Source organism: Nyctibius grandis, chromosome 11, assembly GCF_013368605.1.
Source record: "Nyctibius grandis isolate bNycGra1 chromosome 11, bNycGra1.pri, whole genome shotgun sequence".
Taxonomy (NCBI): Eukaryota; Metazoa; Chordata; class Aves; order Nyctibiiformes; family Nyctibiidae; genus Nyctibius; species Nyctibius grandis.
The window spans coordinates 14,375,358-14,505,961 of NC_090668.1; the positions used below are offsets into that span (position 1 = coordinate 14,375,358).

The 130,604-nt window shown below is 38.5% G+C and overlaps 3 protein-coding genes across 5 annotated transcripts; 1 reads left to right on the forward strand and 2 right to left on the reverse strand.

Moving 5' to 3' along the window:
• The first annotated feature begins 3,052 nt into the window (after window positions 1-3,052).
• On the forward strand, window positions 3,053-33,955 carry AP4E1 (adaptor related protein complex 4 subunit epsilon 1). Of its 3 annotated transcripts, none has more exons than XM_068410592.1 (21): window positions 3,053-3,245; window positions 3,737-3,808; window positions 4,664-4,787; window positions 6,928-7,001; window positions 8,426-8,547; window positions 9,404-9,563; window positions 10,090-10,256; window positions 10,892-10,965; window positions 13,039-13,161; window positions 13,249-13,358; window positions 13,642-13,781; window positions 15,167-15,279; window positions 15,415-15,533; window positions 16,253-16,555; window positions 17,251-17,365; window positions 19,405-19,540; window positions 20,704-20,959; window positions 21,707-22,282; window positions 23,694-23,878; window positions 24,712-24,869; window positions 33,912-33,955. In XM_068410592.1, the coding sequence occupies exons 1-21, from the start codon at window positions 3,084-3,086 to the stop codon at window positions 33,938-33,940; spliced, it is 3,318 nt and encodes a 1,105-aa protein (XP_068266693.1). In that variant the 5' UTR covers window positions 3,053-3,083; the 3' UTR covers window positions 33,941-33,955. The 3 variants fall into 3 exon arrangements, with proteins under 3 accessions (XP_068266693.1, XP_068266692.1, XP_068266694.1); XM_068410591.1 differs by lacking the exon at window positions 33,912-33,955 and adding an exon at window positions 25,091-27,211; XM_068410593.1 differs by lacking the exons at window positions 3,053-3,245; window positions 3,737-3,808; window positions 4,664-4,787; window positions 33,912-33,955 and adding exons at window positions 5,636-5,767; window positions 25,091-27,211.
• On the reverse strand, window positions 31,653-76,848 carry TNFAIP8L3 (TNF alpha induced protein 8 like 3). Its single transcript, XM_068410594.1, has 2 exons — window positions 76,635-76,848; window positions 31,653-32,303 (listed from the first exon to the last, which is right to left on the reverse strand). Exons 1-2 carry the CDS (start codon window positions 76,684-76,686, stop codon window positions 31,741-31,743), a joined length of 615 nt encoding a protein of 204 aa, XP_068266695.1. The 5' UTR covers window positions 76,687-76,848; the 3' UTR covers window positions 31,653-31,740.
• A 33,539-nt stretch (window positions 76,849-110,387) lies between these two features.
• CYP19A1 (cytochrome P450 family 19 subfamily A member 1) lies at window positions 110,388-125,723 on the reverse strand. Its single transcript, XM_068410581.1, has 9 exons — window positions 125,364-125,723; window positions 123,530-123,680; window positions 120,776-120,930; window positions 118,770-118,946; window positions 117,938-118,052; window positions 115,990-116,104; window positions 115,221-115,383; window positions 113,545-113,786; window positions 110,388-110,639 (listed from the first exon to the last, which is right to left on the reverse strand). Exons 1-9 carry the CDS (start codon window positions 125,506-125,508, stop codon window positions 110,388-110,390), a joined length of 1,515 nt encoding a protein of 504 aa, XP_068266682.1. The 5' UTR covers window positions 125,509-125,723.
• Window positions 125,724-130,604: the final 4,881 nt, after the last annotated feature.

Genomic DNA, 130,604 nt, shown 5'->3' on the forward strand with positions numbered 1-130,604 from the left:
TGGCTTTTTGTGTATAATGGTATGTCTAATTGTGTTCAAATGTGTTTATTTTGCATGACATGCTTCTGTTTATGTGATAAATGTTTCTATTTATGTGAAATCTTTTCTATACTATTTCCCAATTCCATATGGTTTATTTCCTTAGTGCTAAATCGCCTCCTGCTTTGCCAACCCTTTCTACCAAGAAATGATGCAGAAGGACTCTGTAGGGGCTAGGACTGATAGTGGGGAGAGAAAAGACCTGCCATCGTCAAAAGAGAGCATGACTGCTGTAGCCACTCTAGTTCTTGAAAATGCAAGCGAAAAAAATACGCCAGGAAAGCCAAGCCTAGAACTTCAGACACAAACCATTTCCCCGTTCACAAAGACTTCACATAGAGACAACGCAGTCACAGACACTTGCTGTAACTGGCGAGCACAGAGCACACCTGCAATGCCTTGCTCTGCTGTTGCACATTTGGCCCAGTTCTCCTTGCTAGTGCACGGGTAAGCTTCTGTGATGCATGTGACAGATAATACATAATCTCTGCTAATTATGACAAAATACGTTTAATCATCATAGGGAAATGACTGGGTAAAAGTGCTGCCTTTGTTTCTCACTACATCTCTGTTTTCATTTGGCACCATTTACATCACCTACTACTACACACTCCTCTTCCCAGCGCAGAGACAATACGGTGAATAGCAGAAGCCCTTCTATTTTGTATTCTATTTTGGCTCATCCACAATCAACCCATTTTCTATTCTATGTATTTCCAGTGGATGATTCATGAGCCAGAAAGAATACCGCTTGCCTATCAGATGCCAAGCAGAACTTACAGGAATGGCAATTAGAATGTTTTCTATTGTGGTGAGTGCAGTCGATATGGAGCCTGCAAAAATAACTGAAATGACGCCTTTCAGTGCTATTTTTACAGTTGTTTTATAACCACACTTCCAAATTTTTCATCTAGCTGATGAAAACAGAAGGCAGATGAAAGCAGAAAAAAACCAAACAACCCAACAACCCACCTTGCCAAGTTTATGCTTACTTGGTAGACATTCCTTACTTTTGTGGATTTGCTTTTTCTACTTTATCTCATACTATGCTAAATGATATACTAAATATTATAGTGTTTAAAGGGAAAATAAATGTTGGAAAAGGGTTACTGGTAATCTTTATGCAAGGCATTAGATGTATCTATAATCATCTGTCAATAAGTCACCTATTTTGCACATATGTGTGCACTATGAAGAGTCCTCTCAATTTCAATGCAATCACCAGAGTATGAGAAATTAATCATGCACAAGCCTGAGGGTTTGTACTCTGCAAATAAATCAGTTTATAGCTTCAAACTTCAGCATGATTTTCTGACCAGATGTATATTGGAGATGGAAGGATACTTTTTACTTGGAAACACATAGCTCGGAAGGGATTACTTCACTTTCTTTCCTCGCCCTTTCTAGAAAAAAAAAATCACCCTTGAACTGAAATACAAACCAGAACATGTCAAGTAATTTTGCTTCAGAAAAGTATGTGTAACTGGAAAAGGCATACATGGGTTTCTATAAGGGAATTAAGCATCCCAAACTACACAGATACAGTATTATTTTAGTCTGTTGTCTTTGGTAAGATTCACATATTTAAGCGGCACTATGCTTTTTCCTGTTCACAGGAAAAACAGTGAGAGAAAAACAATTCTGCTAAAAAATACAGTAAAAACTATCTCAATGTATCTTGTTGCAATTGGCTGAAGATTTCATTACACGAATTTGGAAAGGCACATCCTAACAGGTCAGGTAAACATGACTGGGTTAGATGTACTTTTTCCCCTTGTGGCATGAAATATCTATGGAAGTTATCTGGCACCCTTCTTTCACGTATTCATTTCATTGCTTTGCTGGTGAATGCCCAGTTCCATCCCAGCCACACAGTCCTGCGGCAGCCATGTAGGCATGTCATGGTGTTTCAGAGCAAAGCCGGGGTAGGGTCTGTGTCTGACAAACAGAGGAGGAGCTTTTTCTGTTAATTGAAATCACTTCTCTGGCTACCAAATGACCAATACTAACAAGGCTTCTGTTCATTTAGCATCTGCAACTACTCCTGTTCAGCTATGGCGACATAAAACTAACCTAAATTTTAAAGGTGCAGTATTACGACATGGCAAAAATGGTATCTAAAGAGTAAGAAAAAACTGTAATCTTTCACCTTAAAAACTCACAGCCTACTTCTCACAGGTAAGCAGTCCTTTGTTTCATTTGCAAGAGCAGTGGATGCAGAGGTAGATCCCAGGAGCTACATGGTGAAAACCCTCCCAGGGCGCCAAACCCCTGTGCCAGGGGAGCGGGAATCGCCTCACAAACAGCTCCTCTGGGAGCCCCTCGGCCGAGAGCCACCTCTAGATGTTCCCACCCACGCTTTAAGAAATATATTTCTCATAAGCATCTACAGACTATTGCCCTGCTCTATTTCGAAACGCACCTTTAGAGGCCTTTGTTTTGTGATGCTGATAAAAGAAGAGCTCCCGCGGGCAGGAGGGCGGTTAGGCAGCTCCTGCTCCCGCACCCCCCGCCCGGGCAGTGCCCCCTCTGGGGGGCATCTGCTCTTATCTCGCTGCGACCTGTGGCCGCCTGCCCGCGGGCAGCGAGCCCCGGAGGCCGGGCAGGGGTTGCCGCCACAACGGGGCTGACTCGCTCTGAACGCTGTTTTTCAGTTCCACCTTCCGGCCCCGCCGCTGCCATCTCAGCCACGGCAGGGCCTGCTGCCCGCTTTGGGAGGAGGGCAGCGGCCGGCAGGCAAGGCCAGCGACTGACGGAGCGCCTCTCGCACAGCCGCGCCGCGGCCACCGCTGAGGCCCTTGCCCGCCCCTCACTGGAGGCCCCGCCCCTCACTGGAGGCCCCGCCCCTCATGGGGGCGGCCCCAGGCCCGCGAGCTCTTCCTGCTCCGCCCCGTTCCGCCCCCAGCGGGCAGTGCAGCGCCCCCTGCCGCCCGGTGGGTGTGCCCCGGAGCGGGGGCGGTCCCGGAAGTGCCCAGCGAGCGCCGGCCCAGCTGGGCCCTTCTCTTCCGGGCGGCGGCGGGGTGCGGGCCGCGGCGGGATCAGCCATGAGCGACGTGGTGGAGCGGACGCTGAGCGTGCTGCCCGGACTGCTGGGGCAGCACGAACCGGGCGACGGGCCGGGGCGCGCCGGCGGCCCGGGCAGGGTTTCGGCCACCTCGCGGCTCGGGAGCCTTATCCGGAGCATCACGGCGCTCACCTCCAAGCATGTACGGGCTGCGGGCGGCACCCCGGGGCGGGCCGGGCCGGGCCTCCTGCTCCTCCCGCCGCGTTGAAGCGGGCGGGGGCCGGGCCTTACTCCTCTCCCTTCCCGCCCCCCGGCCGCCCGGAGGTGCCGGCGCGGCCCCGTGGGGCGCTGATGGCCGCTGAGGCGCGGCGCGGTGCAGTGCGGGGCCCGAGCGCGGTGGCGGGGCGCCGGCGTCGCCCCTCAGCCCCGGGGCTGTGTGCGGTGAGCTCCGGAGCTGTGTGTGGTGAGCTCCGGAGCCCGGCGGTAAACCTCCCAGCAATGCGCGTTCGTGCGAAGGGTCCTTTTCTGTGCTTGAAACAGGCGGTCTGGTGTCACTGCCGTGAGTGAGGTATACGCGCGTTTTGATAAGACTGTGGAATACTGTTAAATTAACATGTCTTCTTTGACTTTTGTTTCGTATTTTGCCTCTAAAACTTATGTGAGATTAAAATAAGACGTTTCACTTTTTTCTAGGAAGAAGAGAAATTAATTCAGCAGGAACTAACCAGTTTGAAAGCAACAGTTTCAGCCCCTACCACAACACTTGTAAGTTCTGTTAGTGGTTATAGGCTGTGGGCACAGCAGACCGAAGGTGAATAAAAACAGTGTTCTCACTTTTTTTGCCAGATGGAGTGTACAGGTTATCTGCGTTATAGATATTTAATAATCAGCATTAAAAGGTACCAGTGTCCGTGGTTTTGCGGCACGATTAAAATAGTGAGAACACTGTGATTCTGTTTGATGTGAATATACTGTAACAATGGCATCCAGAGTCGTATTCTGTAGTTTACAAAGTAACGCAGAGAAAAAAGCTAGGTGATGAACTGCTCCCATCAAATAATGTTCTTTGCAGGCTGACATTGTTCTTAATTTGTGCTGCATAAGAAGCTGTGCTTTGTTGTAGGCAGTGTTCTCTGAGTTGCAGGAGTTGATGTATTCTGGTTTGAGTAAGTTAATGCATATCTCAGTCCTATGAGTAAGATTTTTTGAAGGGAAAAATAAAGTTTTACCTCACACATAGTGAAAACCCATCCTAGGTCAGTGTAGTGATTGGTAAAAAATACTTTACGTTAGCAGTGTGATCATGTAACACTTCAGATAATTATGACTAGCATAAAAAATATGAATTAATCTACTGTTGATCACATACATGCTAATCAAAATAAGATAACATCTTCAACAGTAGTATGGGGAGTTCTGCTCTTATAGTCAAAAATGCATATTGATTTGCAGAAGAGGTTCATAGCAAAGGAAAAATGATGAGTACCCTGATTTTAGAAAACGTGTGCGAATGCATATATGTTTCTGTCAGATCAAGTCCTCTACTTCATTAGAGCAGTGAAGAAGACCATAAAACATGGGTGACTTAAAAGTCTCAATAATTTATTTTTGGTATTTCAGAGACTGATGAAAGAATGTATGGTGAGACTCATCTATTGTGAAATGCTGGGGTACGAGTCTTCCTTTGGATATATCCATGCAATCAAGCTTGCCCAGCAAGGAAATCTTTTGGAGAAAAGAGTTGGTATGTGCATGGAGCTGTAGCTTTAAGGATATTCTCAAACTGTATTTTTGAAGTTTCTTAGGATTTATAATTCATTTAAAAATACAACCTACTTTAAGTGTTCTCCTGCTTTCTTCGCCTTGTTTCATTGTCTCACTACTCTGAAAATAACTAAATCCCTAGTTTGTGAGCTGTTCTGTATCTGCTTATAGAACAGAAGGCAGGGGAAATTAATTTATTTTCAATCATCAGTTGTTCTTTCATTGTTTTGAATTGTGGCACCAATAAACAAGTAATTTACGAGAAATTTTGTTAAACGTATCAAGCTGAAAATGAGTTTCTGTCAGGATCTGGTTTCTTTTTCAGCTACTGTAGTACAAGATTAGACAAAGATGTTAATGTCAGACATTTGTCAGACAAATATTTTCTGTTTTGGTGCTTGTAGGATTTTTTTAGTTTAGAAACAGTTGTAGGAAATGAGGCAAATAGGGAGACCCTTATAGCATAGGTGCAGAAATTCCTGAGGAAATCTGAAAGGCTAGTTCATATTTCTTTGGAATTTCATGCCGTTGTGATTTCCTCGCCTGCCAGTGTGGTTATTAACTTGCTTCCAGTAGATTTAGTTTGAAGTAGCTGTCAGCCTGTCTCATCTGGAGAATTTCCTTGCAGTTGCTGATTCAACTGCCTAGTGAAGACATTTCTTCTTGTTTGCAGAGAAAATGGTTTAACTCCAAGCAATACTATGTCTGCATACAGAGAAGGAAGGCAATGTCTTGCGGGATATGCTTGTTTGATATCCTTTGTTTGAATTTCATCTGGATCATCCACTCAAGTATTGGAGTTTCTGAGAGAATGCGTTACAAGTGATGATTTAAAGTTGCTTTATCCCTGAGTAATGAAAGCCAGTGCGCAGATGCTCTGGTAGGGATTAAGAAAGTCTATCTTCACCAAACCTGGGAGGGCAGGTGGTAAGCTGTTTTGAAGAAAACTTTGTGACCTCTGTAAGTGTCAAGAACCAATGTGTCTTGTTTTTAATCGGTTTGAGACCTTTCCATACTAGGGTTCTTTTTGAGAGGGCTTTGGCGAAGCAGCATTTGGTTTTTTTTTTTGAAATGTAGGTGGCTTAAAGTTCTCTGAACACAAAGCACCCATAAGCTTTGATCTGGTAAAAGGATGTTACCAAGAGTGTGTGTGTTGGTTTTGGGTTTTTTTTTGTTGTTCTGCAGTTATATGTAATATATGAGGACGACCTTGTCTGTTCTTGGTGCAATATACCAAAGTCTGTATTAAGGAATTGTTGTCAGTTGATCCAGTCAAGATGGGTTACTCTCAGCCAATGTGAGCCTCAATGAATGAGAGCGAACTACATTTTTGCAGGCGTGCTAAGCTGATCAAGTCCATAGTTTCGCAAGCAGGTAGATCAATCTGATAGCCCAGACAATACAGTTATTTGTATCAAAGTTGTTCGTTTTGATCCCCAAGTCCTGAATGAATCAAGAACTTTTTTAAGCTCCATCTCTGTAATACAAACATTGTCATGAGTTGTGGCACACCCTCCATACCCCCTCACTTTAAGTCTCTTAGTTTAAAAGGAAGAGGGGTCTTGAAATAAATGTGTGGCAGGCTTCTTTTCTGGGGTTCTGGAATTTTTTCCTCCTTGTTAAGAAATAACAAGGGAGTTTTTGGTATAGGATGGTGAATTTACTCTTCTGTATTCCAAGTTGAATGAAATGGAACTTTATTTTTTGAAAAAAGAGAAACGGATGTAAAGAAGTGCATTTGTATTGTGTAGTCTAGAGGTAATCTACTTTCTCCATGCTGAGAAGATACTGGTTTTCCAGGAAGTGGTTTCTCATTGTGCTCTTGGCTGCTCTTTAGCTATAACAGTATTGTAATGTCTTTTTTTTTTTTTTTCTCACAGCTTGTGAATTATTAGCTGTTATTTCTTGAGCTTTACTGCAACTTAAATATAACTTGTTTGCCTGGAGATAAAGTCTTGATATTTAAAACATAAGCAACTGTCATCCAACAGTGGGGTTTTTTGTTGAGTTTTTATAATTGTTTGAGTTAACTCTTCTTGTATTATGGACAGTCTTTAAGTTTTCTATCTTGAAGTTGCTTTTTGCTTAAAAGTGGTAATGGAGGCTGGTTTCTTTCATAGGTTACTTGGCAGTTTCGTTATTTCTACATGAAAATCATGAACTGCTGCTTCTGCTTGTGAACACAGTTGTGAAGGTACAGTGTTTTTGGAGGTCTGGAGGTAAACTAAAATTGGACCAATTCTTCCCGTTTTGTGTCACACAACATCTAAACTGTGTATTCATTAGTTCTGTCTTGCTCTCTTAAAGTTGCTGTTTCTTTGGTTAGCAATGAAAATATGAAATTACTTTCCTTGGCGTTTTAATTTAATGTTGGCGTTCCTGCTGTTGAAGACATATTTTCAAATTTTTTTCAAAGGAGATATGCCGTAAAATTTCCTTTATAAAATGTACCATTTATATACATTCTTAGCTCCAGGAGGAGCTATGCATGCATATTTCAATGTAAACTTTTCCTTTTAGCTGACAGCAAATACCAGTTGGCTTCTTTGAGTTCTTCTGGTAATTTTGATAGAAAATGGAAATATGCTTTGGAGTGACACTGAAAATCTATTACCTAATAGTATTTCATAGGTGTCATCTTCTGTATTACTGCCTCTTACATGAGCAATTGTGACTTATTATAACTCTTTCTGCAAAATGATTACTTTTATATTACAATAGGCCAAAGTCACATAAATTATAGATTGAAAGTGATGCTCATTTTGTTATTGTGATTGAAAACTATTTTATAATCTTTAAAAATCTGACTTGAAACTAGTAAGGATATAAAAGAAGTGAAAAATGAGAGTCCACAAAGAACTAAACCAAAATGAGGACTAACGCCTATCTGAGACAAGTGGCCAGAGCAAATAATGACGTGAGCTGGAAATCTTACATGTTTCATTTGTTTTGAAAATAATTCTATTCTTGTATTTCATGAATTCATCCCTCCTTTTTTGGCTTAAGGTTACAGTGAGCTATATCTCCTATTTTTAATTGTATTTGGGACAGACTGAATTTTTATTTTTCTTTTGTAGAATGTTACGTGTAATTTGCATTCGCTTCTTAGGGACTAAGTAATGTTTTATTTTAGTGTACAAATATGTAATTGGCAGTATTATTGAGCTTGCTTTTTTTTTTTAAATTCTTTGGGCTAGATCAAAGGCCCTAGAGAGAATACTGTTGAATTCTGAGAAGTGACTCATCCCACTGATCCAGCTGGGGACTCAGCATAGTTTTGCAATCATCAAACTATCTCAGTAAACAAACACTGATTGTAGCTCGGTGTGTTAATCTTGCATACATTTAAAATATAAATGTACTTCTGTAACATGAGTGTGAGGAGCTGCTTGTTCCTTCTTCCTGTATAAGAGAAGAAAAGAACCCCATTAGCTCAGTGAGAGCTGACACTAATCAAACATGAGCAGACAACAGGATGGCTGGCAGCAGGATGCTTGCTGTAGGTGGGCTGTGTAGGTGGGCTAGATCCAGCCTGCTTGTGAAAGATTTGGGGTATGTCTGTGCAGAATTTAAAAGTCTAATTAAAAAATGACTGTCTTATTTCAATGATTGTAACAGGACCTACAGAGCACTAATCTAGTAGAGGTGTGCATGGCATTAACTGTTGTCAGCCAGATCTTTCCACGGGAGATGATTCCAGCTGTTCTTCCCCTAATAGAAGACAAGCTCCAGCATTCTAAGTAAGTATTCATTTACAGAATTTCAAGTGGCCTTGTACGGTTGAATGACTTAATTTTGTAGGTAGTTTTAGTAAACTGGTGTTTTTGTTCTGAGTCAGTCTTTCTGATCTTTACCTTCAGAAATTGTTCCTTTCCTGATTTTTCTCTTGCATTCTTGTCTCATTTAGATACAGTCTTGATTGAGCATTGGATAGGTATTAATTTTTTTCTTAACAAGTTTTAATAGGTAAATGTAATTTAATTTATCTTCTAGAGTCCTTTTAACAAATACGTGGATGAAGAAGTGTTTGTAGAGTAAGTGGAGAAACAGATTAAGATCCTTGAAGTACTTCACTGATACTTTTTTTTTAAAATAAAACTCTTTGTAGAAACTTTGATAAAAGTGTGTCTGCAGAGATCAATACCCTTGAATTGTTTGAGTCTTAATTTATAATATCCCATACACAGAGGATAACATTATAAGTGTTTCGTTAATTACAAAGGGAACTGCAGAATGAACTGACTCAGTAACTTCTAGACAGGTATTGTTTGGAGCTGCACATGTGACCGCAGCAGATGAGCAGTGGCCAATTTCATTGTTTATTTGGTGGCGATTCTTTTGAATCGTCAATCTGACATCAAGCCCTACTGCACTTTTAAGTTTACTTTGTCACTTCCTCACTTAGATGGTATTTGCAGTAATTTGTTATCAAATACATAAAACATGGGTTCTCATCTCTCTTAAAATCACAATGTTATGATGATTAGCCACATAATTTTACATTGCAGTAGAATAACAAGTGCAAGTTGTTTTGTTGAGTACTTAAAATACAAAAGCAGCTTCATTTTGTTTTGTGTAAATCTCATTTCTCTTCAGGGAAATAATCCGAAGAAAAGCTGTTCAAGCTTTATATAAATTCTATCTCATTGCTCCTAACCAAGTTCAGCATATTCATGATAAGTTCCGGAAGGCATTATGTGACAGGGATGCTGGAGTCATGGCTGCTTCTTTGCATATTTATCTTCAAATGATTAAGGTAGGCAAAGAATTAGAACCACAACTGAACTTAGGAGCTATTTTTATGTGTATATATTTTTTTATTTTAAATACACAATGTACTGTGCAGAAGTTTTGCAGGAAAAAAAATGTCTTGTAGTTGTTAGGAAGTGTATGTGATCATGGATATCTGTTATGTTTGTTTGTGCTAGCTCTCTGTTTAGCTTGACAGATCCACTTGTGAGATCTGAATGCTCAGCATCATTGGCATCCTTAGCTAGAGGATCTAACTTCTACAGAGTGTTAAAGGGTTTGCTGAAATTTGCTTGTAAACTTTTTTTAACTGTTGCCTTCAAGTTACATTCACTCCCTTTGCAAATGTGTGAGAAAATAGCATAGGTTTAAAGTTAAGAGCTTACAGGAGTTGGAGGATGAGAGCAGAAGTTTGATTTAAAGAAATTAAAGCATCAGTGTAGGTATTTTCATCTTACTCAAGTTGTGGATTAGTTTTACTTTTGAGGTGCTGTATCAAAATACTTGAATTGTATTTCTTTTTCATTATGTAGGAAAACTCATCTGGATACAAGGACTTGACTGGGAGTTTTGTAACCATCCTAAAGCAGGTAGTGGGAGGAAAGCTCCCTATTGACTTCAACTATCACAGCGTGCCAGCACCGTGGTTACAAATTCAGCTTTTAAGAATATTGGGGCTGTTAGGAAAAGATGATCCAAGGTAACCAGATCTTTCTCTGTAATTAATATTTTGAAGATACAAAGAATACGGTCATGACCTGTACCTCATAGGCAGGTTTCTGTTTTGTTTTTTTTTTTTAATAAGAGGATTTCAGTGTTGAACTTCTTATACGTTTGTTACTAACCAGTACAGTGGGCAGATACTTTTTTAAACTGCAAAATTAGTTTCTTAGCTTCTGGATTGGCTAAACAATTGATTAATGTGGAATATGCTTGAAATATATTTTTGCTGGGACTTTTGTTACTAGATTACCAAACAACTGTGTGAAAATTCAGAGTAAAAATATTATAAAAAGTGGTATCATTTTGTGAGGACCTTGTTGTCTCTGATGCTTTTCATGTTGATGTTTTGGGTTTTTTTTTTTTTTAGACAAGCAGTGGGGGAAGTGTTTTTATTCTTGTGATGTGGTAAATGTTTCTTTTGACAGCTGCAAACGTCTTAGATGCCATTTAGAAACATGTTACAGAGCTCTTCCATGTTAAAGCAAATCTGTGGATATGAATAATTTGTTACAGATTCCAATACTAGTGTTTGAGCTGTTTAGCAAAATAAGACTAAATGCTTGCTAGTGCTGCAAATAATTTTGATTTTTTTTTTTTTTCCTGGTTAAACAGGACAAGCGAATTGATGTATGATGTTCTAGATGAATCTTTAAGAAGAGCAGAGATAAATCATAATATTACATATGGTGGGTGAAGTTATTTTATGTAATTATCAGTATTTGGAAAGATAGAAAATGTGAGTAGTTGATCGTGCTAAAATACACAGTACTTTTGAAAAATCTAGTTATATTCTTAATAAACAACTGTATTCTTAAGTGTCCAACTAGTAAATTGTTAAAACAAATGATACATTGCCTGTACAGCGTAGTTTTTTATCATTGAAGTAAAATATTTTTTATTTACTAGGAATTCATCTTGACTCAAAGGCCTCTATGCTGTGTTTGCGTTGTCCTTGCCCTTGAATACAGAAAGTCAGCTTCCTCATGAAAGCTCTTATTGAACATTGCTTAAATTGAAATAAATGATAAAAGAAAAATCCTAATGATACAGCTCCGTTTATTAGAAATGCGTAGATCTTCTTTTCACTGCCCTGAGAAAGGCAATAAAAAGTGTGCAAGAGTGACAACAGCATCAGTTCTTTACAGCTACGTAGGACTTTTCTAGACACAGTTAATAAAAATTACACCTCCAGAGTTCAATGACAGTGGTGCCTGTGAAAAGGTGGCTTTGGCACACATCTCAATTTAAAATTTCTAGAACATGGTAGAAGACTATGTTAATTTCATTGTCTTCTCAGCAGAGAAAGCTGTATTTGTTGCTAGAACAAAGCAAAAGCAATAATTGCACTGTTTTTTCCTCATAAAAAGTTGAGCAATTTATTTGGATTTTTTCTTTGCCTTCCCTTCCCCAGGTGTTAATACCTCCCCAAACAACCAGATCTCATGTTCTAGAACGCTACATTAAGAGCACTTTCACTATTAAAAAAACCTAACCTCCCCCATTATTTTATTGTTAAAGTAAAGCCCCATAGATGTTGCCAAAGTACCTGTGCAAATGGAATGGAGAGAAAATTGAGACTTTTTTAAAACAACACTGAGGGGAGGAAAAAAAGGAACACGGCCAAAAGCTCTAGATGTCTAATGCCTACTTGACAGATATTTTGTAAAGCATTGTGTGAGCTTCACTTCCACTAAAAAGGGGAGCTTTGGGGAAGTATTCTCTTTTAGTAAATAATAAATGAGAAAGCATCTGTCAGGTGTTTAGTGTGTTCAGTTTATTGCTTCTATTCTTTTAGGCAAGAACATACAAGATACTGGGAAGTGTATTGCTTTATGATACAGTTTGCACTTGCAGTTGCTAAAAGTTAAACGTTAAATTTGTTTTAAGCACTTATGGGGTCAAAGTGGGCAGTTTATTATGATTTATACAAGGACATAGAATTTAGGTATGTAGTTTTTGTTCACATATGATAAGCTCTTTATAAAACTTCAGTTGATGATCCCAGACAAAAGAAAAATGTAATTCTGAATGATTACTCTTTCTTACACGAAGCCCTTGGTTATTACATGTTTCTTCCTTCTTGTAAGCAGTTGAGTTGTTAATATGCTAGCTCTCAGATTCAGTTTTGTAATGCTTAAGAGTAGGTGGTTGTCTATTGGACAGTTCAGTTAGAGATTGAGTTACAACACTGAAAATTACATCATGATTTTAAATGCCAGTTAACCTGGGGAGAGTAACTTGGTCTAGCTTTGCCCGAACTGCTGCCACAAAGGATTAATTACTTTTTGTGTGTTGTTCAGTTTACTTCTGGCTTTTTCTCAAACAACTATGCAAAGTCTTTTTTCACAAGGATTTTCTTGGGATGATTTTTTCTGTCAGTAGTAGCTAAGAAATCATATGAATTATTGAAAAATATTTTGTCTCAAATCCTTTATAGTTGCCTATTGGCTTTCTAAAGACTGTACCAGTCCAGTCCCTTGAGCAATTATAGGAGACTTCAAGGTTGGAAGAACTTTAAGGAGAAAAAGTTGTATGCACAATGACAAAGGCTAATAAAAAATGCATGTAAACGAAAGGAGATAGTCTTTCATCCTGTTTTTACTTACGTCAGTAGGGGCTATGCAGTTAGATTCAGTGGGGGTGGGACAGGACTGCAATTCCTTGATACAGTCAGTGAGCTTGTTTACTTGTTAAAAATTTTTGCATTATAGAAGTATTTAATACACATTAATTACATGTCGTTTTTTCCCCCCCCGTAGCCATCTTGTTTGAATGTGTCCAAACAATTTATACAATTCATCCCAAATCTGAACTACTTGAAAAGGCTGCGAAGTGCATTGGAAAATTTGTTTTGTCACCGAAAATTAATTTGAAATACTTAGGTAAGGATACCTGATTTCATTAAGATGTTTTTAATTTGATCATAGTAGAATACATTCTCGTATCATTTCCAATCACTTACATTCTAGGTTTAAAGGCTCTGACCTATGTTATCCAGCAGGATCCTAATCTGGCACTTCAGCACCAGATGACAATAATTGAATGTCTGGACCATCCAGATCCCATTATTAAAAGGGAGGTCAGTGAATCTTTAAACATCAAAAAATTAAATTAATTTTTAAGATGGGTGATAGGTTTTCTAAAATGAGTAGTGTAAAAGGCATGTTATATATCAGTTATTATGAGAGAACAGTTATGAACAATGTTAATGTGACAAGCTGTGCAGATAAGCAGTGTATTTCATTTAAGACTTGCCAAATACAGTTGTTCAATTTGGCATTATACTAAAGTGTTTCTGTTTGCCTGCTTCCTTTTTTGATTCATCAGAGCCAATAAAATATGCTTTTTCCTTTCTCTTTCAGACTTTAGAGCTTCTCTATAGAATTACAAATGGACAGAATGTAACTGTCATAGTTCAGAAGATGCTTGACTACTTAAAAGAAAGCAAGGAAGAATATGCTGTCATCAACTTAGCTGGCAAAATAGCAGAACTAGCTGAGAAATATCCTTTTATTTTTCTGAAGCTTTGGAGTCAGATCTTGGGCAAATGTAGCATTTGTACCTTTCAAAGCATCTTTCATGAACTTTCTACTTCCAAAGTGTTACAGCTGTGCTTTCCAGTCTTTTAAACGGAAAAAAAAATACAAGAAACACTGTAGTCATTTTTGTCTGCATTTTCTTTTGCATTTCACTGTATTTCAGTGGCACTCAAAATACTTTATTTTGGCTTTGGAGTTTGGCATTAAAACATTGTGTGTTTAAATTAAAACTCTGAAGTCTTACACCACTGTGTGAAGACATGCCTCAGTGCTACGTTGAGTGCTTTTCTGTCATTGTGGCAATGATCTTCCTATCAGAGAACTCTTCGTTGGTGTATGGATTTTAAGAATAACATATTTTCAGAGAAATAAATAAAAGATTATTTAACTATGCCAAAAAGATGAAAGTGATGATTAGGTGTTTGGCATATGGTGGACATTGCTGTTAGACTTGCCACTGCCTGATTTTCTGTCTGTATCCTTTTCTGATAATTTGAGCTGTAAACTCTTTCTAACAGAGAGCTACCTTAGCATCTTATTTGTACGCTGCTTGGCACAGAGAGTAGTGTACAAAAAAAAAAGCTGTGTTGCCATGCAGTATGCAAAAATAAGACAATAACATTAATGTTTCTGTACTATTGAAAATTTCATTTCAGTAAGTGTACATTTTCAGGATTTATTTGAGGGAAGGCAGAAGCTAACTTCCAAAGTTAGCAAAGGCTGATCCAATTTTAAATATATAAAAAAGCCATGTTGCTTTCTGTGGAGTACTTAAAAATATTTACTTTTTTTTCACTAAATCAATAGCTAAACACTGCTGAGAAGAACAGCTAGTCTGTCATTGATCAAGTGATATTGGGTAAACAAACTCAAAAGATTATGCTGGGAAGGTAGCACAGAACAAGTGTGAACTTAAAATACAGTAGGACAGGTTTCCAGAGCTAAATCCATGTGAATATGTCTGTTCCTACTGTGTGAAGTCTAATTAAACTCTTATTTTCTCTCTAACATTTATTCATGCACAACTTAAGATGTATTGATTGACAAACCAGCAAATTGCACGTAATGGATAGCTGTTAAGTTCATGTGCAGGCTTTTTCAATAGGGCAGTAATTTAAGACTTCTCTACCTGACCACCAGTTCTCATGAAGCTTATGGGAAACAGTTTGTAAAAGATACAGGAATATTTCCTCTTCAGTTAAATTGGGCTGATATTTGACCATCAAGCCCCCAACCTACTGGGGAGAGCAAGATGGGTAGTTTATTTGTGGAAAATTTGTTTCCTCAGAAAACGCACTAAAAAAGAAAAAGTTATGCCTTAGCACTTCATTCCTTGACACCTGGACACATATGTCCCTGACAATGAGTGGTTCATCCAAACAATGAATGCTGTGTTTTCAGTTGGAGGTGACATTATGCATCCTGATATCCCAAACAACTTTCTGAGGCTGTTGGCTGAAGGTAACTCCCTGAATGCTCTGAAGAATTTGACAGGTTCCTTAATCATCTGGCTTTTTTTCTTAAAAAGCACTTTGAAATATTTGGTGGGAGGTGTTATTTGCGTTTCAGGCAAAGTATGTATTGTTTTCTGTCTAGGATTTGATGATGGAAAAGAAGATGATCAGCTACGGATGTATGCAGTACAGTCTTATTTAGTGTTACTTGAAGAGGAAGATGCATTGTATCCACAGAAATTCCTTCAAGTTATGAGTTGGGTAAGGTGGACACGTGGTCAAAATTGAATACACAGATATGAGGAAACTGTCAAAGATGGTGATGGTTTAAATAAATATTTTTAACTGTTTTGTTTTTAGTCATGAATATTCTGTTTTTACTTGAAGTCAAGATAATATGCTGAACTCTGTTTTTAGTGACCTCTTTTGGTGTCTGAGGACTATTTAGCTTGTCATAGTTTGTGGAAAAGCTGATTTGCTCCCTTTAAGGCAGGTGACTATTGGAATGGCTTAGCAGCCACATGGATCTGACTGCATGCTGAGAGCCCTTCTGTCTTCATCAGAATTACGCCAGATGTGGTTGTGAAATGCATTTTTAGCCTTGCAGGTAACTAAGTGCTGTGCTAGTGTTGTCTGGCGCCTGAGTAAGCTTCAGCTTCCACCCAAGGAAGAAGCTTCAGTATGAGCACATCATGGTTTGTAAGGGCCTAAATGCTATGTTCAGCTTTCTTTTCAAGACAGCTATTTGATTTTTAAGAAGGTAAAAGTTGGAGTCTGCTGAGGTAAACAAAAAGATAATTTCACACCTCTGACATTTGAAACACAAAATGGTAAATAACTTAGAACATGTTTAAATAATAGTTTTTTTGAATGTGAGGTGGGTTTTATTGTGTTGTTATTTAGTACTGCATTCTCATTTCAAAACTGAAAGGACTGTTCTTTGTGATTAAATGCATATTTTCTCTGTTCTTTGTGAATAGGTTTTGGGGGAATATTCCAGCCTTGTTACAGATACTGATCCAGAAGTTATTTTGCCAAAGCTACACAGCCTGCTGAGGAAAACTTATGTTACTTTTGAAACTAAAGTGTGGATAATGGCTGCAGTCACCAAGATAGCATCACGTACCTCCTGTTCTAAAACGGTTGACAATCTAATCGAAGACTTCAGCAACTCTCTAGATACCTGCATGAGACAGTATGCCTTTGAATTGAAGCATCTGTGTGAAGACAAAGCACTGATGAAAAGCTTGCTTCCATTTGATGCTAGTTGTAAGGACATGGTGGTAAGACAGCTGCAACGTGTGTGCTTCATGAACCTTTTTGTAGTTCGGGCAGTTGCATGTTTTGGTAGAAAGTATTTTCAGAATGAATGATATCTGACAGTTTTCACTGGTGCCAGTCTTTAGTCTGCTTAAAGTAAGTTTTCAGAAACATACTTTTTCAGGCATATGTGATGAATCATGTTCTACACTGAAAGATAAGAGCCATGGTATTTAGGTGGTAAGCTGGAGTAGCTTTTAACAAAATTATGATTTCATATGCTGAATTTTTTTGTTGCCTTTTTAAAGACAAGTTAGGTCATCTTTAGTGATATAGTACTGCCTTTTAATTCAAAGGGTTTACTTCCCATTTAGAAACTGCTGATCTTTGCACTGAAAATGTCCATAATAAATGATGGAAAATAGTATTGATATTGCTGGAGATTTTTGAGGGGGGTTTTTTGAATTCAGTATTTTCATATAATGGTAGGATCAACCATTCTGGGAAAACCCCACTCTGATTTTTTTTTTTTCTTGTTTAGACAAAAAAAAAACCAATAGCAGAGGAGTTAATTTAAGTTACAGATCTCTAGCTCAAAGTTTGTTTCAACATACTTGCTTAACAATTTCTTTTAATACTGCAGCATTACTGGTAGATACGGGAGATGTGAGGCAGAAGATCCCTGTTTGCTAATAAGACACAATATTCTTCTGTGTAGGTAGATGCTTCCTTATCTTTTCTGGATGGGTTTGTGGCTGAGGGACTTGGTCGTGGTGCAGCACCGTATAAGCCTCATCACCAGAGACAAGAGGAGAAACTGTCTCAGGAAAAAGGTGACTGTTATTTTACTGCATTTATTAAATAGCTGGTAAATTACCTGATAAGTATTAACAAATAATCTAAGTGTACAGTTAATGTTCTTTCTTGAAGTAATGTTATCTTAGTATCTGCAAATCTCTTGTCTGTAGACTTAGCTAAGTTGAACTTAGATTTTAGTTCCACATCTGTCTAATTGATAAATGTAACTGTTCATTTAGCATAGGTTACTGTTTTGCAGTTGAGAATGTTTTACTATAATCTCTGCTGATCTATGAGATTTGAAATTTGTAGGGATTATTAAAGTGAAAGCAAAGGGTTCCTAACTTTACTGTACTGAGCACTTACTCTTGACTGTGGACTTATAGTTTGCAATAACCATTGTGAACTTATTTTATGACACAGATCTTAGATTTCTTACCTAGTGTAGGTACAGATAAGACAGCAGTATCAGCATTTATTTACTTAAAAATACCCGAAAACTTTACCTGTAGTGCGTTTTTTTTTAATTTTTACTTTTTTGCCATAGAAATACTCGATTATAGTCAGTCATATAAGGATTTCTTTTGGACACTGCTGAATGATTCACTTTGAGGTTGGAAAGCTTTTCTACAACATTCCTTGGCTTTGCTTTACTGTTGTGGAATTAGAAAAATGAGTCTTGTACACTGCATTATCTACAATGAAATTATTATTTTTAAAAGAAGATTTTGACTGTGCGGGTTAATGCATACAATAAATTATATGGTCCATTCACTTCCATGTGTAGCTTGGCAGAATTTAACACTTCTCTGAGATAATTATAAATTGAGAGTATTACATCTACAGCCTCCACTTCAAGTCTGATAGAAAATTCAATATGTTGAAACTGAAAATTTTATACTGTTTTTTCTACGCATGTAAAGCCCAATGAGGGTTTTATCAATCTACTGTATGTCAAATTGAGCTCATAATAGTGCTTCATACTGAGGTGTTTATTAATGAAGAATATCCATTTAGCACTGTGGTGTTTGCAGTGTTCTTACAATTTTGTGGGGAAGCCAGTGTAGGAACTGGATTATGAATTGCTGTTTTTTCTCAGTAATCACAAGTATTGATTAGTATCTTCCACTATTTCATAAATATTCTAGGAGGTAAGATATAGGTGAGGTAGAATATTCAGAAATATTTTAGAAGGGGAGTCCACTGTGTGTATTGAAATTCTTTGTTTATAGGTAACTAAATTTTTGGGTTGGTAGAGTTTGACTGTCTTTAAGTGGATGCTATCTATCACAAAACCCCTTGGATCTGTGTTCCTTCTTTCTCCTTTATGGGACAGGACACTTCCTTAGCACTGCCGCCTCCTTTATCAGGAGACTTCTCTCATCCCAGATGCCCAACAGCTTTGCTCTGCTGCTTCACTGTGCTGGGAAGAAGAAAATGCAAGGCTGGGATGGCGATGAGGGAAAGAGGCTGTACCCCTTGATAGTTCCAGGGCTGCAAAGGAGAGTCTGGGCTCTGCTTCTTATGTAACAATGACTATTGTTATAGTCCAAAACAATTTTTAGAAGCTATTCAAACTACATTTTGATTCATAAAGCATAGCTAAGGTGGCTGGTTCAGAATCCTGATTTGGAAGTCTTAGTGAAAATGATTTATCACCCAAGGTGTCAAGGATGTTTGCAAAGCAGACAGTGATACATGGACATAATGCTGTGGACTCAAAATGTTGTTTAGACTCATGAGCAAATGGAAAAGATCACTTATTTAGACCCAGTACAGTACTTCTCTCTACAAATACTAAGTATTGGCAGATGTTTTAGTGATATGCTGTAAAGTCACTGTTTCTGTTTAATTTCAGTATTTAAAACCAAATACCAAATAAATAAGTTTCAGATAAATCCTCTGTGTGTCTAAAAAACTTATGTGAGAACAGAAACATTGATTTTTAATGAGGATAGGATCCTGAGTGGGAAGCCTGAGAAGTGCAGCAGTACAGCATATTGTTTTCAGCAAATAGATTTCTTCTTAGCTTTTTATGCCTCATTGTAATTTTAAGATTCTGTCTGTCTTGCAGCTCTGAATTTTGAACCTTATGGACTGTCATTTGCTTCAAGTGTGTCCTCATCTGGCGTCACTGGCAGACAGTCCCCAACTGGTTTATCTTTTGGTTCTGATACGTCTGGTAACAGTGCTGAGAAAGGCCATAAAGAGTGAGTTAGTTTGTGTTGGAAATGAAGTACATTTAAGCTTCTATTCTTGTCAGTGTCGTGTGTTTTTGCTTCTTCATTACATGGAACTAAAAAGAATACTGTTGAACTTGGAAACCTCTCTCATATAAGAAAAAATCCAGGATGGCATCTTCTTTGAAATAACTAGAAAAAAAAAGCTAATGCATTTAGACTGGGTTTTTTCACTTTCTTCACAAAATACAAGTTAAGTGATAGTTAATGCAGTAAAATTGGGACAGGATTACCTGATGATTACATGATTAAGTACTTTTTCTCTGGCTTCTATTTCTTGCAGGCTACACTTACTTTTTATGGGCTTACAACAATGTGCCTTTTAAGGAAACTTTTCTAGATAAAAGTGAGGCTAAGATTTGCAGTGTAAGATACTCCTTATGTTTTAGAACACCACAAATAAATTCCATATCCATAGTTTCATACAAATTAATAGCTTCATTTGTACTATGGTAAATTGGTATGCAGGAAGCCTTGGAAGCTTTTTCAGATTCTTTAACCAGTTTGTGTAAGAAAATTTGAGTGAGGCTTTTAGGTGTAGGAGTTGCAGCATTTAGCCTGTGACTGTTGAATTAACTTCTGCTACGAGTTCAGGATGTCTGAGAACATGAACACTTTTATATAAGAAATAAAAATACTTTCTAGGTCTCTTCTAATTTTCAGTCTCTTATATTAACTTAATTTTTTTTAAGGAATCAGTAATAGAAGTACTTAAATATACTTAGAGATACCCAGAATCTTTCTCCTGGGGAGAAAGGTAGATACCATGTTGCTTGTCTTCACTTTTAAAAAAATATTCAAATACAGTATAAATGTGACCTGAAACTCTGGATGGAGTTGGCAAACACAGCCTACTACTGGCTACAGGTGTCTAATGCTCACTTAGCGTAGGTCTATACTTAGGACTGTGTAGCCTAATCCAAGTTTGCATTTGCAGGGTGTTTTAAAAGTAACGAGTGATATTATTAACATAGAACTTTGTGCATATGGAAAAGTGTTTGTTTATATTCCACTACTCACTGCGTATATCAAAGTACTAAAGTTGTGAATGGTGTTTAAAGTAGAGTGTTGGCATGTTTTTATGAATGTGGTGTTCATACGCTTGATCCTGCTTGGTTTATTTGCCTTTTTAGGACAAATACTCTGAAACTTGAGGGAGTACGCAAGCTGTGGGGAAAAGAAGGCTATCTTCCAAAGAAAGAAAACAAAGTAGGGAAAGAAAATGAGCCACAAACTGTTTCTTGTGGCGGCTTATTAGCAGGACAGGTGGGTGATCCTCCTGCATCGCTGTCTGATCAAGTTGCCAGCCTCTCCGAGGAATTCAAAGAGAAGCAGCAGTTAGCATCAACTTTGTTTATTGGGCTAGGATCAAATGCTGGTGTCAGTCTGGTAAGTGGTTCTTTTGTTAGATTACAGATATTTACATGCCAATGGAGATCAAATTAGTGTTGTCGTAAAACTAGGCAAAAAAAACCCAAGTCATTGAAAAACTGTTGAAAATTACTTTTGTAGTCTGATAACTTGTTAAGAACCTGAAACGAGTTGAATATTACTTGCTCAAGCAACGTCTGGAGCAGATCTGATTAGGTAACTAGAACTTCCCTGTGTTTACATGTTGCGCTTCAGGTTTTAGTCTCAGTTTTCCCTAACAACTGTTCATTGACCCAACTTTGCAGAGCTGTTGGGATTCATTTGGCAGTAAGGCTAGAGTTTGACACCCAGTTTGTCAAGGCCTTTTTTCCATTTATGTATGGTAATATGTGGAACATAAAAAGATTACCTAATGATGAATTCTTTAAAGACTTGCGTTATCCTATTAGCCAGCTCAAATCTTGACATTTATCACTGGTTTAACCAGAAAATGTTTACCTGTGCTTGCTTTTTAATAGGAGCTTTTAGTTTATATTTTAGAGAACCTAGAGTCATTCTTGCATTATAGGCTAATCCAATACCCTGTGAGAAATAGAACAAAAGCCCGTTGCTGGATCCATTAAAATGTTTGGAATCTATTTGTCATTTGAATTGATTCCTTGGTCATTATTTGTCCTTGCTCACTGGGTGTCGTTCTGTTAACAGTAACACATCTTGTTGCTAGAAACTTCCCCACACGTTGTTTTTTTTTTATTTTGTTTTCAGATGGGGAAAGCGGACACAGCTACTCAGAAGTTCAAAAGAAAATCAAAGATAAATGAAACTCAAAATAGCGAGGAGGCGTCAGACTTCCAAAATAGTGCTGCTTTAGATTTTGGTCCCTTAATTGATACAGTGCCTATTAACATGGAAGACTGTGAGGGAAGTATACACACAAGGTTAAGGAAAGCCTCCCTGTGTTCTTCAGATACCGTAGAAGATAATTTAGCATTTGAAACACCTCAGTCCCTAAAAAAATCTGGGCTGGATGACAGACTTTCTGATAGTAGACTGTCACAGTCGTCTTTGTTTGCTGATAGTAATATTGAAATTTTTCAGCCTTCTCCAAGTGCTCAGTGTGAAAGGGCCAGTAAAACACCATTGGTCCCTTCCTTACCAGAAGAGCTAGAAGAGCTCACTCACTCTGAAGTAGTGGAACTTTGTCAGAGTGATGCCTTATCTCTGTATTCATGTAAGGTGTGGACAGATGACTCTCTGTTGCTTACTGTTTTTGTTTCAAATAAAACCAGTTCTGCACTTCATGCTGTGAACTTAGTGTTTGAAGAAGCAGAACATTTTCAGGTAAGAAACTTTTTCCACTGTATTTCAAATTCACTTGGAACTTCTTGCATTTTGCTTGCTTTTAAGTGTGCAGGCAATAGCCATGCCTTTTTCCCAAAGCATTTCCTTAAAACCTGTGGTATGGTTATTACATCCTAAAGGGTAATGAGAGAAATCTCAATGCTAAACTTAGTGTCATTTGGTATAAAAGTTAGCACGTCACTTTTTTAGTTCACCCTGATTTCATTTCCTACTGCTTGCCTCCATATAACAAATATGTATGTTTTTTCAGTTCTGAATTCACCTTCTTCCCGGTGTTTAAGACTGACTGCAAACCTAACCAGTCATACTCAGAATGGTATGACTTGAGTTGCCAAAGAAATCGCTGTAACTTTTTTTGTCTGGATGTGACTGTTGGGCATGTGCATTCATTTGTGTTCATCTGATAGGCAGACATGATGCAGTTTCTTCCTTCACATTAAATTGTGTAAGCTTGCTTCAAGTTTTGGGTTGGTTTTTCCCCAAAGACATCAGATATATTTCATTCTTGTTCTCATGCATTCAGTTGATGTTGGAGAGGAATTAGTTTATTTTTTGACATTGGCTACATCTGGTATTTAACTACGGTTGGTAAAAGCATGTGACAGTCTTGACTGAAACTTCACATGAATAATTGGAAAGCTATTTAGGAATTGCCTATTGGCATGACTGTCCACGGATTTGGCTGAAAGAAGTACAGAATTATGAAACCTTGGAGACAAGTGATAACTGGACAAAGAGAATTAAGCAGAGTGTATCTTTTAGAATTTATTTAATCGAGGAACTGCTAATTGATTATGAAGTCTCCTTCCTGCCCATTTCTGGCTTAAATAAAATCTGTCATGGCATTGATAGAAAGTGAGCATCTCATGTCTAGTTTTGCCTTGTAATTCATTTAGGTTTTTACACAGACCACTACCACAGATAGAATCTGTGTTACTAGTTTGTTTGGAGAGGGCAGGGACTGCTGAGTAATTTTGAAATTATCCTTGTTGTTAGGGATGATTTCTCAACTTTTTGTTTTTAGCATGTAGCTTGTGGTATGTTGCAGTGCTCCTTGCTCTTGTATATTAGTTTATTTTGGGACTGAACTACAGAATTCAGGTTCTTGGCTATTAGTTCTCTGAGCGATCATTTTGAGGTGTAGAGGGGAAGCCAATTGACAGAGATCAATTTCTCCAGTGTTTTAATTCTCATGGAACTTTTGTAGATATTAATGATTGATTTATACTCGCCAAGACTGAGAAATGGTAGGTCTGTTCACTTGCCAAATAGTCCAAGAAAAATCAATTGAAATAAAAGGCACTTACACAATTTTATAGCTGTATCTTAGCCACTTACACAACTTGACAGAAAGACTTATATTCTACATTCCTTTTAAAAAATTATATAGATTTTGGAGAGTCTCACCTACCGGTTTCCTGTAATTGAAGCTCAAAGTGTGGAACATTGCCAGAAATGTGTGTGGATGGACGGAGTCTGTACGCAGGGAATTCTTTCTGGCTCCATTAATTACCAGTCAGAGATGGAAACTTGCCTTGAATTTTCAGTAACTTTATCATTGTTGGACTTCATCAGGTAAATAAAATAAACTGCAGTTTTTAAAAATGAGTATGCTCAAATATTAGACAAGGGCAGGATGATTTGGGTATTGATTATGAAAATATAAGGCTTCATCTTGAGCAGCTAATCTTAATCTAATTGAGATGACTGTTAAAGATAGTAAATGGTTGTTTATACACTTACAAAAAAGGGGCAAAGTTCCAGGAAGAATCACAAATCCAGTGAGAATATTGCCCGTAGCTGCAGGTTAGAATAGTCTTGAACTACAGAAGGCGTTTTTGAGGAGGCTAACAGAACTGAGTGAACAGAAGGGCATGCTGTTTTAAAATATGGCATAATATAAACACGTCAAACTGAAATAAGTGATTTGAGTACAGAGACCTATACATTATGTGAAAAGGCTGACAGCTTTTGCAGGGGAAGAAGAAAGCTCATTCTATTCATTTTTGAACACTGCATTTATTTTAGGAGTAGAAAAAGCAAGTATTCTTTTTTTCCAATAGACTTCGCTGTTTTATAGTGAAATCCACCTTGTTTTCCTTGATAGTCTACCTTTCATTGAGCTTGTTTCATCTCTTTCAATGGGCAAATATCTCAAGGCCATTCATTTTGGTCTTTCATTTACATAGAATAATAATGTATTTTTTTAAATTTAGAAATCTAAATCAAGGAATAGAAACTTTCTTTTAAATGTTAAACTGGGAAGAGGAGAGGTTTGTTTTAACTAATCTGTATTTGCTTATTACTTGCTCTGTTGTCGAGTTGCTTCCAGATATTTTTTGGGAGACCAAACATATTCTGAATAATGTATCTTATTTTGCTAAGATATGTGGTGAACTTATTTTTAGGCCAATGGAAATGACTACAGAAGACTTTGGGAAGCTGTGGTTGTCCCTTTCCAATGATGTGAAACAGAATATAAAAATGTCATCTTCTCAGGATTCCCTTTCAGCAGCTCTGAATACACTGCAACAGAAGCTGAAACTCCATGTAGTTGATGTTATAGGTGAGCAAAAGTATACTGAAAGATTGCTTGCAAACTATAATTTGTCCCAGGAAAATAAGTGCATGGAAGCAGGTATCTTAAAGTTTAAGGCAGGGAACGTTTAGGAGCATAGTAAACAGCAGCAGAAATGGAGTTTGAAAGAAAGATACATTTTTTGTGAACTATACTATAGCTGTTGTTACTTGTTACTTCATTTTTTTTGTGGCCTCTGTTGTTTTAAGGTAACGAAGGAATACTGGCATGCCAGCTACTTCCATCTGTGCCCTGTCTGCTGCACTGCCGTACTCACTCAGGGATGCTGGCTTTGTGGTTCAGATCGCCTTGTTCTGCTCTTCCAGATGGTTTGCTTTATCAGTGTCAAAAGGTGATGGAGGAATCCTAATAACAATAGTGCCTGCCTTAATCTATTTGGTGTGTGAAAAGCAAATCAAAGATTTATACAGTTGCACAGATAATTACCAAAGCTAAATTAAGATACTGCTTCTCAGAAGTATTAAAAGTTTTCTTCCAGCTGGCATATGTCACGTGGACTTGTGGGGGAAGAATGATGACCTAAATTACGCCTGCAAAAACATGCTCAGGACTGTACAGTGACTAACAAGTAATCCATTAAAGTATTGTTACCTGTTCAAGTGAAATGTATATTTCTTAATTTTGTTGTAAATGACTGAAAGTATTTATTTTTATTATGCAGCTTTTATAGATGCCAACAATTATGCCTCATAGCAACTACTTAAATATGATTTTAAAGAAAACATCTCCATTGTGAGGTCAGACTTGATCAGTTATCAGGATCATCTGATTTTATTTTGATAATTTTTCTAAAGCTATTTTTAAGTACTGCTGGCAACAAGACCCATATTGGTGGTTATATAAGTAACTTAGGTAGCAACAAATGCATGTTTTGAAAATAGTTAAAAGATTTTAGTGAGCAACACACTTCCCTTGATCTTTGGTATTTATCATTTAAGTGGTAATGTCTAAATAGGTTTTTGATAAGAGGCAGGCGTGTGAAATTGTATGGAGGTACCTCATGGGGGATGATCTAAGGCCCTTCAGGTTAATTCCTGTCTGCAGTTCTTCCTGCCTCATGTTTGTCATGTTCCCTTTCCTTAGGGGTCTGTGACAGTCACTGAATATTTGTGCATATCTAAAAGTTTCATGTGGATCAAGTCTGAGATGACTGAGCAGGGGGTGGTCAGCTGTGGACATGTTCATTGCTCTCGGGTCAATCCTATAAATTTAATCTGGCCAATATCTCTGTCTGTGAAAATTCACATGGAGGAAATTTTCATTTATTTTTACTTCTAATTATTTATAGCCTCAGTATGACTCTTCAAAACTTTGACTTGCACAGATGTGGCTGTATTGTGTGTGCATGGCTAGGAACTGCAGTAAGGCATAAGAGATCTAAATTGGAGCAGCATACATCATAAATGTGTATGTCTAGATTGTCTCCTTTTCTTCCTGAAATAACCTCACAGTCTTGAAAATCCAACAACCTTAATTTATTTAGATGCTAAATGAAAACTTTAATACTGTTTAATATTATTTATTTATAACTGGTTATGTTTTTTATTTAAAAACATAAAAGATTGTACACATGGTTCAGACACGGTATAAATGGATTCTACAGCAGAATTGTCTCCTTTGTGTGTTTAATATTAACAAGGAAATTCTTTGTTATATTTGTGTTACCGATTCTCACCTGATAAGCACTGGTTGTAACAGAAGATTTTATTCTCCTTTACGTTGCTAATGTTTTGGTAAATGTTCATGAAATCGTCATAAGAATGTTAATGTTCTGATAGTTTCTTTTTTCTTTTTTTTTTTTTTTAAAAAAAGTCAAACCACTTGCGTTATCACAAGTACAATCATATAAGTAAAGCTGCTTTTTTCTTGCTGTTTCAGTACCCTCTTTCTGAGGAATTTAAAGTGCACTGAACCTGTAAATATACTTAATGTTCTGCATACTTTAATGTTTACTTGGCACTTGAAGACAGTTTGTATAAATGAAAACTGATTTACAGTGGAATAATTTCCAGCAAACTCTTTCCCTGCTGGTAAATCAGACTTGTGTTATGCAATTGGACTTCTGTATTCATATGAACTATAATAGAAGTGTCTGTTTTCTGGCCTATGCATTTAAACCATTTCAGCAATGAGATGTTGAATGTCCTAGTGTTTAAACAGCAAAAATATTCACCATATGCATAGTGTATGTTGAGCTGTCAATATGCAGATGCAAAGAGCTTTATGGTAACATCCCATAAAGAGGTTTGCAGGGAATTGTACCTGTGTCAGTCTTTATTTTTAGATTGCCCAGCAAGTATTTTCCTTAATTTATCACCATCTTTGCATTTCTTGTAATTTAATAAAACTCAGTTTCATTAAAAAAAAAAAAGCTTGATACTCGTTAAATATTCTTTGCTATCACATGTAGCAGTGTTTCTGCATATTAAGAACTAGGTTCTATTTTAATTGTTTCTCTTTGCATCTGAACAGTGGTGAAGAATGTAACATTGCAGAAGTCTTGAATCCATTGGTGACTTAAATGTCCTGTGTGTCAGTTGGAGGTATAAAAAGAATGAAAGAGTACACTTTAGATCTTCTGAACAGCATTCTGTGTGCCAGCTCACATTATCCGATACTGGTTTTGGAATATTGCCTGATTGTGGGATTCATTTTTAGGCATCACAGGAGACTTCGGGGTCTCTTGTTACTCATAGTTGACAGGAATAGCATTTTTTTCCCAGGTCCAGTGCTAACATAACACACCATTTGCTATAGTATTGAAAAGGAGTTGGAAGTTTGACATAATTGCTGAATTGAAGGTGGTTACAGCCCTGATGTAAATTGTGAGGCTGTTTTGTATGGCATGGCTGTGGGTGTGTAACAAGTGCATGCTACACTGCAGATCTGCCTGATGCGGGGAGCTTAGGCCCTTGAGTGCTGGGAATCCTTCTGATCTTGATCCATCATCCAGTTGTCTCTAAAATAAAATACAGCTGCGTAAGTAGTTATACAAAAGAATATTCTTTGCTCTAGTTCTGTATTGAAAAGCCTTTAGCGAATATTTTCATCTTCTGTGGTGTTCCCGTTGAATTTTCTTCATGACTTATTAGATCTTGACGGGTTAACCTGTTTTCAGGGAAAGGGAAATAAGGTGTGTAGAAGTAGGCTAGAAGGAAGAGAGCACATAATCTGGTTAGCACAAAGAAGTTTATTTGCAGGAGGCAACCAGAGGCCAGTCAGAGTATATACACTGACCTCCTGAACTGGCAGGTTAATGGCATTTTGGACCAAACCCCTAGGTTACATGTTTGCAGTGATGCACTGTTCTGTGGCACATGTACAATTTCGTTAGGTTGCCAGAAGTGGTCGCTGCCTTGAATGTTTCTGGAACATTAACATTTTTCTCTTTATCTAATAAAGTTGGCAGTGATGAATCAAAGAATATTGCGTCCCTGCCATGATATGATTCATAAAATTAACCTGACAGCAATGTTTTACCAGCAGTGTGGCTCAAAAAACCACTTACTAAGATTGCTTTAAAATTTTATCTTAAGGTAGTTGGCAGTTTCCTCTTTGTGCCAATCTTTGATCGCTTCCAGTATAATCGCAATGTGAGTTGTTTGCAAATCCTGAGCTCTTTCAGCCAAAACAGTTTGCCTTTTCCGGGAATAAGGACAGGAGAATATATGCTTTCTGTTGTTAAAACGTTCTGGTTGGTTCTAGCATCTCCATGTTTAGGGCAGGGATTTGAAATCTGTCAGGGATGTGTCTTCTGTCTAACTTAAATCATGTTTAGCTAAACCGAGCTAAATGCATCATGGAAGACTTGCAAGAAGGTGCTTGGTAGAGAGCTGGATCTTGGTGTGTTAGACCTGCTCTGGCCCTGACACAGGCTGCCTGTGTATCTTTTAAGCACTGCTCAGGCTGAGCTTGGGGAGAGGCTGTACCTGAACGCAAGAAGCTCGCGCCATTTCCTCTGCATGGCTTGCGAGGGTGTTTCTGGGCTTGGTGACTGAACCGCACTATTAACACATTGAGCCAGCATCATTTGTTAGCTCAAGGGCTTGAGAACTTTGTGGAAAACCAGAAATTCCCTTTGCTGCTGACACGTGTTTGTGGGGTGTGTGTGTGTGTGATGCAACAGAAATGTGGATTTCCAGTTTTCTTTTAAACCCTTAAACTGTCTACCTACATACCTCCTACCTTCACAAAATCTGGTTGTCAAAGAGCATTAAGGTTGCAAAAGTTGAAGGTGACAAAACTTGGATTACACTTATTTTCAGTTTACATTGGATGGTAGAATAAATAAAAGGAATCAAAAAGGGCAGTAATCACACATTTTTTAATCCACAAATATGATAATACATCATATACTTAAGGTGACCTGAACATCGCCCATATTTTAGCAATGTTATTACATACCAAGCTACAAGTACAAAAGTAAACAATGAATATAGAGGATATGCAAGTATGAGAAATACTTGAAAACATTCTCTTTCCTTAAGGCTACTCAAGATTTATAAATAAAACAACAGATGTTCAGCTGGTTTGTCTAAAATACCAGAATCTGGATATTGATACTGCAACACACAAAAAGAAAGTCACAGACAGAGGATATCCCTTTCCTTTGGACACCTTGAATGTTGAGTAATCTCTTTCTTTTTTCTGACTTTAAAAAAAACTTAAATTTGTTTGCCACAAGTGAGACAAACACACAAAACCTGATGTGTGCACTGGGACAGGAGCGTTGGATACAATAAATACTGTTCAAAAGCATCAATTGATAAGTACGTGCTTGGAAAAAATGCAGCTAATGGTGCGTGTAAGTATGTCTCTGCAAATGGCTGAACTTGCAGCCCTAAATGTTGGTGTTTTCATTACTGTGCTGTGTTACAAAGGAGTTGTCCACCTTCATTGCTCCTAAATATATTTTTTATGGTTAAAGGAAAGACGGGGGGAAAATTACATTGTTACAGACTGCTCTGGTAGCGTCTTGTGCTGACGTTTTTACTGTGCTCCAAAATGAGTTCTCTTTGGAACAGATAAAAATCCATCTAGCACAACCCTAGTGAATACGTGATCTGGGTATGTGTATTCTCAACTGTATAAAGGCATGATAGTCAAAACTGTTGTTGCAAGAGGTATAATATAGTTATTTTGGAGCGAGGAAAGACAGAAGAAGAATAATAAAACTTTGAACAGTTTTCTCTACCACCATAGTATTTAAGAGTTTAAATGAGAAACATACATTTTTCTTATCCTAAAGTAATGGGTGGTCAACACTGGACGTCTTCCTTAGAGAGGCATGGCTTTCAAATGAATCTTCTGTCTCTGTCAATTTTCAAGTACATGCATTCCTGTATTATAATATGTGATAGGGAAGGTGTTACCTCCAGAGAATGGGATTGTCTGCTATCTGTGTCATCTAAAAGGAGATGGTGCATGACACTGAAGTGTCAGTACATAGAGGTGAGTCTGGAGGATAAGATGTAGAGGGCAAGGAGAGGAGAGATTGCAAACATACTTCTTATAGTTGGGGTCAGCCAGCACCTTCTGCCCAGCTGCAAGATTCTGCAGGTGGCAAGCTGGTGTATCTGCTCTGCTCCCAGTCTCCTTCTTCCGAACAAAACTGTAGAAACCAATATTGTTTTGCAAAATGTTTTCAGTTTGGAGACATCAGTGTATTTTGTTTAAAAAAGAAGTCACTGAAAACATTCTGGACAAATAAGTCATTCATGAAGCTCACCAGCATCACTAAGACTGTTCTCTTAAGACTACGGTGGATATACTACACTTAAATGGCACTGCAAACATAGGGGATGGGGCTCCTTTTAAATCCCATCTCTGTTTTACTGTAGGCACAAATTAACATCATGGACATGTTAAGCAGAGAGTTTTATCTAGGCTGAATATTTTGAGAATAGGGGGTGTAAACATCGCTTTGTATCTCCATTGGTGTCTTAGTTGTGCTCCTCTTCACAAATGCGATTTCAAAATCTTCGCAAAGAATATTTTGTTCTGTCAGGCAAAACGGTAAGAGCAGAAAGAGCAGCACAACCTTCAGCCTAAACTCATCTGATGTTACCCAATACACAAACCCTGAGAGTGGGGAAACCAATGTACTTCATCTAGTTTTCTGGTTATCTTTGAGCTTGAACCAGAGAGTTACTTTTCAAAATTAAAATGAAAACTACTCTCTGTTATTGGCAGGTATAAAACAAAACTCTGATGAAAATACTGCTTCACAGAGCAGTTCTTTAAATTTTCTTCCACTTCTACTCAGTTTGTTTTATTTCTTTTTCCCCTACTAGACTTAAATATTATGTAAAAGCAGAGATGCCTTCTCATACTGATTCCTGATCCTTTTGAAAGGAGTGAGCTTAATCCATTACAGCCCTACTTTCTCCCTAAGCTTTTTCAGTTAGCGTGGGAGTAATAAAAACATACGCACCAAGGGCAGCCTGGGGGTAAATTCCATGCGTTGCTCTTTTGCCTTCACCTGCTTATTTTACATAGCCATGCGCTTGAGTTTACTTTCTTTTCACACGTTCAGCCTTCAACACAAAGCTAGTAAGATCATAGTGTATAGCGATCTGTTCCTGAACAATATATATCAGCAGCCTTGTTCACTCTGCTCCTTGGAAAGACTGAATTATCTAAACAAAACATTAAAACTGATAGCTTTCCGATTTAAGTTTTCCACTTCATCGTGAGCCTGGTGAGCACTTTCTGGCCCTTGCTGGAGACTGTAGTAAGAGACCGGTGGGAAGGAAGCTTGCTTGCTCACCACGGCTTATGAAGGGTGGCCAGTTCTAGCGAGAAGTTTTTGGTTGGTTTCTTGTTTATGAGCGTAGTTTCAAAGGACCTTCTCATCAAGTAGTTTGTTGATGCCATCGCAGATCTTTTTGAGGTATGGCCGACAATCCCCATCAAGACTGTACAGGGCAGTTAGAAATTCCACATCCGCAAAGTGATTGAAGACGTGGTTGATGCGCCCGTGGGATCTTGGCGTCAGGTGTCGATCTACTAGTTCATGCACAAGGTCTTTACATTCGTTCAGAAGTTCTGCAAGAACGTTTCTGTCAAAAGTGTATTCTACCTCGTAGAAACTGACAATTGTCATGGCAGTTTGGTTCAGCTTCTTCCTGAACTTGTCTACGATTTCCAGCTCTTCTTGGTTGAACTGATTATTTCGATAGAGGATCCCGATTTTTATTGCCACTTTAATCAGGTCTTTCATAATTTTATGGGCTTCCTTTTTGTTTCTTGTGTGTTCCTTTGTTACTTTGTACAGCTCATCGAAGATTTCACTGCTTGTGTCATCGATCAGCATGTTAGCCATGGTTTTGGTTGCCATTTTGCTCAGGATCTTTTTCTGGGCTTGCAGTGCGAGATTCTTGGAACTGAAACAATCGGGACCTGTTTCGGGATAGCAGAGAAGAGGGAAAATGTTAATTTTACTTGGTGAATAATTTTCACAATTGGTTAAGAAAAGTAGTACCTATGTGCTTAACTGAGACATTGCATGTTTAACTAATCATTACATACAGTCATGATTGCAATAATGGGAACATTTCCAACACTGTATTTCCAGGTATCCGTGAGGTCTTGGACATCCATCTGTGTTTCAGGTCTTGCTGTCACTGAGGTTTTTTGGTTTTACAAATTAAGAACAGAATATTCTGGCAGGGGATATCCATGCTGGTTCTTTGCTATTTTTTTAATTTTGAAGTTCAATATTAAAGCTTTCTTGGCAGAGAAATCCGTTGAGATGTTGTACTCAAAACAGTAAGTAATCAGAGCTGAGTAAAATGAGATACTGGCAAATAAATAAACGAACCTGAAAGAATTACACTTTTGGTCATTGGAGGGCACTGTTGTTCCACGGTTAGCCTAAGCAGCAGCTCACATAAGGGCTAATAAAGCAGATTCATAAACGTGGATTTATTTTGCTTTAATCTCTAGTAATGGTGCCTTTCCCCTTTATTACCAATTTGCAAAATTATAGAATGTGATTTCTGTAAAACGTTGGTGCTTCAGTGCATGCGGTTCCTGCCAGATGAAAATACCTGAGCTATTTGCTCTATGTTTATCAAATAAACATGTTGGATTTTCAGTCTTTTACCCAGCTGTGCAAGTTTCACTCAGCACAGCACCTGAGCACGGGGCTACTCCTGCTGGACTTTATCCAATGAGCTTCTATAATTATTGGTAGACATTAATCTGACCTCCTTCTGTTTTTCACATTAATGTTGGTTTTTAACTGACCTGATGTGAACAAAACAAAGAAAATAAGAAGATTTCATGTGAAATAATCATCCAGTTTAACACTACAGTAGTGAAGTCTCTGTTGGATCAAAGGGCGTTTTATTGTTGTAGCAAACCGGTGATGTTTGTGAATATATACTCAGGCTCACAGCGGTGAGACGCGTGCTGAGTACCGGCAGAGTGGCCTCTCTAGTCCGAGACGCCTTCCTTGCTTTCCCCTCACATCTCCTCTCGTATTTGCTCACACAAAGGAGATGCCCATCCTTCCCTGCCAGCTGGGGACTGCGCTCTGCTCACCAGAGCCCTGGCTGGTGCGAGGGGCTGGAGGTAACAGTGTCCTTCACCAGCTGCTGGGGAATCAAACCACTAAGAGATTAGAAATAACAATAAAAACCAAAGCTTCCAGCGCTGATTTGATTTTGGAGCCTGTGCGGTTCGTAGGCTGGTTGGGTGAGCTCTGGATGCCCTTTCAGCCTCCAGTACGTGAATGCTCAGCCGAGACAACCATGGTGTCACCCCGCTGCGCAGCCGTCGTCGGTCGGTGTTTGTGGTGCAGCCTGGCTGACGCTGCCCTGGGCTCACCACGGCCTCTCCTTCCTCCCCGTGCTCCCTGCGTCCTCGCGTGAGGCAACAGGGGTGCTGGGCGCCAGTGCTCACTTCGAATAAGTAATGCTCTGTATTTAAAGAATCTTCTGTTTAAATCCTATTTTTCAAGTTAGCTAGAATATTAAAGTTGTCATCTTTCTTTTTGCTCTACAGCTGTACTACTGAGCAATGTGAAAGAGTAACATTTAATTTCAGCTGAACCACCACCTGGAAAAAATAATTCAATGTGCTTAAAAGAATTGCCTGTCATTTGGAGAGAAAATTGTGGGGCTGAGCTGCTGACTGGAGGAAATAGAAAAACTGTGATTTAATCTAGAAATGGTAAAACCAGGATGAAAGCATTCTTTCACTTAGCAGTACGTGGGTATATAAATAGTATCTGTGATGAATAATTACGTGCAATTGACACAGTAAAATGGAAGATTAATATTAGTGTCTGTTTCTGTAGTAAGCGTTGGCAATTAATCAAGTGGACGCAGTTGTTCAGTATCAGTTTTGATCAAAAACTGAAAATCATTGCAGTAGATTTTCAGAATATTAATTTTACTAATGTTCATGACACTTCAGCCTCCGTGTCATTTTCACCAGGTGAGACCCCAGTCGGCTCCGGCCGCGCTCAGCCCCGCTGCGGGGACAGCTCTGCAGAACCGCCGCGGTTCTGTGGCTCGGAGCAGTCGTGGCCCACGGAAGGAGGTGGCTAGCGAAGGACCGCATCCCCGTCACAACCCCGCATCATCTGCGGGAGAGCCAGGACCAGCACAGCCACCAGCACGTTCTCAAACACGCACGCAGCTGCCCTCCCATCTGTGTGATTTCTGAGAGACAAAATTTGATGTTAAATTAGTATGTAAAAGCTTCTAACAAACATCAGAAGTGAAGTTTGTCTGGCACAAAAAAAAAAATGGTTCTGGGGTATGTTCCTACATTCAAAGTTCTGGCTCTCATCCACAAAACTGAACAGAGTGCGATCTTCAAAGGTGACAGCCCTGGGTTTGGTACCTGGGCCACCGGTAGCACAACTCCCAGCAGAAGGTGCAGGCTGTGAAATGGGCTGTGCAGCCAGAGAGCATCAGGCTGTGTTTAACTGAATGCTGAGGCTGGGCCGTTTTTCCATGTCAAGGCCCAGCTGTGGGATCTGCTGTTTAACAATATGAGACTGAGCTCCTTCTTCTCTTTCTAAAAACAAAATAAATCTGTTATTACACTGGAGCTGCTAAACTTTTCTGTAGGAGCTGTATTCCCCTTTCCTCTATGATTTCCTTTACCAGACCCTAATGCTCTGTCCTCCTCCTCTCTTATCTCTTGCTCTCCTCTGTTCAATCCAAGACCCCAGTTCCGTGCCTCATATCCCTGCTGCGGCCCCCTTCTCCACTTCACGCTCCTGTGTCTCCCTCCTGTCTCACCATGGCATCTCACCCCTAAGCTGTACCAGCCGTGAGAGCCCTCAGAAACCAGGCAGGTCCCAATACCTTGTGCACACTCCTTTCCCCTGCCTCCTTCCATGGTTTGTGCTGCTCGGTGTATTGTAAAATCTGAGATAGCTGGTAATGAGTCTCACCGCCGTGACTGCCATGTGCTCTCTCCCAGCCAACTGTACCAACAGCCGAGGTCCCGGTGGGGAAGGGCAGTGCTCGGTGGGCACACAGGGCAGGCTGGTGCATCTCTAGCGTGCTGTGGTGCTCTGTGTTAAACACAGAAGCCGCAGCCTGCTGCCACCGTCCCTCCACTGCGTCAGGAAAGCGCTGAGGAGCTCGGGGAGGAGGACAATTGGTGCATCCCAGCTGCACCAGCAAGCCCCCAGCCTGGCCGCGGGATTGGCGCCCTGCAGAGCCTCGGCCCGTGGTGTCCGGCTGCCCGAGCGGCTGCTGCTGGGGTCATACAACGTGTGTGCGATGAAGAGGAGGCAGACAACAGTCACCATCCCATTTGTGCAGCCTAGACAACGGTGTGGGGGCTGTTTGCAAGGGGCTGTGCTTGACTTTGCTTAAATTCAGGGTGTGCACAGTTTTACAGCAGTGTACGCTGGAAGGAGCAAGAGAGACAGGACTGATTGTTTGGATTCCTGCCTCCACAATCACGTAGTGCTCAGACACCAAGGTGACGCCTTGCCTTTCAAAGATCACAAGTGGTTTCCCGCATGATTAGATTCAGGCTTTCATGGGGACTGCAGGTTTACTGTGGCACTCTTTTCTTACTGCAGCACGTTGCTCGTTACACAAAACACACCATCTTTGCCTCCTACGTGCAGCAATTCTTTTTTCTGCATTCTTTCATACAGGAAAACAAATCAGCAACAACATTATAGATGCTATTAGCTTTCAGGAACATTAGACCAAAGCTAAAAATGAAAACCCAACGTCTGAGCATACTGCTTTGCTGGGTAATGATTAGTTTCCATTATAGAAAGCCTGACGTCTTAGTTTTCACTGAAGTAAGGACCAGTTCTGCCTCCAGATCTGCTCTCTCCTCTCTCTCTCTGTCATCTAGAGAGTTTCATACAATAAAAGCTATTCAAAAAGCCCCATGCGATGGGATTGATCCCACAGCCATCTTCCATCCTTCAAACAGTGCAGCAACTCTTTAGACCTGAATTTCCACCGCCGCGATACCCTAAGAGGGGATGGCGCACGCCCGGCTGCAGGCGGGATGGAGGGGAGAGGGTCCCCGCGCCCGGGCGGTCCCGCAGTCGGGGTGGTACCACACTCCCCACCCGTGACGGCCCTGCTTCTGGCACACGGCGCTGAACACGACAAAGATGTCTCACATCCGCTAAACTTAATAACAGGATTGCTTAATAACAGAGTTGCTTAATAACAGAAGTGTGGAAAAAGTTTGGCAGCTCTAGACAGTGGATGTAAGAGTTTTATATTTTAAGAGTTTTTGAGACTAAAATGCAAGAGCATCTGGAATATTCTCAAAATACTTTGATTCCAGATAGCTGTAGCAAGTACAAGATGGTTAGAACTAAATGCTCAGCAATGCTATTTTCATGTAAATATCCATTCAGGCACTCTGTACCAAACACACGGCAGGACCAGTGAACCAGAACATGCTCCCGCTATGCCCAGGAGAGAGCACGGGTGACGTTTATCTGAAAGCAATTACGCAGGCACAGAAACAACCCCCCTGAGCACGTGAATCCATTTCCCTCCCAGTTAGCCACTTCTTAGTCAAAGCCTTAATAAAGTTTTGCAGCCAAGATATTTTCTCCCCAGCAAATGGCTGAAAGACATGTTGAAGTGAGCTCTGCGGGGGGAGAGCTGCTTCACGGGTAAAAATGGAGAGAGTAGGAGTTAATCTGCGGAGTTTCTGTGGAGTTTGTCCAGCGCATTTTGAATTGCATTAGCAGGCTTGCTTGGAGAGAAGGGATACACAACAATTTCTTTGGTTTTGTGGCACCTGTGGAGTTATATCTGACACTGGGAGCTGTTACTGTAGTGCCTGCTCCATCTTGCACTAGTTAATCGATTACCCCAACCACTGAGTTCACCTGGTGTAAAGTGAATCACACGTGCAGCTGGGTGCCTTATCCCCCACTTACACTATGAGTATAACCCCAGAGCCCAGCAGTTGGTGGTGGGTGTGTTTTCAAGCCACAGCCAAGCAGTGCATGTGTGGGGGGCACTGGGTTAGCTTGAGAGCATCCTGGAGAGGTGAATTGGGCCGTTTTAAGTTAAAGGACTAAGTTAAAAACATGAAGAGACTGCGGTGGGCTCCTGCAGCCTGGCAGGAATGGGAGGTGATAGGATGAAAAGGGGTCCCTGCATGTGTGCTGCAGCTGTACTGTAAGTAAGCAAATCTTAGGGTAAGTAAGAGCTGAATCTTAACTGAACAAGAGGGAAATACATAGGAAAGTAAAGATGATGAAGAGGCTGAAATATTTTTAATACTCCTGAATCCTCGCTTTTCAAATGCAGTGCAGCCTCTGCAGCAAAAGGCAGGCTTTAAGGAGTCAGCAAAGCTGCTGGAAATGTGGGCATCCCTCCAGCTGCTAGCAGTTGCTCAGGCTTGTGGAGATGGACTAAGCCAAGGAACAGGCATGTGCTTGGAGTCTGCTACAGCATGAGGTAGCTGGGTTGTGAAAATTGTGGTAGGAATGTGCTGTTTTAATGATTTGTGTGACCCAGTCTGAATGCATCTGTGTATTTTAACCTCGTGCCATACCTGCCCCAGAGCCTGGAGAGTTTGGGAATGCCAGTGAGAAGGAATGAGGCAGCTGTATCGCAAAGCTCTCACAGAGGGTTAAGCGAGCAATGGATTGCTGAAGGGTTAATCCAGTGTTGCTGCTGGTGTGGATGATTTACTGGGCTGACAGCTTGTTTTATTGTAACCTGCAGTTACCTGTAATGTCTCTTTTTCTTGACATAAATAGTTAATAAAGCATAAATAACCTTTGAGAAAAATAAGAGCAGGGAACTTTTATTAAGATGTTATGTGAAGGAATAAGGACAAGAAAAAGCTAGTGCAGATTTGGAAAGGAGGGTGCAGAAAAACAACAAAAAATCTAGTTGCTTAATTTGCAGTATTCAGACAAAGCGTTTAGAGGTAATGAGCTGCAAACTTGTGTGTTTTATTTGTCCTTCAAGTATCACTTACATGCCATAAGATTGATTAGAAAAGTGAACTGCAGAACTCAGGATTTCAAAATAGCTCTAAAAGCAGGCAAGGAAGAAGTGCACTGAAAGCACTTCTGCCATAGTATTTCAGTACTGAGCAGCCAGGGAGCTGGCTCTAAGTGTGCGTATTGCTCTTGGACAGCCACAGGATCACTGCAGAAGAAACATTCAGTGTTTCCAGTAACTTTAAGCCAAGAAATCCAATAGACCAGATGGAATATATCAGCTTTCAGGGAGGGCCAATTTAAACATGTGTAAGCACCAGGGGCCTGGTGCTCAGACTTTTAACACTTCTAAATTGTTACTATGAACATAAAAGGGTTGCTCGTTTCTGTAGTGGAACAGGAGATTACAGACTGATAATTATATGATACTGGGAGAAAGTACCAGTATCCACATGTCTGAAGGCAAAACTTGGACATGCTGGAAATGGCAGCAACAGCCCTGTACAGAGGGAACATGACTGAATGGAAAAAAGAAAAAGACCATTTTTCCTTTCAGTGCTTTATACGAGCAGCAATCATACTGCAAAAAAGCACTGTCTGGGAATCTAGTGACTGGAGATCCTAATGACAGGCTTATTTCAGCACCTGGCTGGTATTTGGCATTTAATTTACAAATAATATATTGTTACTACATACTGGAGTGTGCCTTTCAATACCCGGCAGAGGTGGAGGGGGGTTGGGGAGCTCCTGTAAAGAGGAGAGGGGCAATGCAGAAGGAGTGGTTAAATGCTGTCCTGGTCTCAGTAATGCCTCCAGAGACCATATCCAGGGGAGAGGAGTTCAGCTGCTGCTTCCATCAGCTCTCTTACCAAGAAAGGGGCTGGCTAAGCTTTTTTCTTGCTGCCCCCAGTATCTGGCTGGGAATTGAACTACACCACTGTATCCTTCTCCTGTGTCTAAAAGCAGTAGCTGCAAGTGGTGTCTGGATAACAGCATTGTCCCGTGGCTGAAACTGGCCCACGGTGTGGAAACCTTCACAAGAGCTCCCTTGATTATACAGCACAGCTGACAGGGTGCCGTGAGTTTGTACGGCTGCTATTTGACATTACAGAGGAGACATTACACTCGGTCATATCCTGAGAACTCACATCCAGCTTGTGAGAGAGGAAACCACTCCCTCACAAAAAGGCTGAGTGAGGACCAGCCTCGTGCGCTGGGTCATACACCAAAGGGAGGTACCAGACAGCGACTGCTTTGGTAACCACCCAGCCCCCAGGTCCAGCCTGCCCAGTACGAGCTTGGCATGCGCAAGCAGCAAAGTCACCTCTCTGAAAGTGGCTACCAAAGCTCTTCATTTTTTTTAATCTGATAACATGTATCAGAACCAAAACCTAAACCAGGCTGCAGCACAGGGAATGGTGTCTTTGAAGAATAACTTTCAAGTGTTTGGTTTAAGCTTTGCTCCTCCCATTTGGTAGCATGCGGGGAGGCTCTGCCAAGGCAGCAAACACATCTGGGTAACTTTTGGCAGCTGGTGGTGAGTGTAAACGATGCAGAGCTTGCTTACACATCACCTGAGGTACACTCAGAGTGTGAACAAGGCTTTGCTCTTATCTGCAAGTGCTCAGGTGTCACAGAAGTCTGTCTGCCAGGAATGATAGTAAAACACTGTGGTGTTTGGGTTTTTTAAGCTTTACTATACAACTAAAAGAGCTTTTGATAAACTGACCACTGTATTTTATAAACAGGCTTAAAGTCATTCAATGTCAGCTCATTATGTTGACAGCAAGTGCAAGATACACTGAAAAGACTGAACATCACTACCCCAGAAAATGCTGTTTTAACTCTGCCTGATGCTGCAAGACAAAACCCTTGTATGCTGATGGCAAAGGTTAGGCAAGGGAGGCATTTGCAATAGGTGGATCCATAATAGACCAAGACATTGCCTGGGCTTATCTGGAATGGGAATGCAGGAGGATTAGTTACCACCTTTTGCAATGACCTATTGATCCCATTTCTGTATTTTGAGACATATATTTGTGATTATATTAGTGTTTTTTTCTTCAAATGCTAGCTTGGGTCAAAAAAAAAAAAAGTCTTGTAGAGTGGAGAGGCATGCTGACATATCCAAAACACTACAGCAGGATCTTAGGTAAGCATGGACAGCTCACAAAAACCAGCAGAGAGTGCTTTGGTGGCAATAGGGGACATCCTGAATTGGTTAGGATTTTTTTGGCCTTCAAACTGTCAGTGATTTCCTCTCCCCCAATATATGCTATATAGCAAATCCTGGGCAGTAACTATTGAAGAGCTTAACTCCAGTCTCTGAAACATTTTGCGTTTAATCTCCTTTGTCTTCTCCCCAATTACCATATTTCTTACACCTGTCTTTTAAAGACACTGCATTTAAAAATAAGGTATCATGGTGACCATGTAGCAAAAATGTCTAATTAGGCAAATAATAATTATCTTGATAGGAAAATTATGCTTGTTTTAATGTCTTGTATGTAATTTTCATGTAACTTTCACAACAGGACATCAATGAGCTCTTTGATATGTACTAAGGAATCGTTTATGGCTAAGACAGGACAGACTCCCTGGGGGAGCATCAGGCACATAATGAATGATAAACCAATTATCATCTTGTTAAGGAAAAAAGTCTCCTAGGCTTCTTTAAAAGGACTCAAACAAAAGTAACACTTATCTAGAAAAGAAAGTATTTTCTTGCCAAAGTATTATTTGCCACTGAGACTCTGATAAGCCACGAGAAATCTTTCAAGATCTTGTAGCTGTTTTTTTTTTATACAAATGCACTGATTGTAGCAACTTCTCTTTGTAGATGATCTGTAGAACTTGCTTGCGGTGCTACTTTATGATCAGTTTTCAGACTGGTAGATTCTGTTCTGAGCAAAAACTTGAAAGGGGGAAAAAGAAATTGCAAGCACTGAATAATAGAAAACCCAGCCTGTATTATCTGAGCATGGGGGATACAGCTGTACATCCTGGAAGCCAGCAGCTAGAATCACTTCACTTAAAGCTGCTGAGGCTTTCTGTTTTCAGCGTATACAATCTTTCTTGCTCCAGGAATGTAGTAACAACTCAGCACCTCTTTAAAACAAAGAAAAAAATCCCCAAACTACACACACAGAGAAAACAAGAGCCAGGACAGCCAGTGTACAACTATAGGGCAGGTTATATGTTATATCTGTGCTTCAGTATTCACTTGCAGTGGCCCAGAAGCAAATCTTGTGGTTCAACCTCTGGATGTGTTTTCCTGGTGTAGATGGGAGACTTGGTGCCTGGCAGCAGCTATGCCCTTTTTCTGATGTTTGAACACTGAAACTGGTGACAGATCCTGGGGAAGTTGTGTCCAAATTTCATGAATGACTTGGATTCTTGATCAGGATGTGTGAACTTTTCTGTGTATTCTTTCATACCCGCCTCTTGTAGGGCGAGGGAAGGAGAAGGGCTATGGAGGCATTTGTGATTTTCTGGGCTTGGGGCTTGGTGATTACCACAGTCATTGCTCTTTGTTAACGGAGGGTGCAGATTTCCCTGTGTTTCTGTAGCTCAAATGCTTTCTATTCCTTCCACAAAAGTCTCCTCAGCATGCAGAGGCCAGTTGTTCCCAGTAGGAACATAATGATATGCTGTTAGTAAAGCAAGGCCTGGCAATATCAGCCCTAAATATTAAACAAGACCTCTGTGAAATAGGTGTGCTTTAAACAGATAAACTGCATCTAAGAAACAGGCTGTTGGGCACTGGTTCACCTATTTCTTCTTTTTTCCCCTCATTTCTCATCCCCTCAGGAAGAAAATTCTGAGGGTTTATTTTTGTGCCTTGAAGTTGCTTGTTGTTGCAGTACACTGCTCTTTCTCCAGAGATATAACGTCCTTGCCTTTTACATAGAGTCAAAAATAGAATTACTCTAATATATTAAGAATGGCATGAAAAATAACCATTTCTATGCTCTAGGGAGGTACAGAATTCCACGAGAAAGCAGGCAATCGGGACCCCAAGGATAGCTGGTCTGAAGATGCTGTGAAACTCCAAGATGGCATTTCTCTGTAGCTTAATATAAGGCTTAAAAAAAAATGGGAAAAAACTATTTTTATTAAATCAGGTCAAGGTGAAGAAACTTTCAAAAAACCCACGATAGGCTGCAACTGCAGATGGTGTCAAGCTGCTGCTGACCCAGTGGGCTCCCCAGGTGCACTGTGCTGAGCCCTGCCACAGCCACAGGGAGGGGATGGGGGTCGGCAGCTCTGGCACTGCATACCTGCAGAACTACACTGGTATCTCTGCAGAGCAAACGCTTCTTTTCACCATCCTCCAGTGCGCTGTTCGGATACACCCAAAATAGTCCAAATTGTCCCACAGAGGGGGAGTGATTGGAAGCAAAATTACAATTCACTCTTGTTGTGTGTTTTTTGTCTTGTTTTTTAAAAACAAACAAACAAACCCACTGACAATCCTACTTAGACTTCTTTGCTTGAAATGCTTGCTCCTCCCTGTTTGCTGTTTGATTATGGCCATCAGAATTGATATTGTAGAATCCATCTTCGAGTTAGTTCAATAATATAGTTATAAATGAACCAATGGTGTTACAAGTTTAGAAAATTTTTTTTTTTTAAATGTCATCTGCTTATCCTGGCTGACAAGCAAATGAGTAAATTCCTTTTCCTTGTTGTTTAGGGCTTTTTTCCCTTTCTTCAACAGAGACCAGATTAAGCATGTGCTATAGTGAAGTAGCTGTCCACACACAAAGGCTGGCGCTCTGCATACCTTTACAGCAAAATCTAACCTAAACGTGTCATTACTGTCCATTCCAGGGTGAATGCAATATCTTGTTTTCAGCCTGAAAATGCTAGAAAAGTATTTCTTAACAACAGCAAAGCTGAAACTGAAAAGGCAAAGACATGAATACTCAAAGAGAGAGAGGCTGCTTATGCCTGTTTACTGTTGTTCCCAAAAGAGGACAACAAAACTAGAAGACTCTCCATTTACTTGTTGTTTTAAACAATGCTCTACTGTTTGCCTGCTGATTTTAAAAAAAAAAAAAAATGTTTACAGTTACAGAATATTAGGCTGTGTAGAATCCTTGACATCCAATCTTTTTTTTTTTTTTTTTTTCCCCCTCCCCTCTCCCCTGCCTCCAGAGATGGATTAGCTGCTAAGGAGATGGTCAACCCAGATTCTTAATGGAAAACTCCTGACCAAAGGAAAAATTAATGCTGGTCAGGGCAGCTGGGATTCATCATGCTCTCCATCTCTTGCAGTTTTTGTGCATCTGATTTGGGATTTATTTGTAGGAAGAAAGCACGTGTTGCCTCATGCCTCAGATGTTATCTATAAACCTTGTTTTCCTTTAAGATGAAGCTTGATTTGGACTTCAATATATCCTTTGGGTGATGTGCTCTGCACTGCTCATCTGCAGTGTCAGGTCAAGCATCCGATCAAGATGAACAAAACACTAAGAAGGGAGCATGGGATGGCTTCCATCCCTATGTAAAAAGACACAGACTAGTATGTCTCCATTCCACATGAACTAAACCACCTGCTGTATTCTCCATAGTTGTCCTCTGAAATACTGTCATAAAGACTGACCTGTGCTTATCCAGCATTTTGTTTAATAGAAAGGAATAATTTTTAAACCATGAAAACCTTAGTATAGCCTAATGAAAATATAAGCTGAGCCTTACAGTAAGAGCAAAAGATTATTTCCTGTGCAAGGATACAAAATTCAGGTGGATTTGCAGGTCAGTTCTGTTCCTTCTTGAGTCAAGATCTGCATGAACAATATCTACCAAAAGTTACAGCATCTTGCTATCTTACACTGATGAAAGAAACAATCCTGAGGTTATATTGGAAAAAAGGGAGGAGAAACTAGACTACAAACGATGGTTTCCTTGTCATGGGTTTAAACTAAAGTGCTAAGCATGGCGTCAGCACTTTCACAGCGATGTAACTGACCCACGTAGCATAAATGACCTATGAGGAATGGCTGAGGGAGCTGGGGTTGTTTAGCCTGGAGAAGAGGAGGCTCAGAGGTGACCTCATTGCAGCCTACAACTACCTGAAGGGAGGTTGTAGCGGAGTGGAAGTCGGCCTCTTCTCCCAGGCAGCTAGCACTAGGACAAGAGGACACAGCCTCAAGCTTCGCCAGGGGAGGTTCAGGTTAGGCATTAGGAAGCCTTTCTTCTCAGAAAGGGTCATTAGACATTGGAATGGGCTGCCCAGGGAGGTGGTGGAGTCACCATCTCTGGATGTGTTTAAGAAAAGACTGGACATGGCACTTAGTGCCATGGTCTAGTTGACAGGGTGGTGTCAGGGCAATGGTTGGACTCGATGATCCCAGAGGTCTCTTCCAACCTGATTGATTCTGTGATTCTGTGAAATACCATCTTACAGTCAAAGCTCCTGTAGACAATAAACGCTAATGAAGATAAATCTGGTTTCATACTTTTACCTTGCTCGTTGTGTGTATGCATATTGCAAAATGTATCATTCCAGGAGGAACATCCTGATAACAGGGATGCTTTCTCTGTCATCAGGGAGTCTCTAATAACAGTTTAACAGCAGTAGCCATAACCACCCAGGGGGTAGAAGCTCACTCGAAGTGCAGCTCTTTATTTCAGGAAAGCAGAAATGGAGAAGATGCTGGAAAAGTACTGAAGACAGTTTTTAGGAGGCCTGTTTCATTATTCTGAGGCATGTGAGTAACAGCAATGCGTCGGGGTGTGTTTTATATATATATATGTGTGTGTATGTATCTGCACTATATGATACTGCAGCTATATGGAGTCAGGATTGAATTTGCAGAGGAAAAATCAAAAAATCACTGCCTTTATGTTACCTAAAGAAAACCCTGTAAGGACAAGCCTCAACAATAAACACAGATAAGCAGAACGTGCCATCCCTCATGAGGTTTCAGTTCTGTGAAGTCTCTGAGTACGTATGTACCGAGTTCATTTGTGCTGATACCTACACATGGACCGAAAGCATCCAGCTGAATACCCAGGATAATGCAGAAATGTTACCTCTGAATACAGCAGCCACAACAGTCTCTAGAGAGAGACTCCACATGAGCTGAATCAGGCCCACCCTGATATTTAGAGAAAGAAATGTAGCACGGCCCACGTGTTGTTATCATCTCGCTGTTTCAGATGCTGGCAGAACTGCTGCCTTTATAGCTGCTTAATGGCAATAGAATAATAGACAATTCCACAGCTCTGCTAAAAAAAAAGAAAAATTGTGCCTAGGAACAAAAATTCATTCCACCAAAACAACTGCTACTTCTGAAGGCAATTTTATCAATTTTGCCATTTCTTAATCTCGAGCACGGATTTTTAGAGTGTCTGTGGTACGTGCTGAAGAAACAGAGCCACCGGCATGCTGCTTTTCCTTCCAGAGCCGTTCTACGCTCAGGCAGCTTCTTGAGGCTGATCAAGAAAGTTTCCAAAGGTGAGTTTAGACACATCTGATCTCTCCCAGATTTGACATGGTATTCAAAGAGTGAACACCCTGTGGAGCTTCCTCAGACCACCTAGCAGTCGCCTGAGGGGAAATATGGCTTAGTTTCCTCTTAGTGCTTTGCAGGACTTGGTAAGTCTTTCCTAGAGACCTAATCTTGCATTTCTTAGTCCTGCTCAATGGCTCTGCTGGGTTCAGTGCTCTTTCTGCCAGAGAAGTGTGATAAAACCTACTGCTTGCTCAGCTCTCACCAGTCCCGTAGGAACAAACTGGATTCTGCCCAATCTCATGTTTCCCATTCAACTTTTTCTCCAGTGAAGAAAAAAGTTAATTCCTTTCTTGAAGAGGGACTTGAACAGTTCTAGTCAGCACTGCTGTGTATGGGCAACCCACCAGAGAGGACTTTGTCAGGTAAGGATGGGCCAGACCACTTGGACCCCAGTTCTGATAACTGGTCCAATTCCCTTTAGCAGGAGGGTCTAACCAGCCTTATCATATGCTTGTCTAGAGAAATAAGACTACTGTGCTAATGAGTTTTGTAGGGTTCAACTTTTCCTGAAACAACATCTATCTGTAGTTCTTGCTCTGTGCTCCCGCAGTTCCCATAGCATAACCCAGGGACATTCACACCTAATTAAACAATGAGCAGAAAGCAATTACTGCTACAGAAAGCCTTCAATCAAATGATGTATTTGTATGCTTTTAAATGGAGACTGGAGCCTTAAAAAGGAATGACTGTATACCTGTCATTCATTACTATTATTTCATATACCAAAATAATCTCAGGAGTTTCCTATGGGTTTGCACCACAAAGCCTAGAAACAATGATCCAGTGTTTGTGCTCTGGATATAGGTATTGCTATTTTGCTCATAGGGAGTAAACTGTTAGCAGGAACTTTTAAATAGACTCAAGTTGAATGATACTCTAAAATAAATCATTTAACTTTTACTAACAGTCATTATTAATTTAATGAAACTTCCCAGAATGATTTAAGCCAAAAGAGAGAAAATTTGCAGTCCTCCTCATAGAGACATTGCACGTAGCATATTCAACATGAAAGGTCTGGAATAGGAGCCCTTTTGTTTATTCTTATTTCATTTTAATTACTGCTAATTTGAGCTGCTAGTGTTATGCTATTAAGCCCTATGCTACAATATATTTGAAGCTTCCCTTGGCAAACAACTGAGCAGAAATTTAACTCGGCTGACCTCACCTTAGTGGAGCTGGTTTTGCTGCCAAACTCAAGAGCTGGCATGCTTTTTTTCTTTTCTTTTTTTTTTTTTTTTTTTTTTTTTGGTCTTTTCCCTCCCCCAAGTCTATTCGAATAGTTTCTTTTGCAGCAATCTGTTCTCTTCCTCTGGGCCTGAGGGTGTTGCTGAGGTCCCCTTGGCATGGCACTAACTGTTCAGGCCTGCCTTTGCCTTTGGGGAGAACTTGCTCACCTGTGCTTCTTCAGCTTCTGGCAGCACGGGGCCCTCCCGAGCTACAGGTCTCTCAAGGTTTGTTGTAGGAGTGATGCTACCAGCACCTCCCCATCGGTCGGCTGTCTGTCTGTCCTTTCTTCAAGCTAAAGATGATTTGCCACTCTGCTTCTCAATATTCTCTCCCCAAATAGTAAATACTCTCATGCTTACAGAGAAAACAGGCACAGAAGCTTTCCACACGGCTTTACCCTTCCAGCACACTTAACAACCATCCCTCCAATGCAAAATAGGCTCATGATAAAATCGTATTTTCTTACAGCAAATGGGCACCCCAGTGAGCCTCTCAGACTAGATCCCCACTATGTGAACTCCCATTAAGCGCAGCCCAGTGGTGCTAGCGTAATGTTGCATCAGTTGACACTTATTTGACTTTAATATACACAGAAATCACTTGTGGAAAGCTTTTATCAAAGAAATAAAACTCCAAATGCCAGAACCCTGTCTTTTATATAGTGAGAGACTGCACAGAAATTGAAGCAGTGCATTACAGCTTGCAAGATTTCTGACAAATGGAGACAGTGGGTTAAAAAAAAAAAAAAAAAAACCTCAGCTGTCATTGCCTACGTTTGTTCCCATGTTCATGCTCAGAGTTGGCTGATGCTTTTTCTTCCTTGAACTTACACAGAAGATACATCTTAAGACAGTAAATGAAGAGAGATTTGTATCCAGTGATTTTTGGTTAACTGAGAAAATTAAAATGCTATAAACACAAATCTATAAATGTGATGATATACCACAAGAATTTATTTAGGGCAGCACTGATTTTCTTAATCTATATAGTTGTAATAACTACTGCTTTGTAAAGCTGGTCAAATGGAAGCTGATAAATCTCATTAACATTGTGATGGGTATGGTCTGTAAAAGTCTAGAGATGCTTGACAATTCTACAGCTATCTGCTTGATTCCAGAGCAAAAACCAGACCAACACCATAAAAGCAATGTGGCATATTTCAATATTTAGAACACATACACCTGAACATCTGAATTTGGATATGCCTGTAATGACTCCTAGTGTCATTTAATTACTTACTTATTTTATGTTTACAGATGAAAGATACAAATATTACCTAGTACCTATTTATTGACAGAAGAATCAATGAAACTATATGCATTCGGAGGCAGCTCCCTCCTTTGTTTTCTTTCTAAAGAGAATTTTACAAAAATTGAAATAAATGGCCAAGATGATGTGGTAAGAAAAAGTTAGATATCTGCTCAGATAAACTGCAGGAAACAATGTTCAAAGAAAATATTAGCTCTTATTTTCTTTACAGAAGTGAAGAAAATGATGCCTTGTAGAGGAGCATTTGCTGTATGAGGATCTGCCTCTGAAATACCTGTAGATGCTAAGGCTGCATACGAACAAGGAGATTTAGGACACGATTCTACCTCCTTTTGTGTAGATCAGAATTCTTTTACCTTCAGTGTTTCATGAAAGAAAGTGTTTACCGATGTCAGTGATAATGGCCTAAACTGGCCATGTACAATTATGATGTATATGACGACAGGGAGATTATTTTTCTGAAGACACTTCCCTACTTTCAGTGATGTACTCAGGTTTGTCTCCAAGCATTTCTCACCCAAGGCTGTTTTAATATCCAGCAGGTGCTCTTCCCTAACTCTTTTAGAGGGAATTTGCTATTTAAAGGGGACATATTGCAATCAACCATATTTTTTTGAGATTCCCCACATCGTGTTTCTCAGACTATATTGTCTCTGTACAGGGTATCTGGTGTTACCGTTCTAATTTCCCCCAGCTACTGGAGGATAACCATGCATCGCACAGCTGCTACTCTTGAATTAATGTCCCAAATACAAAAAGTATGTCTTCGTCATACTCAGGCGCTCATCCTCCAGACTGGGGTCTGGAGCAGTAAATGCCGAGAAGGACTATTTTCTGAGTTCTTTTATGTTTATTTTTCACTATGACAACTTTTCAGAGAACAAGCCGAAATCTTACTGTGTCTGTTCTTGCCTCATTCCTCCTCTTTTTCTTTTTCATAAAATAATTATGCAATGCATCTGGAATAGGGGAATATAAATTACTTGTATCAATGGCTAGATTTAGGAGTGACTTTTAATGGCATTGTTGTTGCTTTAGCTTCAGAAGTGAAGAGACCAAAGGCACAGGTCACCAAAGTAGAAAATGAAAAAACAGCTTCAGAGATAGGAATGGAGAAATGTGTGCAGTGGATGGTGAAAAAACTCCAAAGTTTTGAAATATTATAAGTGAATTCTACCAAGCTCTTATGATTTATAAGATCTCCAGAACTCTTAGCTCTGTGTTATTTCTTGGCTGTCATTCTTATCACATATGCTAGTTAATGTGTTTTGGTTAAATATGGGCAACCATAATCACATGCTGTTCTTCAAGTCCTGCTTCTGTGATTTTTTTCCTCTTTCTTTGTTATGCAAGAAAAATGGACTTTCCTCTTCAAATAAAAACCCATGCCAAAACCAGTTTAGACCTCTGACAATGTCTAGTGTGCTCCAAGTGATAAGGGGTATTTCCATGAAATTTATTATTCCGCTGGGAATGAAATTTGATTTTATTTATTTTCTCAGTTGATTGTAGGACTACCTAGGTATCCATTTCACCTGGAAAATCTTCAAAACATCTCTACTTGGGTGAGGAAAGACTAGACAGAGAGAGTGAGCAACACATAGTGCGTTAGCTTCCTCTCTCTTTGACGTTTAATAGACATTTTGCATTGCATTAATAGCAGCATCTCCTGTTTTGTTCATCCCCTTTGCAAAATGTTCCTGGTTTATTTTCTTTAGTGGCAAAGGGGGAAGCTAAATGGACTCTTCCTTCCTTCCCAAAGCTTGCTACAAAATAATGTTTTTTCAGATATCTTTTCTAATAGTAATTACTGAGCAGACACACAAACACTCCCCTGCTCTACTCCCTGCTTCAGAATGGGTTTATCCATGTGCTACCCAGTATGCTAGCAGCAACAATGCAGAGATGGGAACAGTTCATCAACCACGGTACTACAATTATGATACCGGGGTTTTGACTCTTCTTGCTGTAGGAGTGAGTCGTGCTGTCACTCTAGGGGCCAAGGAAAATTAACGTGGCCAGGAACTGCTTTGGGTAATACTTGTTTAGCAGGTAAGTACAGGGCAGTGCGAGGTTTGTCAATAAGGCGTCTTTCATGAGGACCTCCTTATGTCCTTTAAACACCGCTCTCTTAGCTTCCTCAGATGAGATACAATGCCTGCACAAAATCTGTCAAGTGGGGCATTCTCTGCATGTTTGTACCTCAGGAGCACTGACATGGCAAAGGAGCGGTTTGTTTTACTGCAAGGAAGCCCTACAGAGATGTTAGCGTAGGAGACAGACTCATAGATGCAACCCTTACGATAACAAGGGTCGTCGCTTCCCTTTCACAGCTACATTTTTCTTTCTCATGCAATACAGAGTGTGGTATTTTCCAGCAAAAGTGTTTTGTAATTATAGCAGTTCCCAAAGTGTCAGTTCTAATTGCTGCCTTTTGCTGTATTTTTGGACTTGCAGCTTAAAATTGGCTTAATGTTTCAGACTTAATGTTTACTTGGGGAGGGGAAATTGCTTTGCTAAATTCTGTGGTAACAGACATGTTTACATGGAGCCTTTAAAGGATTCAGTGGAACGAGTTTCCTCTGATTCCTTGCAGAATTTGCAACATTACATTGCAGCACAGCTAATGAATGAGTTCCAGAGAGTAAAGCTGTTTGGTTTGCTTTCCCTAATTGAGAGGTACAGAAATGAACTGAATGATCTAAGAAGTGGAGCAAAGTAATTCTTTTGAAGCCCTAACTAACTGTGAGAGGTTAGTCACACCAGCAAAGCCACCTCCATGTAAAAATATAAAATCCTTATCCTTTGAACAGGTACAATAATAAGCCTGTTCTACTCGGTTATTCCTGACTAACCCACTGAAGTGGGAAGAAAATGAATGAAAAGCTGTTTCTTGCTCCATTGCCAGAGAACAGCTCTCAAAACAGGGCTTTTCAGCGGTGCCCTGATTAGAATGGCTGGCGGCTGGGGGGACTCTCAGTTGCCAGCCTTGGCACCTCGCTGATTTTCAGCACTATTTGTTACTTTTTTTAAACCCAAAGCAAGTTGAAACTAATCAAAACACGCTTCTTTAACAGCCAGGGATGTCACAGCCAAGCCCTGCTTAAACTTATTCATGTAAATAGCTTTGTCATTTTAAAGGGTATGTTCTGACTAAAATGAAGTGACTTTAGTGTGAAATTGAATTTAAAAAATATCTTGATTATTTTCTTTCCTTCCCCTCTCTTATCTTTCCAAATGTGTCCTAAATTTTTGCCTGTGCTAAGATGCCCTTGTTCATGCAATCTAAAGTTTAATAGCCATATTGAATAATATCCCAAAGATGAGTCGGAGTGTTGCTGAAACTTGCACTGAAGTCATAGAAAAACATAAACCCTGAATCAAAAAGAATTTGTGGTCTTTCCTATATCTCCTGTCTCGAGGTACAGATCCAGCCTCTGAAACTATTTGCTCCTCATTATAATAAGAAGCTAAATCCTCTGGTGTACAGTGGCACAGTTCCACCTGCACTGATAAGCCAAGGAAGGGAGCACTCCCCTCATCAGATTTATTTTTCATAGGTTGACTGAAGAACAATAATCACTCTGGACCTAAAGAGACTTAAGACTAAACAAATATTATGCAATTGAGAACAGGGAAATTAATAAATTATGGGCTATCCCTACCATTACCATAAGCTAGAAATGTTCTTATTAAGCTATTTTGATGGGAAGTAACTGGTTGAAATAGTGTTGGAAATGAATGTATTTTTGATAAAATTCCATATGATTTCCTGTCAGTCTCCCAGGTTGTCAGACAGCCCTTTCTTCCTGTATCTGCCCTTTGCATTAGCTTTGCTGCATAGATTTTGTCTGAAAAAGTGAGTTGTTCTTGTTGTGCAATAGGGAATCCAGCTCTCTGCTCCTCTTCAAGCTAACAGAGCTGATATTGACCTTGGACATGTAGACTCAGTGTCCTTTTGGGAAAAAAAAAACAAACAGAACCAAAACAAAAAAAAACACACCACCAAAAAACTGTGTGCATATATATGCATAAGTATGTATATACACACTTATATTTTTAAATTTTATCAGGAAATTTTTCATTCTTAATGACAACACAGCACCACTAGATTTTGCTAGTCTTTCAGCAGTGTAAGACTGACTTTTAATCCTGTATGATCTTGCATACATTTATGTAGATTTCCCTAACGATATTTTAATTCTATCTCTGTGACACCTTAGGACTGACAGTAATAACTGTTTCAGCATTAGTTATTACTTATTGTCCAAAGCCTTTGTCATTTCATAGGATACCAAATGCATTTATAGGGATACCCTACTTCTAAAATATACAATGGAAAAATTATTGTTATCATGAAATATTCTACATGTATGAAGCATGAAGGGAACAGCCCTATTTCTCACAAGCTCTGCGGGATTAAATCACATACTTTAGGAGAACTGTTGCATATTAAGAAATTATTTATGAGTTGAATTATATCTCTTCTAAATATATAAAGAGTTGGGATGGCTTCCAATGATTACTAAAGAAGCCAGACGAGTGATGCTTTCCAATTAAATCAGGCTGACTTTTTTTTTTTTAACTTCTCAGTGTTCTGTGTCCTTTCTTCTGTTTTTCCGTGATTCAAGTAGATAATGTATTAACCTCGTACAACTGAAGTCTCGCACGTCTCCTCTTTGGTATCCTTTCATGTGGTGGTGATCAGTAGAGTCTCTCTGTAGTTACTCACTACATGAAAGGTTTCTTTCTTGTCCTTATAACTGCTACTGGTGATGCGTTCTAAGCTTCAAAGCTTAGAACTTCTGATGGCTCATTCCTATTTGTATTTTTCATTCTTTGATAATGACTGTGTTAAAAAACCTGCAGAAAACAGTCCAACACAGAAAACATTGGCTGCCCTGATAGAGCCTACGCTGTTCAAGTTATGCAAGAAGACACATGTAACTCCATGACCTAATTTATTAGCAGAGGAATAAAGGCTGATTAATTAAAAACAAAAGTGCCAAACAAAACCAATCCACTAAACCATAAAGCATTCCCTTTCCCACTTGCATTGGATGAAACTCAGATGTTTACAGAGAAGTTATGCACCACCGCTCATGTGCTATATAGCACTAGTACCAGCTCCCTATAGCGTAAAAAATTTCACAACTCTCCACAGAGGTTTGAGTTTATTTCCCAGGTAAAGCATATAGAAAGTATAGTCTAGCACTCAGCCTAGATAAGTAAGACCTGGGTGGACATATCCAGACCAGAGCAGCCCATGAACTTTTTCCAAGATGTCTGTGAAAAAGGTAAGTAAGAAAACCTACTCAATTATCTATAAGCTTAAATTTACTATATAAGTGTGCTCAATTGAATAAAAGTGAAGTAATCTGCAAAATTAAATGAAACACTGAAAATCACTGCAGCAGACTATTGGGTGAGTGTTTATTCCTTGGCAGACCAGCCTTCCCATATCTGGCTATAGTCATGGTGGCTGCAGAGCTCACTTTGTTCTGTGCTAGAGGAGTGTGTCTGCTCCAAAGTACATAGGGCCTGCCTTTATTGCTAGGCTTGGAAGTTTGCCACTCAGAACTAATCAGAATTATTTATTTTTGCCCGCACTTTGGAGTAGATAGCAAGCTCATTTGGGTATCCGGCATATTTATTTAGCTCTGTTACTGGTTCATCTAGTTATCAATGATCATTTACAAGATTTAAATAAAGGTTTCTCCTCTTTCATTAGTGCTGGAAAACGAAACCAGATTGTGTTACTTGGGAAAATGATTTAAAATGATGGAAATAATTCTTGTACAAGACAAAAATAGCCCAACACAAGCGTATTCCACAGTTGCCAGTTGAAACAGCAGCCTATTTTGTGCTACGTCTTTCACTGATTCATTTCTAGCGTTGTTCTCTAAAAAGAATCTACAGTCAGTGGGTCTGAACTGCTGCTTTCTGTCAAGTGGAAACTGAGTGGCTATTCCACAGCCTTTTTCCAAGAGCTTCTTTTGAAAGCTGAAACACTGGGGCACAGAGATCTGCCAGAGAGCACTGCTGGGAATGCAGGAATGCAGTCCTTGCTGGTGTCTGTGTGTCCTGCCAGCTCCTCCCATTCTGCTATGACAATTCATATGCTGTAATAGCAGCTATCGCTGCTCAGGCCATACAGAGGAGTTTTAGCCAGCAGATACATGAAGCCAAATCCATTTGTCACGTGTCCACATCTCCACCAGCCTTTACGAGAACTTCCCTGAAACAATGTTCAACAGTGCTCAGACTTGCAGGCAGAGCTCAGCTTGACACAAACTGCTTTCCTTCCTGCAGAGTGGAATTACCCTGTCGTGCTGCTGCATGTGACCACATAGTAAGGGGCTGGCACTTACAGAACTATCTACTGTTTTCAACAGAGGCTTCTTTAGGTTGGTTTCAGGACCTCAAGTTTTCTGGGCACAGAGCTACCATCTAAATTGATGCTTTTAGGACATTGCAACCATCTCCGTGTGGAAGACAATACATTGGTAGTTCTTGCTGAGGTGAATAGAATTAAGGTAGTGAATGATGTGCCTTGGGTAGGGGGAGGAGAGTTTCTGACTGTGTGCAGAATACCTCTGCTTTTCCTTTACATTGTATAGGGGCAGCCAGAACTCTGGCTACTCCCAGTGAATGCAGTTCTCACTCTAAAAGTCCTTAGGAGCAAGCCAGAAGTGAGGTAGTCTGTGAGGCATTAACCAAATAGCACTCACAAGGCAGTGGATGAGTCCATGATTATTATAGTTGAGCTACTCTAACTCAGGGTTAGTTTTATTCATAGACTAATCTCATAAAAGATACTTTAAAGCCACTGTGCTAGGCTCAGGTAGGGCTGTCAGTCCCTTGGGTAACATTCCTTACAATCAAACCATGCATTAGATTTGGGAATTGGCAACAAAACTTGCCATCTCATTGAATTATACCACACCTCACTACATTTTCATAATGACGTTCAAAGGGCAATGGCATGCTAAAATACATATTTATGCACTTTAAACACATGCCCTTAAACAGATTTTTGTGGAACGTCCACTGTGCTTTTTAAAACTGCATTCTCACAAGCCAGCAAGCTTCTGTAAAACTCTTACCAACCACGATCAGCCATGGATAATCTTTTATGGCTAGAATTGAACATTTTTCTTAATACTCTATTATCTGGGGGTAATGGAACACATATAGAATCCCTGCAAAGCTCTTCAGGTTGCTTAAGGCCAACATAAGCCCTTAGCAGTATATAGACCTTAGGTCCTTATTGAAGTGTATCTTACGGGGATGTTTTTACCCATACAAACTTCACAGTCAGAGCTGGGATGGATAGAGGAAGGAGTGGGAGAAGGGAAAGCCTTATCCCTCTTTCACCCCCAGTTCTGCTCAATTCATTCTTTCTTTATGTGCTTGTGGCTGTAGAACTTATCTTCCTCCCCTAGGTCAGGGCTGCATCCATCCCTGCTGATCCTACGCTTTAACCTTCTGCCCCTTCGACAACAGCTAGCTGTTCAGCTCACTTCCCAAATAGCACTTAGCTGCTCCAAAAATTATCATAGCTTCTCTTTTGGGTCACAGCCAATGTGGCTTCTGTCAAACTGTTTATTCACAATACATCTTAAAAGCCCTCTGACATCCTAATTGCTAGTAAAATGAAGTCGTCATTGATCTCTTACAAGATGTATCAATCTTTATACCATCATGGAGGGGAAGCAAAATAGAGGCTTGAGAGATAATCAGAGGAATAACTTTTGAATCTCAGTCTGGAAATAGCAACACACACACACAAATATACAAATATATTCAACAAATAAGGATTTAAAACATATTTTCTACATGTTTATTATTTGAAAGCTCTCAAAGCATACTGAACACAAATATCATTCAGTTCTTGGTTCCAGTTTATCCTGCTCAATAAACCCTCACCATATAGCATGGTGGCTCTTATAAACAGCCACTGAAATGAAGGCTGTCTAACAGAGTGTAGATCTACCTGGTTATGAACGTTAACAGCGCCTAGATAGTTTCTGAGAGTCTCTGCTCAGTGAGAACTGACAAATCCATTGCATTGTTAGAAAGTCCTTCTGTGACATCCCTGTTTGGAAAAGAAAAAGGAAGAGACACTGAAGCAACTTTTTCTTTTCCTCTCTAAGCAGAAGTTATGAAAATCCTCCTCTCGTAAAATTGTACAGAGCAAAAAAAAAAAAAAAAGACTTTCACAGCAATCAGTTTCTGAGGTATTTAAAATTCTCTTACTTGAGTTCGTTAAAAAGTAGTATTACTGCTACCACAAATTTGCTAGGAAGATAATGACAGATCTGTCCTGAGCTTCAAATAGCAGGCTCTTGTTCATTGTTCTTTCATAATGAAATACCAAATTTTCACTCATGTTTGGAAATCAAATGACAAAATCCTTTGACTACAGCTATGTAGAACAAAGGCACTAATTAGAAAATTCCCTGGCAAGTGACAAAGCCAAGACTTATTTCTGTTCAAGACCATGATGTTTAAACTTATTCAGGTAAGTAAGAAATGCAGAAGACAAGGATAATTAGATATATTTGTCTAACTTAAACATTTTTATTCCCAAATAACTTATACCAGATTCTTTTTTTATTTCCATACCAAAAGTATACCTTCAAATTTTCTAAAAACACCTCAGCAGCATCTTTTACTTCCTACCTTCTCCTAAGCTGTAAAGCTCTGCCTGCAGTATATGCTATCCATGTCAGAGAACAAATCCCTTTTTTTTTTTAATTTCTCCAATCACTCATCTTTGTCTTTGTACCCATCAGATTTCACACTCAAGCTGAGAATTTTCATTAAGGTTTGCAAAAGGACAGACTTTGGGACACAGCTAATAATGATTCCTTTATTCTACCCAAGTATTAGAAAACATTCTGGGAAATGTAAACTTTCCAGAGCTTTTTGTCATTTGAACATTTTGATTTAGCATGAATCCTTAGTCTTCAGTTGTATTCGGTTGTGCATTTAAACATAAACTTTATCGCTTTCTTCTCATGCTAGTAATCCCACTTCACACATAGGTTAGTTACCTACAATTGAGACTGGAGTAGGAATGATTACCGTAATGCTCCTGTTTCTTAGCAACTGTGAAAGATATGATGAAGGATGTGAAAGAGAGACCCAAATAGCATCACTTCCAAATTGAGAACTTCCACCTAGACTAACCTGCTAGTGGGATACTAAATTAATTTTAAATTTCCTTTTGCCTACTTCAGTGCTATGTCCCTTGCAAGCTCTAACAGTGTGATTTTCACAGTCCAAGATGGCGCTTAAGCATTTAATTTCCACAGAGCTGATAATACCTGCTAGCTACTCAAAAAAACTTATAAAATTTCATTAGAAAAATATTTCCTGCTTCTTTCCCACATAATGACTTATGCCTAGTACTAACACCTCACTTGATGGGAGTTTTACCAAAATAAAACTGCAAGGTTAGGCCTTGCTTCAGTGTTACACAATAAACAAAATTTATTTTATTAATAGCAAAATTGGTAATTATGTTTCTTCCCAATAATGCTAATAAAATATTTTGAGCATTTAAATTGCTTTCCCGTATTCTGAAGATAGATACTTATTTCATATATTAACCAGTTTTACACTGCAAGACAAACAATGCTGTCACTGATTTTCAGAAATATTGATAGAATTTTAAAAACAGTGTGACAGCTGAAAGTCCAATTAAAAAACAAATTCCTTTAATACTTGCAGAATCTTTTTATGCCTTGCTATGTAGTCCTACTCTGCAATAGCTACTTGCACATGACATTGTTCATACTGCAGATTTAGTTTTGACTCTGGAAGGCATGGAAGATTGGTCTGTGCTATCCTATTTGTATTTTGCTTTTTGAGCATGGGAATGTCTGAAATGGAAAACCACACAGCAGACTTCAATGTACCAAAGTGAGGACAAAAATGAATTAATGGCACCAAATCACATGAACTCTGTAGTCAGATTTTGATCTATGCATCTGAGACACACAGAACGTGCAGCCATGGGAGATACGCATGGTAACACTGCTTATTCTCACAGCCTCTGGAGCTGGGAGAGCCCCAGCTGGAAGGGCTGGAGGTCTGTGTAGGTATTGATACTCTCATGGCTACCCTGAGGGTCACAACCCCTACCAGGATGCAAAACTCCCATGTCTTCACCTCTAGTGTGTAAGATAGTGCTGCAGCCCGTCGTGGAAAATGCATCAGGCACAGAACGAGGGACGAACAGGGGTGCCAGGCTGCAACATGGTCATCTGCTAGCCTTTCTGCAGGGGGACCTTCCAAAGAGAGAGCCCAGACCACCACACGTTTCTGCTGTCTCACCCACAGCACAAGGTGCTCCTCATCATCAAATCAAGGGCTCAGTGACCAGCTGCACCTGGTGCTTCAAATGGAAGAGAGGAAGAGGGAGGGCATGTTATTCACTACTGTGGAGTGTGGAGGAGAAGGCAGTTGTAGAAGGCTGAAACACAGGATACGCAATTTGGAAGGTGGACGTGCAGCTCCTTGGTACTACTGGTATGTCTTCTAACTTAGGAGATCTTGGGGCTGTTAGTTGTTGGAGGCTGTGAGAATTTTTTTTTGGTGGTATTACAATGTACTCTTTTGTTCTCAGGGCATTTGCTGCTCTGAGAAGTTGTGTACTGGGCTGGAAGGAGCCTTGGTCTAACTCAGTGACTGTTCTGTGCAGCCTACAACACTATACTAGGGCATGCATGGAAAATCTCTGCAAGAAACAGTAGCTTTTTCACAGTGCTACAGGGTGTGTGCAGGGTAGGGGTTTTGTGGTCCCTCTATGCTGCTCTGGCAGCAGGCACAGGTGGAACCAGGGTTTCTCTGGGTGGTTACTACAGTTTTGTTTCATTATTTCATGGAACAGTGGATGGATCCAACTGGTTATGTAAGTTGTTGATTTTTTTTCTGAAAGAAGCCAATCTAAACATATAAAAAACTGAGGCTGTAATTCTTTAGTCGTAAACTTATAGTGGTGTCTGGCAGGGTTTTCTGCAAAGTCCTGCATGAACCAAGGAGTCAACTCTGCTGGCACTATGGCTGGTAACACATCCACCAGTCTGTCTGATTATGTATTTAAAAGACTCCTGTTTACTCTGTGACTTTAATATTAAGGTTAGTTTGGCAGCATTTGAATTTTTGCTTCTTTAGTTTGTGTTTTTCTGTTTTTTTGTTTGTTTTTTTAAAGCAGAGATATTCTTTTGTAGTCTCAAAGACAGAGAAGAAACTGTTGGGTTAACCAGTATAAGCGAGTACATGCTGAAGTGGTGTTCACAGGAACGGTGTTTTCTTGCAGTGTAAGCTCACGCAGTCCCTGGGAATACCATTCTGTTATATTTTTAACTGCTTTCTGTTGAGGTATTGTATTTTCATCTAAGAGGTAGATGAATGTTTAACTTCTCCTTTAATATTCCAACGAATACCATCAAAGCTTGATTAGCTCATTTCTGCCAGCAGAATAGCTGATCATTATGCCAATTGCTTTCTGTAGTAGTCTTGTTCATGCATTGTGTTTCAGTAATTTTGCTCTGATGTGCTTTCTGTGCGCAGCCCAGAGTGACTTTGTAGCACTGAGAGGAAAAATTACTTTTTCCCTTGTCTCCCCCACATGATGAAACTTAAGAAAACCTTTCTGTTCACAAGTTCTAAACTTGTTGCTCATGTAGGCTGGCTTGCAGGTAAATGGAAGGCAAGACCATACTTGGTTTGGACTTCTACCTCTGTAAGGCAGCCTGCATATCTTCTTTTTTTTTTTTTCCTTCTGTAGTCTGGAGCTGAAGAGAACCTGTTTTCTGAGCCTTGCCATATTTTGAATTCATAAAAACTAAATGAAAGATTTGGTGTTCCTGGCTATAGACTCAGCAGAGCAACTCAAGACCTGTTCCTCACAGTGTTCAGTTGAGTGACCACCTGGAAGGCATCTCACTTCCTTACTTTGTATGAAACCAAAGTCTGTGGGAGGAAGGCTGAAGTGTCTTAAGTCTTTCCCTTATGGGTCAGGATGAGGCTGGAATTCACAACAGGACCCTGGAATACTCTATTAAGATGTACCCTAAAACCTACCAAACTTTGTTTCTTTCACCTGTTCTTGTAAGTGAAAAAGTCTTCCATCTACCCCCTTCAGTCTGCTTAGACTTTTCCAGGGGAAAGTTATAGCACTATGAAGAAAGGGGTAAGGCTAACTATAATTCATAGGTTCTAACATTCCTTTCTTTTTTTTTTTTTTTTTCCCTGGTTAAGAATCAGATTCCTAAGATAGATGGTCTGTTTAGTCTATTTTAGGTCACTTTAGGAACAGTTCTACTTTCGTAAGACTTTTTTTTTCGTTTCCTGCTATATATGGCTTTGTTATAACAAGATTCAAATTTAAAAAAACCCAGATGTTCAATGTATAAAATTACATTGTCAAGTTTGCCAGAAAGTGTATTTGCTTCTCAGCAACTGCTCTTGGTATTAATTTGCCTCCTCGCCTCACCACGCTGTTAGGCTGTAAAACAACACATTGTCAGTCTGTAGGCTGGGAGTAGATGGTGCATATTTAATTGAGCAGAAATCCACCTTCCTTTTTTCTGGCTGTAATTTTCACCCATGAAGTGCTTCTAGTGGGCACTGGGCAAGTTGCATCTACAGCTATCTACAGGAGATAGTTATATTTTAGTATGACTTAAGGGGAAGAAGTTTGCCATTAGTTGTCAATAATGGCTAGCATCTATGCGATATGTAAATACAAGATATTATTGACAGACCTCCAGGTAGAGTTTGATGACTTAGATGGGCTTTTTTTTCTGCTTTCAAAGCCAGCTGGCACCGAAGGTGGCTGCACCTGGCTTCTGGAGGAGCATTAGCTTCAGGAGAGGTGAGGGCAGTCTATAGGGCAGTACCTGCTGTAGCAATTAAGGATCAGTAACACCTGAGTTGGTGCTGGGAGGGATTAATCTGAATTGAATCTAGGGAGAGAGAATGGATTGTGAATGTGATCTGATAGCATAAGATACACACAAGTGGTGCACTCTGATCTCATGGTTTAACACAATCTATGTTCTTTCAGCTTGCTGCTGAGAAGGAGGGATAAGAATAATCAAGTGGTTTTAATCATTTTCAGCTATGTCTTTATGAGCTTCTGCAACCGAGCTGTCTGCATTTACATTTTGAAAATCAATGTTTGTGTTAAAAATTGCCTGCAACTTGGTGATAACTGATCAATGAACAAGGCTCAGAAGCTCTAAAGTTGAAGCCAGCAAGGGTTGTTTGGCTGATGTTAGGACTGGTGGGCTATCTAGGCAATCTACACAGCTATTAACTGAAGTAATGACACTCTCCAGAAAGACTGGAGCTTCTATCTAAGAGACTATCAGTGTTGAAAATGAGATGGAGTTAAGTGCAGATTTTTGGCGAAGGTTATTCTGTCTGCTCACACGGAAAGCAAAGTCAGGACAACAATTTGGTTCGGTGTAGAAAATCGTTGTTTACACTGCTGAACTAAGCTGTGAATTGTGTGTGGTGTTTCAGTACCGTAGAAACATGAGATTGAAGGAACAAACTTTTTATCAATCATCTAATCCATTCCTTTCTCTGAGATAAGACTAGCAGGCTAGAAGAGATACTTGTCCAATCCATTCCTAAAGACCAACATCCCTTTGTAGCTTAATGCAGTGCTTGTGACTCTTAGAGTTAGAAACGTTTTCCTAAGGTCAGATTAAATCTCCCTGGCTGCAAATATGCTGAGTGCTTCTTGTTCTGTCTCCAGCAGACATTGATCCTTGTGTGCATTAACGAACTTTAGCAAACTTCTCCTCTGTGTGTGTGTAAAACATTGTGCTGTAGTGATTTCATTTCTAGATTGAATAAACTGATATTGAGAAGTGAGAGAGGGAAAATAATGTTGTCCACTACAGCTGTTTACTAGTAAGTCTTCAACCTGTGTTTCTACAGGCAAGATTACTGTCAGAGCTCTATTAATGAAAGGCTATGCCTCAGATGGACCTGGTTTTGGAGTTTGTTACATTTCAGGCCAGGTTTCATCTGGTTCTCTAGAACTGAAGGTTTAGTGCCAGGTTACCAGATGTTGTCACCTTAGAACAGGATTTATTATTTCTTCCAATAAGGCATTGGCTGAGATGAAGTAACAGAGGGCAGATGGTTTTAAAGCAGAAATTCACACCCTAGACAGCCAGCTTCCTGCAGAAAAGTCTGAACAGACAGGATCAGAAAATGTCTGTATTCCTTGGCCTGCAAACAAGTGAGCTTGGCAGTGAGCAACCTCTTGAGAAGATTATGGTGTAGGTGGGTTCTATATGTGAAGCCCACACAAACTGTTTTATGCGGGGGATCTAAAACTTGGGTTATGAAGAAAGTAGAGTGACTCTACACGCTGTGGGGAATACTTCTCACTCTTGTGACTTACAGTGGGTTTCTTACGGAGACTGTGGTCTTAGACCATGGTGTGTGTATCGCAGTCATGGAAGAAAGCCTGTGTCCTATCACTTGATCAAGATCTCTTTGTGCTTGATCCCACCCTGTATTTTGGAAGACTGGTATCAGAAAAATATGCCAGCAGTCATGAGCATGTTAATTCTGCCAAACTTCTTTTGTTCTGGTAAATTCTCTTTGGGTGAAAGGCTTTCCTCATTTCAGTGAGAGGCTCATGTATTAAAGGGAAAAGCAAAACAAAGCAACACCCAATAGAACCCACAATTTGAAACTATTTTTATTCCAAACATGCTTTTAGTGCCAGAGAGCTAGACAGTCAGAATCGGAAGCAAATGGAAAAATGGGGAGGGGGGAAAAGTGAGTGTGTTCCCTTTAGTTGAATTGCTAAAAAATATGAATTTTCTACCTCTCTGCAACATTCCTTTATTGTCTTATGATATGCAGTAGCACTGCTTATTGGGGAAAAAAATAATTACAGTCATCTGTTCAATATGCAAAAAGTCAAGTGTGGTTAAGATCAATTAGTTCTCAAACTGCAGCCTTTTATGAAAGACTTCTGAAAGACCATATTGAATGCATATGTATCTTTCATATTTAAGAAGTGTTAACTGCAGAGATGCAGCTTCTTTCTCAGGGATGGAAGTCCTCTCATAATATAACTATAAAAGTACCTGTAGTGACCATGCACTGCATTGATGTTAGTATTTATTAGCTTTTAATTAAAAAAAATCTTGGGGTCCTTACTGCACAAACTAATAATGAAAGACCTAAAAATAGTAAATGTAAACAGACAAAGCAGACCAGGAACAGGAGGAGAAATAGACACAACTGAAATACTTGCTTAAGGCTGTGATTAAGACCCTGCTGTCAGTCCAGTACTTCATCCATCAGGTTTTGAAAGGATATTGTATGGGAGGTTGCACACAGAAATTAGACCGATATCTTTACAGTGTCCTTAAATTTAAAATCCTATTTGCATTCAGGAAGGTGTTAGTAACAGAAATCTGAAGTGGCAAAGTTTGGTTTAAAAGATGTACAAATGACGGATATCTTTAATGGTTTGTCCACCAATTTAAAACATTATAAATATGGAAGTCCAGGCTTAATACGAATACAGTATTACTAGTACACACACCTACTGGGATGTTGCACAAAGAAAGGAATCCTGCCACTGTTTTTTAATGATGGAAAAAAATGAAAAGAGAAGAAAAAAAGTTGGAAAAACCTTGCTCAGATACCTTCTTTTCATCTTTTTCTGAATGAGCGTGTGGAAACATGGTGAAGCTTCTTAAATACTGCCATTTACTGTTACTCTGCATGTGTCTATCCCTGTGTACTCTGTTAGAACAGCTCTGAATTACATAAACCCCAAATCAGCATTCCATCTGTTGAAATATGATGTATGTGGGCATATCCTAGGAGTATCCTCCCTATACCCTTCAGCTGTAGCCATCCAGCATTTCCTCTGTGGTGTCTGCTCTGCATGAGTAACTGTGCTATTGCAGAATGGGTCACACACATTCACTGGCTCCGGTAGTACCATCCTGAGACTAATTTTTTTTGCTGTTTCACTGTAAATTGTTTTGTTTTAGCCAAGCTAGCCTTTGTTTCCACCTTACCATCCAACTCTTGGCACAATCCAGGTGTTCTGCCCTCAAGGCCTGAGGAAGAGTTGCAAAAGGTCAAGATGCAGATTTTTCCCAGCTTAGCAGCAGCATTGCGTGCAGTTCTCCCCAGGGAGGCAGCTTCCCAGCCATGGTGCTCCCTAGGGGCAACTATGGGGAGGCAGAGATTGATTTATCCCCACTAAACAGTCTGCAATTTTGATGGCACAAAAATGCCTCATAACATTTTCTTCCCCAGAGCTGTTATTCCACACTGTACTTCTGAAAAGTTGCAGAGCCTACACCTTCTACAACTTAGTTGGGTCTCTTGATATCTGTTAAAAACATTTAAAATTTAGCTTTAAAGTCTTACCTACCGATGTGTGTGCACCTCCCATTCATGGTAACAGGGCATGATAGCTACTAGAGTGAAAAATGTGAACCAATGGGACAATGACTTCCATTCTGCAGAACACTGTTCTCTTTACTTACTAAGCCGTTTCTGATGTTTTGTGTATTCTTATGAAGGAAACTGCTTTTATATTGTTTGTTGTATTTCTACCTCTCTAGGGATGATGTCAAAAAACCTACTGAAGCCTTGACTTGAAAGTATTTAGCTTTTCTTCTATATATAGCGTTTCCTTACTGAAGGAAAATTACTTTAATCCACTTTACAGATGTATAGAAAAAGCTAAGTTATACAAACAGCATGTGATTGAATATAAAAATAATGTTTTAACACAAAAAAAGTTAGACCAAGGCAAGTTGCAAACCAATTGAATTCAAGTAGATAGCTGTAAAACTTTCCACAACAAAACTGCTGTGAGTTTTATGAGCTTTATGATGTCATGTATTTTTATCACTTTATCATGGTAAAAAAGATATGTTGCTTTAAAAGCAAGCGAAGTACTTATTAAAGAGATTGAAAACAAATCTTTAAATAACATATGATCTGTAGAGCAGATAGAATTTGTATTTTGGTCATTGATGGGGTGACTAAACATAGGCATCAATGGTCCCTAAATTATAATCCCTATTAAGAAGCGTAACTACTGCTTTAATGTCTGTAAAAGTGAGGAAAGAAACGAAGTAGTCCAGAACTAGTTGTTTAACATAATGGCACACATGCTATCTGCGTTTCCATCAAATGTGGCTATGAGGAAAAAGGAACTCTACAAATACAGAAAAGCTGTTTCAGTAACGAGTATATAATAAAAAAAACCTCTCGCAGTCTGTGGTTGCCTGCATTGGTTATTTGGTATGTCTAGTCATGCTTTATTTCGGTACACAGCCAGAAATATTTCACATGCACCTTCTACCTCCTTGCCATTGGCTGCAGTACCTTCAAGGAAATTAAATTCTGTTCTATGAAAATATGGAAAAAATTAAATAATGGCCCCCCTACCATCACCCTAAATTCTCTTCCTACACATCACTTGTCTCTGTCTTAATACTGCTCAGCTGTTGCTAAGGCAATATTTCCCTAGCGAAGTTCTGAAACGTAAATACACAGGGCTCTAAGCAGTGCAAGAGCAATGGTTGCTCGTGGGTAACTTGCATGGATGGGCAAGCGTAGACATAGCTCTTGGGCATTTGAAAGATGCACAGATATCTTGGCTGCAAAATCATGTAATGTGAACACAAAGGGCTGCATGAGGCCAGAGCTGTGCTCTCCCTGTCTGCTGGGCAGGACTGTGTGTCTCTTCTCTTGTGTTCTGGCAGATCACACACAAGATGTTGCTGACTGAGGACAAATGAGGTGGGTCTGGCACTTGGGGTTAGCAATCCAGAAGATGCTGTGGTGGAAACTAGGGGACCCTATTTCTAACCACCCTGCTGATGAAAGATGAAACCTAGGTGTCAGGGTGGCTACTGGCCCTGTGAAGGGCAGACACAGCTCTGATTTGAGTTTGATTCAGGTCCGTGGTGGAGTGGAAAGGTGGATGTAGATACTGTATTGTTCTGGTGAACCTGTACCTTCTTGGCAGTTCCTCTGCTTCAAGTCCTTTTCCTAAAGCCTCCCTTGGTGTATTTCTGTGCTCTCACCCTTGTCTCATTGGTAGAAAACATTAAAAGAGGCATTCTTGTCCTAAGTGAAGAAGAGTTTAGTATCTAGAAGCATCTCTTGTCTTCACTGCCTCTTCACAGCTGTTTAAAGCTTCTGCTTGTGTTCTGGAGGCAACCTCTGTGAAATCCCTTACAATATATTTTCAATAACAATTATTAGAACTTTTAAGAAAATATATTGGTAAACTTGGGGGGGGGAGATCTGTATGCCATGGTTCATCACAATACTCTGCAAAAGGGCTAGGCTCTGTTTTCCATTATTCCTTGTAGTTAAGCTATGTCACTAGAAAGCAGTGTCCTCCTCTAACCTCATTTGATCAGTGACAGTCACAGGCTGCTGTGTCTGGACAGAAATGCAATTCTCCCCTGGACCTGCTATTCAAGCCCAGTGACTTGATCTTACAGGGGTGAGGATATACTATTTCTCCAAGTAGGTGTTTGTTCAGGAATGCACTCTGGAAATAACAGGGAAGCGCTCATTATCTGTGGAGACGCTATTGTGTTCTCGCTTTCTGGCAAATGTTGCATCTACCTGTTTCAGTATTTCAAATTCAAATTGACTTTCCTGTTCTCAACATGCTTTACTAGTCAAGATGACACCCATCTCATTTGCAAGCCCACTGCCTGTACTGTTTGTTTGCCAGAGGAGGCAGGTTAGTTCCTCTGGCAAGGCAAATCTGATTCTAATACCTCTAATTACAAAGACAAGACAATATCTTATTCCCATCAGTTTTCCCTTTCATGTAATATAACCTGACAGCATTTACTCCCCTTCATAGTGGCAGAAATCAAACTCAAGAATTTTTGAGATGAAATGAGTTAAGGAAGAAGAATCAGATCAATACTGGAAGAATTGAGGCTTGCAAAAGAATAGCACATTGTCTGAGGCACAGGGGAAACGAGATCAGTTATATGCTAGAAAGATGTGGGTATCGGGAGGAGGAACACAAACAGTCTGTTAGTGTAAAAGGTGTGAGGAGGGGTGGAAAGAGAAAGAATTGAAAAAGACTATAGTGGTTAGAAGATGGAGAACACAGCCAAAATCTTGGTATCTGCATTCCTGCAAAGGACTTGTAGCATGTGGCAGTCAAAGGGAGGGTGTGAGGGGGCTTTAGACCTTCCTTGCCTTCTCCATGCCACAGTATGCTGCATGTACCAGGCCTTTTTTCAAAGCATGAGGCATTTCTGCATGTCTTCCCAGGGTGCAGTTCCACCCACTGTTCTTTATGTAGTCAAAACATCAATTTTTACTGGCACAAGCTGTTGCACATAGCAACGTAACATTGAAAGTGGCTATTTTTTGGCTCCTCATAACGTAACATTGAAAGTGGCTATTTTTTGGCTCCTCATAACTATGCTTTTAAATACCTAGCACTGAGTAAAATCAGCTAACTTTCTCTTGAACTTGAAGTGGATGGTACCAACTAGTTAAAAAGAACCCCAGTTCACAGTTTGGAAATCAGCCTCAAAACTACAGAAGATATCCTGGTCTGGAGGATAAACAGACACTAACTGCTTAATAACTAAGTATCGGGACTGCTCTAAGCCCTCAGGCATCTGATTTAATGCAAATTTTAAAGTTAAATCATGGAATTATGGAGAATACTGGTATTCATCTGTCCTTAAGATGATTTGTTCTTGGCTTTCCATCAATTCTGTATGATTTCTGTAAGGGGAAGTGCTTTGTGGAGAAATGCAAGCGGTGACTGTTTTGGATGAATAAACTGGTATGTTTTTTTGGGGGGTGGTTTGTTGTTGGTTTTGTGTTTGGTTTTGTTTTTTTCTTGGGGGGGTGGAGGGGGCAGAGATGCAGGCAAGAATGAAGTCTCAGCCACATCTGCCCCAAGGATACAAAGTGCTATGTCATTCCTTCTTATGCAGGATGATATCTGATACCAACCTTTAAGAACTGATATAGAAATAGACTCTTAAAAACAGGTAAGAGAGAAGCCAGAGAGACCTCATAGCTGAGATCAGGCTAGATTTGTACAATAGAAGCTGGTTTCTTATAGAGATGAGGCTTAATCACTGAACAAAAATTTCCTCTTTTAGTTATATAGAGCCTGGTATATTTAAAGGGCACCAGTTACTCCAGATTGGTAAGAATGGGGCATGCTGGTGCTCTATGATGTTCGTGGAAGTGGTCGTTACATATGCTTAGGTTTCAACTCTTTATCCCATTCCTAAATCTGTAATCCAAGTTAACATTTTTCCTCACTTATTCTTTATCTTTTCTAAGAAATCAAGTAACTGTGCATCATAATGACTGTACTGATTATTTTTGCATTGACTACTAAACATTCCTCCTAACAGTTGAGATAATTAATGAAATAATGTATTAAAATAGTGAGGCACTAACTATAACTTGCTTTGAAGTAAACATGAAAGTCACTCTTGATACCTTTAACTTCCCTCTGACTTCTGGGAGTGAAAGGGAAACAATGCACAAATAACACAAAGTTAAAATTACACGCAAGTAAACAAAAACCACAGACATTCACCTGGCATAACACTATATGACACAGAGGTTTTGTTGGAAAAATAATCTGCAAGATGGTTATCTTAATTAAAAAAAAAAATCAAACTCAAAAAAACTCACTTTGAAAAGTCCAAGAAACTTGTATTTGTTTGATCTGTATCTGCCAGTGGTTTGACCATGGAAACTATGTGCTCTAGATGTAAACAGAAGGCTATTTGGAAAGGAAACAGTAACACAATAATAGTGTTAATACATTTGCTCAAAGAGAAGGAGAGAAAATATAGTTTTTCCTGTAACACAAGCTGCTTGGATAAACAAAGTTAATGCCAGAAATGAGACGCTTGTTGGTGGCAGTGAGGTATTCTGCTATTTTTTACTATTTGTGTTTCAAAAGATTACCTTTCATATTAAACTAGCACCAGTAAGAAGACCAAAGGGAATGTCATCATGGTGAAGTGTTTTTTTCGTATCATAGATGGAAATAATCTTCCTGCTCTATTTTATGTTGTAACATCAACAGATGTTAGCCAAAACCTATATCTGCACAGAAGGACTGGTCACTCTGTTCCTCTGGAGGAAAGCTAGACAGAACTAACTGATAAAACTTGACTTAAACCAGACTCTCTACCAAGGAGGGATTAGTGACCACTGGAAAAGACAGCAAAGTGATTTTTGTTCTTTCTCAGCCTTTTTCATTAAAGATGGCTGCCTTAAAGAGCAGAAAAATCACTGGCTACCAGCCAGTGTCTGAGCTCAGCTTGGCTTCTCAAGAAGTTTGAGTCTTGGGTGTAAAGTCATAATTATTGCAACAAGTCAGTCTCAGCCTCCCATGAGTCTCCTTCAGCTAGACTTGTCAGCCTGTAAGTTGCCCTCCCATAATCTAACTGGCAGAGAGATTTCTGCGGACAAACAGCAAATAACACACTTTTAATTGGGCAAGGATCAAACACGGGTCTTGGACCAAGGTGGCTGCCCTAAGAGAGATCCACAAGCAGTCCAACAGCCTGGACAGCGGTGAGTGGTGCACCACAAGTCACAGTAATAGTGAAGAATCTCTGCACCCTTCTCTGACCATAGGGTCTATGTCTGTAAATAAATTGGGACAGAACCTGTTGTACATGCATCGTACTGCCATCTGGATGCAAGCTGAATTCTTTCCCACGTTCCAAATGTTGTTTAATTCATACTGGCCACTGTTATCCTCTGTCTCATGCCAGGACATTTTGTGGGAGGCTATCTGGCATGGGCTGAAACAGTGCCAGGAAGTATATTAATAGATAAACAGTTTAGAGGATTGTGTACCACTGCTTGGGCACACAGCCAGGTCCTGCTTAGTTTACTAGAAAAGATAGCGAGTGCTCTTAGAAGGTAACGGGGTTCTCCTACTTTCCTGGGACGGCCCGTCACCCCAAGGCTGATGCTGTGGGTAAAATGCAAATACATAAGGCTTCTCAGGCAGGCCAGGTCTTCAGGAACTCTTTCTCATCTATCTGGCCTACTGTTTTCCTTTTTACCTGTGGTTTATAGCTTTGTTCTTCAGTTACCAACGAAATCAGGTGACCTACTATTCCTACCATGACTTCTTAGTCTTTGATGTAGATGAGAAAAAAGGATAAAAGATCTATTTCTTCAAACAGGAAGTGTCAGGTTTTTGAGGAGATGTACAAGGCAATGAGTGCAGGTTATCCACTATTGCCAAAATACCACATCAAATGGAACCCACTCTCACTCCAGGCCTTTGGCAAGGCTGGCAGGAATGGTCAATGACTGCTGTGTGGCAGGATATTGCTTCATGTTCCTATCAATGAACTTCGTCTGGCATCATAAATTCCTGCACCAAGGCTTGTTCATATCCACGTATTAGAAAAAGCAGAGGCTTTCTGTTCACTGACTGCTAGAGAGAACAGCTCAGTTTGGGGCTATGGAGAGCCCCTTACAACCGTCATTCACATAGTTGTAAAATCAACCTTCCTGCCTGAGAAACAGCCTATTTCTGACCTGGCAAAGTTGTGGCTGGCTTCTGCCTACTATTTGTGTGTCTCTGTGGCACTAGCACACCCTTCCTGAAAGTTCTGATCAAGAATAGCAAATATTTATTCCCTAAGATAACTTAACACAACATCCTTCACGTGCCTGCTGTCCCTACATAGGAGTCAGATTCTGAGTCACCCATGATGACAAGTCCTTCTGAGGCCACATGTTTTCATATGCCACCTTCTCAAAAGTAGGAAGAAACTATCAAAGCTACTGAAAAGAGTTGTTACCTCATACGCTATCAGCTAGCGCTACTTAGCAGTCTCATCCACAGATGTTGCTATCGCACAAGCAGGTGAGCTTGGGCTTCAATCCAGTGCTTCGTGAAGTTCATATTTCCACTTGATTTTAAAAAAAGGAAGCCTGAACAAGTTGACTTGTTCAACTAAACTTGGACAAGCAGAATAGACAGTTGTCTAGTCAGCTTGACAAAAGTGGGATTATTTACGGTCTTTGCTATCATCACAGCATGATTAGATTTTTTTGTCTTTCAAAATTTTTACTTTTTTTTTTTTTCCAGTTGGACAAGGCTCCCAATCTGACAGTCACTGTGCTAAAGAGGGGTCTGTACGTAAATCAGCAGCCCAGGTGTTTTCTGGAGGGAACACTAAAGAGATCCCAAAAAAATTAACCCAACCAGGCTCTTGGCTCATGTGCCTGCCCCAGCTGCTGCTCTTACAGGCAGTTGCTGCCTGCTCATCCTGAAGTGTCTCTTGCTCACTCTATCTTGGCAGAGAAACTTAGGCACATGCTTGCCTCAGCTTGCAGGGTGATCCAAAAAGCCCTGTAAGAGAGTTTGGAGCGTGGGTTCTCATGACATGGTGGTTCACGTCTATCATCTGTCCATCCTTTTTCAACTAGCTTTGCTTTTCCTTTGTTTTCCAGCAGAAGCGAAGGGAGAACCCTTTATTAGACAGGTGCTAAAAGCACTTCATTTCAGAAGCATCCAGTAAAGCCTGTACCTTCCACTCAAAATAGTTTTTTGTTCATTTCCCACCCTGTACCCCCCCAGCTTCCATACTTACAACATGCTGTTCTCTACCATTTCTGCTGGCTTTTCTAACGTCCAATAAATATCATTGCCTATCTGACTTGGACCTTTTTATGTATAATAAAAACAAGGCTTTCTTAAATCAAAACCCTCTTTGTTCAAGCACAAGTATTCCATGGGGCAAAGTATACCTTTTGTTGTGATAAACATTGTTCAAATGACCAGTGTGATACTGCAAAAAGTTATAAAATGCCTAGTTGTACTTTATATCACATAAGCATGTTACTGATGCCTCATCATTAAGTGCTAAATATCTTATGGTACACTTTCTAATTAATTTTATATTTACAAGAATATATTAGCTCTTGAATGGCATTTAACTCTGTAAAACAGCAATTAAAATATGTATCAAGCTTAAAAGATTAACACCACAAAAGTACAGGTGGTTCACATAGCATGATAAATGATTTGCAGAAAAAGTTATTTGCTAAGCATTGCAAATCAAATAATATTACAGCTCCAGAAAAATTATTCATGTCTGTCAGGGTTGTTTTACAACAGTAAATAATGTTTAAACCTGTTGTTGTTTTTACTAAGTGTGTATTTATTGTCCAGACACAGTTCAGATAATTTATCAAACAATTTTAAAAGCATTAATATTTTGTGCCAGGAGTTGCAGGGTAAGATTGGTACTATTGAAGACAATAATAAGACTCCCACTGCCTTTATGGATGCAAGCCTGGTGATAAGGTTGTCTTCATTTTGTTCTTCCTGGCATCATACAAAATCATAGGCTCCACAGTGTTAATGTTTAAAAAAAAAAAAAAACAAACCCCACTCCTGTCACCAGTTTAGATCTCTACTTGCAGTGCAAGCTGCTCTCTTTCCTAGGCCAAATGTCTTTTGACTTCAGTGGGAGGAGAGCCAGAGAAGGGACCTGCAAAGGTTTACTCTCCAGGATATGTTAAACTTCATAAAAATAATCTGTATTTTTTTCAAAGACCATACAGGCAATTTAGCCTCTAGTTATCATATGTGAATAGTGTAACATAATAGTTACATTAAAATAAACATGGAAATCTATGTTCTAACATAGTAGCTTGTGAAAGCTTTTATGCAATATTGATTTAATCCTATGTGGCCAAATTCCTGCTTGTTTCAGCCAAGGAACCTAGGACAAAGCGCATCAAATGAAGGTCTGCCACCTTCTTTCTCTTACGTGCAGAATCTCCAAATCCACTGCAAAACCACTGCTGTTGGAGATGACCTGCATTTTTGTGAAATGTCACTCTGAAAGATGGTATGGAGGAGCATACTTTCATGTGGTAGGCTGCCTATGAAAGAGCTGGGAAAAAGTAGTCCATTGCTCTACCGAAGAATTTTTTTAGCAAACCAACTTCTCAATAGGTGGACATTAAAAAAAGAGAACAATGTTCTATTTTAAGATTACCTGTTCAGTTCTCAGAAGCTTATCTATAGGACAAGAAAAGAAATGTGACTAGTTGCATGTACAGTAAAACTCAAAAAATTTCACTGAGGGTAGTGTTAGTAAGCATGTAACTTGCATTGCAAGATATAATTTTTTCAGAATTGTGAAGACCTGTTTAATGCTCTTAATAGTGGTCTGTCTCAGGAGTAACATTTTTGGGAAAACAAAAACGAAACTTTGACTATATAGACAACTCAAATATGAAGCAGTAATGGATGGGTGTAAGGAGACTGGTGGAAGCCAAGGCTGTGGAGCTGGATGTTTTTGTGTGCAGAGGTGTGGTGCTTTTTGTTGATTTTTTTTTTTTAAAGTACAGCTAACATCTTACACTACTCGAATGTAAGGAGCTTTTTGTTTGCACCAAAGAAATATAAAGATGCTTATCGTGACAACATGTTCAGAATAAATATAGAAAAAATACTTCTGCCTCCTTGGAGATTCAGCTTTAAGTGGGCTATTAAAGGAAATGAGGCTGCTGGGATGTCAGAGTAAGACTCCAGCTGGCTCTTGGAAGCCAAGCGTGTGTGGCAGATGGTGGGGGCGTACAAGGTAGCCTCCTGTCCCGTGCACACGAGTATGAGTCCCGGGAATGGCAGGGGTGCTGTTCCACCAGGACAGAGAAAAACGCTGAATAAGTGTGGCAGGAATAGCACAAACCCTTAAATGGGATATGTTTTTAAACACTTGTATTGCATTAGCACCATGGAGCCCTAGTGATAAAGTAAACTGTATCAAGCTGGGCTTGAACAATCGGACAACCTGAGAAGTGGGCAATGGCTACAAGGAGATTTAACCGTGTAAGCTGAAGTCACTGCTTTACAAACTTGGAACTGTGAAGACTGGTAATGAAGAGAGTAAGCTGAACATTCAAGTTGGTGACACTTTCAATACAAAATCCTAGCTGTTCTAAAATCAGTGGCCAGAATCAGACCGTTACTAGGACTTTATCCCAAATACTTCCCTCAGGCACTCTGTTTGCCCTATAAACTGCAGGCAGAATGCCCTGGTCACGGGGATATGTGGGGTTTGCACCTCCCTGAACAAGGTAGTGTGGGATTTAGTCACCATAACCCCTCAGCTTCTGTGCCCGCAGCAGTGACTGACAGTGTGACTGCTGAACACCCACATACAGAGAGATACTGCACAGTACATATGGCAGAGTACAGAAAAAAGACCAAATGAAATCTAGCAAAAGTGTAATGGGGGGGATACAGACAGCAAGTAATTCTTTAGTGCAGAAAAGATGATTGCAGCTGGTTAAGACAAAAACACCAAGTTTTCACTGTATTCCAATTTTATTCTACTGCATAGGCATCTGCCACATATGGTCAAAATACCAGATTTTTCTTCTCTCAGACAGTACAAAGAAGGAATATAAAAGAGGAGAGGAGAATGAACATCAACTCTTGGCAGCTAGCAAGTAATGACATAAAAAGCACTCATGGCAATCTCTAAGCATAGTTATTTTTAATTTATTTAAAAGAAAATCTTATTCAGAACAGGAGTAAGTTGTTGGCAGGAGCTATATTACATCAATTTGTCTATAAATGTAATGTTTATAACTTGCACTTCATGCACTACTTTGAATATTAGGATGAAAAAGTATAGCTGTTGGTGGTCTTGGTTAGTAAGTTCAGCCTAATGAAGCTTTATGAATATAAGGAGCTGTATGACCTGTTGCTAGTCTTATTTCATTCTCTAGATCTCGGGTAAGAAAATACAAAGCAAGATATCAAGAGTAAATACCCCTAATATTTAAAACTGGATTGGATTTAATACTATGCTACAAAATCCCGTTCTGCTGGGAGACTAGACAAGATAACACCTATTTATCTTATGACCTCCTACCGTTGTTCATCACTGCTGTGTTAATAGGACAGTTAAAATATTTCACAAAATATCTGGCATTTTTTTCATGTTGTAGTTAAAATATTGTTTGGTGTTGAAACCTTTCTTTTTGGGGGGGTGGGAGGAGGTGCCAGCTGAAATAAGGGATGTGTCTAAACGGGATGGATTATGGTGAAAAGATTTTTCTCAAAGAAGATCTTGTAACATAACATGGTAGCTTTCTATTTGGGTTTATTATAATCTCTAGGACAATTTCAGACATCATTCCAGTTGCACGTGGATTGTGCGTGATGCCAGTTAAATGGCTTCAGAGAAGGTGCCTGTGACTTCCACCATGGGAAGCTGGAGGTCAAACAGGTCCTGTCCGCACGTAGCATCAGCAATCGCCCAGCACCTGTCATGTGCCAGCCGTGTGTGATATACCCCTGCAGCCTGCTCTGCTGATGGCAGGGTACCACCACCACTCCCTGAAGAAGAGTTAGAAACCCAGAGAGGTGCATGGGGAAGGGGGGTGGCCTTGAGCTGACAGCAGTTCTCTGCGGACCGGTGCTGGGATGGGTGCTGTGCTGGTAGAGCAAACCTACCTCTGTGTATGCTGGATTTCACACAAGTTTCATGTCCCCATTTACTGTTTGTGCAGGACAGCCTTTGATTACAGCACATCAGCGATGGTTTGTTTTGCGTAGGACATAGGAATGTAGAGATTTGGAAGTGGCAGAGATTTTTGTTGTTTTTCTTCTGTCTCATCTAAGAACTATGCGAGCTGCAGCAGTTAGCAGCATTTTTATGGTTTTTGGTGACAAGTTAGGACTTGAAAACAAAAGCCTAGTGGCCTGAGGGCCTCTGAGGGGGCGAACTGCTGTGGTCGTGGAGCGATAGCAACACAACCCGAACCAAACCCAAAGAACTTTGCACCCTCTGGGTATGAAGCACAATGCATCAGCCTCACGCCAGCGCTGCTAATTTAACCGGCTGTCACGTCATGCTTGAACGCGACTCTTCAGGGCAGCTCTCTGCCGTACCCCGGCTGGCTGGGGCAGAGCAGAGCCCGGCGCCGGGCCGCGCCCCTCCGGCTCCCGCGAGCGGTCTGGGCCCGGGCGGCCGCCGGAGGAGCCGCTCAGCGCGCGCGGGGCGCTCGGCGGGGCTCGCGCGGGGCGGCAGGGACCCGCGCGCTCTCCCCTCAGCGCCGAGCCTCGCAGCCCTTCAGCCGCCTCAGCGAGGGGCAGACCCCTTCCTCCTCGCAGTCGCCCCCAGCCCCATCGCTCGCGGGGCTAGGCGGCACCGGTCCGTCAGGCAGCAGCCCCCCCCCCCCGCCCCTTACCTGCAGGTGAGACCAGCTCGCCTTCGCTGAGCTCCCCGGAGTCCGAGTCCATGCTGCAGGTACCGGCGGGGCAGGGGGACCGAGGGGCAGCTCGGGGCGCGCAGCGTGCGGCTGGCCGCCGCTGGCAGGAGGAGTGCCCGGAGACGGGGAGACGGGAGCGAGCGGCGAGCAGAGCCTGCTGCCTCCTCCTCTACTCCCAGCCCGGGCGCTGGGTCCGCGCCACCACATGCAGCCACCTCGCTTAGTGCCATTGGCTGCAAAGGAGGAGCGGGGACGGGCGGGCTCCGGTGAGGGGAGGAGGGAGCGGGGGCGCGGCGGAGGAGCGGTTCCTTCCCCGAGCCTGTTACACAAGTTGCTCTGGCAGCCGGTTGCATCTCCCCGGGTTGGCCGCGGCCTCTGGCTGGATGCTGCTGCGGGGACACGGGTCGGCGGGGCTGCCCGGCGGTGGCTGGGGTGACAGCCGCGGCGTCCCCGCTCTGCAGAGGGCTCGGGGCCGCTCCTGAGGCAGAACTTCAGAGCACGAAAAGGACCGAAATGACCGTCCTTTACACTGGCTGCCATGGTGTCTCCTGTTTACTTTGTCTTCTCTTTTCTTGTGGGCATCTCCCCTGACCTTCAGTTGCCACTTTCTCTATTTTCACCAGCTTCCTCTCCTTAATGATTAATTTGCTCAAAAATTAGTCATTAGAACAGTGGAGGCTGACAGGGAAGTGTCATTTCTCATTGGGTATTAGTGCCCAGAAGAACACTGAAGGAGAGAGTTTTGCTGCTGCCTGTTTGCACATTATTCACAGGCTCAGGGAGACAGTGCAAAATTTGGTAAATGAAAACTATGTTAGAAGATTGTTTTGAACTCTCAGTCTGAAAACTTCATAGCTTGAACTCTGCAGACTTCGCCAGTGTCTTACAGGCTACTACAGTCCTGAGCCATCCCTTAATTCAGATGGTTGAGGCTGTTTCTTCAGCTCTGGTGAGGTTAGGTAGGTCTTTCCCTTTGCTTTTACTCCTTTCTACTTCTTGCCGTCGTAGGCCAAAGATCACTTTAATTGTAGCACAAAAATCCCAGGAAAGTAGTAGCAAGAATACTTTTCTAACTGGGAACCAAATGTCATCGTAAAACAGACCTCATAGATCTATCTGATCCACAGATATGTCATATCCTAGGAGCCAGACAATGCCTTGAACACTTAAGTACAGATTACTGCAATGTCCAGCCGGATATTTATGCCTGTAGCTGTAGACCACAGATACCTTTCTTTACTCCATAACTCTCTCCCCCAAAGCCATGCAGATCCTCATGTTGCTGAAAAAAGTAATGCCTGGACACTGCTTTGAAGCTGCATATATGAAGTTATCTATTGTCATCAGACTATGTCAAACTCTCTTGACAAATGTGAAGACTTTCTGTTAATGTATACAGTGACATTTAAAATATATATATATAAAAAAAAGGATTCTTTCTAAACTCAAAGGGCTGTCAAATTCTTTCCACTGATGGCTTATCCTGTGCAACGCTGAATGTAAGAACGATAATAGTAAAAATGAAGCCAGAGTTTGCCTTATGTTCTAGGGTGAATCCTAGCATGCTCCCCTGCCTTCAAATAAGGTTGATCCTGAAAAGATAGAAGACCTCAAGCTTTCTGGCCCTGGGAGTACACACATTGGTGTGTTGAATTGGGACACAAAATTCTTCAACCTCTGGAGTGAAAAGTTAGGTGTTAAGTAATTTGGCATGTTGCTGTCGTACCCTGGGCCTGTAGTATTAAGACACTTTTGTTTTTTATTCCATGAAAACAAATTCAGACTTTTGTTTGTAACGGCTTTCATTAAATTTAAAATGACATTCCAACTACTGCTGATTATATCCCCATAATTTAGTATCATATAAAGAAAAAAGAAAAATCTAAATTTAAGCGGTTCTATGATTCAGTTGTGAGGAGCCAATGCAAAATCTGAATGCATGTACACAAATTGCACAGATTAACAGAAGACCTGCGGAATCTACAAGCATAATATAAACAATGTAGCAACAGAAAAACGCCGAGATTTTCACGAAAGACAATCCCAGATACCACACCAAGAATAGAATCTGAGGGCTGGAAAGAGTTTAGTCTTTCTCTGTATCTTTTTTTTTTTTTTTTTAATGTTTGCTTTTTACCCTCACAAATGCAACCTAAAAACCCTCTCCAATAAGAGTATAGTAGTTTAAGTCTAACAGGAAGAGTAAGTTTGTATTTGAGTGCCATTAATTCATTTTCTGGACTGTCCTTAATTGCTTGAAACTCTAATGGTGACTTCTAACCTGGACAAATTCTGACTTTGTAATGACAATCACTGTAACTAGGTAAACAAAAAACAATGTTTTTTGTGGGGATGTGTATACAGCAGAACCCTTCCTGCTCCCCCAGTGGCAAAGGGGACTGCCTGGTACAGCGTATTCTGGGTCATGTAATGAGCTGATACAATGCAGCTGTGTATGCGCTTCCAGGCTATTCTAGGCACTGGCCTTACCCTATTTTCTGTATGGGCTGCTTTTTTCCTGAGTGCATTACCTGTGCTATAATTGCAATTAAATGTTAAACTCTGAACAGTCATGCTTCTCTGCCACTGATCATAGTTCAGTTGGTAAAAGGACAGATTATTTTTCGTGATCCTCTGAAAGTCAAAAGTCTTGGTATGAAATACTTAGAATGAAAACTGAATCCCACTTATTTTAATTCTTGTCAGTTTTTTTTATCCTTGTATAACCACGCTAATAAATATTGTAATGGAAATAGTATAACTTAATCAATATTGTATTGCATCAGACTTGTGATATATACATTGGGCATTCTCATTACTATGCTGTAATTACTTTATATTCCACAGTAAATGCTGTTTCAAGATTACTTTCCCTCTTTATTGCTGCTGACTGTAAAGCAGTTATCAAAGTTTTCAGCTGTAACAGAATGAGCAGATTGTTTCATTTCAAAACATATGGTTAGAATTCAGGTTTTTTTCTTCTTGATATTCTCTGCCCAGCAGAGTCCAGCACTTGGTTTAACATGTGACCTGGAAAATTCCATATGCTTAGACCTCTGAACTTCATCGTTTCCACTCATTAAAATACTAGTGCAGAGAAATCCACAAAAGGTTTATTAACAGCAATATATGTATTAGCTAGATGCGTGTTAAATGAAGCACCACATGGAGAAAGTTGACATTTCATGACTTATTTTTTGCATTTAGTACAAACAGTGCAATTACATATTCATTGTTATAAGCTACAGCCCTGTGACTATTTCCTTTATTGCTAGGGTAGACCTGAAGATTTTTGGGTTATTTAGAATCTGGAATGTTTTTTCTCAGGGCTCGGTTAATACATTTGCCTGCAAATCTCTCCAAATACAACTTACCAGTGGAGCTGGTAACACAGCCGATTGGAACTGCCCCATGTGTTGCACGTATTCCCAGTTATATGATGCTGTCTGTAGTGGCTACATCGCTGTATGGCTCCTCCATTCACATTTCAGCTGCATCTGGTCTTGATCTTCATTCCATATGGAACTTATCTGAAAACCTCCTCCGCCTACTCATTGTATCTGAGTGCTGGAGATCTGCCTGTGAGAGCTTTTAGGATTCTTGCTTTTTCACTGTTCTATCTGCAAATCATGCTTGCATGTTCACACAAGTACAATTTTATCATATTCTAAATACTTAAGTAGCCCAGCTACCATAGCATCTATGTCTAGTATATTTATCCATACAGGACAATTGAGAAATAAGGATAATAGTATTTCTGTCTTTCAGAGAGAGGGAAATGAGGTACTGAGAAGCTGTGATTTAAAGTCAAATATGAAGCACAGACTTTCACCTGTATCTCCTGAGCTGTACCTGAACTGTTACGTTATACATTTCTGCTAAATGAAAGATTGGCAAGCTGCCTCTGCGCTTTGCTACTCAAGCAAATAAAATATGGATAAATATGGAAGAGTGCAGTATTTTCTGCCCCCCCCCCTCCCTTTTTTTTTAAGTTACTGTAAGAGATGTAAGGGCAATCAGTTCTGAATACCTATCACAGTAAGGACATATTTTTAGCCATTGGACTTGCTGAATTATGTTCTGCCTTTGTCTGGTGTTGATTTTTCTTAAAGAAGAGCTGAGGAAGCAGTCACAGATTGAGACTGCAGCCTGGTACTGGTGCTAACCTGCGCTGTGATGTTTTTGGAATATCAGATTTAAAGCTAGGACTGAAATTTAGTTTCAATCGCCTCAGTGCCTTGTAAGGTGCTCTTATGAGATTTTAATCTCAAATGAAATAAAATGGAATAAAAAATATGTACTCCTGTGCAACTTACATAGTGCTGAACTCCATTACTCTTCATCAGTTATCTGAAAGGATTTTGTCAGAAGTTGATATTTTCACCTGCTTAAATAGGCTGGGACTGTGGGTTGCAGCAAAAGCTTAATAACAGTAAGTAATTGGTCTAATCTGAATTCTGACTGCTCATACTACGAAAGGAAGAAGGAACAATAAATATCTTTTCCCTTGAGCTGATGTAACACTGAACATAAGCTGTAGCTTTTAAAGAAGGAGCAGTTAAATTGGGAGGCAAGCTTGCTAACATCTATGCTTACAGTCACAGGAAAACAGCACAGCCAGAGTAGTGTCCCCACTTTTTGTGTGTTGTTTTTTTTTTTTTTTTGGGGGGGGGCGGAGGTGTTTTTTTCTTAAAGCAGTAACTTGTCCTGTTTCTTCTTACCTTATAGAAACAAGACTCCAAAGAGAACTGAACAGCATAAATGTTCATGTTCATTTTTTGGTCATGAGGATGTTGTTACTTTTCTGTTCACTTAGAGTAGGATTTTGCTTGTAGAGTAAGGTTTTCTATATTAAACTGTAATTTGAATTGCCTGGGCATTTTGTAGTTTTGTACTACTTTAGTGATATTTGGTTTTATTTTTTTAAAGATACTTTACCATTCTTTTGTGGGATGATGATTTGCCCTGTGCTTAGAAGGATGCCTGTCTTGCAAGTTATGTATGCAGTTTGCTGTGGATTAGCAACTCTTGCATTCATAACCTTGCATTCTAAGTGATTAAAGAAATGAAAGCTACCTTCCCAAATTGAAAATGCACCTGTTAATTCTGTTGGTGGAAAATTTCTTTTGATGAAATTCTGTGTGGAAATTTTACTGGTTAGGCCATGACCCTCACTTATTTTTATGAGCAGGGAGTTGGGCATTATTATTTTAAAGCGCTGATAAATTAGATACTTATTTTATTTGCAATTTTAATTTTCATTACAGGTGGGGTACTGATAATATTCAAGGATAAGACTGATTAGCCAAAACGTGAACTTTGTTTCTGCTTTATCGGTTCTGAGGTTGGGAAAATAAACTTTAAAGAATTTTCCTGGAGAGAATCACTGTAAAATACAGGATAAAGCAGGGGATTGTCTCTTGTTTTGTCCCCATTCTGATGCTGTCTAGAGAAAGCTAGGGGATAGCTGCCAGTCAAAACCATTTTCCTGTCTGCCACTGTCTTTGGGAATTATTCTTAATTCTTGTGTTGGTAACTGAAGTTATTTTAAAATGTCACATTCCTCACTTTTCCATGTGTTGTTGAGTTATGCTCTTCATTACAAGTGTTGATTATCTGATGGCTACATTTAAGCCTTTGACCGTGTCTAAGATGCAAGTAAAATACAGTTAAACCAACAACAGATACTGCTTGTTACTGAGCTGTGTTTCAGCAAGCTTTGAAACAGTTTCTCTTTCTAATCTGGAAGATGGGTCATCCTTGTTTTCATCCCTGATTTCACATTATATGTAGGAGGAGGATTCCACAACTTCATGATACCCTGAGAAAGCAGAGAAAATTTTGTTGCTAGGAAACTATGGAGGACCTACACTGTACTGTCTTTCCAGAATGTTTTATAGTTAGCATCAGTTATTTCATTAACTTTTTCTAATCCTCCTCTTTATGCAAATGTCCACATTTTTTCCTATAGTCACAAGGTTTGTTACACACTTATGTATACTACAAAATACGTTCTTTCTGTGATTGTTTCTCTCTTGCTTTCTTCTATGCTTCAACACACAAAAAACAACCCACTGAACATTTCAGATTATGTTGTGTTTTGAGGGCTAATATTTATTCACATTATAATGTTGCCTAGACATCCTGAATTATTAGAATAAGGTAAGATCATACTTTCCCTCAAAAGACAAATGTGGAGATTTGGAGTTGCACATCTTACGCAGAAACTTAAAAACATTTTTCAGTTTAGATGTTATCAGGAAAAGTCTTAAAGCATACAGTGTTTTGCAGCTGTCTAGGTCTGGTTGCTCCTTTACATTGGATGCTGTGGCTCCCATTTTACAGCCGTACAATGTATCTGCACATTGGAAAGGTGACTGAATCAATGCTGTGGATTTCAGTCTAGGAGTGATGCATCTGTGACTGAAATAGTGATGCAACAGCTGAGATCAGTCTTGATATAGAGCTTCTGCTGAAAAGTGTAGCACCTTTTGGACTAAAGGGAATCATAATCTCTGACAGGCAGTCATAGAGACAGAAAACAATTTTTTGTGGAGCAAGTCACTAACATCCACAGACTTCACTCACATGGCAGAATGTTAATAGACTTGTTTGTGGTTTCTGTAGAGCTTGATGTGATTTTTAGAACAGTATGGAAACATCATCTTCGTCTGACAGTGCGTGGGCATTACTCCATGACCATTTCTAAGAGCATGACAAAAGGCACTCTGCTACCCACCTATCTACAAATGACTAAATATCATCAACCCAGACGTAAAATTGCTTTTTATGGGTACTCTTAGGAACGTGCAACGTAGACAATTAGATTACATGTAGTCCTACAACATTCCCAGTAAAGAGAATGAGATTACTTAGAAACTTGCTGTCCAGACCACTTTCAGGTTAATTATTTCTCTTGCGCTCATTGAGGGACTCAGAGTACCAGTAAATACAACATACGAATGACCTGAATTCAACTTGGACAACAAGAATTTGTCTGTAGATAGGTAGATCTAGAGCCTTTACTTTTGTATGACTAAATTTTTAGGCTGTAGCTCTTGGGTCCTCTTTGCAGCTAAGGTAGCTGCAAGGGCTAGAGAATATATAAAGGCCCTTTTTAATACTGCTGGAATTTTGAAGGAAACAGAAAATGTAGAGGATACTGAAAACTTTCCATAGTCCTTCAGTGAGCTCTACAGACTACTTGCCATTAGCAACCACTAAGGAAAAACTACCGCAGTGCGAGATGTGGCCTTCAAGCCAGGATTTTTTGAAATAAAGCCCCTCCTGCATTCATTGCATATATATATATAGTTACTCAAAGTGCATAGTTCTAGCAAAAGTGGTTCAAGCTGGGGTACAGATATAAATCACTTGTTCTCTTGATAAATAGTACCAAGACTATCTTCCTTTAACATTGCTGAGGTCAGCACTGTGGGACATGTCTGCCTAATGTCTGCTCAATGATTTTATGTAAATTCTACCTATTTCCAGCATATGCAGAAGAGGAGTAATGTTGAGAAGAAAAAAAAAAAAAAGAAATTGAAGTATTAGGTAAAGAATACCAAAGGGCTAAGAAAGAAAAACACTTACTAACACACCTGGTATGGTGTGATTTGGCATAAAAACGCTTGGGTGCAGTGCTTTTTGTGAAAAGCGCTTAATGCCTTAGTGCTGGTATGCTGACATAGAAATACCTGTGGCTGGCAAGTCAGAGAGCAGATGTGCTTCTGTCCTTGAAGGTACAGATTTCAGAATTATGAGGGAAAACGTTGGAAGGTAGAGCAGGAGTATTGCATTAATGTGTCTTTGTTTTTAACTTGTTAAGAAAACATGCTCAGGCTGTCTCTTTCTTTGCCTGAATAACTTTTAATAAAGCTACCCAGTTTCAAAAAGTCAGGAGAGGAAAGTGTGCCTCAAAAATGATTCAGTTTCTACAAACTGTGAAAATTAGGTCTCCTTTCTTCACTCGGCAACCAAACTGGTGTCCCTGCTAAAGGAAATGCAGGGAAAACTCATCTGTTGTTTGTTTGGCAGCAACTGACTGGACAGTTGTCATGCATTAACTCAGATTTAGCTAGTGTATCACATGCTGTCACATTGTTGGTAGGTCTTTTGGAAGGTAAATAGTAACTTACTGTAGTGTGGGGAAGAAAACAGGAGTGACTTAAGTGCTGGAGGATCCACATCTATGGGAAAAAGGGTATCTTAACTTCTGTGCATGTGGAACAGCATATTCGAAAGTGGAATTACAGTTGTGCTAGTGCAGAAGTCACTGCTGTGATTCACTATGATCCATCCCATTTTTATTCTGACCAGAAGGCAGGTGGTTAAAAAAAAATGTACCAGAAGAAATCCATAATGAAAATTGTAATGAGAGAAAATAGTAATATGCTTCAATCATTAAACTGGGATGTCAGGCAGATCGAGAGTACAAAATGCAGACAATCTAAAAATTGTGGTGAGTGTGACTAAGTAAAATGTCTGATCTCTGAGACTATTGATTTTTGGTGGTGGTGTTGTTGTTGGTTTATGTTAGGAAGTCAAGTTACAAAGTGGTAAAAGACATCTGGGGCTCCTCAACTCTGTAGAAGGGCCTGTTGTCAGCTGGTATATGAAATTAATGATGTGAGGATCAGGAAAAAGGAGGATGGTCAGATTTTTCAAGGCAATGTAGTATTAATTCAGCTGAAGCTTGAACTAGTGCAGATATTAGAGGATGAAAATATTACATGAATATGTAATAAGTGTATATTACACGATGGTGTAGCTAGGAGGGCAGGACACTGAGTCAATCTCAACTCATCTGCACATGTCCATGGCAAAGCACATCCTAGGCAATGGTATTTGATTAAAACTTGAGTTTTCACAGCTTCAGTAGGTGAGACTGCTCTTGGGAGGCAGGTATTAGACTAGGACGAGTACTGTAAGACTAGTATTTTCTTATGAAAGTAGAAGAATAACATCAGCTGTATTGACCACATACTTGGACAGAGAAATATTGAATGCTGAATCTTGCTTGGGGAATTATCTTCTACTGATGTCTGTGTGAGAAAGAGGAGAAAAGTCTGTTTCTCTGCTGCTACAACTGTTTGTATGAGGGAAGCAAAAAGATCATGATTACTGTTTCTGCTACTTCAAGAAAAAGAAATCCTAATGTGCTTCCTGAAAGGAAGGAAAAATACCCTGAATCTCTGGCTTTCATCACTGCTCCATGCCAAAGACCTAGAATAGAGAGCGAGACTTCATGACAGAGCTGCAGTGGAGAAACTTAACACTGATATGCCTGAAGTCTCAAATAGCTTTCATTGCATGATGGACTCCCTTTACTCTCCCACTGCTTTATTTGTGGAAGATGTATAAAGAAAAGGACCTGGAAAAAACAAGGTTATACAATGCATAATACAGCAGTGCTGCATTTAACTAGTGTAATGTTTATGGCTGCCAATCAGGCTGAACAGGCTCTAATAGGAAAAGTACTTAGGATCATAGGATAATCCAGGTTGGAAGGCATCTCAGGAGGTTAACCAGTCAAACCTCCTGCTCAAAGCAGAGCTCTGCCAAAGGTTTGTCTTTGTTAAAGACAGAGGGTATAACGTTTATCAGTGGGGCACATTCTCTCTCGGCTTGTTATGCACCTGTAAAATAAATAACAAATAAAAAATTAGACCAGAAGTTGTAGACGGGGGAGAATCAAAGCCATAATCTGCAAGGCAATTTAGAGTCAAAAATGACAATCCAGCCATTACTATAACAACTATTTCTACCAAGCATCTTGTCAGATTAAAATTACAATGTCTAGTGGATTTGAGAAGAATGCTGAGCAAAGATCTGGTCACAGGAAGGGCTGAGCATTTCCCATTTTCAGGCAAGCAGGTAGAAGCAGAGGCTCAGCATCCCACAGGAAACACTGAGCACCGCAAAGGGATTGAACTGTGACAGGGGAACTGAGTGCAAATGTGAAGGATGCTGGTGTGGGATGATTTGATCAGCAGCATGTAGAGAAAAACTGGAAGAGGAGACACCACTATGTGTTTCAGAACGTAAGGATCCAAGCCCTCTTCGTCTGTGCATGGCTAAGAAGCCCAGTTCATTACTGAGAACAAAAGTAAACCAACAGATTTCAGATAGTATCCATGGGTTGGTTATATAACAATGCTTTCAGCTCTGTATCAACAGTTACAATGAGTAGCAAGCTGAGTCAGTGCATAGCTTCATCATGGGTATCAAAAGCCCAAGCACAGATCAGCTGCTGCAGCAGGTGTTATAATGAAAGAATTTGAAGAATGATAGAAAGCTGTCACAAAGTCTACAAACTGAAATGCTGCAGGAGAACATGAGGGTACTAAAGCAAGGGTGCTATTTCATTAGGTAAAGAAATGATATAAGGTTCCCACCATTTTTAAGGACAATGAACTGTGGCTGTACCCCATAATTATCAAGAAATCATGCACAACAAACACCAATCCAATATTAATGAGACTACATGTCCCTAAACAGAGTGTTCAGAGCTTTGTTAAAGTCAGCTAGGTACCATGAAGTTCTAACAGTGTACTGAGAATTTCAAGAGAAGGATCTAGTTAGTAGCTGATGTCATTCTGGAGTTAAAAATATCTTCTATGGGGTAAAACTGGGACTGGCTACTCATGTATTCACTGAAGGACAGTATTCTTTGTTCTAATGAGTTCTAGGAGTTTGAGAGTTCTAATGAGCAGTGTTTAACACTATGAAGGAGGCATGGAGCCTGGGGTGTTGCTCTCACCTCCTCACAGCATCATACAGTAGGAATGAGGACCGATTCAAATATTCACCGTTGCGGCACCATTGCAATCACATTTTGAAGTGAACTACTGGACCTGTAGGAGAAGTGATCCTTAGTTAACTGGTTATGTAACTTTTGAAAATTTTTCCAAGTTAAGGGTAAATCTAAGAGGTAGAAATGAAAATCAATATAAGAAGTACAAGGATATGTACAATTAGCACTACAGAGCATACAGTATCACACTGAACAGTAGCCAAACCCACTCTGGGTTAACAGGTTCAGTTTCAGAAATGGACTTTTGTTTAAAGTGAGACGCTTTTGATATTGAAAAATACTGTATGAAAAAGCAACCTTAAAAAGCATTGGACAAAGCATATGTGGGTTGGATTTAAGCAGTCCATTTGTTGTCTCTCTCACATGCTATGATAAAATGAATCCTGAAATACCTTGTGTAATGACTCATCTGATATTAAGATGTGTCAGTGTTCATAAACAATGCTGTTCATCTTCTGTGTGTGTGTGCATGTGTAAGAGGTGTAGGTGGAAGCTGAAGTTTTAGTTGTAATGACTCAGCCTTTATTCACTGTTTCTCTTATTTCTGATTTATGAAGAAATTCTCTTCTTTCCTGTGCACTTAGATGAAGTTCCAGGGTTCAGTGAGGAATGTAATAAGTTCATTTCCTGGAACAATCCTGAGATTTTTACGTCTCAGATATTTGACTGTTAAAAATTCATCCTCCTGTCCCAGGCAGTGATCTTGTTTTTCAGCCCTCATTTCTTCACTCCCTTTCTTGGTAATCTACTCAAGTTAATGGGGTAGTTTTGCCCACCCTCTTCTGTCAGATTTTACATGCTATTATTAAAGTGCTTTTGTAGGTGAAGCTTATTAAGAGAAGTATACCTTTATGAATTTCATATTCTCAAAGTAAGTATTCTCATTTTGTTATCTTGCCAGACTATTTGATAAGCCAGTGACCAATTAGGATACAATGTAGAATGTTTGTGCAAAAAATTATAGGGAAAAGAACAAATAGTTTTGACAGTGATTTAGGTCTTGATCGGTAAACAGGTGAAATAGTCTATTGAACTTTCCAGTGTGTTTTTTTTCTTATTAGGATTTGTATCGTTACAAATTTTAGATTCTGTAATTTGTGTAACCTATCAGCTGATAAAATATCCTTGAACAAAGTATGAAAAAGGTGACTTGTCTTGTAATAGGACTAAGCTCATATTGAGAGTTCCCACTTAAATTTTGTTTGTGACTTGCAAGCCGCATACACTAAGTGTAGCCAGCAGATGGAGGGCTGTACTAGCTGCTTAAAGTTGTACTTGTCTGGCTACCCATGGCAAACACATTACAAACTGTATGAAAGCTGTCGTGGTTTTGATGCTTCATATTTCTTACAAAGTAAGAACCTATGTTTTAAAAGATGGGCTCTCTTATAGTTATTTGAACTATCTTTTCTTCACAATGATGTATAGCTCCATTTGTGACTTTTAAACCTTTGTGGGTGGTAATGGCACTTAGAAACCAGATGATCATTGCAAAGCTGGGACATACACGCATACATACATAAATAAATACATATATGTGGGAGTGGGGTAGGGATGGCTGCATTTCTTTTTAACATAATGAAAACTCAAAGGTCCATAATAAAAAGGTTCCTGCCAGTCTTGATACGCTCCAATGGTACGTGGGCTCTTCTGTTTCCTTTTTTTGGTAAATGTTGACCAGTGTAATTCATCACACCAAATGAGATGATACAGCATATCAGGATATGGCTTGGTAACAGAGCTAAGCTGACCTCAATGTCATTTGAAAAGGGCAGTGCTCCCTCTCCATAAATGCTGGCACTCTGCCTTTGCCATTGTTGTCACAATGCTGTCCAACTTACCTGCTATCTCCTCCCAAGAGCCAGTAAAGGGAGTTAAACTGGCAGAAAAATAGCTTGCCAAAATAAAAGTGAATAGGTTTCTACTGATTTAGTTTCTTGAAAAATTTAGAGTCAAATCACACAAGCGTCAGCGAGAAAAGGGCAGGCATTTGTGATCAGGGTAAGGAAAGGGAAAGCAGGACCTCATGTTTTAATTTTCTATATGCATAAAAGGTGCCATCAATATAGCTCAGAATTAATGATAGTTTATGAGGTTGCAGGAGCAATGTAAGTACATAAATATATACCAGTAGTTGCTTTTCTCCCATAATGAAGGGTAACTTGAGTGCAGACACTGTTCTGGAACTTCTCAAGAACATGTTACACCTAGTCAAATGGGCACAATACTTGTTGATATGGTAATCCCTTCTTTTAAGGCATGCTCAACCTGGGACTTTCTCTTGTATCTTTATTTTGTTACCTGCTCACTCCTTGAATGGCGAAAGCAACTTCAGTACAAAAACTTATGGAAACTGTGGCAGCCTGAGCAGTGACAATAGCAGGGAGGAAAGAGGCAGTTGTGCCAGGTGTTGTTGGTATGTGAATTGACGGAGGCTGCCATTTTCTTTGTGACTTTCCACTTTGTTCTGACCCCTTGAGCTTCAGGGAATAGGGGCAGCAGCAACAGAAGCAAGCTGTGTGTGATCGCCCCCCAAGTTTTCCGCTTCTCTCCTCCACAATGGGTCTGCTGGACCACCTCCTTCTGTTTCTTTTTAGCTGGTCAGCTAACCCAGCATGATGTTTCCCTGGCTGCCTACCATCGGCCTGTAGACTCTCTTCTCCTTTTGTCCCTCTTTAAAAGCTCACTCCTGTGAGCCACTGAGAATCTACAGTGAAATGCTAAACACGCACACTTCCAACTGATGTTTAGGAAAAATGATTGCTCAGAATCACTTAAGAGAGTTACCATCTAGAGAGAAGGTATCATGACTTGTAAAAAGGACACACCAGCAATGGTAGCTCAGTTTGAGCCATGTTTTTAATAGCCTCGTAATGGTATCCTAATGAATATTTATCATTATTTGTGAGACACTATTTTCAGCAGTTGTGTATTATGGTAACAGCTGACAAAATGTTCGTTTTGGTTTGTAATGAAATTGTCTCTGTTTTAGCTGTTTATTATGATGAGTATGTCACTCCCATATCACTGTGTCTGCCATTGTAACACAGCTGGATTATTGGCACACTAGCAAGTTTAAAGGCATATCTGATTAGTTTGTTTCTTGTCTGGATGAGGGTCTCTGAGTGGAAACGTTAACTCTTTGCTCTATGCATTTATCTTGTAGCAGAGGTGAATGAAGGTCAGTCAGGTTTGACAGGTTTTTTTAATGTAAGAGAACTCTTCCAAAACTTTCCAAGCTTTTGCTTTTAGTAGCAGTCACTAAAATAAAACTCCTTCAGTAAGAAGCAACACACAAAAGTGTTCACTGATAAAGTAAATCCAATTGAATTGGACTTTTATCAACTGTAAACCAGTTGGAATAGACTATAATGTAAGTATTGCAGTAAGGAATGCTTGTTAGGTATGTGCCACAAGAACACTGTGTATGCTGCTTGGCAAAGTGTCATTAAGTAGTACTTTATTTTGAACAATAACCAAGCCCTTGGCTCATGTGTCAGACTTTGTACTTCCTGTAGCCTTGCTACACTGGACTGATCAATGCAGAGAGATTTGAGATGGAGAGGACTAGTGCTCATTCTGTACAGACGTGGTCCAGAGTGCTCAGTTGTCTTGCACTCTTCTTGCTTTACCCCCAACAGAGAATGTGTCCACAGATGAGTGTTGATTAGTAATAGGTATTGTACTTTAAAGTCATATCCACTTTAAGCCAACATATACTGCATTGGCTTTGCTGCCACATTTTTATCATATCTGATGTAATAGTGTAAAAGTATGTTTTTATCTTTTGGGGAGCTGCTGATAGTGGCTTGAGGCTTTACAACTCATAAAACAAGGCCTGACTCCTCTGCCAAAGAGCTGGAAACCTAATTCAGTGGAGTATTGGCCAATTCTGCACTCAGTTTTCTGAAGGAAAAAAAAATTTAAATGTAATGATATCTTTTCTCCTGCAGTTATTCATTCTTTTGGCCTGAATATAAGACAAGGCTTTGTCATTGTTTTCCCTGACTTAAGTTTTAGCACAATCAATGTTAGTCTGGAAATCTTTTAACACTGTCATTTTTTTAAACTATGAAACAAAAGAGCATGGAAATGTTCATTAGAGTAGAGACTTCAGTCTGTTTCTGCCAACAGAAAACAGCTTTAAATAAACCAGTCTTACTTTTTGGATTACTGTCTCCCTTTTTTCAAATAATGCTGCTGTTCTGAGGATGCTCAGTTTAGGCAAATGACATTTTCAGATAAAAAGATACTTTATTAGAAATTGACAGCCAGCTCTAACTTAATGCTGTATGATGGACTAAACCATAAGGTTGTCTTTGCAGTGTTAATTTTGAAGCTTCAGGCAAAAGCTGCTGTGGGCTCAGCCTCAATTATACAAACTGAAATTCACTGAAATTTGAGTGGAAAAGGAATCTGGATGATTGAATCTACCTTTAGCCAATCTTCCTTTCAGTAAAAATTGACAACAAATAGGGCTGATTTTGCTGTAGAAAAGTGTACTGCAGTTGGGTTTTGGCTCTTAAAAAATAATCTGGAATGATTTGGAGTTGGATGCCATTTGTTCACAAATTCCAAGGCCTTAACAGGGAGAAAGTATCTCTTATTTGTTCTGGAAAACACAGACCATTAAGTACCTACATTTGTCACTGCAGTGCATATTGCACTACATCTTGTTTCTTCTTACAACCTCGATTTAGAAATATAAATTCAGCTGTTAATGTAATGAATGAGAGAGCTGTGCTGGCATTTTAATTTTTAAAAAGCACATTCTAGAATACTGAAGTTAAAGCAGGAACATTCTTTCAAACTGATTGTCCGTGTTCCTGTAAGAGTATGTAGAAAGTGTTAATAATATAAGACAGCACACAGGAACAGATGTTCTGTGGCAAAGTTTAAATAAATTTGGAAGAAATTAACACCCAGTTTGCTAATGCGCAGAAATGGAAACTTTGTTCCACATATGGAGGCTCAAGCTTGGACGCCTACATCCCCTCCCCTTCATCATTGAACAAAGAGGAAAATAGGAACACAATAAAAATAGAAACTGATAAAAAAAGCTCAATCGATGTGTTCATTTTTATCCTGTAGCAGAGTTTCATTTGCTGATCCATTTTCTTTGCATAATTGCAGATGAATTGAGCTCACCTTTAGTCTCTGAAGCACAACTCTTAATTGCACAAATGCAATATATAAAGGCATGCAACATAATCCCAGTTCCAGAACATTGTTACTTTGATCTTTCCCTGAGCCATTATTTCATTAAATTTTTATCTCTATGAAATTGTTTGAACTCAACAAAACTTGGAGAATTAGGAAGTTTAGATAAATGATTTCAGGTTTGGCCTGTCCTGTTTCAAGTAGAGATGAGGAAAAATCAGTATCAGATTGAATAAAGGCCACTCTATGCAGTTTCTGAAAAACTGTGAGTAGTTTTACACATGGTAGCTTTGTAAATTTACAGGCTTTTGCCTTCCTCACAGTTCAGAAATAAATGTATATACATATTTAGTAATCAAACCTCTTCTTCCTTATTTGATATTGAACTATCTCAGGTCAGCAATATCACAGCATGATGCTTTAGGCGACATCCCACAAAAAGTCATTTTTAATGTGTAGATCTTTGCTAACTGATTGGGGGTTTTGTTTTTACACTGTGTGTTATTCTGAAGAGACAATGAGGCCACGACCACTCACAGGTGAGGGCTGACTTTGAAATGCAGGAAAACTCTGACACAAATATTATTCTTTCATGTGAATGAACAAAATACATATTGCTAAATTATTCCCAACTGAGCAATTATTTTTCTGCCCAGTAAGGACTGACAGTTGAATTAGTATTTTTGGCTTCTTTGTCAAAGTGCTTGTTGAATATCAGTCCTTTTTAGGACTTGCAGAGTCAAGGAAGTGTGATCAATTTTGCTCATCAGAATAAACTTATTTACATATAACAGTCCAGGATATCAGAATTTTACAGTTTAATCCAGACTTTATGAATTGTCTAACTATATGTTAATCTGAGAAGCTGGCATTTCTACTATGTTTGGTCCATGGGAAAATGCTGTGATAACTGTGTTGTGATGACTGACCAGCAAAGAAACTCTTTAAGTAGAATATTCAGAATGCAATTTAAAGTTTTTTTCTTCCTTTTTTTTAAAAAAAAATTGATTTTAGAAAGATTTTGTTCTTTTAACAAAGTTTATTGGAGTCTTACCCTTCAGTCTCTCAAAAATTATGATTCCTTTTGTGAGTGCCAAGCATCAGTTATTGTTCTTTCTCATCCAGAAGACAACGGATCAATTTAATCCTATGACTCTTCTCCTTCATTTCTAATAAAACTTAATTATCAAAAGATGCAATACTCCTTTTATAGCGGTTGCATTAATTAGACTTTCTCCTGGATATAATAATTCTGAGCACTTCAGTGCTTTCAGTTTGATAATTCATTACATTCAAGCAGAGATTGTGGAGCTATGTTAGCATCATTGTGTATATTTTACCTTGTCACAAAGAAGTTTCAAGTTCTATCCTTTCAGCACTTTTTAACATCTGCCTGAAAAAAAAGAATTCTTAGAAAGTTTGACATGTTGTTTTTGGATTATCTGGTCTTCATTTGTCCAGAGACTATCTGAGAATTTCCATTCATGGGTCTGGTTGTATGAAATAGATAAAAGTCCCTCCTTTCATTATGTCTGAGTGTTGGGGAAGCACTGTTGAACAGAGCTTGGAAAAGGATCGATTCAGGCTACCTAAAGATAGGTATTGCAGCTCTGACCTCTGTATCTTTCTATCCCCGTGTGATTTATACCTGGAGTCTTTGGAGGACAGTGGTACTTTTGGCCATCAGGAAGTAATATTTGTGGTATCGCTGTCTTCTGTACCTCTACGATATGTGCAAAATACTTTTTTTTTTTTTTTTTTCTGACTGCAGGAACCTAACTGCATTATTGTAATGCCATGCATAAACTACCAAGTCCCACTAAGAAGCGGGTTCACTGTGGGGCTAATGAAATAGCCCGATTCCCTCACGGTTCAGAACCACGGACAAAGCACGCTCACACCTGCCTTCCAGAGACTGTGTCGGTAATAATGTAAATAATAGTTAAGTTTAAAGGTTTTCACCCAATAATTTAGTGAAGTGAACCCGAAGTCTAGAACAATCCCCTCCTGAATAATTTATACTAATGTTTTAAGTCCTATTCATTATTATTTTGTATTGATTTTATAGATTAATTTAGAAGAAGAGGATTTGAATGTGAATGTATATTAGTCAAGGACCTGGACAAGGAAAATCCTCCCCTTTTTACTTCTAGAAGAACTCCTACTGAAATATTAGTCTGCTTAGTGTATCATATGCAAATGTCATTTGCACTGAATACAGCTGCAATATTTTGCCATTTATGGAGCATTGGAAATACAGCGGGCAACTAGTATGTATTGATCCACTGTCTAACCATTAGAGACAACCTTAATATAAGAGTAAAATGGCTTAAGGAATAATACAATTGTCAGCTTGTTTTTCTGAAAAAAAGTACTGAAGCATTATGGAGTAGTATATACATGGAGTATTGGGAAGAAAAGAGATGTAGTTAGTACAACCTTTAAACGGTGATAATATGTACACTCGTTCTATAGGGGAACAGTAGAAAAGAAAGACAAATTAGCCTGTAAGCCTTGACAACTGCAAGAGTTTTGGATGTGTACAGTGTCCTGCTTTCATAGAATAACTAAAATGTTCTTAAAAAAATTAAAATCTTCTCTATCATTTGGTAATATAGTATAGGAGTTTTGAAAGAAACATTTAAAAAAAAAAAGCATCAAACTCCCAGTAAAATTTCGATAGCATTTCAATGAGCCTTTGATTTAAATGAAACTGCACTGGACTAATGGTTCAATTCCTAGTGATCAGTAAAACTTGATAAATTCACTGAAGTATGTTTTAGTGTTTGTCACTCATGGAAAAAATGCAGTGTGTGATATTTGATGACAAAGTTTATATTTCCCGTCATGGAAAACTCTCTGACTTTAGAGTAAAATGCTTCTATATTATGACAGAAATACATTGACACAGATGGCAAAGAGAGAGAGAACCTATTGATGGCTATATACTTGTTTCAGCAGGATTTTCTGTAGTCTAATCAACCAGTTTCACATATTTTACTGGTCTAGTCTACCAGATTGTATAGAATGAACCACACCTGAGAATTATTTGAAATATCACTTATTACTGGATGCTGTGATGGGACAAGTGTCTGAGGTTTGATATGAGACAAAAGATTTTTGAACTGTCAAACAGCAGCTTTGATGAAAAGCAAGGGAAAGCAGCAGAGTCTGTGAAAACTTTTCATGAAGAGACAGACTAGGACCGGGCAGTCAGAAGCAAAGGGATTTTTTTTTTTTTGGAGACATTCTTCCAATAGGACTCATAAGGGATGTCTTTAATAATTTTGATAAAAGAACCTTTCACAACTTGCTGTGGTGATATAATGGTTCTGAGTGCCATCTAACTTTGAGAGCTGTGCAATATGTCCTATATAATACCTAGTTTTAAGAACTACAATGTCTGAAATGTCTAAGTAGCAAAAGGGAGAACTTTGATAAGAGGGGAAAGAGAACGCTCCACAAGATTTCCTAGTACTGCTGAAAGCCAGCCATTGTCTGCTAGCTGACTCGAACAAAGAAAAATAACACATTATGTCCCAGGTATAGACTCTCAGGTTTCTGTGTGTCAACAGTATGTGTTAAATAGAAAAAGATCCTGATTTCTGAGGCTGTAGGTAGGGAAGACAGAGGTGCATGCTTTTATGAAGAAAAGCAAGGACATCCTTACAAGGCTTTTTGATAGCAAGTATGTAAGTTACTACTGATTGGTTCTTCACCTGTCCAGTATAATGGAACCAATCTAATTTGATTAAGATAGTATTTCTGTTCTAGTTTTTATCATTGACAAGCACAGTAAAGCTGTTAAAATTAGAATAAAATCACAGTATTTCTAAAGCATATTGTTAAAGCTTTATTGATTTGACATTGGGATGGCTTGTGAAGGAGTTACATTATAACGTATAACACTCCACACACATGGAGTGACCATGTTATAACTCTTAGTAAGGGCTACCTTAGACAAGAAAACAACTAGAGAGGAGATGAAAATTAGGCTGGTGGTTGTCAAAACTAACAGCTGAGCAACAGGAGAGCAACCCGTTCCTGGAACAATCTATGCTATGACGTCTGCTCCCGCAAGCAACACGGTAGTCATAGTGGAATCTTGTTCAGGATTCTTAAGCAGCATTTCACAGTGCAGGAAATGTCTACAATCTGATGTGATGCTTTTCCACTGTTTCTTCACCCTGTCACTCATCAGTTGTCTTGTTTTTATAAAAGATATAAAGCTTGAGCTAAAGTGCGCAAAAGGAAAAGCTGCTTGTGACTTCAGTGGGCTTCATGCAACCCCTGTTGTGAACAGTATTTGATTATTAAGAACAAGGATCGTTAGAAATAGGGTTTATGATTTTTGGTGGTTCTAGTAAAGACATTTTCTAGTAAACTTTTGCTTTTATTCAGGGATATGTTTCACATAACATTTTTTCTGTTTTCAGCTAAAGAGTTTAACTAGTGTTCCTGTCTATTTGCTGTGAAGTTATTGTGCTCACATAGGTGTGGAGATAAAACATTAATTTGTGTAAGAATTGTATGAAGTTGTCACTTCTTCCATGGAAATGCTTTCCATTTTGGTTTTGTAAAATATAAGAGCAATTTTTTTTTTCTCAGTGGTAAACATTTTGAAAAGCAGGAACATGTTCTGCTACTGAACGGCCTTCAGTTGTCATGCTTGGTGTGTACTGTGCATCATAATAGTGAAAGACAAGAAAACATTGGTATCTGCTGACGTTACTACACCTGATCTCTAGTTTGGAAAGTTTCTCAAAAGTTTTAAAGGCTTTAGAATCTCCTGTGGATTTATGCTAGACCCTAGTAGTAGTACTATCTATGTAAGTCCAGGTCCTCTAAATATGAGGACGAGAGTATTCTTTTCTAATGTTGTTTTGAAGCAACCGTTGCTACTGATCAGCCTGAAATCATGGCACAGAGTGTCTGAAAGGCAGTGATTAAATAATGTGATTCTGAATATTAGCCAAAAAACCTTAAGTGTATTTATCCTGTAATGGCATTACCAGGTTGACCAGATAAAGTAAAGTGTGTCATGTACTTCACAGTACAACACATTAATGCCAGGGGGAAAATGGGCATTGATGCAGAAAACCTTGCTGTGGTATGTTGTTGCTTCTCTATTCCATACGGGGGGGGAGGGGGGGGAAATTCAGGACCATACAGGAGTCTAATAAATCTGAGTGTCAAAAATCCTTTCACATCCATTCCAGATGGTTTAGACTTTCCTTGGAACTGAATGTCTCACGTAAAATTAGCTCCCTGTTTATTCTCAGTTAATAACAGTTGCAAAGGTGAAGAGAAGATTAATATAGCAGGAAAGACATGAGAACACCAACATATCTTTCTTGTAAAATAGCTAATATTGAAAAATACAATTCTGGTATATGAGCAGAAGGATGTGATTGCAAATAAGCAGTTTGATTTGCTACATGTATTCAAACATATGATGGCACGAAAAGAAAAGGAATCTTTCCTAGTAAGGAAAGGCTTGGTTTCTTTTCAAAAGGAGGGAAAAAAATATGTATATATATTCCTGACTAAAAGGAAAAATTCTGACTTTGTGTGATTTCCCATATTTTTTCCTGTCTTGATCTCAAATAAACCTTTGTCTTTCACTCTGAGACCTTTATGAACAGAGTTTGATAATCATGCGGATTTTTTGTCATAACTGTTAATAACTGAGATTTAGGATGAAATCATTGAACTTAACATTGCAGGCAATCCTAGACGTTACGTACTGATAAAGAAGTGCAGATTCATCTAACATTCCATCCTTACAGGCTAACGAGGGATCCTACATGCATGTTTCTGTGCACTGTGGTAAATACTGTGGTCTAATGTTACTTTTCTTTCTTTTAAAAGGAGTGTGACATTTTTTTCTTTGACATCCATCTCAACACATGATTCTAAGTATGTTCTACTGGTGGTTAGATCTGTGGGTTTGAGTTTGCATAACTGCTTTTACAACAATAAATCTTGCTTTATCCATAGGCTAGTTGAACTTTTGCTGCAGAGATTAAAAACAAAACAAAACAACAACCCCCCCCCAAAAAAAGTTCTGAATTTCGCGCTGTCTTTCTCTTTTTCCTATTCAAAAACTAGAGATTTTATTTCCTCTGACAGAGCAGCAACTGGAACTGAATGAGGTCCAGCATGCAATATTACCACATTGGAGCAATGCAAAATCAGTCTTGCTCTCTGTTTTCTCTCTCTTCCTTCTCATAAATATTAGGCATCAAAATATTTAGATCTTCATATGCAACATTGTTACCTGTTTTGAATTCTCTGTATCCACCTGGCTTGTACTTCAATTACGTTTTTAAGGAAGAGTAAAAACCTGGCTTTTTGAGTGGGTGGTTTTTGGTTTTGTGGTTGTTTTTTTTGTCTATGTATTTATTTAAACGCTGCTGGTAACCTTACTTATTTACACAACTCTAGATATCAAGTGAAAATTCCAAAGTTTGAAAGCTGCTGATGAATAAAACACTTGATCAATTATGGCTAAATATTGGAATTAGAGTTAGATTTGGGTTTTGCATGAGTAAATAAGGCCTCTCTTGGTTCAGGTATAATTATAGCTTCTCCAGTATCTTCTTCAAAGGCTTAAAACTGCAGAACTGGAGCAAATAAGTGGAGAGTTGCATTCAGCTTCAGTTCTAGCTATGAAAATATCAAAAAGGCACTTCACTGGTGTGAGGGAGAGGTCTACAGGAAGATGTATTTCCCTAATATCATGGGATTTGTGAGAAAATATTGTTGCAGAGTTGAGTGAGCACATAAGGCTTTCCTGTTCCAAAAGAGTAAACTCCTCATATCCTTAATAAAGGTACTGGCAAAACCTCTTTTGGTTAATATGGGAGAGAATAAAGTCTGGTTAGGCTTTTGTATTGCTTTTTACTTCCTTTTAAAAATTAAATACAGCCAAGATGTCTTGGGTGTATCTTAAATCAAGATAATCTGGTTTAACTGCCTGTTGTGAGGCAAAAATCTTATTGCATCTTTAAAAACCACTTTTTGAGACCTTGTGGGTTTTTTCTAGTGTGTTTTGTGCAGAACTGAAGTTTTGTTTCCCAAAAAGTATTTTTGTTGAGTGCCCTGACCAAGCATCCAGTGAAGTGTGACGGGGTTTTGCCATTGATGGGTAAACAATGGGTAAATAAAAAGCATACATCCTTTTATATACATACACATACTTAATATAATCATCACCCAATAATAATCAGTCCTTTGATATTCTTTAATAATAACCTAACATTGTAGTTGTCATAGATGACTCTCTTGCTTATCAGCTGTGTATCTTGTGCATAGGCATTAGTCTACACAAAAATAATTATTTTTGTGAGTCATTGTTCTAGGCCCAAAGATATTAAGCCCACTTGGCAAAAACATATTGCTATTAATATATGAAACCTGTTCTGAAAAATAATTTAAGCCAGTTTGCAATGATTGGTTTGTTCTTGTTGTTTGTCTTTAAAAGGTGTTTAATTCCAAAGAGATATTGAAGGCTGGGGATTTAAAATAGATCTGACAGAATTTGTTCCCTAATTAATTTTAAAAAGTCTTGATATAGCTTCTTTTGTACAGTTAATTTTGAATGCACAGTTGGCCCTACTTTACAGTCTAGATTTATTATCTGATATTTTTACTACTGAAGGTTTATTAAACTGAAGATCTTGGGAAGTGTATTGTCTAAGCATGCCTATTGATGAGTACATTTCATCCACATGGCGCTCTGTCATCTTCTAGGGGACAACAGATGGGTTCAAGTGTCCATCCAATTTATTCTCAATAGAAGCAATTCCTTTTGCTCAAGGAGTTCAGTGGTTTAGCTCTAGTTATTCCATTTTAGTCTTTGCTGCTGTTTGGTGTTTACAAAGCCAGTTTCTCTCCCTGGTACGTGACTCCCTAAGACCTGGAAGGAAGATACAAAAGATAGGTCTGTGGCACCAGGAGTAGGAAAGTCGGATTTATTTCTTGAGCTTTCTCTTGTTTAATGAACTGTGAGCACCAAGTTGGAAATGTGATGGAGCCTTCTTGCTGAGATCTGTTAGACATGTTCTGGTGTCCAATAAATCAAGATGTGGGTTTTTTTTTCCAGTTACAGAATCTCTCTCTTCTATCTTGCTACATGTTTTAGAAAACTTCTAGGATTTAAAATAGTTTTAAGATTTTCTTCACTTCCTCTTTTAATTTTTTTAGTGCAAAAGTTTTTGGGGAGACAGTACACAAATAAAAAGAATGCATGGCTGTATAATCCTTATTTCTGGAGTAAATGGGATTCACAATGTATGTGTCGTTCTTTGATTTCCATGCTTATTTATGCCTATAGTAGGTTAAACAATCCATGTTTCTCCATTTCAGTATCCTACTAGGTTACATACCAAAGATGTGATGCATCAAGTTTCTTTTAATAACCTACCAGAATCGTCGTTAGTAAGGGTAAGGCAATTATTTATTCACCAAACTTCTAAGTGCTTATTTTAAAGTAATCAGGAGATTGTATGCTTTATAGTCTTGCATAGCTAATGCATATCCATTTCTGCATTTTCTGTAACACCAAAGCTCAGAATTGTACTGAAGGGTTAGAACATATCTGTGGTCATATGGTGATTTCAGAAATGGCTGTTAAGAGGTGTTAATTAAATTCTTAGGTTTTTTAGATAAATGTTTTAAATTTTAAACAGAGATTAAACTGAAATTTTAAACAGCCAGAGAGTCTGGTTACTACAGGAACCTGTAAAAATGTGTTACTGAAAATTACCCTGAAGTTAAATCTCCAAGAGTTGAAAAGGTTTAAATATTCTTTTTTGTTTGTTTTATCCACCGGAAATTGATTTGAAGCCAACAGCAGATATGAGCGCCTTTTTCTCAAAGGAAGTTCAGAATCTGAACACATTTTACAAGGCTAGTCTTAAATCTACTTTCTACTTTCAACTAAAACTAAATAAAATTAACTAGGTTTAAATAGAAAGGCTTAGGTTTTACTGGGATTTATTTCTTCTCTTAGCAGATCATTTAAATGTAATTCAGTAAAGGGGAGGTGAAAAGGCTTGGTAAACTACCATGAATTTCATTAGAAATTGATTAATTCCTAAGGGCAGCGAAACACCTTTTCAAATCTTCACAATATGTATTTATTTCTTATCATCATGTGTTCTTCCTGATGAATTCTATGGTTCCATTCACAATGCATTATAATGACTCTGAATATTTGGGAATGTTTACTTGTGCGTCAGTAACTCCCTGACTTTAGGAATTGTGTGCTGCTAAAAGGGAGGGCTAAGGAATGAGCTTGAGCACTAGACCTCTTGTTTGTGCTGTAGTAATGTTACTCTCTCCCTTGGCTGTATTTGGAGAGTTTCAACTATCCCTCTCCAGGACAGAGGGATAGTGTGACACACAAATCTCTTCCAGAATCCAAGTATCGTTTTCTCCATTATGCCAACAGGCTTTGCATTTTTCACGTGATCTCATATTTATCTCAAAGCATGCATTGAAACCTTTAGTTTTGTGTAGATTTATGCATAAAAACATACTGCTTTGGAAGGCTCCGGTACAAGTCTTATGATATTTCAGACATTCATAAGTGGAAAAAAAAGAGATCAAGGACTAAATGCCATGTAGTATGTGGCTGAAGTCTCTCCTCTGGGAAGTTTCTCCCTTGATCCATCAGTTAAGCTGTTGCAGCTGTATTTTGTCATGTTACTGCAAAATGGATGGATAAGTAAATGAAAGGTTTCAGAATGCTATAGAAAAATAGTTTATTAGTGTAATGAAATAGCACAATGAAACTGCAAATAGAAAGCAGTTACAAAATAGTAAAATATGCATTGCTATAGAATGATCGCTGCAAAAAAACCTAGAAAATATTAGGACGTGGTGCACAAAACCAGATTGTGGGACAAAGTACAGCCTTAATATTTCACAATTAAAATATTATGAAAAGTAATAATTGCAATGCTTTGCAGATGAGGTAAAGCATAAAAGATCTCATATGACAGGCTGAAGGAAGACTTTAGGATTTGTGTTGTTTGTAGGTACTGGTGTTTATTGGTAATCAATTAGAACATTGTCTTTGTTCTTAGTTTTAAAATATATTTTGAATTACTTTTTGCTTTCTCAGGAGCAATCACAACACTTAAACTTCTAAATCCCACTGATTTTACATGACATTTCATTAGACTTGCTCAGAATACTGAAACGAACCCCTGTAAACCACACATTGTAAGTTCTAAAAAGGCTTGGAGAATAAATGTCACACTTCAGTTTATTTTTTAACTTTTCAAACTGTAGACTATATATAAATAGTCATTAGACTCACAAAGACTCCACTGCAGTAATATTCATTAAGGGCTTTTATTCTGTTCCAAGTCCAGTCTGTGGTATTTTGTTTGAAAGACTATGTTTTGCACTAGCATGCTGCATGAGAACCTTTTAACCCTGTAAGATGTAGTTCTCAAAAAAAAAAAAAATCATCCTTTGTTGGATTGTGATACAGTTCCCATGGCACTTTTCAGAAACAATTGATGATAAATGACTCAAATTTAAGAGAATTTCAACAGGCTTTTGTATTTGCTAGGTGACATTCTCCTATTATGGCAAAGAGCTCCAGTGTGTAGCTGGAACTGAAAATGGGGAGTTGTCATTCCTTGATATAATTTTAAGTAGCTGTTAAAAAAACAACCAACCAAAAAAACCTTGAGGTTCTTGCACTTGTTTTAAGCAGGACACTTGCCAGCAATGAAAGAAAACACACGGTATAGAGTCGATAATTTACTGGTAACCTAGTTAATAACAATAAGCAAGCAATAATAAATCACAGCTGGTACATTTTAGCAAGCTGTATATATCTGTCTTGACGTGTTCTCCTTGCATCTTGATTATGTGTGGAGTGGCAAGGTCGATGGCTGTTCTTCCCTAGGTGGAGTGTCACAAGACATTAGTGTCCCCAATTCTGACAAGGTGTTATTCCTGATGGTGTTAGCTTCTTCACTTGTAGTTTCCCTGGAGCCACATGTACCCATTTGCAGTAACAGTTGGCTTACCTTCTCAGTTTTCTTTAGTCTGCAACTTTCTGCTGTCCCTGAGTTTTACTGTACATTCTAACCAAAGTATCGTCATTTATTATATATTTCCTGCTCTACTAACCTTTGGTTAAATTTCTAGGTCGTATGATTTACATAGTGTTAGAGAAATATTTACTGTATACGTAATCTTATTTACTCACACCATGCATACATCTTCATAGATGCAGACTCTGGCCATATATCCTGGCATCTAAACAAAGGCATTTTAACTGGATTATGATCCCACTGTCTTGGGGTTTGATCAAAGATTGTCATCTGAGTGAAGCCTCAGGCAATCAGTTCCCAAGCTACACAGTAAATTGTTTTTTACTGTAACCTTTCTTTGGGGCATAGGTTTAGCAAGTCAGCTCTGTTTTGAAGACTTAGTTGATACTCATAACATGTTTTGAGTTCCTTAGGTGAAGTAATATAATGGATTGATAACATTTCTGTAGTATGGATTTATCTTCTTTGCATTATTCTTCATGGAGGAAGGAAGACAAGACCAATGAATATAGTTTCATTTGTATTTATATATCTGAGCTGGTGAAATTTAATTTGTAAACATTTCACTTCACATCAAACAGAAAAAGATCCATTTGCAGCTGCTTTAGTATTCATTCAGTAGCTGGATCTAATCCTTTTGCAAGATTTAATTATGTGCTTTCTGAAATGGAAGTAAGTGACAATTTTCTTAATGCACTTAGCACCATACTTAATATTATCATAATACTGACTTATACTTTTCTCATGTCTCTCTTGAACTATTGTTTAACACTGAAAAATATCTTCTAACATTTGCTGGAATGAAAAAAGGTGAATATAAACATGAATACGCATATAGGTGTTGGAGGGTGCAGTTTCTGAATATAGCTATTTTGATCTATAATTACTTGCCAAGAATCTTTCAATGGCTGCTAAATGGAGAACAAAATTCAACTCCATCTACATATCATTACAAGGTAAGGATAAGTTTATAAAGCATTGAGTGAGATGCTAATCAGCTCTTCTAAAACTAAAGAGGAATTAAATGATTGAAATCTGATGGGAGGTATTTTCAACTCTAATCAGGCAGTTTAATGGAGTTGTGAACATGAAGCCAAATGTATCCTTTTTTTTGCAGCTGAGTTGACTGATCTTGATTTTGACCAGCAGTTATTTAAAGAATAAAGAGTTATTATGAACACCTGCTCAGTTCTTGGACTGATAAGTTCGTAACTACTGTAGAAGTGTGGAGAGGCTGCATGAAGTTTTGGGACCTGCATTACTCCTTGAAGGACCAGTACACAAAAAATCAACTTTCCTTCAAAGACTAATGTTTCATTAGAGATTCCTGTTCTACTGTGGACTATGGAAGAATGCCATAGAGGCACTGAATTACATTAACCAAGCAATAGGGTAAAATATCATATAAAAATATCACATTGAGAGAAAGTGAATTAGTATCAATGCATCAAATTAATTAAAGTTAAGCTGAACTATACTTAATATACCATCAGAGACTTATAATTGCTCAGAAATAGTTTTGAAACTTACTAAGCAGGGCTCTATCAATCTTGATGCCAAATGATACATACAGATTCCACTCAGGTAGACCTTTTAGTAAAAGGTGATATTTGAAAATAATGTTGCAATGCCAGTACTAATTGGAACAATGCCAATAAATTCTGTCCTCACTATTGGTGGTTAGTTTTCTCCCCACTTTCAATGAGTAGAATGACTCCACCTCTTCCTAAAGCAGTGTTGAATACCTGAGTAGGACCATAGGAGTCTAGTGGCTTTTAGCTTTTGTGTGTCAACAGGGACTCAATAATATATAAGCTGTTCTTGTTGCATGAATAAATTTTCTGTGTGTGCCATCTGCTGGACCCTGCTCAGAGTGCAATGTTAACTCATAGATCTTTTCACTTATATTTATACCTAAATAAGCTATTTGCAACTAAAGAGATGAGAGCAAAAACATGAACAGCATAACATCTCACTTTATGAAAACAGTAGTTCTTTTTGAGTAAGAGTATTTCAAAATATATAGTTCTAAAAAAGACAATTCCCGATTTTTTTTTTTTTTTAATACATTGATGCATTTGAATGGAATTATTGTTACAGTAGCATATATCTGTGGAATTGAGTGCTTGTCTATATTGTAAAATGAAAGGTCTGTGTTTGAAAACATTGGACTTTTAGCAGTGTGCAAAACCAGCACTTTTATAAATAGACATCATAAAGTTTAAGGCTTACAATAATAGTAGGTAGGTAATGTTGTTCTGAGCCCTAAGAGCCTTAACCTCTCAAGTCCTGGATAACTGCCACTTTAAAATGAGTATGTCAGCAGCAAATTCCAATCTTAGATTACAGAAGGATTTATTTCATCATGGATCAGAGAAGATTTGGCCCAACGTATTAACTGTTTTCCTCCATCCAACAGTAACACATTTGTTTCTGCAGTGAACTTTCAATAGGGATTTTCTTTTAAGGTTAAGAATTGAATCTAATGGGACATTAATGGAGGCTATAACACTGGATTGTATTGGAGGATGCAGAAAGTGAACAATCTAATAAAATGACAATTTTTTTATCAATGTTTAAAAATTACTAATAGAGCTTGTTAAATCGTAGGGTAAATGTTTTCACTTGAGAGTGTCTTGTGATCAGGTTACTGTCTGAAAAATCTGTCCACTTGCAGCTATGTTAAAGAGTTCTTGTGATTTTTTTTTTTTTTTTTTTTTTTTTTTAGTGTGCCATTTACTGCCCTCCAGTTTTCTGTCACGTAGCCAACTACAAGAATTAGCAATCGGACAGCTTTCATTTGAAAGTGAAATAAATTAGTTATACAAACTTGAACTTGTCTTACCACCATGATATGAGTAGAAAAAGAGATGAAATTTACTTTGAAATCTGTAGTCAGTTTATTTCTTTGCTTTGTTTCATTTTTTACTACTTTAGATACTTTTCTTACAGATAGCTGAGCCCTTTGTATGACCAAGCCAAGCTTTTTGGATACATCCACAAATCTCTATTATCTTAAGAATCACCAAAAACTACATCTTCTCCCTTCTTTTAAAGCTTTGATAAAGTGCATTCCTAGGCAAGCATTCTTGTGTGAACTTAAATTACTTAATCTATTTCTGCTTTCTTACTATTATTAAAAATATCTTTGCAACACTAAATCCTCTGAAATCAGTGGGAAACTTGAGTTTAGAACATCCTAGAGTTCATCTTTGTATCTAATATTTTAATAAACAGTTCATTCTTGCATACACACTCATATATTTAAACACTTTTTTGTGATTTTTAAATTGGGAAAACACAATGAAATGTGATTTAAAACTTGGTTTTGTGCATACAACTTTTATTTGTTGATTATTTTCTAACAACATCCACATTTATGTGCTGTGAGCAGCCCATAATCACAGTGATGTATAAAACATAGTTTTCAAGTTTGGTCTATGTTGATGTATTGAACATTAATGGAATAGTCACCTGATGTGGTTTTAAGTCACTTAAATTTTTACAGTACCTGGTAATAAAACCACCATGTAAAATCGGAGCTCTGTTTTTGTACAATGGCATATAGACATGGAAAAGATTTAAACTGTTTATATCCGCATGGCAAGCTTTGAAACACTGCTTCACCAAATGCAGTTCTCAAACATATATATAAGTATATGAGGAGGGGAAATGGACCTTATCGTGCAAATATTCATGCAAATAGACCACGGCATAACAGCCATAATAAAGATACAGAGAACCGAGCTCAGATTAGCTAACAGCTCAACTTAACAGGTCTGCTGTCCAAATGTGGACAAAATGAAGTACTGTAGAAATTTGAGGACCAGAAACACTATGTGCAAAGCATATCAGAAATAACATATTTAAAATACAATGGGAAATAATTCTGCAGGCTTGCTTACAAAAAGTAAAAAATGAAACTGCTTTATTTCTTCCATAGAATAATTATGGTAATCATGTCTCTGAAATTCCAGCCTACAAATTCAACAACATATAATACATTGAAGTAATCAGAGCAGCATGCATTTTCCATATATCTGCATGATTTCATATAATTTATTTCAAAATTTGAATGATAAAAGTAATTTATTAATTCCAACCTTGTGAAAAACTTTACTCAGGGAGAGACCTACAATTATGAGATGGAAAATCAGAGAGTAAATTATCACTAAAAATGTTTTTGTGTATGAAATAAGCAAAGATGCATACTGTGTATAAAATAGTAGTTTATTCCCAAGAAAAAACTCTTCAGTGGATTCTTTTAAAGTTCTCATACAATGAGAAATTGCGTGTCCACTGAAGTACCCTTTTTGGTGTTTTACAATACAGCATGAGTAAGAATGGGATTTAATCATTTTTTTTTGTGTGGTTTTTGTTGTTTTTTTGTTTGTTTGGTTGGTTTTTGTGGGTTTTTTTTTCCTTCTCGCAACAATTCTAACAATTTCCTAGTTTAAAGGCTACAGAGAATGTAGAAATAGAGGTTACAACGGATATTCCAAAGGTTCATACCACTATGTCACTTCATGACTTAAAAAATAGAAGTCCTATTTCTGTACATCTTCCAATGCCCAATTTTGTGTTTACAGGTGATATGGGATTGCACTTCTATCGTCATTTTTGGGTACCATGAAAATGCTGTGGAGAAAGTTTTAAAAGCAATCTAGCTACAGTAAATTAATCTGCTTTCAAGTTTGATTTTTTTTTTTTAATTACTGTAGAAAATGTACATGCTGTTTTGAGAAATGACCTAAATGTGCAGCTCCTCCTCTTTGTCACCAGTCCCCAGCCTGATCTAATTCATTACTGTTGGCTGGAACACTTACTTATTTGTTGGGTTTATGCAGGTTTTTATACGCTACTGGATAGATCTTCCTCTGGATCTGCACCTAAGAGCAGTGGTCTGAGGGAACAGATTAATTAATGTAATTGATTTTAATTAGATTTTCTAAGTAATGACATTTTTTTTTTTCTTTTTATATTTTAAGTGACTTGGAAGGAAAAGGTTAATATAAAGTCTATCATACGTTGGTTGTTTGGCTTTATCAAGGCACTTTATCCAGAAAACCCCTTTCTTTGGGTTACGCAGTATTAAAACTCAAGCTTTCTGAAAATGGAAAGTCCCTGTCAAGGAACGATATCATTAAGCCAGGAAGGTCTTTTTCTTCTTGACCAAACTAACAACTCATCATTAGGCTGGTAGAGATATCAATGAATGTCAAGATTCTACAGATTTCAAGATGGGTCCATTTTCAACAAGAAATTTTGGGTAGTTATGTAGCTTTCCTGTTAAGGACTAAGTATAAAGCTAAGCCTAATTTATAATTAAAATAAAAATCTGTGTATGCCAAAACCCTTTAAAAATGTTTTCTAGAAATCTGCTTGTTACTTCAGAACTCTTTTCCTTTGCCACTACAAACCTGAACATTTACCCAATGAGACTTGCATCTTACCTTGAGCAGATGAGTGAAGCCCATTTTACCTTAAAAAAAAAAAAAAAAAAAAAAAAAGAAAGAAAAAAAAAATCTGTTTCTTGAGCCAGGGTTTCTCTTCTTATGCTACCGACTCTAAGTCACTGGGTGTGAAGCAAGATGCTTGTGAGCAGCATACAGACCAGCGCTCTTTCAGGAGAAGCAATAAGAGCTACGTAGATAGTTAGAGAGGGACTTTCTCCCCTGCTGTGGTATGGGAACATGGGCAGCAACTCAAAATCTCACTCTCTGAAGTAGAATTGAGCAATTAAAACCAGACTGAAACAGGATTTGGTACTGCTTAGGCAGCTTAGAGAGAATTTGAACTTCTTCACCAAACTGAGGTGAGGTGTGAAATTTCTACAGTTAATCAGATGAGGTGGAGTGACTGTTGCCCCCTCCTCCCTGTGTAATACTAGCGGTAATGTTTCATATTCATTATCTTATTCTCAGCTGGTCATTACTAAGATATATACAGACCATCTGTAGCAGGACGCTAGGTTTTAAAAACATAAAACAGTTATCTCAACTGTCATGTTACCTAGTACTCTGAAAATTACTACAGTGTCAGATAGATTTTACTGATGGTAAGTCTTTGGTGTCTGTTTAACATGACAGCAAAACATGGTAAAGAAAAATGTTTGAATGACTTCTTGTACAAGCATTTTTTGTAACTTATATATGTCCTAAATATTTTACATTGTTTCATGATTTTAAAATTAACTTTAATATTATTCATTCAGATGTTTTCAAAACCAGATAATTAGAGCTTTTGCAGTAGTTAAATATTGCTAGATTCAGCTTCGAGGAGGTGGGGGGAAGGGGAACACACGTAGTCCTGGAATTAAACTCATGTCAGGCATGTTCTTTTGTTGACCCCCAAACCTATGAACTTGCACTGTTTGAAAAGCAAGCATAACTTCGTCTAAACTTGATGGTTTTAAAAAGTACAGGAATCCTGCATATAGTGTGGCATCACCTAGCAACAGGACTATTTTGTAATTTTAGTCTTACTTTATTGCATTGAAGTTGGGCCTGAACCTGGTTCTGCTGTGCAGGCAGAACAAGTTGTCATCTGAAGCTGTAGTGATTTGGGGGCAACAAAATGTTGTACTCTATATCTTTACCTAGGAATGATGATGAGTATTTCTTAGTGGCTGTGGCTGAGAGAGCCCTGTAACTTTAATGCTGATGTTGATCCATTTTAGTCACACTGATTCTTGTTTGTGTTTCTTCTTGGTGTGAAAACCATCTCCAGCAGAGGCTGCCTTTCTATTGGGTGCATGGATAAATCATTGTTTTTCTGGATGTTGTTAAGGCCTCTTCCTTTCATTGTCTGTACTCTGCACCGTCTCAGAAGAGTCACCAAAATTGCTTTCATCATTACCATGGCAATAAACTTTCCTACGCAGCCCCGAGGGCCAAATCCAAATGGTTGGAAATAACGTGAAGGAACCTGCACAGAATAACATGTGGAATAAACTTTAAGACGAATTTTTCTTCATAAAAGTAGCAAAAATTATGATGGACATTGGTAGTAAATATATTCTGACAAACTTGCGGAAAGAATCTCTTAGGAGCAATTCCTTCTTTCCTTCACACTGAAAAGCCCTCCCACCCAAGCCAGGCCGAAATACAGAGACACCTACAGAAGGTATGCCATTTTAAATGATAAGATAGCAGGGAATGCAAAGTTAAGCAGCTGAATTCTGCCCATGTGTTTCAGTCTGTTCGTCCTGTGAACTACAGGGATTTTACCACAAGCTGTGAAATGAAGCTTTCTGTCTGTAATATACGTTAAAGTTAATTAAAAACTTTTTCAGAAAATGTTCGTTATAAAGCTCATGAATGTCTGAGATACAAGCTGATGTCTTCTGTAAAGATAATCATAAAGCCATACATCTACTACATTAAAAAGCTAATGTTCCTGAGAATAAATTTGTCATCAAATGTAATATTTAAAATTTTATTTGATATCTAATAGGGAGATAACACTTATGATTGTCTCGTGTCCTATCAACTAAAATGTGAAATGCAGGATTCCCAGAACTGTTGAAGAATGCACAGCCAACTTCTGCTACTTTTATTGACATGGAATAGATCAGTTATCCAAAACGGTCCCAACAGCATGAATAGTACTGCTCATGAGGTACAAAGGTACTTGTTATGAGTAAGAAAAAGCTAGTGTGGCTATAAATAAATTATTTTTCTTCAACTGTGTAGCTTTCTTTTAAAAAAGTGAGATATTAGCTGTGTTCTGACTTCCTATTTAACCCAAGAATAGAGTAGAAAATGTTGCTTTATATTAAATTATCTGGAAAAAAGTGTCCTCTCTTCTCATTTTCAGACTGAAAAAAATGTTTTCTGTTTAAATTCTTTCAATAAACTGAGCTGTATTTTTTATAAAAAATTATAGGTAAATACAAGTGTTTATAATACAGAGCAAGTACAGCAGCTGGCAGTACAGCACAATGGCAAATGCACAGCCTGGGAAAATAGAAAAATGTTTAGATTCTAACAATGTCATCTTATCATAAATAATGGTGTGGATTGCTATTCACTTAGAACTGTGAAAATTGTGCCTGCTAGAATAATTATGTGGCAAAGAGAATGCATCAAGTCAGACAGAAAATGTGCGGTTAAATATTTGGTCAAGGGGAAATATTTTTAGTAAAACGTGTACTTCTAAAATGAGCAAGAAATCCATTTTGATAGAAATACTTAGAATGAAAATAATGGGTGGCAAAATGGAAACTATGGTGAATAGTTATTTCAATAAACTTAACTTTCTCTCTTCTTGAATTTTCTAGTACAACTTTTTCATGAGCTGTTGTTTTTGATATTGTGTGCAGAGTTTCCTGTGGGTGATCAACCAGCAGTTTAGAAATGTTAACTAGGTTGTTTAGTACTCATTTGTGTGTGTGGCATACATGTTATTCCTAGATTTTTGATAGGAAAAATGTAAAACTTAGAGGTGTGTTTCTGGCTTGAACATTCATATATTTTGTTTCTTTATTTTCTTAATTATTTCTTCAGCTGTTTTACTAGTAAGCCCATTTTTTGGTGTATCAAAGTGAGTCATCTATTTATTTCTTTAAAACTGAAATGACTGTGGACTCTTACGTGTGCAGCTGCTAACATCTCAAAAGAAAAAAGTTTTGTATTTCCTAACATTTTTAGTTAGACAAAATGAGAACTATGACAGCTGTAGAAAACATTAACCCTTTAGCTTCAACCCCATTCAACCTTAATATTTGACAAGCCAGTAGAAAATGTAAGAGAAAGCTTGTGTACCAGGAAAATGTGTGTATCATAGTAAGACTAACGTTCTGCGGTTGAGATTACCTTCATAGAACTAAGTTGATTATGCCCTCCACTCTTGCATGGCTATTTATTCCAGAGATCTTTCTAATTCCCTCACAGGAGTGCTAACCAAACCTTAATATTTCATATTTTGTGCTCTCTGTCACAGTATCTTCTGCTTCCATCTGCACTGGTTAACAGTCAAAAACAAGGAGTCAAATATGCCATAGAATCAGTCAATTTTCTTTCAATACAGTTTTAATCTCTCCAGAGGATTGTTGCTGAACAAATACAGTTTTGTAAAACAATTTGTTTAATCAGTAATCAGAAGAGCAAAGGTCTAAATGAAAGTGAATAACGTGAAAGATGATTTACAATAGTAGGGGATTACAAGTAGGAAAAAAAGTTCACATATTACTTTTGATAACAGGACTCAGTAATGTAGACTAAAGAAAATTCTAGTTCTTTTGGGAGTTAGAACATAACTTAAATTGAAATGCTGTGCTGCACTGGGACTGAATTACTCCACATTTGCAGTATTGAGTTGGTTAAAACTTAGAATTTCCATTTTGGTATACAAAAGGTGTCTATTTTTATTTAGGAATTAAAAAAAAAGATGAGTGTTAGACTCTCAGTCTCTCAGGAGTTACTATACTGCTTGACCTCTCCAGAGAATCCTCACACAGCCTCATCTCTGTGTTGTACTTCTTGCATGGCTCTAGCTCCCTAAAGCCTCTTTATTTTGTCCAGTGTCAGGGGATGTAATGGGAACTATGTGTGTCTTTGACAAATGTCATCGGAAACTTTTAATCGAAATTAAGATGCCTGGGAAAACTTTGTTTTCAATATCGTAATTATTTTTTAATTAAAAGACACTTTGATAGGAAAATATCTGCCCAGCTTTAATCATAATAGTAATAAGCAGGATGTATAGCTAACTAGGCACTTAGACAAAGAGAAAACAGTCTTATGGTCATAAAGTTCTTGATCAAAGTAGGAGGAAGATGCATTGTCAATAAATACCCAATTTCCTGTAAGAAGTAAGATATAAAACTTACATTTTTCTCAAAGTTTTCAAGAGAAAACTCATTTGGCTTTGGGAAGAATTCAAGCTTATGCATGCGTCCGATATTGAGAATAATGTTTGTCCCCTTTTTCACAGGATAGCCATCAATTACATCATCTTGTAAAGCTTTTCGCATGATCAAGTCTACAACTGGCTGGTATCTCATGCTCTCGTAAATAAAATTCTCCACAATTTTTAGGTTTGACATGTCATCACTCTGTATGTCTCTGTCACCTTGAGGAATAAAACAAATGGTGAAGAAGTTGTTTATTAATTTAATAGCTTCATCATATAAATACCAAAACATTTTTGGAAGATTCTCAGTTCCTGAAATGGTAGGAAAGATCGAACAGCTGCTAAGTAATTTTATGTAGCCTTACATATTTGGGAAATTTGGTATATTTTTCATCAGCGTAAACCCGGCATTAATTTATGATCTTCTCACCTTATCTTCTTAATACATTATGAGTCTTTGTTCTGCTTTCTTGTCAGTGACAAAACTCTGAAAGTCCTTCCCTGATTTTTGTATGACTGAGAGCAACAAGACACAACAAAGAAATCTTCTGTAAGCTGACAGCAAATGGAATCTGGGAATACTCTGCAGGTGGGAGATAACTTTGTAGGGACCTTAAATTTTCACCGTGTGATTGTGTTTGGCTGGATGTACAGCTAAGTCCTACTGTGGCCTGACTATTTCAGTTACCATGAGTAACTTCCAGCTGATTCCATCAGCAGCAGTATCAGCGCCACAACGTACTGCTAGTGGGAGCCTTACTTTAACTTTCAAGCCCCAAGCAGTTCAAGAACTGCAGGCTGACCACTGCAGTGGCAGGTCTTCAAGAGAAATGGTCATTTCCTTAAGGAAAAGGCAAAAACATTCTACTGCCTTAGAAATCGAGGCTATCAGAAAGAAATAGGGAAGATGAGTAAGTGAGTACTCAACTCTCGTGAGAACAATAAAATAAGGTTTATTAAAAGTACCTTAGAAAAAGAGCAAAGGACTTGTTATGCGCTTTCCAGTCTTTAGCTGATCAGAAGTAAATGTTGAATAAGAGGGCATGAAATTTGTTTCTATATTAGTTCAGTGTCAGGCTTTGAATGAAGTCTAGAGAAAGGGGAGAATACAAATTTTGACTACCTTGATTGTGTTTTGAGTAGTTAGTAATTAGTACTTAAAGAGGAGACCAGTCTGATATCAAAATGGATGACAGCAGAACATAATTTTTATTTTTTTCTAATCTTTCCCTTCTGCAGTCATAGAGAAACTTAGGTTCTATATATACACAGAGAAACATTAGTGATCAGAAGTATTTGAAATTAGTGTCCCCTTTTTTGCTATTTCAAGGTAAATGGAAAATAATTTCGATGGGACTTCCGAGGTGACTGCTGATTTGCACTGCTGTTGCTTAGGAGTAAATATAGTGCATTCTTTCTAATAGATTGTCAGTTCTGATGATTCCTATTTGAATTTATCTTACAAACTGCTCATCTTCTTTCATTTGATCTTGAAAAAAATCTTTGACATATAATGGTAGTTCATATATTTTACAGCATATTCTGCAGTTAGAAGAAAATACTTAGAATTTTCAGCCTTTGAATAATTGAAATTAGATCACTGCTGAAGCAAAATTATATTCCCACATCGCTGACTTTGCAGGTCCTGCTTACCCATCACAGTTTCAATTTCTCTCATCATCTCCTCTTCCACTGTGGGGTGCTCTGCAATCAGTATTAGCATAAAGAAGAGAGTCACAGACAGAGTATCAGGAGCAGCAATCATCATCTCCAGCACACACTGGTTCACGTTCTCGGCAGTCAGATCCCCTCTGTTCTGCAAAAATTGGAAATTTTAGGGAAAATGTTGATTGCTGACTTCTGATGCCACAAAGGTGTCCCATAGCAGTAGAATGGGAAGGACCTAGAATATCTGCTTTAAACAAAAGTAAAAATCTTGACAGTCTATGTATCTCATATGTTACATAGCATATATTTTTTGTCTTTCACAGAGAACTCATGTTTTGATGGGTGTGTATTATATTACAGAAAAGCAAGAGTTTGTTCTTAGCTCGGATTCTTGTTGATTTATTGCCTTTCCTCATGGAGTTTGTGAGCTGTCAAGAGATTATACAAGATAGGATTTACATAGAATTTGAAGCCTTTGCAAACAAAAGGCAAAACGTCAAGCTAAAATACAGGGGTTAGGGAAAGACTGAAGGACATTCAGGGATAGATGCAAGAGTTTTAAGGATGTTTAAGCCATGAAAAAAACCTAAAATTATTCATTTTAGGGATGTTAGGGACTCCCCAGAACCAACTAATTTGTATCCCTTTATGATGACATGACTTTCAAATAGATACATGAAGTTCAAGTTGCAAAGCCTGTGGTGTTAGTGACAGGAGAATGTCAGACAAATCATTTTGAGTACATTGCCAATACCTGTGCAAAAATCAACTGGGATGCAAAGTCCATGTGTTCATCCAACTTTTCAACAGTGGAAAGCTTTTGTCGTTTCTGTTCTATTAAGATTTCCATTGCTCCTTTCAGATCCTTGCTGAAAACAGATAAAAACCCAACATACTGATAAATACCTGCAGACTTTTAGCATACACTAGGACATGTTTAGAAACAAAGAGATTATACCAATAAAAACATCTAAGAGTGGCAGAAATTAAGTATTTGTAATAGTGGTTACATGGTTCTCTGCAAAAGCAGTAATACTAAGGGAAGGTGTATTTTCTTATTATTTCTTATTAAATAAATGCTTGTTAAGTTTGGACTGAAATCTTATTCTCTTTTTATAGGATAGACTGAAAAGGAAAATATGTCTGTAGAGCCTATTAACAAATAGAGTTTTTAAAGATTTATTAACATTTCCTTCTGTTGTATAGTGTATTTTATCAGGGAATAAAATGAACTTAGAGAACATAAGGGATAATTGTTAGAAAAATGTAGAAAAATGTTAGAAAAATTGTACTACCTTAAAGGTAGAGTTGATCTAAATTTTTTGTATTTAAATAGTCAGTAATACTGTGTCAACAGTTTGTATTTCAGTGGTGGAAAAAAGCCAAGTCCAACAGTTTTTACGATTTTATTTGGGATTTTCAATTAGCTGTAGATTTGAATGCAATTTTTTTTTGAAGTATTTTGAAAAGTTTTTGAATGAAATCATCAGGCTTTCCATTTGTGTTTGTTATTGTTGGGACAGAAAATTTGACTGGGTTTGTAGGGATAAATGCATTTAAAACTTCAAACCTGGTAAATTTCTCATTATTTATAACATTTTTTTATGTATTAGAAATAGCAAATATTTCTTTTTGCCAACTTTATCAGAAGAATATCAGAAGTCATCATATCCTGGGGTGGTTCTTTGCATTACTTTAAGTCCAGCAATCTTTATCATTTTTTTCAGTAGAAATTTATGAATAAGTCCCTTTTATTTGGATTGCTTTTGAAACATTAATATTTGCCTGCAGGGGCTTTCTAGTAATAACTGGGCCACCACAGTTAGCTATTATTAGAATCACAGGATAAAGCACTAATCAGTGCCATAATAAATTGGCAAGCAAATGTTAGAGAAGGTGAATCTCGTGTCTAGTTCGTACGAGTTGTCAATTTAGATGAACCTTCATCTTTCCCTTGAAGCCTTTATGTTATATAGCACTATCGAAACAATTTATTACACATGCTTCGTAAGTAATATTCTCTCACATGATGGAATCCAGATCCAAAATGAACAAACTGATTGCCAGTCCTTTGGCAGATGACAGTAAATGAGATCATAAAAATAGACGAGGCATTTTGTATTTTTGCAAAGAGGAAGATGGCAAAATGTATTTTTCCTTATTTAGGAAAAAAACCCCCTTGAAATGGATTATCATGCTAAGCACCAAGTTTTAACTCAAAAATGCACATTGAGGGCACCAATAAATAGAATTATGGTTAGGGGTTAACTCTTCTGGGACAGTGCCAAGAATGTAGATGGGTTTCCTTGTTTTGTTGAACTGTAGCCAACTATTTGACCGTCCTCGACTAGACAGCAAATGTAAATTCACTCCATATGATGGCTTTTCCTTATTTGTTTGAACTGAACCAGTGATTTCAATTTAGTTTCACATTTGAGCTGGCATTAACTAAAATTTTGGTGAGTAACCTAGGACTGAATAGACAGGAGCTTTAAATCGTCCCCTGAGATCAGCCACTTGTAGCATCGGTGGCAAATCTTGTTCTGTTGCTATCTTGGGTCTGCAGACAGGGGACTTCAGCCAGCCACTTTTGCAAGTTTCACAATTAATTTTCTAAAAGACAGAGGAAAATATCAAGGAAGATGTCCTTCTTAGAAAGAAAGAATCTTATGCAAATGACTTGTAAAACTGTTGATACTTACACTGCCTCTTCATATTTCTTGCACAGCCAAGAAATCTTGAAAAAGATGTCGGGTTTTAATAAAAGTGCTTGCCAAGCATCAAAGTAGTTCTGAATCTTAAGTACAAAGGCACGTTCTGAAAATAAATGTTAAGAAAAAGAAGTATAAAATATAAACCTCAATAGTCAAATAACACAAATGCTTGAGAAATATTAATAATAATGCCATGTTCCCTACTGTGACTAAGTTCACAGGAATTTGATAAAGAATTGGATTTAATATGCGGTAGATAGCGTGAGGAAACATTTGTAGCACACTGTAGAAAAGATGTAAACCTTTGTAAAAACTCTTGGTAGCTAGCTAAAAGGAGATAGTGTTGTGTCAACCAGAGCTAAATAGTCTCCCACAGGAGAGCAGAAGCAGAACTCTTGCAGCATATTGAAATGGGATAATTTATACATCATGATAATGTTATTTGTCACATGGTTTTGAGGATGAAGAATTGATAGAAGACATAAATTGTCAGGTGAACTTTTCAAGGCAATCATTTAGTTTGGTAGAAAGATTTCCAGTTCTTACATGCATATAATGTTGGGAATGTACCAGCTCAGTGCATAGAAATCTCTTTAAATGGTATTATTTATTAACATGAGTGTGACAAGATAAATGTATATTTTTCGTATATTATTTTTTATAAGTAAAATCACTCATCAATTTCAATTAATTATATGGTGATATAAGAGTCTGTTCTTGCTCTGTTTTCTGAAACAAAACTGCTGAGTGATACCAATGAGTTTTCCTTGGACATGGACTTTAGATCCATCATAAGGTGTAAAAATAAAGCTGTTAGTACCATCCAAAGGGATCCCGAGAAAAAGCTTGTTAGATGTGTCAAGCATGATCCGTCTCATAAGATTCAACACATTGATGTTTCCTACTTCAGTGGTTACTTCCTCTAGTTTGTCCAGATGATCAATTGTTGATTCAACACAAATCGCTATCATACGCACAAGACCAGGACCAGACAGAGCTGAAATATATGTCAAAATGATCAAAAGATTGGTTAACTTTCATACCTTATTTATAACTTATCAGTTGGTGATAATCATGTCAATAAAATGTAAAACATTATCATGAGTGACTGGTACAAAATTGTTCATAGTGATTTATCATCGTTTGAAAGAAAAATGTAAGCATTTTAACTCAAAATGGCAATGAACTCAAAGCCCAAACTTTCCTTGCATCCAGCTGCTTTGTATCTCAGACACATTTTATGCTAGGCTCATACCATGTTAAGGAAAGATTTGGCATCATTTGTGCTACCTTTCTGTGTGGGAGGGTATCCATATACTCATCTGCATTACAGGCACTCTAGATGTCCTGTCTCATTTGCTTGCAATGACACTGAGCAGGGAAGATATCTTGGGCATTCCTGGAGAGGATGACAGGAATTTCTGAAAATATAACTCCTGGGTGCTCTTAAACAGCACGGTAGCTTCGCAGTAAGCTACTGGCAACCTGTAGTGTCACTGTGGACATACTGAAGCCTAGCCTGGAAGTTTGCTGTGCGTTAGCCTCAGTCCACCTATGAACAGTGGAGATAGTGTCATGATGGATTTATTGCACTTTAAGAATTTAAAAGCAACCAAAAGCAGTGGTCAGTTCCGTTGCTATGTAATTCAACGGGATTTTGATAGGCTTCAGCTGGAATGGATTCAGGTAACTTTTTAATGACTTTGGAAATCTTGTCCTAAGTGCTCCATTTAAATTACTCTTCCATACAAGAATTGCTGTAATTGCCTCAAGGACATTATTTTATCAAATATATGTTGAGAGGGATTGTATGTTTGTAACTGAGAAGAGAGGAGGCCTGTTTTGTAAACAGAGAGAACTGGTAGTTCTAGGAATAAGCAGAAAAAGAAAATTTTTTTTCCTGCCATCTTCAGCCACTACAAAGTTGCTGATATTTTTCCATGGCAAAATCATGTAGGAAAGGCCCAAGTGTCATATAGGAGCACAGATATATCAACAAAATAATACAGAAAATTTAAATCAACAGGTAACTAATTTCTTTTTGGTGCCACTTTACTTTCTTTTTCAGGTTCTGGAATCAATGTCATAAACTACTGCAGTCTCAGCTGTTGAGAATATTTTCTGAACTGTGGAGCTTGCAGAACAAGTGTGGCAGTTTTGTTAGAAGGGCTGTAAGATCATTGGAAGTAGCTAATTCTAATGATATGCAAATACTGAAATTTTTCAATTTGCAGAAAGACAGTGAATAAAAAAATTGCAGACTCATAAAATAGTAACACTGGAGTTTGTTTATGTAATTTACTATTTCATTTTGACCTAGTAATATTAATTACTTCAATCTTTTTCTCCTGCCACTACATTGTTTCATAGCATATTAAAGGGATTAATAAATAGTTCTGCTGTGCAGATCTTCTAAATTAATTTTGAAATAAAATCACTTTTTTTTTCATTTAGAACAAGACAAAAAATTCTCTGAACTCAGTGGAGGCTGGGATAGGAACAGCCAACTTACATTTATGGAAGTGCCAGTTGAACTAATGTAAATGCTGGACTTGAAACGCCAAAACATTTAAAAACATGGCTTGTTGGGCATCATTTAATTTTGTTTTAATTGGATGAGATTAAGAATCTGCAAAACTACTTCAGGACCATTTGAAATAGTGTACCAAGCAGGATAAGTGTGAAAGAACATGTGCAATAACATATTTCTATGGGATATATATAGAACTGACTTCTGTAATTTCAGTATGCAAAGGACAAACAGCGTTTCAGAAAAGACAGACTGTGTGCTACAGTGATGCAGTGTGTTAATGCACGGTGATCTACCTTTGGTGAAAAAGGGTCGAATTTCTTTCCAGTGCGCTGGGTTGTTATTAAATATGATCCCATTTTCATACATGCCAATGCACTGTAATCCAAGCTTGCTCCCAAATCGAGAAACATAATGCCAGTGTTTCATTACATGGAATACACTTGAGGATCTGGGAAAGAAACAGGGAGAAAAAAGCCCAAAACAAAATTCTGTTTCATAGATTGTACACAAAATTTTTATTCTGACATTTTATAGTTGCTCTGAAGTGCTGACTTGCATTCTCAATTTAGCAGAAAGAACAATGCTTGACATTAAATCTTGTTCATTTTACATAATTAAAACTTGATGATAAATGCCTTCAGAATGTATATTAGAGCAATAATGTATTCTGTTCAGATTTAAAATTCTTTTTCAGTTGAACTTCAAATGGTTACCATAGGATTTTAATCTGAATAGTGTGTGTACATAGAAACATGTTAGATACACAAGATGAACTTGGGCAATGACCAATGTCAGATAGTTCAGAAGATGAGATGTAAAATATATGACAGTTGATAATTTCATCATGATATGTATTGAATTACAGCTGTACTTGTAGCTATTTGGTAATTCCCAGCAGACACATACATAAAGCATAAATATACATCTATTGTTTAAATAGCATCATTTAAATATGCAGCATCATAATATGATATGTGTGGGATACATGTTCCTAAATAGAAATGTTAGGGAAATCAGTGATATGTATAATTCTTTTTACAGCTGACAAGGTTTATTTACACGTGCTGGTAAACAGCTTGTCAGCAACATTATTGCTTTAAGATATAATTTCCTTTAGAGGGAGCTAGCATTTTAGAAATGTTGACGTGATGAAAACCTGATCAAATGATATCCAACAAAAAGAAAGAAAATCAGAACAGCAATTGAAATGAAACAATACACGCTACTTTTTTTACCACGTAGCATACTCTATGGACCAAATCCCAGACTTCTTACATGGGTTAGTTTATTTTTTCAGTCAGGCAAAGTAAATGGGACTTTTGCTATTGACTTTGACAGTGCTGGGTTTTCACCATAGTGTTGCATGACCAAAGGTAAAGTTAACAGTGAGATGCTATATGGTACAAATAGATAAACGTGGATTAAGGATTGGAGTAAAACCAGGCAGGAGTGTGTCTGCAGGTCCAGCCTGCCAAGGAACTCAGCATAATCTCTTTCCTACACTTCCCCACATCTCCTCTCTTTTCTAATTTCCTTAAGGGTTTTTTGCACACCAAGGAACATCATCTGTATTTTCATGAACATAAAAAGATGGTATTGAATTATGACAGCTGTCCCCAAGAATGGAAAGGTGTGCAGGGAAGGTCATTTTGCTTCTTTCCATTCCACACACCTACACAGGAGATGCATAATAATGTTTTAAGGAAGGATTTTGACATATGACCTTGTATAAGCAGATTTTCCTTATGAAACTGTTTAATGAAATCCTCCAAAAGACAACATCTGTTGTAACCAAGACTGCAAATCCTTCTCTCTGTGCATTAGCATCTGAGTATGATTAGATTTGACAATAAAAATTCAGATGACATTGGTAGAAATAGTACACTTTTACAGAATTGAGGTTATGTTTAGTTTTGCAGTGAATTTATGATCCACTGAAAACTTTACTATACATTATTGTTTAAAAAAAAAAGTTAAATACTAGTTCTTTATGTACTGTCAATGCTTTTAACCAAAAAAAACACGTCCAAAGTGATGTATTGACTGAAGTCTGATGCAGCTGTGGCGTTGTGTATCAGCATTCCTGATTTGTTTCTGATGAATTGGTAGTACGGAAAGTGGAAGACAGCAATAAGAGTTCATAGCATTTTACGTTATCAAAACAGCACATTAGTTGATATTTACAACACCTATATAGGATAGGAATGTAAATAGTTTTCCTGTCATGATTACCTCTTTTTACAGAGGTGAAAACAGGCAGATGAAGCTGACTTGCTTCACATGGCAAATCCTGTGATAGTCCTCCTACTATGTTGTTTTTCAAAAGCTGTTACGTAACGAAAGCTGAGTATGGGTTGATTGATATTGCTAATAAAAAGGTGCTGATTCTTTATCGATTAATATGGTAAACTTTTTGCTACTTTTTTTTTTTTTCCGTGGCATAACTCATAAGCATCCGGAGGATCCATTGTTAGAAGAAAGCAACCATCCACCGGAGCTAATAAAATGATAGACTGTGGTTTAGCATTATGTTTAATGCTGTGTATAATCGAAGTCTATGAGTAATCTCATTAATTGGAGTGGAATTTACTCATAATCCTGTAACGCCGCATTTGCTTAATTTGCTGAATTGCAGCCATAACCTTCAGGCGTTACTTCCATTTTAAGGAGAAACTTAAGAACGTAGGAAACCAAAATTTGGCTTAATTCTGCATTGCAGTCAGTCTAGGTTCCTGTATAGTATGTAATCCTAATATGAAATGGAATAGTAAAAGAGACAGTAAACATGTTTTAGGATTGAGCCACAGTGCTTAATGTTCCTTTCCACAAAGAAAATGAGAGAATTCACATAGACTTCAATAGTAGAGCCTTTAAAGAAACAAAAGATTAGAAAAAGATCTGTGAACAGAAGGAACTAAAAGGTTTATGATAGGATAATTTCTGAAAACAATAACTTCAATTCTACTTTAGGAAAAAAACTAGCAAAGTGGTTATAAAAATATGAAAAAGCTCTTCATATTATTAAGGATAGAAAATTAAGGATTTACTTGCTAATTATAAATGTTTCTTCACCGCTGATCCAAACTCTCACAAATTCTCCGTATGTCTTATTGTAGTAGTTGCAGGCATTACCTACTCCCATCCAGAGAAATCTCCCATGTGAAATGAGGGGACCGATTCCCATACAGTATCCTGGCCCTAAGAAATAGGGTAAGAAAAGTTTGGTCTCAGCAGTGGTCACTGACAAGAACATACCTCTGAGCATCACTCTTTTGAAATGAGCTTTTTAACATGATAGTCAAGGTCTGCATTGGGCAGTTCACATATACAATCCTGTTTTGAAGTTCTGTCTTAGAGAAACTTGCATCTATGTTGTTGAAGCCTCACTTGATATCTACGGAAGCCGACAGTCCATTCAATGTACATACAACAAATGACATTCATTACTTCTTTGTACAACTTCAAATTGCTGCTTTGAGATTGCTTACATTTGGAGGGACAAGGGCTAGATATCAGAAAGAAGAAATGATCTAGAAAAAATGCGTATGTCTTGTTAATTTGTGATTTTAAGAAATCCTTTTAGTGATTTTTGTATTGAAGTGTCATAGTAACACCTACAAAAGTCAATATCCTTTTGATGTAATTAAATGTAATTAATTACATTTGTCAAAGTCATTAATACTAGAGTGAGAAAACAGATATTTAAAGGAAAAAGTACTTTACTACTGTGAACTTATGAAAACATGCTTAAGTAGGAGCTAAGAATGGATTAATAAGCATTTAGTCAACAAAGTTATCAACTAAATCCTTCTACTGTAACTCAGTGGCAAATTTCCCTCTTACAACAAAAAGGAGCAAGTAGAGACAGCAGGAGAGAATTTGGCTTTAATTACTTTCAAAAGGAAGTTTTCTTCTTCAGGGAAAGCTTAATTTGCCCCTTTTGTCTGTACAATACAAATCTAACTCTATAAACCAAAACAAATTAAGTACTTAGAAAACTTTTGCATACTTTTAAAAAATGTAAAAGTTACTTATGGCTCCACTGTTTACTAATAGGAATTGCAAGAACCCAGATTATTTAAATACCTGTAAACTTAAAGCATATTAATTTAGTCCTATCCTCTTGTTGATCCAATCAAGCATTCAAATAGAATGCATAACCTTCTGTGAATACTTTCCCCTGTTCTCTAACTTTTGAAAAGTTTTAGCATATTGAAGGATGTTTGGCAATGATCTTTTCTCAGAATTTCATTCAAGTGCCACTGCATTGGTTTGGAATTATTCCTGTCATACCCCTTTGTAAGATGTGTACACTGTTCTCATTCATCTAGTAGGTCATTGTATTGCATCCAATGAACAATAGGCTGAATCAGTAATGTCTACCATAAGCCCCCAAAACATTACAGAAAGGGTCCTCTGACAGGGAAACCATTTGATGTTGTTCTGTTCTGGGGGGTCTTCAGTGCCAAACACAGAGAGAAAAATTAATAATCTACTAAAATCTGAATAATTTCCTAGATAATAGTTTGTTTCTAGTAAAGACAATTTAGAAAGTTTTAGACTTAAAACATACAAAAAATAGAAGTTTTATAATGCACGTGAAAATATGAACATCTACAGTTTGTAAAATAGTATTATATGTTTCTAGCATATATATAATAAAGCAGAAAACTAAATGTCATATATTTATATAGCCAACCTAGGTTTATTATGGAAGTTCTGAGATTAAATAGAGCCTGATTTCTTCTATCACTTATTTTAAAAAGTTGTATTATTTAAACTGACTCTTAGTAAATTTTGTTGGCATACAATCATTATTCAGCAACACTTCCTCACTTAAATTTGAGTAACAAAAAAATACTATAGCTAAAGTTAATTTACCTGGTATTGATGAAGTGTCTTCATGATTCCACATTAGAAACAGAAAGCACATGAGAATGAGTATGGGCACTGTGGCCACTGGCATCGTATCTGGTACTAGGCTGGTGATGTTGTAGTGCATTGGATTCAGAGTTTCCAGTACCATCTTTTCCAAGAGATTCTGCTTTGCTTTAGAAAGAGAGAAAGGGGAAAGAGGCAGAGTTTTTCAAATATATATTCAGCTTTAGTCGGTACCTCTCAACCCCTTTGGTAGGTCTTGTAAATGAGCAAACTAGCTCTTGGGGTAGCTTGATTTTATAATGAGAGTGACTGCCTGGAGTGCTTGCCAGGACAAGCTACATCACAAGTCAAAACAGACATGCAGCAGGCACTCTTTTTGCTTGGAAATAACAAAGCTTTTCTGACCTTGATATCGAAGCATAGTTTTGGATACTTTGCCTGACAGACCACTTATCTCTGATATTGACTTGGCTGACCAATGCCGAGGTTTACTCCTTGCAAATTTCTAACCAAAACACAAGAAATTAAACTTTCAGCACACCTGGAAGCATTGAATGAGTTCACTTGCAAGTTTTATCTCTGTTACTTAGGCTTTTTCCTTCCTACATGCCTGTAGTGCCTGAGTCCTTGAATTTCCAGAATAAGTACGTTATTTTTTCGTGGTGCAGATAGAGTGTACCTCAGGTTTTTGTTTGAAACAATGTATTATGTGTGCGTTTGGTTGTTTTTTATTGTCACTCTCTGAGGTTAATACAATGCATTGCTTTTCTTCATGGTTCTTCTACTAAAGTCTTTGAAAAACATAGTGCATTCCATAACAGGGTCATGGATTGCCTGGTACCATATTTTCACTCAGGCAGTAACCAGCACTTGGCACAGGAAAGAAAAACCAAGCAAATGGATAGGTCTGTTATGCACAGGGAGAGTAGAAGGATTCCTTTGAAGCTGTTTTGCATGTTTCTGACTTTAAGTCATAAAATGTGGGAAGTGATTGTACCTGAGAAGGCAAATGTTATTCTGTGAATGAGAACTCACATAACCACAGAAAGGTACTGCTTGCATCTGCACTGTGATTTATTAATACAACACATTCTTAATTCTGCTCTGACAATAGTTAAGAATAGATTTGCTTTGTTCCTTCCTGTGACAATATTTCAAAATTGAAGGATATATTTACTTAATAGGAAGCTTTTTGTTACAGTTTACTTTTCAGCAAGTGCTTTCTTGTTTATCTTGTGCTTTGGTCTCACATTGCAGAATAAAGTACAGCTTACTTTGTAGTAACTATCAGTGCTATAATTATATTAAACTAAGCCAAGAATGTGATAGATGCTTTCTAGATAGTAACAAGATTGGTATTTATGGTCAAAGTAGAAAAAGTACAGACTACAGGCAAAACCCTGGGGAAGGGAGCAAGCAGTGGCTCAAAACCTTGCAGGTGCACACAGTGCTCCGGTATTTTTGATGATGGCTATGCAAGGCTTCTGGTATTGCTGTGATCCAAAATGACCATGACCCAATATGCCAGGTGACCTTTTAAAAACATGCATGTTATTGCAATAGGTAGCAGTACACCTCTCATGATAGTGTCCATGTACATATGACATCTTGTACACATTCAACTGTTGTACTGCCTTGCATGTTGTGAAAAATGTTTTTGTAATCACAAGCATTTTTTATCATGTAATGGTATTCTTTGGTTTCACTAATGTACTGTTGCACACTAGTGATGTTTGTTCAGTACAAGTAAAAATGCTAGCTTTAAATTTCCTTGAGTACTATTCGTTAGCCCAATAAAAGCATGCCTTTCATATATATGTAAATACTTTTATTAGTTTCAGTCCCTTTCACTACATGAGCTCACAGCATTATAGAACGAAGTAACTACACTTAGGGCATATAGTTTCACTTTTTTGTTGCTTTCTCTCTGGATGAACTTCATCTTTGTACTCCATTGCCACAGACAGGCTTTGATGTTCATTGTTGTTTTTCATCTCCGAGACATTCTGATGTGTCTGTACAGTAGTTTCTCTGCCTCATATTCCCTATGAAGAGAAGTATGTAGGTGGTTATGTATTTGGGTGGTATGAAATAAACACCTATAGGTACAAACGTGTATCTATGAATATTATATCTGTAGGTTAAGCCCTAATAGAGTTCAAGGTGCTGAAATGTTTGCACTATGTACTTTGCAAGCTTTTATTTTCTAAAAATCAACCCTGAGTTTTGATCTTGTTCTTAGTTATTCACAGCTAAAGCTTATCTTTGTGTGGACAGAGAAATGGAGGCAGGTTTCTATCTTTTCAAAATATACAGATTGCAATGGATTGGGTTTTAGGTTCTAGATTACCCCAACTTCATAATTTTATAACTTTTTAGTAAAATAAGTTTTTTTGCTGTGATATGATATCCAATACATCAGTGTGCACCTTGCTGTTAGATTTATAATTTTTATATCCTGGATCATGCTCTCATGTAGGTAAAAGGTATCAAAGGCACTGTACTAAATTTGAATCCTTTTTATACTTTTGAGCTGATCTGAAGCAGTCTTATTTTTAGCCAAAGTGGCTCCTCAAGCTCCTAAAACAAACAATTGACATTCCTGTTATTGAGAAGTTCTTTGCCTCATTTCTATGAGTATGATCCAAGCAGACTTTCAGGGTTCACGTTTCTAATGCTTTTTTTTAATTGCAAAAGCCAATTGGATGATGAAAAATTCACCTTAAAAAATAGTTCAGCTGAACTGCTCATTCTGCTTGTACCCATTGTATTTTTTTAAGAATTCTCCATGAGTTAAATAGCTCATAATAAAAACTGAGCCAAGTAAGTTTTCGTAGTAAGTAGTGACTGAATAAACTCAAGAAGTTTAGAGATGGAGCAAAGCCAGAGTGCCCATTGTGCATGAAAGAAGCTTTCAGTATTCTTGCTCATTTTGTCTTGAAATCTTCTATAGGTAATTTTCCTTTCCTTGCAGCTGGTTGGTCTGATCAGAGGGATTTGTTGGTTCTGATTGTTACTTATATGGCAGAGGGGGGACAGGAATGGGACAAAAAAGCTTTTAAAATCAAATAGTGGGAGGAAAGAGACTTATAATAAGGCAGTGCTTTTGTAGCAAAGTAGATGGATGTGCACAGGCTGCCTGACCTGACAATAATTGTGGATCTTAGCAGCTGGGAAAGCATCTGCCAGCAGAGGGCCCTTTAGATTATTGATCTTTAAGTCTTGACTATAAAGCACTCCGAGAAAATTTTAGGTTCTGATAAATGTTTTCTTGCAAAAGGTGATATGATGAATGATAACAGGTCCACAGTAAAGGAAAATGTCCATATATCTAAATGACAACAGTGTTGACCCCTTATCTACAAATTAGAGCTTTGTACTTAATGACTGTCAGTAAAAGACTGAATTATGTATCATATAGAATTGGAGCTGAAAATTTCTGATCATTTTGAGAAGGAGCTCATAAAACTGCCTGAAAACTCTTGAAGAACCGTTCCTGAGTGCTGGAATTCTTTCATCTGCAGTGGTTCATCTGTCAGGAGGGACATGGGGAAAAAAAATCTGCTACTTGTTATAAATCCCCAAATGTTAGTGGCCAATATTGGCAGCATCTGAAGCAGCTGACCTAGGTTTAACTAAACAGTCTGGAAAAATATAAAATTTTAAATAGACTGATTTCACACAAAAATAAATCTGTTGGCTTATGTCAGCCCAGTAAGTCTTTATTTTTCCAGATAAAATGTTGTAGCCTTCCTCTCTTTCTAGAAGCCGATTCTGCAGTTTTAAATCTTAATTGAGTTCAATCTTAATTGAGTTTCACTCAATTAAGATTGATGGTTTTATGCAGATTGTAAAAGGTTCAGCCTTCTGCATGTAAGTACGTAGATAAGATTTTGTTGTGCATTTCACACCTAGAAAGCTAATGTCTAGCTGGGTAAGTAGTGGTTTTCTTGTATTTGTCCTGTGGATGCTGCCTGAACGTGCGATCGTCCAGGAGAACAGTGGCTCATGATGTCTGCACTGCTGTGTTAGTTTGTTTCAGGGGTATGCTTTGATAGCAAACCTTCAGATTATTCCCTTTCCCATGTATGTATCACAGAGCAATCTCAGAGCATGCAGACTGTGGTCTTTTTGGATGAAAATAAATCAGGTCATGTACTCCAAAGCTGCATCTCATGCACACCAGCATTTAATGGGGATTCAAATGACAAAACAAGTTTAGATCTATATTGAACTGAACTCCCATGAAACATGTATAGTGTAGGGAATGGATCATCACCAACTGTTTTGTTTTACAGATCTGCTCCATTGTACCACAGTGTTTGCCCATGTTGATATAGCCTAAAAGGAACACAGTACCTTTTGACAAATAAAATAGTTGTTTATAATTAGTTTTAGGCACGTAACTATCTGGCTGCATTGGGATTATAGCACTTAACGTAGGATGAGAACTGTCTCTGACTCTTAACTGTAAGTCAGCTCTCTAATAGAGCTCGTGCTGAAGGAGTTCCATACAACTATTCTAACATTGCCTTCAAATTGTAGATTTTATTGCAAAGTCAGAAATTCTTTTCCTAGCTGTTGAGTAAGAAGTCATATGTGGAACTATTGTAAAAGTAGTTGCATTTGCATGGAACCTGTTGTAAGAACCACTAAAAAGAATCTACCTTTTTGTTACATGGTTACATTCCTTTTAAAGAACTAATTTTGAAGTGGATAATTATCACCAAATGTACAGCATATGCCACATAAGCCTTGATACAGGGATTGTCTTGTTCCCTTGAAATTCTGTGGGGTTTAAAGTTGAGAACACGCCAAAAGACTTTTTAAACTTGAGAGTGCTTACCATTCCCTGTGAACTGAGCTGTACAGTTATTCTGTAAGCATCAGATTGCATACGTTTACTTAGTGTCACTCTGGAAATTGCTCCCTGATATTCTGTGGTCTCTTCTAATGCTGTAATTCTCTCAGGATGCAATGGGGATATGTCACTGAGACATTTCCATCACAATTTTTTGGTCATCTGATATTGTGTTACTCTTGTGGTGACATTCTTTGTCTTTGATTATAATATTTTTTTTCTTATTAATTTTTCACTTGCTCTGAATCTGTGCTTTGGTGATCTGATCCTTTGCTTCAGATGACATCTGTCTTATAGATGGTTTCATTTGCAATTACAATGTGCAGAGCAGCCTTTTTAAACTTAGGTGTTTATATTACTCTGCTTTTGAAAGCACTCTG

Excerpts from the sequence above, each read along its gene's own strand:
- CYP19A1 (XM_068410581.1), bottom strand. The coding sequence starts at position 125,508 with ATGGTACTGGAAACTCTGAATCCAATGCACTACAACATCACCAGCCTA. Across the intron at positions 120,931-123,529 it reads GAAACATTTATAATTAGCAA|ATCCTCAAGTGTATTCCATG; the intron begins GTAAATCCTTAA and ends TTTCTTTCCCAG. Across the intron at positions 113,787-115,220 it reads AGAAATTGAAACTGTGATGG|GTGACAGAGACATACAGAGT; the intron begins GTAAGCAGGACC and ends TTATTCCTCAAG.
- TNFAIP8L3 (XM_068410594.1), bottom strand. The coding sequence starts at position 76,686 with ATGGACTCGGACTCCGGGGAGCTCAGCGAAGGCGAGCTGGTCTCACCT. Across the intron at positions 32,304-76,634 it reads CGAGCTGGTCTCACCTGCAG|GTCCCGATTGTTTCAGTTCC; the intron begins GTAAGGGGCGGG and ends ATCCCGAAACAG.
- AP4E1 (XM_068410591.1), top strand. The coding sequence starts at position 3,084 with ATGAGCGACGTGGTGGAGCGGACGCTGAGCGTGCTGCCCGGACTGCTG. Across the intron at positions 8,548-9,403 it reads GACAAGCTCCAGCATTCTAA|GGAAATAATCCGAAGAAAAG; the intron begins GTAAGTATTCAT and ends ATTTCTCTTCAG. Across the intron at positions 13,359-13,641 it reads ATCCCATTATTAAAAGGGAG|ACTTTAGAGCTTCTCTATAG; the intron begins GTCAGTGAATCT and ends TTTCTCTTTCAG.